Consider the following 144,179-nt stretch of genomic DNA (forward strand, 5'->3'; position numbering starts at 1 on the left):
CTTTCATTCGCATTACATTGTGTGCTAGAGGCCAGTAAAGGTTTATATCCCTATGAGAGGCCCACCTAGTAACTCGAGGTGGGGATTAGGTATTAGTGTAGGGGGTTGGGGGCCACTTTCACATTCAACGTGAGACGTACGAACAGAACAGTGGTCTCTTGTGAAGATTTGATGGCCTTCGGAGTGGGGAAACTCACTCCAAGATGAGATTTGGGCAATGTTCCCTCCACCTAGCTTGATGGACACTCTACCTGGGCAACAACAAGCTAGGTGGAGAGAACATTGTCCAAATCTCATCTTGAGAGTGAGTTTCCCCACTCCGAAGGCCATCAAATCTTCACAAGAGATCACTGTTCTGTTCGTACGTCTCACGTTGAATGTGAAAGTGGCCCCCAACCCCCTACACTAATACCTAATCCCCACCTCGAGTTACTAGGTGGGCCTCTCATAGGGATACAAATACCTGTCCAGGGAGTAGGATCTATAGCAAGTCTCTCTCTCTCTCTCTCTCTCTCTCTCTCTCTCTCTCTCTCTCTCTCTCTCTCTCTCTCTCTCTCTCTCTCTCTCTCTCTCTCTCTCTCTCTCTCTCATTTGCATGGGAAACACCCCAGGCATGGGTTGAGAAGCATTTTAGATAAAAGGAGAGGGAAGCTTCCTCTTATCCACTCCCACCATTTTTAATCCAAGTAGGCAAGAAGTGTTTAGACCACACCTAGAGACCTGGTTTTCAGGATATCCATCATGAATATGTATGAGATATATTTGCATGCAGATTTCCATTGTATGCAAATATATTTCATGCATATTCACTGTGGATATTCTGAAAACCAGGCCTGTGTGAGTGTGTGTGACATTCCAGAACTGGAGTTGCCCACCTTTGGTTTAGATCGTTGAATCTCCCTAGAGATTAATAAAATAAGATGGTGACCCCAAATGACGGTATATAAAACTTGATAGATAGATAAATAAATAAATAAAACCAAATGAAGAAGAAAAGGTTTTTTCTTGTAAACTGGGTTATGGGGATAATGAAAGAGACATTTTTGTATTTTAGAAAGCTATGAAAATGCTAAATATTTCTTGCATTAAAGAAAAAAAAGAGAAACCAGCAAATAAGAACAGCAGGCATACCCATGTGAAGACCAAGCCAACAGTCAGGTCGCTCTCCTGGGCGCGCGATTCACTAAACTGAGGCATGCAAATGAGGGCCCGCGGTAAAAGGAGGTGCTAGGGACATAGCGCGTCCCTAGCGCCTCCTTTTTGACAGAAGCGGCGGCTGTCAGCGGCGTCGGTTCTCGAATCCGCTGACAGCCATGGTTTCGGAAAACGGACACCGGCATAATTGGGCGTCAGTCTTCTAACCCATAGGCCGCGGGTAGATTTATATTTTATTATTTTTATTTTTAATTTTTTTTAACTTTTGGGGCCTCTGACTTAATATCGCTATGATATTAAGTCGGAGAGTGTACAGAAAAGCAGTTTTTTCTGCTTTTCAATACACTTCCACGATGCCGGCCGAAATTAATGCCTGCCTTTGGCAGGAGTTAATTTCTGAGAGTAAAATGTTCGGCTTGGCTGCACATTTTACTTTCTGAATTGCGCGGGAATAACTAATAGGCCCATCAACATGCATTTGCATGTTGTGGGCGCTATTAGTTTCTGGGGTGTTGGAACGCACTTTACTGTATCGGCCTGAAAATTTGATATGTTTAAGAGCTAGAGAATAGTCTATCTGCATCTACGCTGCCATTAAGGAAAGGTACAATTATTGGAAATCAATTACTTCGGAAAATTCTCTTATTTTGGGAAAATCCCCCCCCCCCGCACCAAAAACAACCACGCATTTGCAAACTATAGCCCTGATTGGCATTTTAAGTACATTAAACACCTATACTTGAAGAGAAAAAGAGACCGAAGCGTTTCTTTTTTTTTCCCCGATCCTTTCACATACAGGGCAATGATACTGAGTTTTTAGCAGATGGGCTCCAGGTCATCAGAGACGGTCCTGGCTTTGCCACGTTGCATGCAGGGACTTTGCAGTTCACAATTTCTTAGGTCAAGGCAAGGGGGGCGGGGACTTAGAACTACAAGTCCAGGCATGCAATGGGAGCCGGGCAAAAACCAGTACTGGCTCGCTCTGTCCCGGCTGACCTGGAGCCATCTGAAAACCCCCAGAATGAAAACCAAACCATTGCAGCAGCAGCAGCAGCGGTCCCTCTCCTCCACCCCACCAGATCAAAGCTCTGCCGGGCTGCCTAGACCCGAGAGCAGGGCCTGGCGCGTCCGAATCCGTGTCAGAGCAGCCGCCCCCCCCCTCCCCCCTCCCCCTCCGAGTCAGGCTCCTCCCCTCCCCCACCCCCCTGCTCCTGCACGGCTCGCACCGGGGGAGAGCGAACCCGAGACAAAGGGGCCGAGCCCGGCGCTCGCCAGCAGCACTGGAGGCAAAATGTCCGCAGAGGGGCTCCCGGAGGTAGGGCGCGCGCGCGCGGCTGGGGTGCAAATAAAAGGCGGGGTTCGTGCCCGTGCTCTCCAGCCCTTTTTTTTTTTTGGAAGGGGGAGGGCGCCCGGAGCCGGCTTTGTTGCCGCACCTCCGTTGTGGCCTTGGCCGCTTTGCTGAGGGGGGGGAGGGAGACGTGGCTGGTTGCTTGCACTATGCCTCTTCCTCATTCCCGCTACAGAAGGGAGCCTGCAGGGCGCTGTTTTAGATGTATTGGGGGTTTCTCTTTTTTTTTTTTCTTCGGTTTGTTTGTTTTTTGTTTCTGCCGCTGCTTACATGGCTCCCATCCCAGGCCCAGATTTCCATCTATTGATAGAGGGAGAGGTGTGCGGCCGCCGGGCCCCGGGGCGCTGCAGCAGCTCCTGCGCTTCGCTTTTAGGGCTGGGGAGGTCTGTGCCGGTGTTACCCGTTGACACCCCCGGGGGAGGAGAGCTGTTCCTGTTAAGAAAGCGCTTCAAGTTTTTCTTGCTGTGCAGCCTGGGCCTTAAAGCGCCCTACACTGGCTTTGGCTATGGGGTTCGGGGGGAGGGGTCCTTTATTTTAAAGCCGCAGCGTTAGCCTAAATAATGGCAGTTATGAAGGTCTCCTCTTTCCAACCTGAGAGCTTTGCAATGGATGGAGGAAGATGGACACTTAAAAAGTTGTTTTTATTTTGTTGGGTTTTTTTTGTACGGCTGTTTTTGCTGTTCTGAATCTTAAGTACGTTCTGGAGCTGCTGCGTTGCTCCTTATCAGAACCTAGGGCTGGCCTGGCATTGGGACATTGATGGATAGCTTCTCTCGTTGACCGAGATGGGCAAAATATAAATAAATATACATTTTTTTTAAACCTAAGGGCATGATCAAAATAGGTGCTCCCAGTTTATAGTTTGCAAAAATGTAATATGTATATAAACCGAGAGGGTAGGCAATTCCAGTCCTCGAGTTCAGTATATCCACAGTGAATATGCACGAGATGCATTTGCATGCAGTGGAGGCTGTGCACGCAAATGCATCTCATGAATATTCAGTGTGGATACATTGAAAACCCCAACCAGCTTGTGGTACTTACAGACTGGAGTTTCTTACCCTGATATAAATAAACTATACAAGAGAAAACGCATGAAAATTTGCAGAAAGGATTGCTGTGCCTCCCCATGTTTCTGGTTCCCACAGCTCAATCTATCACCTCTTAGTGCTCCTCCACTTCCCTCTGCTCCCTGCCCAGTCTCCATCTGCCATTGGGCTCTCAGCTCTCCTCCTTCAGTGGTCTCTTGCACTGTGCCAGGCATCCTCTCGGTCTCTCACTATACTATATTGTAGCTCTTTCTCTGTTCTTCATCTTTCTGTGAATTCCTCCGATGTCTGTGTCTCTGGCTTCATTTCCTCTATACTCTCCCCATCGTAGAAACACAGTGGTGGCAGATGAGGATGGTAACTCTGCCCAATTTATTTCTTGTTGCAGTGCCACAACCTGCCCTCAGCCGATCTATGACTTTACCTTCCCTTTTTCGATAACGTAGTATAGTTCCCTGCACTTGTTTGCAATTTGGGGTCCTCTGTGCTTCTCCCAGGATTTCATGAACTCCTTATGGTTTTTGCCTATCCACCCTTTCTTTTGAAGACATTTTCTGAAGTTACTCCTAGCGGTACTTGCTTGTTCAAGAACTTTGTTGCCTTGGGAAAAGTTTATTGTGCATTATTTATATCTCTAAGATATTTGAATGGCCCTCATATCTCTCCGCCTCCCTCCCCGTCCCCTCTCTCCTGTAGGGTATACAAATTTAGGTCTAAATCTCACTCATTTCACAAGGCTTCTGGCGCAGCCTTTCTCTGGACGGTCTCCACCCTGTCTTAACTGGTTATGAGAAGAAGGCACAATACACCAGATAAGATCTCACCAAAGATGTGTAAAGTGACATCATTGTCTGTCGTGTGTGTGTCCCGTCCCCCCCCCCCCCCCCCCCCCCATGGTTTTAGCTCTTCCTGTGCACCCCTCACTCTTGGTTCTCACTCAGAGAGAGGGCTGGTTGGCATTTCAGCTCTTGATCAGCTGGTAGCTGTGCTGTACCAGTTCATCCTATTTACTTTCAGGTCAATACAGTAAAGTGCGGCCGCGGTTACCCTGCTCCTAACCCGCCTCTTTAAATCACCGGGTAACCCCTTCTGCCCGCAGCATGTATATTACATGTTTACATGTAATATACCGTATCCGGTATATTTACATGTTTACATGTAATATACCGTATAATATACCGTATAAACATGTATCCGCCTGTCATCTCTCATACTCATTTTTCATATTTAACTTATTGTCAGCTGTACTTTTAAATTATGTTTCTTCCTCCTTAAGTATGCTTTTGCTCAGTTTGCTACCCCTGATCCAAGTTCATGTATCCCTTGTTCAATGTAATTGCATTCGTTTTAATGCTGTTTCTCGTTCACTGTAAACCGATCTGATATGTCCCTTTGCACATGGATGTCGGTATAGAAAAGTTTAAAATAAATAAATAAATAAACGATCGAATTAGCTATTCCCTCCCATACAGTAACGCGCGCCCCGACTATCGCTTTTTTACCCTGCCGTTTTGCCGTGCGTTTAACCTGCTAACTTACCGCCTACCCTTACCCCTGCGTTAGAGGCAGGGGTAAGGGTAGGTGGCAAACTTTCCCCCAGCCCCCGCTCACCTGCCCTGGCCGCGTCCATGGGTGCTGGTCTCCAGGGCAGCCTCAGTCCTCTCTCCCCTCCTCCCGAAGCAACGAAAGCGGGGAAAAAGCGAAAAAAATCGAAAAAGCGACTATTCCAAAACGAGCTGCTACGATTAGCAGATTTTCATGTTTGCTTTTTTCCAGTTTTCATGTTTGATAAATTAATGGTCCAAAGCATACTGCAGTATCAAATTCCCGTCTGTCTCAACAACACCTACTATTTCTCTTACAATGGGTAGCAAAGACTTTTCTAAAGCAAGAAGCATATTTCTCAACATAGATTTTGCTTTCTTCACTATCATTTTCTAAGTTTCACTTAAAAAGTTAAGCGGAAAAAAAAAAAAAGTAGCAACGAAGCGACTTACTCTTCTTGCAGCCCTCCTCCGGAGACGGACATCGGCGGAGACGGACTGCGGCTCCCCTGCCTCCCGGAGGCAGCTGCCGGCGAAGACGGACGCCTGCACGGGCGAAAGCGGCCCCCGTGCGTGCAATTGGGCCGCTCAAGGCGTGACGTCACGACGTTTGGCGTCACGGCATGTGGCGTCACGTCTTGAGCGGCCAAATTGCACGCACAGGGGCCGCTTTTGCCCGTGCAGGTGTCCGTCTTTCCTGGCAGGGCCGCTTTCGCCGCTGGCTGCCCCCGGGAGGCAGGGGAGCCGCGGTCCGTCTCCGCCGATGTCCGTCTCCGGAGGAGGAGGGCTGCAAGAAAAGTAAGTCGCTTCGTTGCTTTACACTTTACATGTCGTTTCACCAGTCCTCTCTCCCCCCTCCCTGCGCCTTGCTTCGGGAGGAGGGGAGAGAGGACTGGCAATCCCGAGCGTAGGAGAACCGTCCACTTCCTGGTACCTGTCATTTCAAATGACATTTGAAATGACAGATACCAGCGTGTCCGTGAAGCGTTAGGCCCGCGCACCCAGGTTACTGTATAGCGCTCTATACAGTAACATGGGTTGCGCGGGCTTAACGCTTCACGGACGCTTCTTGGACGCAGCTTGCATTTGCAAGCTATTTAAATACAGTATCGAGCGGTAGGTGAGCCGGACTGTGCGTGCGGCAACCGCGGGTGCGCTCGGCACTAACGCAGCTCTTCCTACCGCTCCTTACTGTATGGGCCTGTTTATGTGCTGAGCAGTGTCTTTTCTTTGTCAGTTGGTGATGGTGGATGGGAACATGCAGTGGCACTCTAACTTGTTGGCTAGCATGGGCCCACGTAAGGGTCTTGTTGCCTTTTTGAGGAGGAGGCCAGCAGCATCAGCTTTTTCTCTTCTGGGCTGGCGCGGGTTGTGGCAGGAGGACTGCAACAGCCGCTTCTTGTCCTGTGCGTTTTTTGCAGGCCTCGCACTTGACACCGGCTGTTCAACCTCATATACTCTTGTATCAGGAGGTGCTCTCTAATGGCCATGGCAAAGACATTTCTTTTATGTTTTTATTTTTATTTTTTTTATTATGTGTGTGAAATTTTTTTGAGAAATGAATTATTTCTGCAAAACCAGGTATTGTCTTCCTGAAACAAAGACGTCTTAGCTGTGTGTTGAACCCAGTGGGAAGCAGGTTAATATTGCATCCACCCAAAACCAGAACACACACTATGAACATATAGATTAGGGCAAGAAAAAAAAGAGATCAAAGACCAGAGAGAGCCAAATAATCAGACAAGTTTAACATAACATGGTAACATAGAAACATAGAAATGATGGCAGAAGAAGACCAATAGGCCCATCCAGTCTGCCCATCAAGCTTTGACACTTATTTTCTCATACTTATCTGTTACTCCGACCACTGAGTTCAGGGCCCTTATTGGTAGCGTTTTGATTCTAATTTCCTTCCACCCCCGCCATTGATACAGAGAGCAGTGTTGGAGCTGTATCAAAGTGAAGTATAAGGCTTAATGTTTGAGGGTAGTAACCGTTGTATTGAACAAGGTTTCCTGAGGTTTGTATATTTATACTGCTCAGATCAATGCCTTGTTAAATGTTGGCTGGATGTAAATCCTATTTATTCATTCCCCCCTGCAATTGAAGCATTGAGCTGTGCTGGATATGCATTCAAAGTGAAGTATCAGGCTTAATTTGTTAGGGGTAGTAACCGCCGCAATAAGCAAGCTACTCCCACGCTTACTTGTTTACCCAGACTTTGCAATTCAGTCCTTGTTGGTTGCTGTCTGAATGTAAATCCTCATATCTTCATTCCCCCCTGCCGTTGAAGCAGAGATAAATTTGAAGCAGAGATTTACACTGGATATGCATTGAAAGTGAAGTATCAGGCTTAATTGGTTTGGGGTAGTAACCGCTGCAACAAGCAAGCTACTCCCACGCTTATTTGTTTACCCAGACTGTGCTACCTTGTTGGTTGCTGCCTGAATGCAAATCCTCTTTTCCACATTTCCTCTTACCGTTGAAGCATAGAGCAATGTAGGAGTCTCATTAACCGTGTGAACATTTATTGAATAAGGATATTAATCACTAGGTAGTAGCCGTCATTCCCGCAAGTCACCCCCATACCTCTTTTCTTCATTCCCATTCCCCAGGCTTTATGGATCCACAGTGTTTATCCCATGCCCCTTTGAAATCCTTCACAGTTTTTGTCTTCACCATTTCCTCCGGAAGGGCGTTCCAGGCATCCACCACCCTCTCTGTGAAGAAATACTTCCTGACATTGGTTCTGAGTCTTCCTCCCTGGAGTTTTAAATCGTGACCCCTGGTTCTGCTGATTTTTTTCCAACGGAAAAGGTTTGTCGTTGACTTTGGATCATTAAAACCTTTCAAGTATCTGAACATCTGTTTCATATCACCCCTGCTCCTTCTTTCTTCCAGGGTATACATATTTAGATTCTTCAATCTCTTCTCATAAGTCATTTGATGAAGACCATCCACCTTTTTGGTCACCCTTCTCTGGACCACTTCCATCCTGTCTCTGTCCCTTCATATATACGGTCTCTAGAATTGAGCACAGTACTCCAGGTGAGGCCTCACCAAGGATCTGTACAAGGGGATAATCACTTCCCTTTTCTTCCTCTATATTCCTCTCTCTATGCAGCCCAGCATTCTTCTGGCTTTAGCTATTGCCTTGTCACATTGTTTCGCCGACTTCAGATCGTTAGACACTATCACTCCAAGGTCTCTCTCCTGCTTCATGCACATCAGCCCTTCACCCCCCATCAAATACATTTCTTTTGGATTTCCACACCCCATATGCATGACTCTGCACTTCTTGGCATTGAATCTCAACTGCCTTAACTTCGACCAGTCTTCCAGCTTCCTTAAATCCCGTCTCATTCTCTCTACTCCTTCCGGCGTGTCCACTCTGCTGCAGATCTTAGTATCATCCGCAAACAGACAAACCTTACCTTCTATCCCGTCTGCGATGTTGCTCACAAAGATATTGAACAGGTCCGGTCCGAACACCGACCCTTGCGGCACTCCGCTCATCACCGCTCTCTCTTTAGAGTAAGTTCCATTTACCATCACACATTGTCTTCTGTCCTTCAACCAGTTTGCTATCCAGGCCACCACCTCGGTACTCGCACCCAAGCTTCTCGTTTTAATCACAAGCCTCCTGTGCGGGACCATATCAAAAGCTTTGCTAAAATCCAAGTAGATGACATCGAGCGCTCTTCCTCGATCCAATTCCTTAGACACCCTAACAAAGTAATGACAGCAGAAAAAGACCAAATGGTCCATCTAATCTACCCAGTAAGCTGCTTATGATAGAAACTGCTGATCTGTGCTGGTTACCACCAAGCCTTATGTTAAGGGTAGTAATGTTTACATTCAAAACCAAGCAATTGTCAGACCCATATCAAAATTACTGCTAGCAATATTTTTACAGGGTGAGCAGCCTTCTTGATATTTTGTACAGTGCTGCTTGAACATGCTTTGCTATTGGACTTTGCTGTGCGTTTCCCCTAACGTCTTGTGTATTAGTATCCCAGAGCATAAATTTTTGGGATGCTAGCTAATAAAACTCCAGCTTTGGCCTTAAGTGAAGAACAGTAAAAAGTTTTATTTGAAAAACTAATGTTCATGGTCAGCGGCTTGTAGTTTAGGATTGAAGAAGAAATCTGGATACGTTTATTTCTCTGGCATTCAGAATTCTAGCATTGGGCCTGGAATAAACTTGTGATTCTTTTTTATTGAGTTAAAAAAAAAGGATGATGTTGTAAGAGTCTCTGGCTGTATTCAGATTGCCCGTGGTCTAGTTTAGTGTTTTGTAATCCAGTCTTGGAGTTGCACCTAATCAACCTGGTTTGCAAGATAATGACAATGAATATGCATGAGATAGATTTGCATACATTATGTGTCCAGTGTATGCAAATATGTCAAGCATGATCACTGCAGATTATATTACCAGGAGCTGATTTAAAAAAAAAAGTAGAAATGATCATATTCTAAGTCACCTCAGCTCAATGTGTCTCCACTTAGAAATCAGGGAAGCTAACAAATTTGGCAGTGCAGTAATAATGGGAGATTTCAATTACCCCAACATTGATTGGGTAAATGTAACATCAGGACATGCTAGCGTCATAAAGTTCCTGGATAGAATAAACAACAGTTTCATGGAGCAGTTTGTTCAAGAACCAACGAGAGAGGGAGCTATTTTAGATTTAATTCATAGTGGAACATTTGGTGAGGTAATGGTGGTGGGGCCACTTGGCAATAGTGATCATAACATGATCAAATTTGAACTAATGACTGGAAGGGGGACAATATGCAAATCTAAGCTCTAACACTAAATTTTGAAAAGGGAAACAAAATGAGGAAAATAGTTAGAAAAAAAACTGAATGGTGCAGCTGGAAAGGTTAAAAGTACACAATAGGTGTGGTAATTTTCTAAAAATACAATCTTAGAAGTGCAGTCCAGATGTATTCCATGCATTAAGAAAGGTGGAAGGTAGGCAAAATGATTACCAGCATGGTTAAAAGGTGAGGTGAAAGAGGCTATTTTAGCGAAAAAAAATCCTTCAAAAATTGGAAGAATGATCTATCTGAAGAAAACAGGAAAAAGCATGAGCATTGTCAAGTTAAGTGTAAAACATTGATAAGGCAGGTTAAGAGAGAATTTGAAATGAAGTTGGCCATAGAGGCAAAAACTCATAATAAAAACTTTTTAAAATATATCCAAAGCAAGAAACCTGTGAGGGAGTCGGTTGGACCATTAGATGACCAAGGGTTTAAAAGGACTCTTAGAGAAGATAAGGCCATTGCAGAAAGACTAAATGAATTCTTTGCTTCAGTGTTTACTAATTAGGATGTTGGGGAGATACTGGTTCCTGAGATGGTTTTCAAGGGTGATGAGTCAGATGAATTGAACAAAATCTCTGTGACCCTGGAAGATGTAGTACGCCAGATTGACAAACTAAAGAGTAGCAAATCACCTGGACCGGATGGTATACATCCCAAGTTTCTGAAGAAACTCATAAATGAACTTTCAGATTTATTAGTTAAAATTTATAAACTGTCATTAAAATAATCCATTGTACCTGGAGACTGGCCAATGTAACCTCAGATTTTAGAGGGTTCTAGGGGGCGATATGGGAAACTATAGACCAGTGAGCCTGACTTCAGTGCTGGGAAAAATAGTGGAAACTATTCTAAAGATCAAAATCATAGAGCATGTAGAAAGACATGGTTTAATGGAACACAGTCAGCATGGATTTACTTAAGGGAAGTCTTGCCTCACAAATCTGCTTCATTTTTTTGAAGGGGTTAATAAATATGTGGATGAAGGTGAACTGGTAGATGTAGTGTACCTGGATTTTAAGAAGGCTTTTGACAAAGTCCCTCATGAAAGGCTTCTAAGAAAACTAAAAAGTCATGGGATAGGAGGCAATGTCCTCTCGTGTATTACAAACTGGTTAAAAGACAGGAAACAGAGAGTGGGATTAAATGGTCAATTTTCTTAGTGGAAAAGAGTAAACAGTGGAGTGCCTCAGGTATCTGTACTTGGACTGGTGCTTTTCAATATTTATAAATAATCTGGAAAGAAATGTGACGTGCGGAAATCAAATTTGCAGATGATACAAAATTATTCAGAGTGGTTAAATCACAAGCAGATTGTGATAAATTGCAGGAGGACCTTGTGAAACTGGAAAATTGGGTGTCCAAATGGCAGATGAAATTTAATGTGGACAAGAGCAAGGTGATTCATATAGGTAAAAATAACCCTTGCTGTGGTTACACGATGTTAGGCTCCACATTAGGAGATACCACCCAGGAAAGAAATCTAAGCGTCCTAGTGGATAACACATTGAAATCATCGGCTCAGAGTTCTGTGCCAGTCAAAAAAGCAAACAGAATGTTAGGAATTATTAGGAAGGGAATGGTGAATAAAACGGAAAATGTCATGCCTCTGTATTGTTCCACGGTCAGACCGTATCTTGAGTACTCTGTATAGTTCTGGTCGACGCATCTCAAAAAAGATATAATTATACTGGAGAATGTACACAGAAGGGCAACCAAAATGATAAAGGGGATGGAATAGCTCCCCTGTGAAATGCTAAAGAGGTTAGGGCTGTTCAGCTTGGAGAAGAGATGGCTGGGGGGGATATGATAAAGGTCTTTAAAATCTTGTGAAGCCTAGAATGGGTAAATGTGAATTGGTTATTTACACTTTCGGATAATAGAAGGACTAGGGGGCACTCCATGAAGTTAGCAAGTAGCACATTTAAAACTAATCAGAGAAAATTCTTTTTCACTCAACCCTCAAGCTCTAGAATTTGTTGCCAGAGGATGTGGTTAGGGAAGTTAGTGTAGCTGGGTTTAAAAAAGGTTTGGATAAGTTTGTTTGTTTGTTTGTTTGTTTATTTAATGGTTTTTATATGGAGAAGTCCATTATCTGCTATTAATCAAGTTGACTTAGGAAATAGTTACTGCTATTACTGGCATCGGTAGCAAGGGATCTACTCAGAGTTTGGATACTTGCCAGGTTCTTATGGCCTGGATTGGCCACTGTTGGAGACAGGATGCTGGGCTTGATGGACCCTTGGTCTGACCCAGTATGGCATGTTCTTATGGGACACTTGGTTTGGACTCCCTGTTCGTACAGTGTATGCTGCCTAAGTGAGGTGCCTACATATAAGCACCCAGTGACCCCAATGCTTTCTATTCCTCTGTTCTCTTCCCGCTCCCATATTACTATTCGATGACTCGCACATGTATTTCTTTGCCACAGTGCTCCCCCACTAATGAATTTGTAACTTTCCACGCTGCAAAAGTCATTTCCATGGCCAAGTCATGCTGTAGCCCCTAAATTTAAAATCCCTGCCTACAGCCATTTCCAAATTATAAGATGGGTGGCAGAGTGGGGACACATGCAACTACACAAACCGCAACAGAGACAGACATCGGTACGACCTGATCTGATAAGCCTCTGTGTGAATAGCCCAAGGCTAAAAAGATCCAATCAGAATACCCCCCCCCCCCACCTTGAAACTAGTAAATGGCCACAGACTTGAATTTTATGCTGAACTGTTAGTGAATTTTTGCAACCTAATGAAGCTAAGATGTCCTGGTTTGTTCATAAATTACTGACATCCTTACGAATACCAGAGGGGAGGCTATCAGAATGCTGTGATAAAAGCCAGAACCTCGGGTTTCCTGTGATTTTTCACTCTTTCCCCAACCCCTTTCCCACCCTTTCTCCAACCCCTTGCCAAACCGATGCTGCCACATTATTCTAAAACATCCATTTTTTTTATGACATTATAGTCCCCCAGCAGGGAAAAACCCCCAAAACAAAACACTGTCTAGGACTCTACCTGCAGCATATATATAGAGAGAATAGCAAATATCTAACTAGAAAGCCATTGAGGCAAGCTTCAGATAGTTACTGTACAGTGCTAGCAAGTTGACCACACAGTTGTCAACCCAACACTAATCATAGACCCTTTTTGCAAACTTGTACATATTAAAGTACTTTTGTTGACTACATGTAATATTTCTCAGTTTTTGAGAACAAAAAAAGACAAGAGGCTGCTTTTGGCTTCAGATGTTCCCTCAGTTTAGCCAACACATGGGCGTATTGTGGGGGGGGGAGGGGACTTGAATTTTTTTTTAGTTTTTCCTTATTTTTTTACTACACAATGATTTGAGCACTTTTCAGCAACAGTTTAAAAAAAATGTATAAGGGTCTGTAATTAGTATATGTGTTGAGAATTACGCGACCAACTTGCTAGCACAGTTACGGTGACCCTTTTTAATCTAAAGTTTGGCTGATTGGCTTTGCAGTTAGATACTTGCCGTTCTATACAAGTGTGTGGGGGAAAAAGTATTGGTAAATGTGAAATTTTTATTACAAACCAATTGGTAGAGAAAAAAAGTACTTGAAGTACTTAACCACAAGTAAGAGTGAAGGCTTGGGTGGAAAAGTTCAGAATAAAATAGTTAACAGTTTCCTGCAATATCTAGGAAAGCCTTTATTTATTTATTTATTTATTTTTAGTTTTTATATACCGATGTTCCTGTATAATATACATATCACACCGGTTTACAAGGAAATAAAACTGACGCCTCGGAGGGCAGTTTACATTGAAACAAGATAACAGATAACATACGGCTCGATACAGTAAGGCCGCAGTAAAAACAGTGCGGCAGTGTCAGGCGCACCCTTCCTCCCCGCACGCACAGTTCTCTTCACTAACTCCCCGATACTCTCCTCTAATCGCATGCAAATGCATGCCGTGGCTGTGAAGCGATAGGGAAGGGTTATGCCCGCGCAACCCATTTTACTGTATAGGCGCTGTAACAGCGCCTATACAGTAACCTGGGTGCGCTGGTGCCTGTCATTTCAAATGACATTTGAAATGACAGGCACCAGGAAGTGTAAAAAAGTGTAAAAAAGAAAAAACCTGTGTGTTATATAAAAAAATAAAACAATTTTAAATACCTGTCGGAGGGCCGTGGGTCCAGGCGGCCGGTGGGCGGCGGGCAGCCATCAGCGGCATCCGGTAGTCCCTTCTCCCTTCCTCCCTCCCTCCCCTGCCTGGATGAGCGCCAAAAATCGCACGGGCGGGTCGGCAGTGGGGGGGGGGGGGGGCGGCAGCAGGATCCGGGAGCGGCGGGTAGGCAGCAGCGGGGTCCGGGGGGGGCAGCGGCAGCGGGATCCAGGGGTGGCAGCGAGATCCGGGGAGCGAGTAGCGGCAGCGTGTTCGATCGGGCAGGCAGGTAGGTGGCAAAATAAAGATGGCCGCCTGCACGGGAAAATCGTGCAATTGGCCGCTGAAGTCGTGACGTCACACCCCGTGACGCCAAACGTCGTGACGTCACGTCTTCAGCGGCCAATTGCACGATTTTCCCGTGCAGGCGGCCATCTTTATTTTGCCACCTACCTGCCTGCCCGATCGAACACGCTGCCGCTACTCGCTCCCCGGATCTCGCTGCCCCCCCGGACCCCGCTGCTGCTGCCCCCCCCGGACCCCGCTGCCGCCCCCCCGCCGCTCCCGGCTCCTGCTGCCGCCCCCCCCCCCCCCCCCCCGCTGCCGACCCGCCCGTGCGATTTTGGCGCTCATCCAGGCAGGGGAGGGAGGGAGGAAGGGAGAAGGGACTACCGGATGCCGCTGATGGCTGCCCGCCGCCCACCGGCCGCCTGGACCCACGGCCCTCCGACAGGTATTTAAAATTGTTTTATTTTTTATATAACACACAGGTTTTTTGTTTTTTACACTTTTTACACTTTTTACACTTACCATAGCAGGCCCGAGCCTTGCTACTTTTTCGTTTTTTTTTTTTTTGCTTCGGGAGGAGGGGACCGGACGGGGCTGCAGGAGACCGGACAGGACCAGGGCGGGTAAGCAATGTTTTTACACTACACTACACTACACTAACTCCTACTAGGGGGAGGCGGTAAACTAGCAGGTTAAGGCCGCGGCAGAACAGCGGGTTACGGAGGAGATAATATCAGCGCCCGTTACAGTATCGCAGGGGAATAGCTAATTCCTTCATTATACAGCTTTTTCGTTCATTTACATGCTGGGTGCGGAAAGGGTTTAGGAAAGGGTTTAGGAAGCGCTAAGGACCCGTGAAACTGGAGACTGTATCGCTGGATGGCCTTACTCGTCTGTATTGTGGGCTCCCAGCACGTTACAGACCGGGAATCTTTAACTCAACGTTACTGTATCGACCTGATAAAGGGGCAGAGGAACTTAGAGGAGGTTACAGAGATTAAGCATGTCTAGTTAAATAGCGATAACGAACTATTCAGTAAACTATGTACAGGAGGTGATGGTGGGTCCGAGTCTAAGCAGATATAGTGTTCTTCCGGCTCTTAGATCTCTGGGAAAGCTTGTGCAAAAAACCAAGTCTTTAGCTTCTTTTTGAATGTAATGTAATTTTTACCTGCATTTAGCTAATAGGACATGACCAATTTTTGATCACCTTTTACTTTTTATTTAGTTGGGGTTTTTTTTAAATGTCCTTATCTACGATGTATCCCTGCTACTCTTCTAAGCCCACTGTACATTTTGGGAGTTTGCTCTTAATCCAGCTTTTCTTAAGGTATCCAGAATGGCTTCTATGTCTAAACGGGTTTCCCAGTTCACAGTTTCATCCAAATATGTAACTAGGTATTGATTGTGTGAGTGTAGCACTTATTCATTAATCACTGGAAAGTGACACATCCTCTGTGTAAGCCAAATAGTTGGGCATTGAACTGAAAGAGAGCCTCAGGTGTAGCAAATTCTGTCTTAGGTTCGGCTTTTTCTGTCAGTAGAATTTGCCAGCACCCTTTCAGAGCTTCGAAATCCTATCTTGGGGACCCCCAGAGCATGTTGGGTTTTCAGGATAGCCGCAATGAATTTGCATGCATTGAGATAAATTAGTATTGCACTAGATTTTTAATGTATTCAAATTTATCTTGTGCATATTCATTATGGATATCCTCAAAATCTGAATGACCGTGATGTCCCAAGGACAGGTTTTAGAAGTCCTGCATTAGATGAAGTGTAGTTTTAGTATCCTGCATGCCTAAACTATTACTGGATACCAGAAGTTAGGGATCTTTATCAGTTTTTGTTGTTTTTCCCTGGGATTTATTAGTGTTTATTATGCAGACCGGGGAACTTCAGTGGAAAAAATGTCTTTTTGCCAATGAGTTTTCTCCTGTTTATTCGCTGTAATAAATGCTGATATATTCCAGGGAAAAATAAGATACAATCTGAAAAATGAAGGTCCCTCCAGATGATGATCTACTGTGGCAATCAGAAATGCTTTCCCCATTTGTAAGCCCCCAGGCACAGCATCATCCCCCCGCCCGTGTGTGTAGGTTCTTTTACCAGTTGATGGACCATTTTCTCCTTGCAGGGAATCTGATCTCATTGCATCTAGAAGACATAGGGAAGACATCCAGCAGACTGAAGTCACTTAGCAATAGTATCTCCCATTTTATTAGCAATTTTATTAATATCCCCCATTAAATCTCTATCCATTTCTTATGCTTGTGATGGAAGTCTGTATATATATCAATATAAATAAATGTTTCACTCCAACTTTTTCAGATTAACTCACCGTGCCGCCTTCTTACCCTATCAATTCTGTTTATATATATATATATATAGAGAGAGAGAGAGAGAGAGAGAGACTCCTTCTCCCTTTCTTCCTACCCTGTCCTTTCTGAAAGATGGTAGCCTAGTATTATGTATCACAACTCCATGACAGCCACTACATCCAAGCCAGCTTCTTCCATGACTGCCTTTTTATATCTGGGACTTTATATCCCCAACCATGGGCATTTGTATGCATAACTTTCCAAATGTTTTATTTTTTTTTTTTTGTACCCTTTTCTATACAAGTAACATGTTTAATGTTTTACTTACCCGAGGGCTTTTTTTCACCCATCCCCCGACAATCCTAAGCACATAAGACGTTGCCATACTGGGTCAGACCAAAGGGTCCATCAAGCCCAGCATCCTGTTTCTAACAGTGGCCAATCCAGATTACAAGTACCTGGCAAGTATCCAAACATTAAATAGATCCAATGCTACTAATGCCAGTAATAGCATGACATTCCCTAAATCATCTTGATTAATAGCGGTTAATGGAATTCTCCAGGAACTTATCCAAACCTTTTTTTAAACCCAGCTTCACTAACTTCCCTAACCACATCCTCTGGCAACAAATTCCAGAGCTTAATTGTGGGTTGAGTGAAAAATAATTTTCTCCAATTTGTTTTAAATGTGCTACTTGCTAACTTCATGGAGTGCCCCCTAGTCCTTCTATTATCTGAAAGAATAAATAAACGATTCATATTTACCCGTTCTAGTCTTCTCATGATTTTATAGACTTCTATCATATCCTCCTTCAGCCATCTCTTCTCCAAGCTGAACAGCCCTAACCTCTTTAGCTTTATTTCATAGGGGAGCTGTTCCATCCCCTTCATCATTTTAGTTGCCCTTCTCTGTACCTTCTCCAGTGCAATTATATTTTTCTTGAAATGTGGCGACCAGAACTGCACACGGTATTAAAGGAGTGGTACAAAGGCAATATGACATTCTCCATTTTATTCACCATTCTCTTCCTAATAATTCCTACCGGTAACATTCTGTTAGCTTTTTTGACTGCTGCAGCACACTGAGCTGATGATTTCAATGTATTATGCACTATAATGCCTAGCTTTTTCCTGGGTGGTGACTCCTAATATGTAATCTAACAGCATGGGTTATTTTTCCCTGTATGCATCGCCTTTCACGTGTCCACTTTAAATTTCATCTGCCATTTGGATGCCCAATTTTCCAGTCTTGCAAGGTCCTCCTGCAATTTATCACAATCCACATGTGATTTAACTACTCTGAATAATTTTGTTATCTGCAGATCTGATCACCTCACATATCATATCTCTTTCCAGAATATATATATATTGAAAAGCACCATCCAAGTACAGATTCCTGAAGTACTCCACTGTTTACATTTTTCCACCGAGAAAACTGACCATTTAATCCTACTCTCTGTTTCCTGTCTCTTGACCAGTTTGTAATCCATGAAAGGACATTGCTTCCTAGCCCATGATTTTTTAGTTTTCTTAGAAGTCTCTCATGAGGGAATTTGTCAGATGTCTTCTGAATATCCAAATACACTACATCTACTAGTTCACCATTATCCACAAGTTTATTAACCCCTTCAAAAAAATGTGGCAGATTTGTGAGGCAAGACTTTTCTTGGGTAAATCCATGTTTGTTGTGTCCCATGAAACCATGTCTGACTATATGTTCTGTGGTTTTGTTCTTTAGAATAGTTTTCCTATTTTTCCTGGCAATTTAAATCAGGCGCACTAGTCTATTTTTTCGCGGATCAATCCTGGAGCCCTTTTTAAATATTAGGGTTACATTGGCCACCCTCCAGTCTTTAGGTACAATGGACAATATATATTTTTTATTTTTATTTATCAGTTTTACAATTATTTCAAGCATAACGTGAACAGAAATAACATGCTTAGTAGCTCTACTATATAAATTCTAGGAAAATCAAACACAATAATGAAATTTCATTCCCCTCTTAAAATTATACAACAGGTATATAAACCAGCCATTAGTTTTTCTATAGGTGCTATATCCCAATCTAGTAGCTACTATAACATATATCTCAAGCCCACAATAGGGTCCAAAATTTAACTCAACCTTAAGGAATACACTTATACAATTTTGTGGTAAAATGGGGTACAGCTTTTACTTTTATGATAGAACAGAAATTACATCTACTTGAAGTTAGACTTTAGGTCACTGGAGGGAAAAAAACCACTACATTCTTTTTTTACTAGATATAAACCTATCTCTTCCCGTATCTTGTTCAAAGCCATCACCATTATACACAAAGCTATCTACAACCACAACTCCTCCTGGCTTAATGAACCCCTCCGACCCACTCAATCCTCAGCCCGACCAGAACTATTCATAAATGTTCCCTTCTAGTTCCCTCTCTCAAGAAAGCCCGCCTCTCGGCCACCAGGAATCGCGCCTTCTCAATTGCCAGCCCTAAGCTCTGGAATGATCTACCGCCCAACCTCCGTATGGAACCCTGCCCCTTCAAATTTAGAAAACAGTTAAAAACTTGGCTCTTTCATCAAGCCTTCCCAGATTAACATTCTGATCCCCCGTCACTTCCACTAACCCGCCCCCTGCCTGCCTGTATAATTGTATAAATGTATAACTGTATAATTGTATAACTGTATAATTGCTTCCACCTACCCCTGGCTCAATTTGTATATAATGTATATAATGTACTCATACACATCTAATTAACCTTGTTACTGTTCCTCTCGCCTTCTCTCCTTCTATCTTAGTTTTGGGGTCCCCCCTCCGACCCCCTGTTCTTAGTTCTCCCCCTCCCCCTGTTATTTGTATTTTCTATCTACTGTTATTATGTAAACCGATATGATGTGTATTTTAATGTCGGTATAGAAAAGCTGTTAAATAAATAAATTAACTGGGATGGTTGAAAAAAACATAAAGGAATTGCCTTGGTGCTTTGTCAAGCACTTACAAGGGAATTTTAGTAAGAATAAACATCCCAGTTCCAAAACTTGGGGCTTCACAATGGACAATTTAAATGATAGGTTACAGATTTTTACTAATAGGTTCAAAATTTCATTTTTTTAGTTCTTTCAGAACCCTAGGATGTATGCCATCCGGTCCAGATGATTTTTTTTATGCTTCGGTCTGTCAATCTGGCCTACTACATCTTCCACGTTCATCGTGATTTGTTTCAGTTCATCCAGATCATCACCCTTGAAAACAGTCTCCAGAACCAGTATCTCTCCAACATCTTCATTAGTAAACACGGAAGCAAAGAATTAATTTAGTCTCTCCGTGATGGCCTTATCTTCCCTAAGTGCCCCTTTAACCCTTCAATCATCTAACCAACTCCCTCGCAGGTTTCCTGCTTCAGATATATTTAAAAAAGTTTTTATTATGAGTTTTTGCTTCTACAGCCAACTTCATTTCAAATTCTTTCTTAGCCTGTGTTATCAATGTTTTACATTTAACTTGGCAAACTTATGCTTTTTCCTGTTTTCTTCAGAGGGATCCTTCTTTCAATTTTTGAAGGACTTTTTTTTGGCTAAAATACCTTCTTTCAACCTCTCCTTTTAACCATGCTGGTAATTTTGTCCTTTCTTCCACCTTAATGTATGGAATACATTTGGACCTCGCTTCCAAGTTGGTATTTTTAAACAATGGCCATACCTATTGTACCCTCTTAACCTTTGTAGCTCCACCTTTCAGTTTTTTTCTATTTTCCAAAAATTTCCTTTTTGAAAGTTTAGTGTTAGAGCTGTAATTTATATATTGTCCCCATTCCAGTCAATTCAAATTTGATCCTGTTATGATTACTATTGCCAAGTGGCCCCATCATCGTTACCCCTCTCTCACCAAATCCTCCATTCCACTAAGAATTAAATCTAAAATAGCTCCCTCTCTCCTTAGTTCCTAAACCAATTGCTCCATGAAGCAGTCATTTATTACATCCAGGAACTTTGTCTCTAGCATGTCCTGATGTTACATTTACCCAGTCAATATTGGGGTAATTGAAATCTAAAACAACAAAGTGGGAACCAAAATAATGTTAATCTTAGCCTTGAAGGTGTCAGCAAGCCTGACATTGTGTAACTTCAACAGTAACCAACCCGTCTTTTAATCATTCACCTTCAGAAAATATTTTACTTCAGAAAAGCATTTTTTTGTTATTTTTATATTATTTTAAAAAAGTCCTCCGTCTTCAAAAAAGTATATATCAGAAGACTCTTTAATACTGTTATCAACAAACAGCCCAACACGGCCGGTGTTTCGTGGTACAGCTTCTTCAGGGGCATGCGAATATTTTTGAATAGAGTCATAAAGATTTCACCATCTCAAAATGGATGGACACTGCGTCTCGAAACCTCTTCACTGAAAGTCCTCCGTTTTCAGTTGTTTTTTATTTCATTTTTGTGGTTAACCACCGACTCCCATTGATTAAGCTGGGTAATTGAAATCTCCCATTATTATTGCACTGCCACATTGGTTAGCTTCCGTGATTTCCCTTAGCATTTCATTGTCTGTCTCATCATTTTGGCCAGGTGGACAGTAGTATCCTCCTATCACTATATTCTTACTCAACACACATGGGATTTCTACCCATAAAGATTCTACTGAGCATTTAGTCTCTTGTATGATCTTTATCCTTTTGGACTCTATGCCATCCTGGACATAAAGTGCCAACCCCCACCAAGTTGATCCTCCCTGTCATTGCGATATAATTTCTACCGTGGTCTAGCACTTTCCCATTGATTATCCTCCTTCCACCAGGTCTCCAAGATGCCAATTATGTCTGTCTCATCATTTGCTGCTATACATTCTAATTCTCACATCTTCTTAGACATTTCAAGTTGGGGATTTTTTTTGTTTTTATTAACTTTTCAGTTGATAGAGCTAATTTGGAATCCTTTAGCTCCGGTAATTCTTTAATTATAAGCACATGGACTATATTTGCTTTTATTGGAACCTCTCTGTTGGGATGCCCCAACTCTCTTGTTTCATTAGTATCCTTCAAAGACACCTTCCTCTGAACCATGTGCTTCTGAGCGACTGTCTGCTTTCTCCCTTGTTTTAGTTTAAAAGCTGCTGTTGAATATTTAATTTACTCTAAAAGACGCTTATCCACACATATGGGACTCAAGGATATCACACAAAATTTAGTAGGAACAAATATAAATTTATCATTGCATATCCTTGGGAGATACAGGCAGCCCGACCTCTTCTCAGGTACAGCAGTCCTGTCTCTCATAATATGTCAGTGAGTGCTGTGTTTTATAGGTTTAAAATATACAATGAGCCTATGACTGATTATCACTTACACAGTTTTGTTATATTAAAATCAGATGAACACTAAACCTATGTTAACCTGATCCTTTCCACCCAAAGGGCCCCCCTTAAAGCCTCCCTTGCTTAAGCCAGATGTTAGCAGCAATCCTCTGATAGTCCTTTGTCCTGTCAATCTTTCAATCTTTTCCATCCTCAGGTGGAATTGGAAAACTCTGATTTCAGAGTGGAGACGGTAGCCTGTGAGAATGTGACCACAGCCATTTGCCCTTTGTAACCTCATGACCCTCCATCATAAGTTTTGAGCAGCTCCAAATGCAGTCCAGAGGTCTCCCAGAATCTCCATTCTAGGGTCAGTTTGAGTTTTTTTTTTATGGCCAGCGTTTGCAAATAGGCCAGAGAGAGCAAAGGGTTCTGGGTAAGCTGATTGAACCAAAGTCTGAGCCATTGTCTGAGCCACAGTCTTCACTGCTCTCTCTTTTTTAAATGTTAGATAAGATAAAGCTGTACTCATTAGGTTTGCCAGTTTGTTCTGGAAGTCACTTCCCCTCTTTTTCGATGGGTAGACATCATCTGTGCTCTGCAGTCCTTGGCAAGCCATCCCATCATCCAGAAAGACTAATTACCCTTGTCAACACTATCTACGCAACCATTCATTTATTTCCAAAATGTGAGCTTCTCTGCCTCAGCCTTTGTCCTGGACTTGGAGAATTGAGGAGAATACCACCTGCTTCACCCTCTCTCCCAGAAGTATGAAATCACTTTTGATACATACCAGGGGATATCTAGCACTTTCATTTGTGCCGGCATGGGTGAGCAGCATCAATTAATAGTAGGCTTGATGATTCTCAGCAGTCTCCGTAATGTCTCAGATCCTGGCACATAACACACCTCCTGGGGCAGCATGTCTGGTTGACTGATGAATGCCTCCAATCACCTTGGAAGTCAATCAACAGCCACCACTACCCTTTACTTCCTAGACATAGTGGTGGTTGTTGCTCTACTGAAGTTTCAGGGCTTGTAAGTTTCAGTTCCTCCTCATCTTGGGATGTTTTCTTCAATTCCACTTCCATACTGGTTCATCAGCTTCAGTGAAGGTGGGATCGGGGTGAGGATTCTAATTTCTTTGGTAATCTGTGTTCAGCTGTTACTTTTGTAATCCAGTTTGTCCTTCCTCTCTGCTGACGTTTTCCAGTTTAGATGCCTGAAAAACCATTTTATCATTGTCACAGATACTTTTAAGCTTCTCTATCTCCCTTCTGTTCTGCCTCCTGTTTCCTGCAGGCATCTTTCACACTGATCTGGTTTCTTGCTGAGGATCAGGATATCATTCTGAACAGAGGCAGGGTGTAGTAACTGTGGCAGCAGCTTTGTTGATCTGATGTTTCCCAGTTATCTTTCTGCTCTTATAAGGAACTTTGGTACCTGTTGAAAAACATGAGAAAAGGCCTACCAAATGACCTGCCTTTTCCTCAGCTGATCTGAAGTAAAATCAGCCGGCCTCCTTTTTGTGCATCTAGTACTTTCACACTCTGATTCCCTGTGTGTAACCCTGTTTACTTACTTGCTTGTAATTGAGACATAGAATGATGTAGTACTGTATATCCTTTGAGATTATGAAATGTGTTGTTGTATCTAGCTGGTATGGAGTCGATAGAGTCTTGTTGCCTTATGAAAAGGTCAGACCAACTCAAGTTAATTACCTGAAGGATTTAATATATTTCAACTTGAACTTCTCCTGAACTTTACTTAAGTGTTCTCTTCTCACAGATGACTAAACAATTGATCTAAATTACATTACAGTTTCTCTGCCAACCAATGTCAAGTTATTCTGTGTAATCCAAACCCCTAATTAGTGAATCAATCTATATAGTTAGAATGGAAGGTGGGGATGGGTGGCAGCAGAGGAGGAAGGGAATTAGAGTTAGAAAAAAAAAATAACTCCTACAAAGGCAAAACAGCCTTTACACCTAAAATTCCCCTCTAAACCAAGCAGCAGCAGTAACTAAGCAAACTGAAAAGCAATGTAAAAAATATCCCTTAGTCAATAATATCAGTTACAACACACGAATTAAAAGCCAGAAAAATATTTCTGTTTCTATTGAGCATCCTCCAAGAATGTGAGACTTTTTTTTTTTTTGGCTTTGCTGAGCTATATTCAGCCCTTCGGCCCTGATACCTAGTAATATGGGTAGCCAGGACAGATGCTTCTGCCCACGCCCGTCCCTTTACAACCAATAAATACACATAACACAAGTTTGGGATCAACAGGCCGCAGCTTTTATTCACAAACATCCCGGAGCCCGAGCCAGCTCACTGTAACAATCAATTCCCCCTCCCCCCCCCCCCGCCCATCAGCCACGGACCAGCAAGATTGGGCAATCAGAGGCTATCCCAGCCTATATGCAGTCACATCACGAACATGCCCCCCCCCCCCCCACGACTCCCACCACCCAGCAAGGGACCGACCACGTCGACCACCGCCCAAGCAAGGAGTCGCACCAACAACAACAGCTGCACCCAGTTGTTCGGTTAGGAACCACTGACCTGACACCTGTCAAGTCAGACACTTTTAACAATTGCATAGTCCCTCAATCGGCTCGGGCTACCCGCTCCCCCCCGCCCCCCCCCCCCCCCCAGCTGCAACAAAGCCAAACCCCCAAACCGTAACAGAAACCAAAACATAGGGCCGGGCGGGCGGTTATACGGCAGGTAAGCAGCAAATGCCTGCCTAGTAACAGAATCCGCCCACGACTCCTCCCACTTCCAACTGCCCCGGTTCCAGGGGAACCAATCGGCTCCCTAGGAATCCCGAGGTTTGAAAATAAACCTCCTCACCACACCCCCCCCCCCCGCTCCCTTGCCTACTCCTGCAGCACGAGCCCGGATGCAGGCAGCCGCAGCTTCCCCCCCCCCCCCCCCCAACTGTAACACCCCAGCTTGTCAGGGAAAGGCCTGGCACCCATATTACTTTGGCCAGCCCGGGTACAAGACCCGCCTGACCTTGCAGAAATTCAGTTATCAAACAACATTGATACAGCCTTACCTTCAGTTTCAAACAGGTCATTCATTGTCTGACAAAGGAAACATCTTTCTTAAATATTCTTCTGATGAGGCACATGTTTAGGTCCCAGGCTTTTCAGTGTCCAGACTATATCCCTTCCCCCCCCCCTGGATTGAGCACTGAAAATTTTGGAAAAATCCCACGCCAGAAGCAACAGGTAGAGGAGTTAATGTACCACCCCTGAGTTAATCAAACGGGGCTTGGCCTTCCATCTTATCCATCGTAGTAGTATTTACATAATAAAGACTGGTACACGCCGCACATGAGTAATAACCCTTTTTTACCTGCCTGATTCCTCTAGCGACCCATTTTGCTTGCCAGGGCAATTGCCTGAATCTTTTAATACAGTTGTCATTTCTCCATTTAGCCTTACTGGTCTGAGAATAATTCTGAGTACCTATGGTAACCTCTATGATCCTCAGGAGTCCAGATCTATTTCTCACTTATTGGTAACTAAATTAACCTGCATTGTCTCCTGAGAACTGGAATGCTGTGCTGCATCGTGCCACAACTCGCCATACGCAAAATGCCAGAATCGTCCTTTGATACCTAAACCTCTTTTTGGAAATGTGCAAATCTGTGCTGTCTTCTCCTGCAGACCCAAGACCTGCAATTACCCCTTCCCCCCCCCACATAACCTTGTCTCAGTCTTGGAAAGGCCATGACTTTCAGGTTCAGAGACTGTTTTGAAAGTTTCACAGGGTCCAGGGCTGCAAAATGCCTTTCTGCCAAGGAACCATGTTCTCATAATTGATGAAAGTATCTTGCCCCACCTTTATGAGCGTTGCTCCTCACCTTGGTTTTTGGTTATTGACCCCTAATCACTTTATAACTAATTTTTTTTTTTTGGACCATTCAGCAGCTTGTCCCATCCATCCTCACAAAGCTGAGGGTGTGCCTGTAAAAAAATGGCCTAATGTAAGTGTCTCAGCTGTTTGTGCAAGGTTATTAGTCTATGGGTTTAGTCACTTCCAGGCCAAGAGAAGGACATTTGAGATTACGCTGCTCAATCCTCACAGAACTCCCCAACTAGGAAAGCGTTGCACCCTCGTAACCATGATTTATCCAGTTTATTCTAGTATCTCTGCTTTCCGTTATTTGTAATCACTAGCAGTTTTGCGCTCAAGATCGTAATACACCTTCCGTATAATCTCCTGTCAGAAAAGGAGCAATAATCCCAGCCCACTGAGGCTTCGGCACAGTTCCCACTATGCCCCAGGCTCAAAGGCAGAGAAAATTATGAATACCGTATGTACTCCTGCACAAGTTGACCTCATGTACAAGTCGATGGGTGATTTTGAGACCGAAATCCATTGACCCATGTATAAGTCAATGTTTAAAATGAGCAATCCATCAGGAAGATAAGAATTCAAGAAAAACCATGTCCGTATTAAAAAAAAAAATCACTGGGCACTCTAAATTTAGGACAGGTCAGCGGTATTACCAGAGTTAGTTGCATAAGTTAAGCGGCTAACTGCTAATATTGGAGTTAGCTGCTTAATCTATGCGGCTAACTCTACTTCGTTTTGGCGGTTGGCGCATATGTACGCCCATACCTTGGGAACTTTATAGTATACGCGGAAAAACTGATAGTATGCATGTATAAGTCGACCCAGCTTTTTTGGGCTAATTTTCTGGCATAAATTTCTTGACATATACACGAGTATGTATGGTAGCTCTGGATGGCCAAGATCCACTTTTTGGCTGCTCTTAATTGGCCCAAAACCACCTGTGGTATATGCTATCCCTTCGCCATCTGTTTCAGAAGTTAAGTAGTTGGTGTCTTGGTTATGGGTGGTTTCGTGTTGTGTGGACTTTGCCTACACCAGTACTCTCTGTAGATCATCCAGCTCTTGCTGGCCCTGCAAAAAATGGGAGCAAAACACATCCCAATGCAGACTGTCGACTACCCTAGCTACCGTACCAGTTTCTCCCATCCTTCCTTAACACTGGAAAGCCCTTCATCCCAGAATTCCCTTACCAACAGGGAGCTATGGTGTCTGTGAATTCCCCAAGTTCCAGGGCTCAGAGCTCGGCTACCTTTTTGTTAACACTGCCACAAAATATATTTCTCTTGGAAATGACCTTTTTTGACATCTCACAGCTTTCTCCCATGCTCTTCTCCTATGTTCCTTTGAGACTGGATTTTTTTTTTTTGTTTGTTTTTTTAAAGTTACTGACCTTTCTTTGCTGGATCATTACTGTAAGCTTTTATAGCTGTTCTACAGGCAGGGTAATGAATGCTTTAATTAGCCGCCTGCCGACATAGATTTAAGGCTGGAGAAATCTCAGGAATCTATGGAATCTATTGCCAGTGGGACGTGGTCAAGGCAACGGACATAGTGGGGTTCAAAGGAGGGACTGGACAAGTTCCCGAAGGAAAAGTTTATAAACGGTTCTTAGCCAGGTAGTCTTGGGGAAAGCCATTGCTGATCCCTGCGAGTGAGATACAAGAAATAAATCATTATTGGGTTATCTGAGGTGTACTTGTGACTTGGATTGGTCACTGTTGGAGACAGAATGGCTGGACTCGATGGACCTCTGTCTGAGCCAGCATGACATTAAAAAAAAAAAATGACAAAGCTTGAGAGATAAGAAACAAAATTGGAAGATGACCAGGCCTGAAATAGCCTGCCAGCAGAGGTGGTGGATACCAGCATTTTAAGAGGATTTAAACCTGATTGGGACTAGTCATGGAGGTCAGTGATGCTAGGAACCAGTTTAAGAGGGATAAAAGACGTGAGGGGAGTTGATGGTTTTTTTTTTTTTTTTAATCTTTATTGATTTAATCAAAAAGTTACAGAGGATAATCACTTTGTACAGAAACAAATAATCAGCATATTTCACAACTTTCACGGTTATGTTTATTTATTTATTTAAAAACTTTTCTTTACCGTCGTTTAGTAATGCACCATCACAACGGTTTACAATTAGGCACGAAATAAGTTTGGTTTATAAATTATCCAGAGGGAGCCAATAAATTTTCGGTTACATGTTTCAATAATATACTCTATATGGAAAGTGGATTGGGATTTCCATTTTATATGATTAATAGGATAATCACATACATTCTATGCTGTCCTTCTCCTAATTTAATACTTAATTATGATGAAATGTTGCTTCAAAGAATAACAATATCATTAACTTGACCCCAAATTTTGCAAGGGGGGGGAGGGCTTACTACCAGGACATATGAGGAGATAATCTCTTGAGGAATAAGCTTTAACGTTCAATAACTATTCCTTTCCTATTGACTCCACAATAGTAGCATCCTGGACTAGAGGAATGGGGAGTAATCTTTTTTTTCTATTTTCAAGCAAAAATTTCAATTGTTCAGGTACAAAAAAAACCATAGGTAGTATTATGTAGCTTTAATATACAACGGCAAGGGTACCTGAGTGTAAAGGTCGCCCCCACTGAACGGGCTTCCTGTCGCAAGGACAGGAAGCCCCTCCTCCTTTTCTGGGTCGCCTTGGTCAGGTCAGGGAAGACCTGTACATTTTTACCCATAAATTCTGCTCTCATATTTAGGAAATAATTCCTCATTTACAAGACTGAGATCGTGAGAATAAATGAAAGAAACCAAGAGAGGGTAGACCTCACTGTTATTTCAGAAGCAGAAGTCTCTAGGAAAGTTGTTTAAATTTGCCAGGTCAATTACTGGAGCAGCTTCTTCTCCTCTAGGCCTCACGTGTGGCATGAAATACACTTTATTCAAAGTGGGGGATATTCTCTGGAGCTATCTTTAAAATATCCACCATGTATTTCCTCAGAGTTGTTCTCGGCTGTTCGCCCATAACCTTAGGGAAATTTATAAACCTAAGGTTTAAGTTCCTTGATTTATTTTCCAGCTGTTCCAATTTCCTGTTAATGGCGATACGGTCTTTCATTAAAGCTGCTTGAACATCTTGAGACTTCTTTTCTTGTTCTTCTGATCTCTGAATCTTTGGTTGATGTTCCAAATATTTTGCATTAAATTCATGTGTAAAACTTCCAGCTTTTTGAGGACACATTTGCCAGCTGTTGTGCATATTTATATAATGCCATCCCCAATTTGGTCATCAGCTCCCAGAGGGCGTCCATGGTCACTACTTCAGGTTTAGGGAATAAGGCATTTCCTGCTTCAGGCTCATATTTAAAGAAATCTTCGCCATTGAAGGCATTCAAAGTGGAAACAAAGTCCAAATTTGAGTTTGCCGTCGGCAGCCCTGCCATCCCTTCTAGGCCTAAGATTTCACTCCCATTTCCCGCGGTGGCTCCTGCTGCCGCACCCAGAGATCCTACCGGGACCGATACAGCACTCCACCGGGCTTGAGAAATCTTTGGGGGACCGGCACTGGAGGCGTCCTTGAGTCTGGAGGGCTCAAGCTGGTTTCTCCAGGGTCGACTGCGGCGCCTCCCGTGGTCACCTTCGCGGAGCGCGTCTCCTCCAATCTTGAATAGCTTGCAGCCAGCTCCGTTATCGTTCGCTGTCCTGATGGAAGGGGGAAGGCGCTGCAGGGTAAACGCCAACCCGTCCTTTCCTTTTCGGGGGCATAGTTAGAAGCAACAGTCGCAGTTCAGGTTGGAAACGGACAGCGACGGAGCTGTGTTGCTACACCGCTGCCATCTTGGCTCCGCCCCCCTCCCGCCCCAGCTGATGTTTGTTTTAAATGTGGGATGCCATATACCCATCTACCCCAAAGTGGTGGAGAACCAGAGAGGAAGACCACTGGACAGACTGGGTTGGCCAGTTGGATATCTGCTTCCATCTACTGTATAAACTATGCTAATTCAAGCGCAAAAATAAAAAATCTTCGCTTTTATTCACTTGCAGAGAGAAATCCCGCTTTCCTTAAGTCCTCCTTATCAGAACTTTTGGGTAAAAAGCCACCACTTTGTCCCTTTTCCCTCTGCTGGGGGTCCAGCACCAATCCCATCTCTGACCCCACAGTGAGGGGCTTCTCTCCTGATCTCCGTATTTGCCGTTTTTTCATTTTTTTGACTCTCTGGACATAGTGTGGAAGTGGCCAGAGGGGGACGTTCTGTATATAGAACCTTCCAGTGCTCAGGCTGTGGTGCAGTTTTATTCTCGCTGTTTGCAGGTGTGGCTCAGCAGCTATTTTTAATGCCCTGAATAAACAACAAAAAGGGGACCGGGGGGGAAATCCTTCATTTCAGCTGGAGTCTCTCTTTTTTTTAACATCAACCTTTAGTCAAATCCCCAAGTTTCCAATTGCAAGTTCCAGGGCTCAGTACCGTGCTACACTTTCATCAATACTGCCACAACATGTTTTTCCCTTGGAAATAACCTTTTTTGCCACCTCGCACCTTCTCCCGTGCCCTTCTCCTGTGTTTCTGTGTGCTGAGGTTGCTGAGTGCTGACCTTTCTTTGCTGGATCACTGCTTAGCTTTTATAGCAGTTCTCCAGGCCGGGGAGTGAGTGCTTTAATTAGCCTTCTGCTGACATAGATTCAGGGCTGGAAAAATCTTAGGCACCCGGGTTCCTTGAGCATCAAAGGTTTGGGGGCTCGGGCGTCCAATGGAAGAGGCACGGGTGGAGCCTAGGCTAGGGAGAGAGTAAATGGCAGGGGGAACTGAAGCGGCTGTGGGTGGCAGGGCCCTATCGCTGTGCCCCTGGAGAAGTAACTGAAAGGTGAAGGGAGGGGGGGGGGAGAGAGAGAGAGTTGGGCAGTCTGGAGGGAGGAGAAGGGGAATGGAAGGAGTGCCTGGAGGGAAAGGGAAGGGGAGATGAATGAAAAGCAAAAACAAAGAAAAAGAAACAAAAAGAAATGTAAAAATTCAAAATAGACGACAAAAAATATGAAAAAAAAAATCCTAGTTTTAAGTTTTTCTGAATAATTTTTCACCCTTGAATGTACAAGTATGAAAGTTGCAGAATGTAGGTTTGAATTAATTTAAATAAATTTCCTTGACTCATTCTCTCAGCAGTTTTAGGGTTGCTGTTACACAGGCTTTCTCAAATCCATTACAAATCTCTTTGCCACTTCCCCCTCCTATTCCTGGGGGAATTCTGCGCACAAAAACTTAAAATTCTGCAAACTTTATATTGGTCAAAATAACACAATTTACGTGACAGTCTTTAATTGCATTTTAAATTATTACAGAAAAAAGTTATTACTTAAAGATGCAGAATTTTAAATATTTTGAGCAGAATTTCCCTAGAAATTTACTGTAAGAGTGTCCCTTCCACTCGCTCTCCCTACTCCACTGGCCACTTTGCCCTCTCAGACCCCAACTTCTCCATCTGCCAGTATCTCTCCCCTCCACCTCTAGGCTCAACCCCTTCCATTCTATAGCCAGTCCCAGAGTTTGACCCCGTTCTCAGTACTGCCCCTCCCTCTCTCACACACATGCCCCCACTCTCTAGTACACATACACACACCCTCCTACATGCTCCCGCACTCTCTCGCTCGCGCGCACACACACACACATCCCCTCATACAGGGTCCCTCTCTCTTGCATAAGCTCCCTTTCTCTCTCACACATACATTCTCACACAGCCTACCTATGTCTCTCTCAATCACACAATCTTGACCCTGCTGGGCCACATGGCAGCGGCCATCTATGTGGTGCTGCGTACTCACTTAAACATTTGGTGCCTGCAGTGGGGGCTGAAGACACAATGGACACAGTTCTCACATCCGCTGTTCCGGCGAATGAATCTGACCCAGAGCATGAAAGCGGACCTAGGCTGTGGTTGTGCCCCACAACTCTTTCAAGTGGGGCACTGCGTCGCCCTCCGACTCACCAGCTAATCCTCACCACAGACACCTCAAACAAGGGGAGCCCATTTGGACCAGGTACGGACACAAGGGCTCTGGTCTGGCTGGGCGAGAGTTCAACAGATAAACCTTCTAGAGCTCCGAGCACTTGGAAATGCCATACGCACGATCAAGGGGTTCCTATGAGAGAGAACTGTCATGGTCCACATGGATAATCAGGTCGCAATGTTCTGCATAAACATGGAAGGAGGGTCAGGTTCTTGGATGTTGGCAGGGAAACAGTGTGCTTCCTGGAATAGGCAGAGAAGCGCTCCATCATCCTTCAGGCAACCTATCTGCCCAGGGGTAAAGAACACAAAAGCAGACAAGCTAAGCAAGATCTTCCATCTGCACAAACATGAGTTTCTCCAGGACATAGCAGAGGACCTCTTCCAGACTTGGGACCTTCCATGCATGGATCTCTTCACCACGGAACTCAACAGGAAAGTACAGGTGTTCTGCTCCGTCTACCCCAACAAGGATCGACTCATGCAGGATGCATTTCTCATGTCATGTATGGGAGGGCTCCTCTATGCTCACCCTCCAAGCCCATCATCCAGGGGCGGATTGTGGGGAAAATAGTGGCCCGGGGGATTTTTCTCCATACTGGCCCATGGGGTACCCAATTACACATACTATTTGGTGAGTCACCAAATACAGAATAAAGGGACCATAAAATATGTACAGCAATGCACAGACAAACTGAACTGGAAATCACAATAAGTTAGACTGTATGTAATGCAGCAATGGAAAAACAGAAAATACCATCATTCCTCATAAAACATCAAACAATAAAATCAAGAACTATAAAACATCACAATAGGAAAATCATACTAAAAATATGTTTCAAAACTGCTGATGAATAGAACCTCCAGTAATTTAACTCAGGGAAATTTTCAAAAATTTGTATATAACACCAATAAAATATTTCAAAAAGAGCAGACATCAAATAATATTCAATAATTAAAACTAATAAGGATAGAAAAAATCCCTGGTTCTCCATACCTGGGAACTTTTAATTCCAGTCACCTTGAGATGGTCATGAATTAGTTGTTCTCTAGCACAGTGGTTCGCAACCTTTTTTCTGTCGGGACACACCTGGCAGATGGTTCTTACATGCGTGACACACTGAACACATGACCATCATGGGGCTAAATGTAAAAGTACAGTTTGCATCCACGGGAACCCTCCTGACCCACAATTATGGATGTAAAGCAGAATTATGACATTCCCCATACAACTCACCTTACAAAAAATATATTCTGGTTCTGGTGTCATCTCAGTAACAGCAACACAAACTCCAACTACCAGGCTCAATAGCCCTACTTATGAAAAGACAGCAGTTTATCACTAATGCATGTCCTCTTGAGAAAATAAAACAAATAAGACTGATACAGTAAAATACCTCACCTCGGTCAATACACCTCCTATTAGGAAAACAGAACTAGCCAAGCAGCTATAGATCCCAACACAGAAATAATTGTATAACTATACTAATAAGCAGAGTAAATGTTTCACAACAACTATAAACAGAATAATATCCAACAATTAAAAACTCAAAAATTATTTAAAATTCTCCAAACACCAATAAAATATTTCAAAACAGCAGACACATCACATAATATTCAGTAATTAAAATGGCAGTCAATCAAGAAAAATAAACTTAAAAGCCACTTTTACTTACCCCCCACCAGCAGCTCTCCTACTCCTCTTCCATGCAGGCTAGTAGCACACACCAGAAGCAGTAGTGGCTGAAGCTCTGTACTAATGGCCCTCTTCATTAGGGCACACAACCAATCTCTCTGACACACGCACACATGCACACACACACACGTACCTTTTCTCTTACATGCACACACACACACAGGCTTCCCACTTCTATGTTCTATCTTACATGTACAGGTTTCTCACTGCCATGCTGTCTCTCACACATACCAGGTTTCTCATTCCCATAATCATTTTCTTTTTCTCTCACGCACACATACCAGTTACTCTCACATACCAGTTTCTGTCTCTCACACATCAATCATCTCATGACCAGTCTTTCTCTTACACACACACCAGTCATCTTCCCGATCAGACTCACTCTCTCTCTCATGCACACACACAGGCTTCCCACTCCCATGTTCTGTTTTAAATATACAGGCTTCTCACTCCCATGCTGTCTTTCACACACAGCCAGGTTTCTTACTCCTATGCTAGCTCTCACCACATGCACAGGCTTCTCATTCCATAATCACTTTCTCTCTCACAGACACACACTCCAGTCATCTCCCTGACCAGTCACTTCCATTGTCTCTCCTATATACACACATCACCTCTCTGACCAGGTTCTCTCAATAACACACATGCTCTCTCTCACACACTTTACATAGATGATCTCAATCAAATGCTCTCACACACAGGCTCTCAGTCACAGTTACACATGCACACTCTCAATCACACATACATGCTCTCACTTACACACAGGCTGGCTGGCTTTCTCTCTCTCATTTCCTGCCCCCCCCCCCCCCCAAGCACAAATGGTAGCTGCAGCAGCCTCCTCCTCCTCCAGTTCCCGCAGGCCAAGAAAGAAGAATCCCATCGGCCACAGGAGGCTAATTCTGTTGTCTCCTGTGTCGATTTCTGGCCGCTTCTAATTTTGCTTCGGGCCCACGCTACTGCTCGGGGCTGCCGCTATTTTTTCATGCGGCATGGCTCTTTCTTCTTCCCGCGCCCCCCTCTGAACATCACTTCCTGTTCTGGGCCAGGGGGGCAGATGCGGGAAGAAGAAAAGGCCCAGCCGCAGTTGCCAGCTTCCAATGACACTGCTGCCGGCCCTTATCCCATTCTTCCACCACCGCCAACCTGGGCTCTCGCGTTGGCCCATGGTCTCCTTTCCTTTTCTTTGATCGCCACTGGCTTGGGTTCCAGCGGCGGCTCGTGGCCTCTTTTTTTCCTCTCGGACGTCACTCTCCCGGGTTCTTGCGGCGACACTTGGGTTTCTCTTCACTTTCTTCAGCCGCCGCTGGCTTGTGTTCCGGCGGCGGCTCATGACCCCTTCTGCTTGGGCTCTGGTGGGGGCTCTGCCGTGGCCTTGCAGGCCTCTCTTCCGGCCCCGCATGGCTGTGGCAGGATGGCTCTGCCGCGACCCTGCAGGTTTCTCTTTGGGCTGCAGTGCCAGCAGACCCTCTTCTTGTCTTTGGCCGGGAAGTAAAAAAAAAAAAAAAAATCACATGATGGGAGTGACCGGCCCACCAGGGGAAGCCCGATCCCCCGATAGGCCAATCCGCCCCTGCACTCATCTCAAGAACAATACAGAAGTGTATCGCGAATGTCACCAAGGCAACCGTGGTACGCCTATCTAGTGCGACTAACCGTAGAACCACCTATTCTCCTCGGTGACAGTTGCATATCTGCTGATGAAAGACAATGGCACCCTGTTTCACCCCATGCACTCCTTGCTTCATCGCACTGCATGGAGTTTTAAAGGACAGTATTAAGTCTCCTACACTTGCCATCAGAGATCCAAGAAGTCCTGATGCCATCAGGAAATCTTCTACCAGAAGGAACTATCAGGGCAAGTGGGTCAGATACTCGGCCTGGTGCGACAACAAGGGCATAGACCCCTTCTCCTGCTCACCGGAACTCCTTTTAGAGTATCTCCATTCCCTTTACAAACCAGGACTGGCAACAGCTTCGGTGAGGGTCCACTTCAGTGCCATTGTTGCCTATCATCCCTGCAATGGCATGCTGGTGTTCAACCCCTCACTAGTCTCCAAGTTCATGAAGGGCAAACTACGACTGCGACTACTTGTGCTCAGGCCGCCTGTTCCGTGGGACCTCAACCTGGTACTGGAACAGCTTATGCTTTCCCCCTTTGAACCTCTGGAAAGTAGTCATATGAGATATCTCTCTTGGAAAGTTCTGTTTTTGGTCACCCTGACTTCTACTAGAAGAGTCAGCGAGTTGCAGGCTCTGGTTCACTATTTGCCATACCTTGAATTTCATCATGATCATCAAGGTGACTTTATGGACACACCCTTCATTCTTACCCAAGGTGGTTTCTGCTTTCCATATTAATCAAATCATTACCCTACCAACCTTCTTTCCAAAGCCGCACAAAGAAGAGGGTGAGAGGCGGCTCCACTCGCTGGACTGATGGCGAGCCTTGGTCTACTATAAGTGTAGAACGCACTCCGAATCTAGAACCTCACAACTATTTGTTTCCTTCAACCCGAATGCCCCGGAACTGCCAGTCTCCAAGAGGACTCTCTCAACTTGTATTTCACAGTGCATTCAGTTCTGTAACAATAAAAGATCACTAAAGGCCCACCAGATGAGAGAGGTGGCAGTGGCAGTAGCTCACCTACGGGAGTTCCTATAATGGACATCTGCAAAGCCGCTATGTGGTCCTCACTGCATGCTTTCACTTTCCATTACTGTCCCAACCAGCAAGCCGCTGCAGATGCGGTGATGGGCAGAACCTTTCTCCAGTCAGGGACCACATAAAGAGACTGCCCGTATCCTGGATCAGGTTGGGCACAACACGTCCTACTCAGCCTCGGGAACTGCGCAGTCCCCACAAGGACCCTTCATACTGAGCTCACAACCTTCAGCTGGAGACTCCGAGATAGCATGATTTATTCAGCCTGATTATCTGCAGGTAAAAAGCAAGTTTGCTTACCGTAAACTTGTTTTACTTAGAGGATGAATTAGCCACCTCCCCGAACAGTCTCCAGTTCATGCTTTGCAGACACGCTTTGAGATAGACTGAGGAGAAAATGGAGCTGTGCGAGAGAGGATGCGCAGTCGCACACAGAGCAAAGCTCTGTCATCTTTAAGAAGCTCCGCCTAGCTGCCCCGGGGGGACATCCCAGTCAGCATGGCTAATTCATCCTGCTGTCTACGGAAAACCTTCCATTTACAGTAAGCAAAAACTTGCTTTTATCAGGGCTATTTATTGTGTATGAAACCATATCTACTTTATCCATCAAAAAAAGACACAGCAGAAAAAGAACAGATGCAGAGAAGGGTGACAAATATTACGGTGAATGGAATGGCTCGCCCATGATGAGAGGCTTATGCAGGCTAGGGCTCTTCATCTTGAAAAGAGATAGCGGAGAGGGGACATGATAGAAGCTTTTGAAATGAGTGGGGTGGAACGGATAAATAAATAACGGTTCTTTACCCTTTCGAAAATTACTAAAACAAAGAGACACTCCATAAAACTATAACAACCAGCAGGTTTAAAACAAGTTGTAGAAAGTTAACTTTTTCAGTCAGCGCACTATCAAGCTTGTGGAATCTGTTGCCAGAGGATTGTGGTCAAGCCGACTAGCATAGCAGAGTTTAAAAGAAGTTTGGACAAGTTCCTGGGAAGTGAGTAACAGGAAATAGATCTGCTTTTTTAGGATCTGCCAAATACTTGTGACCAGAACTGGCCAGTCTGAGACAGGACCCAGCATGGCATTTCTTTTTTTTTTTTTTATGTTCCATTACAGTTTAGTGATCTCTCAAGTAGCATTAAACATCAAATCTGCTAAAAAAAAAAAAAAAAAGACATCTGATGTGGTGATCCTATGTGTTATATTTAAACTTTTATATACCACTTTCCTTAAAACAAAGAATGACCCAAAATGGTTTACAACAATCAAATAGTACAATAAATCACAATACAGCAAATAAAATACAATACATATATTTAAAATAGTACTAGAAACCTAACTTGGCTGTACCTCGTTGTCACTAGGAGTTGGCAAAGCTATGATGCCAGTTCAGTTCTAACATATCAATATCAAATTAATACAAAATCAAACCCACCTAATTTACACTACAAACTGCTTACAAACTCACCCATAGACATATGTTAGGTACCCCAAATTTTCAATCCCTTTTTTATTGCAATCTTATTTAATAGATTTATATTCCACCTTTTGACACTTCAAAGCGGATTATATTCAGGTACTGTAGGTATTTCCTTATCCTCAAAGGGGGCCTGTTTACTTAAAGTTTTTTTCTCATTCTGTATCTATGGGAAAAATGCTTAGTAAATGACCCCCTAACTTTGTACTTGAGGCAGTGGAGGGTGAAGTGACTTTCCCACAGTCAGAGGGAATGGCAGTGGGATTTCAACCCTGGCTTCCCTGGTTCACAGCCCACTGCTCTAACCACTAGGCTACTCCTGGAGTTCTCTTTAGTGGGGTTAATGTATTCGATGATAGGAAAGGTGTACATGGATTATGTGCAGAGGTCTAGATTATTTTAAAGTAATATTAATCTTGATCATTTTGTAGTCCTGGTTCTCTGTTGATAAGCAGGCAATGAATTAGCCAACACGTGTGGGGTGACATCATCCGATGGTGCTGATATGGACCCAGCGCTCTGAGCTCAGTAAAACCTTTGCTGAGCATGAACAAGAATTGCCTTGTAAGCCTTTCACTCTTTCTTTATCCAAGCTATTGTACAGATATATCTCAGTCTCTTTAACATTTTGGATTCTTGGTCCTTTTTAATGGTTTTAAGTGCCTCATTGTGTCTTTTAATTCTATCTTGGAAGCCTCTTAAATAGTATTTTCAAGTTATTAAAAAAAGGTTTAATATGGAAAAATCCAAGACTAAAAACCCTCGTTCAGCAGCCTCTATTTGTGGGTGTTGGATGTCCATCATGGATATGCATGTCATCTGTTAACTGCTGCCTGGGCTCCGACCATGATTCCTCCAGTTGCTACAGCTGTGGTTGGATGGCCCTCAGGGCGTGGCAGATCCATGCCTGAAAGATGGAAGCCCTAAAAAAGGCACTGGCAGATTAGGGCTCCATGGCCTTCGAACCACTCTTCATCTAGGAGTGAGGCATTGTCAAGCTCTTAAAAAAACAACTGGAAGCCGATGCAACGTATCGAAGTAGCAACCAAAAGAAGAAGATGATCGGTAAAAAGGGATTCTTTATTTAAACTGTATGCGGTAAACAGTAATGCCCGACTCTGGCTGAGTTTCGCTCTTATGACAGAGCTGCTTCAGGGGCTGGTAACTCTCAGGATTTCACCCTGAGACTCAGGGAATTTGCATCAGTTGCAGGGTCTCAGGGGAAACACTAGAAATATCAGGGCCTCTCTGTATACAGCTCAGCCACTCCCCTTCCTCAGAAAGCCTGGGATCATTTGATTTCCAGTCACCCTGAGATCGCCCTAACTCCCCAATCCTCCTCCTTCCTGCCCGTTCGGCTCCGGCAACATTTTTCTTCCGGGGCCACGTGGGCAGGAAGGAGGAGGAGCACTTGCACGTTTAGACGTGACCTTTTTCTTCGGGCCGTGGTGAGGTGAGCTCCACCATGGCCCTGCTGATCTTCCTGCTGTGTGTCTCCGGCACAGCACAGCGATGCTTAACTTCTCAGCCGCCAGTGGGATGAGGTCCACCGGCGGCTGCATTGGCTCCCTCTGACCCTCTTCCCTCCGAGGCCGCTCCGATTTTGGAGCGGCCTCGGAGGGAACTTTCCTTCGCCCTCCCCCACACCTTCCCCCCCCCCCCCCCCCCCGGCCCTATCTAAACCCCCCCCCTACCTTTGTGCGCGTCGGCCCGCAGCCCCGCTCCGTCCTCCGGTCCCGGGGGCTGGTCCGGAGGCCTCCACCACGCCCCCGGGCCAGCGCCACGCCCCCGGGCCCGCCCCAGACACGCCCCCTCCCGCCCCTTTTCGAAAGCCCCGGGACTTGCGTGCGTCCCGGGGCTTTACTTGCCTCGGCGGCCTATGCAAAATAGGCGCGCAGGGCTTTTAAAATCCGCCCCTATGTTACTATGTAAATAGCTATGCACATTACAGAACTAGAAACCAGAGGTGACATTTTTCATGGGCAGTGACGTCCACACTGGTCTGTGATACGATATTTTATTTTTATTTGTTGCCTGTGTAGTTCATTGTTTTTCGTTGGTAGCTCAAGTCAAGTTACATTCGGGTGCAGTAGTAGCTACGTCTCTTAGGGAGATCACGTGAGAATATAGAAAAGCTGATAAAGAGGAAAGGCAGCAGCTTAAAAAAAAAATCTGTGCAGCTGCAAACTCCATGGTCGGTTTTAACATGCGTGCACTTCGCTGAAATTTTCACGGAGAAACTCCCCGTGTTGAAAATGAACAAGCAAAAAGTCTGTGCATGAAAATCATAAGAACATAAGAACATGCCACACTGGGTCAGACCATGGGTCCATCAAGCCCAGCATCCTGTTTCCAACAGTGGCCAATCCAGGCCATAAAAACCTGGCAAGTACCCAAAAACTAAGTCTATTCCATGTTACCGTTGCTAGTAATAGCAGTGGCTATTTTTTAAGTCATCTTAATTAATAGCAGGTAATGGACTTCTCCTCCAAGAGCTTATCCAATACATTTTTAAACACAGCTATACTAACTGCACTAACCACATCCTCTGGCAACAAATTCCAGAGTTTAATTGTGCCTTGAGTAAAAAAGAACTTTCTCTGATTAGTTTTAAATGTGCCACATGCTAACTTCATAGAGTGCCCCTTAGTCTTTCTATTATCCGAAAGAGTAAATAACCGATTCACATCTACCCGTTCTAGACCTCTCATGATTTTAAACACCTCTATCATATCCTCCCTCAGCCGTCTCTTCTCCAAGCTGAAAAGTCCTAACCTCTTTAGTCTTTCCTCATAGGGGAGCTGTTTCATTCCCCTTATCATTTTGGTAGCCCTTCTCTGTACCTTCTCCATCGCAATTATATCTTTTTTGAGATGTGGCGACCAGAATTGTACACAATATTCAAGGTGTGGTCTCACAATGGAGCGATACAGAGGCATTATGACATTTTCCGTTTTATTTACCATTCCCTTTCTAATAATTCCCAACATTCTGTTTGCTTTTTTGAATGCCGCAGCACACTGAACCGATGATTTCAATGTGTTATCCACTATGATGCCTAGATCTCTTTCTTGGGTTGTAGCATCTAATATGGAACCTAACATTGTGTAACTATAGCATGGGTTATTTTTTCCTATATGCATCACCTTGCACTATTCCACATTAAATTTCATCTGCCATTTTGATGTCCAATTTTCCAGTCTTACAAGGTCTTCCTGCAATTTATCACAATCTGCTTGTGATTTAACTACTCTGAACAATGTTGTATCATCTGCAAATTTGATTATCTCACTCGTATTTCTTTCCAGATCATTTATAAATATATTGAAAAGTAAGGGTCCCAATACAGATCCCTGAGGCACTCCACTGTCCACTCCCTTCCACTGAGAAAATTGTCCATTTAATCCTACTATCTGTTTCCTGTCTTTTAGCCAGTTTGCAATCCACGAAAGTACATCACCACGTATCCCATGGCTTTTTACTTTTCGTAGAAGCCTCTCATGAGGAACTTTGTCAAATGCCTTCTGAAAATCCAAGTATACTACATCTACAGGTTCACCTTTATCCACATGTTTATTAACTCCTTAAAAAAAGTGAAGCTGATTTGTGAGGCAAGACTTGCCCTGGGTAAAACCATGCTGACTTTGTTCCATTAAACCATGTCTTTCTATATGTTCTGTGATTTTGATGTTTAGAACACTTTCCACTATTTTTCCTGGCACTGAAGTCAGGCTAACCGGTCTGCAGTTTCCCGGATCGCCCCTGGAGCCCTTTTTAAATATTGGGGTTACATTAGCTATCCTCCAGTCTTCAGGTACAATGGATGATTTTAATGATAGGTTACAAATTTTACTAATAGGTCTGAAATTTCATTTTTTAGTTCCTTCAGAACTCTGGGGTGTATACCATCCGGTCCAGGTGATTTACTACTCTTCAGTTTGTCAGTCAGGTCTACCACATCTTCTAGGTTCACCGTGATTTGATTCAGTCCATCTGAATCATTACCCATGAAAATCTTCTCCAGTACGGGTACCTCCCCAACATCCTCTTCAGTAAACACCGAAGCAAAGAAATCATTTAATCTTTCCGCGATGGCCTTATCTTCTCTAAGTGCCCCTCCCCACCCCAAAGACACCCACAGGGAACACCTCATGTACATGCGCTGTGGTTAAATGCCTTTTAATATTGCTCCCCAGAGGTGAAAACCATCAGATTTCTTACTCTGGTGATCAGGTTTCAGTTGGTATTTTAAGAACTTATGCAAAAAGTATTTGTTTACGCATCAAACCCTGAAACATTACTCTCCACCCCACCCCGATGTAGCAGGATTTTGTTTTGTTTTTTATCTTCCTACTAAAATTTTTTTTTTTTTAATTGTGAGAAACTGAAAAGGAATTCCAAATGGAAACTATTTTATCAGCACATTGTAATGCCGGAGGAACTGGCCGTAATGTTGTAATGCTATTGAAAGATATTTAAAAAAAAAAAAAAAGACAAGAAAAATCTTTTCCTGGCTTTGTATAAATAACCTTCAGAAGTGGTTTAGAGTCATCCAGAAAGGAGATTTGCTAACCTATATGTTGCACAGTTCGAAAGGACACACTATCGGGACTTTATTTGTCTGGGGGTTATATTCATTGATGATGTGTGTGTTGTTTGGTCGGGGTCTGAGCTACATCTGCAGTTTTTTTATTATTACGTGGATTAATGAAAGAAATCCAAATCTTCGTTTTCAGTACAACCCCCATGCCAAGCAAGTCTTCTTTCTGGATGTGCTGGTATACAAGCACGAGGGCAGGCTTAACACTGCCGTCTTTACCAAGCTGACTGATAGAAACACATTGTTGCACGTTAACAGCTACCACCCTTATAATTTATGGGCTGAGATCCCCATGGGATAATCTCTTAGAAGTACTTGTGTACTTCCCTTACAAAGTAGAAATTACAGTTGCATATCATATACAAGAAGTTTTTGACAAGGGTATAACCTAAAGTTGTTAAACGTGCCTATAAAAGAGGACTTTTTGCCAACAAAGATCTTCCGCACTAAGCAGGATCTAGGACCCCCCCTCCCATAAATAGAGTGGTCTATGTTGTATCCTTCTCCAGCAAATCAGGTATGATTCAGGAAATGGTACTGAAGCATTGGCATGTGCTGATGCTACACGATGTATTTGAAAGCAAAACTATTGTTCTCCTGCATTCGGGGCCGTAATCTGCAAGGCAGACTGGTATCCATCCACATTGCTCCATATACGTACTGGGCTTAGTACGGGAGGCCATGGCAGTTTACCTGCACTCACTGCGTTGTTTGCACTAAAGTTCTTATGATAACGATCTCTTAACACCCTTCGTTACCGATTTTGCTATATTTTGCGTGGATATTTTGACTGCAGCAGGGCGCAAGTGATACATGCCGTCCGGTGTCCATGCCGGAAGGTCTAAATAGGACAGACTAAGTTGCCTACTAAAACTCGGATTATTCAACACAATAGTTGCATTTGCACGCAAACATTGGAGTTGCCCTGAGTTAAACATTGGCTGGAGTGTAATGACACATTGGAACAAGTGAAATTTTTTTTTTTTGTCATACAGAGACTCATTTAGCCTAGAGGCGGAAACATTTGTGTCTTACACCATCGTGAACAATATTTTATTTGTTCCTTGCACGCTGTGGTACCAGAAGCTTTAAATTCTAACATCGATAAACATTGGCTGGAGTGTAATGACACATTGGAACAAGTGAAATTTTTTTTTTTTGTCATACAGAGACTCATTTAGCCTAGAGGCGGAAACATTTGTGTCTTACACCGTCGTGAACAATATTTTATTTATTCCTTGCACACTCTGGTACCAGAAGCTTTAAATTCTAACATCGAATGGGAAGAATTTTTATGATCAAATGTATTCATGTTCTGGCTTAGTATGTATAGATTAAATATCACCGATTCAATGCCCTCAGTTGTCACGTAGCCTCTCTTGGAAAAAGGCATGTATTACTCTCCAAAAGCTGTTTTCTTGAGTATGTATAAATACTATGTAGATCTTGTGACATCCAACTTCATTTTTGGTTTCCCAGACAGAAGAAATGGTGGAGGAAAAGCTCAGGAACTGTCTGCACAAATATAGAAACATAGAAACATAGAAATGACGGCAGAAGAAGACCAAACGGCCCATCCAGTCTGCCCAGCAAGCTTCACATTTTTTTCTCATACTTATCTGTTTCTCTTAGCTCTTTGGTTCTATTTCTCTTCCACCCCCACCATTAATGTAGAGAGCAGTGATGGAGCTGCAACCAAGTGAAATATCAAGCTTGATTAGTTAGGGGTAGTAGGGTCTGGTTTTTTGTTTAAGCATTAGATTGCAATTTATTCTTCATCATTTAGATTCTCTTTTGAAGATTCATTAAAATTATAGTTACAATTTATTTCAGATTTTAGCTAATATGTTGAAAAAGGTTAACTTCACTATTTGTGGCTATTCTACTCTTTGTGGCTATTCTACTCTTTCATAAGAGTCGCTGATCATATTTTGAATTCCAGTGTTACAGCGGTAGGTGTGGGGCATGTGGGATTAGATTATGCATTTTAAAGTCAGCACATTGTGGGTTTGCTTGTAGTTGGCATGGTCTACCTGTGCATTTATATCTCTTCCTCCTGAAGAAGCCTGTACATGGCAAAACAGAGGTCCTTTGTCGAGGGGAGATTTAAATTTACAAGTAAAACCTCAAATCACCATTGAAGAGGGAAATAAACTCTGAAGTAGAGCCTCGAGTTATTACTGATAATAGGATATACCAATAGTGGCTTAGTACCACCAAGCTGGATGATTTTGATATTTTAGTACCACGATCCATTACAAAGGATTTTGAAAGGACATTCAACACAGGTTGAGATATTTGGAGTCAGCCCATTTCTAGTTTGAATATCAAGTTACTTAAATGTATTTTGTTTAAGTTGAATCCAGAACCAGTGGGTTATGCACCTCTACCAGCAGATGGAGATGGAGCAAAGCTGACATCACAGTATATATATATCCCTGCAGTGACATCAGCCTGCCAGTATTCTCCGTCTCCAGCAGATGGTGGACGTGCATCTCCCTACTGGGGGGGGGGGGGGGGGGTTGCTTAAAAAAAGGTGTTTTTTTTTTGAAGGAGAAGAGAAGAATTATTCGCCCCGCTCTCCTGTGTTGATACCTTCTGGTCCCTCCACCCTCAGTTGAGAATTCCTGAGGTGATTTCCTTGATCCCTCAGAACAGAGTGCCTTGGTCTAGTAGCTGGTTTTCCAGCTGGCGTGGACTCAGCTATAAAAAAAACCCCAAAACGCTGAAAGGCAAGCGGGTGCAGGAGGCCGAGCGCAGCAGTGAAGGTACTTGCCTTCTCCCCCTGCAGCTGGAGACTGACTTTTTACTCAGTTTTTCTAATTTTCTCATTTCACTAATATTTCGTATCTATTTGCCTCTTTCTGACCTTGATATGGAGCTCAGCATGCACTTCAAACATGCAGTTTGAAAGTAAGTGAGATCATCAAGCATGGAGTCCGTGAATACCTTGTTCAGACTAGAATCCCAATATAATCATGGGCATCTCTTAAAATATTTGTTCTTCGCTTTTTATAATTCCATCAAGCTATGCGATACTTGTCCCAGAAACAGGTTGTGCAAAATTTGTTGCAAAGTGCCTGACACGGTTCCCTGTTCCACCCGAAGCAGAAACATCGAAAAACAGGGCCATGACGGGTGCTTCAAGACAAAATCCTGCACAAGACCGTTTCTAGGATAAGAATCACCAAGACTTGCTGAAATTATAAAAGGAAATGCAAAAATATTTCAAGAGAAGACCCGTGATTGAACAAAGCATTCACGGAGTCCATGCATGACGATCTCATTTACTTTCAAACTGCCTGACTGACGTGCATGCATATCGAGGTCAGAGAGTGGTGGATAGATTTAAAATATTAGCATCATCCGATCATTATTTGTTATCAGCTGACATTGCCACTGACAGCCATAATAGTTTTGTTGTCTTTCTCCTTCCCCCTAATTTCTTTAAATTCATCTATGGCTTTGTCACTTCATTTCCACTCTTGAGTCCTCTGATTCCCCACTCAGTGAATCCTCAGCTGCTCATCACTGTTTTAGTCCTGCCCTGCGCGTGCCGCCCCTCCCCTTCTACCTTCCCTCATAAACCCTGTCAGGCTCTGAGGTGTTCTAAGAAAGCATAAGCCCCCTAGTGAGTTTTTCTCCCATTATTCCATGCCTTTCTGGTTTTCTTTCCGCATCTTGTGCGGATAAATAAATAAAACGTGAATCTGATTTCCAAGAGTAGATGCCACGTACACAAACTCTTGCTTATGTTCGTCTCCTTCTTTTTTTCCCCCTCCACCCTAATTCCCCACCGCTGCTGTCTTCAACTTTCCACACCCCCCAGATGTCACTGCCTCTTCCTTCTCCCCCCACCCCCCTGCACCTAACCCTCTCCCCCGTTTCACAGCCGGCATTCGCAGCTCACTTTGCTTAGCTTCACCTTCGTTTTAATTGAAAGAGGTCAAACGGCGTGGGGGCCGTCTAATTTTATAAGTCACGCCACTTGCCGCAGAATCGCAGGAGGTGAATATTGTTGTAAGAAGAGATCTTCCTTCCTAAATTGGCGGAATTCGGCACTTGATTCAGCTCTGGTGAGCCTGATGGCAATGCTTTAGACCCTGTCCACAGGTCTAAAAAAATAAAATAAAATAAATAAAAATAAAAAGTTGTTGTGTTTCCCGCCCACTCTGTCTCCCACCCCCATCACCTTGCACGTTTTACTTGTGCGGCTGCAGGCTGACATTTTTAAGCGCGCCAGGTATTTCAGGAAGAGAAAACCAATTGGGAGAAGGTGGTAATGTCTCTTCTGGACTGCAAACACCCTTTTTTTAATATTCCTACTTTATATCATTTCATTTCAAATTCACTCGAAGCACAGAATGATCAGATTGAAACTGCGGGGAGGGAGGGGAAAGAAACGTACATTCTGTGGTGGGGGATCGGGACCGCCGTCACCCCCGCTCTTTTGTCCCAGCCTTTAACGGGAGCGCTAGCTGAGTGTCTCGTGTGTCTCCCTTCCAGGTGACGTTTGATGACGCTGCCATCTATTTCTCAGAGGAGCAGTGGAAGAACTTGGAAGAATGGCAGCAGGAGATTTACAAGGAGCTCATGAAGGAAATTTACGAAACAATGATTGCACTAGGTAAAAATTTATGGTTGCATGACTTTCTCAGAATCTGTGTGTTTGTATGCCAGACTTTAGCAATAAAAAAAAAAAGGGGGGGGGGGGAGGGAAATGAGAAAACAAGCAATTTAAGAGTAATTTTATTCGAACAAGACAATTGTTTATATAGTACACAAAAATAAAAAGTGGCCACAGCCAATAATTTTTGTAAAAAGCATTTCTTCCAAGGAAAAAAAATAAAACTAAAGCTCCTGGATTCATTGCCAGAGGATGTGGTTAAAGCATTTAGCAGAACTGGGTTTAAAAAAGGTTTGGTCAAGTTCCTGAAGGAAAAGTCTTTAAACTGCTATTAACCAAGTAGACTTAAAGGTGAATTTTAAAAGCCTGACGCGCGCATTAACAAGGGTGTGCGAGAATATGTTGGGCTCGTGCGCGCCGAGTGGATTTTAAAAGTTGCCACAATGCGTGCATATCTACTGGAGCCGCCCTGGAAGATTTTTTTTTTAAAGGGTGTGGGAGTGGTCTGGGTGGGACATGGGCGTTTCAGGGCGTGAATCTGAGATGTGCATGTAAATAATTACGTGATCCAGCGCACGCTAAGGTCCCCGCCGTTACTTCTGCTATGGATGATGTGCAAGTTAAAAAAATAAAGAAAAATAGGCAGATCTGCAGGGTTTTAAGGTTCGGGGCTAACTGGGGAAAGTGAAGGCTATTAAACTAGGAGGGTTTAGAGGACCTATCTCTTAAGTGGGCAAACTGGAGATGAACTGGTAAAACTGGGACTATGCGTCAGCGCGCTCCCCTTTTAAAATCTCCTGATTTACGCGGTAGAAGCATTTGCGCGCTCTTGCACGTGGCCCCTTAAAATTTGGCACACGTAGGTGCACGGCCAGGCTATTTTATAACATGCGCACATGTTAAAAAATAAATAGCCATGTGTGCCTGTGTTCCAGTTTGAACGTTACCGTCTTAGGGAATAGCCACTTCTTATCACGGCAGGATAAGCAGCATGAAATCTGTTTACAATTTGGGATCTTGCCAGGTACTTGTGACCTGGATTGGCCACTGGGCTTGATGGACCCTTGGTCTGATCCGGTATAGTAGTTCTTATGTTTGATGGAAGTCCCTCATTTTTTCTTCTAATCATTTTGACTATCATTTTCTTGATATAAAGCTGCTTTATTCTTGATATGTGTGTATTCCTGGTATGCTTTTTACACAGTGCCTTCTCCTGACTGCATTGCTAATTGCATGGTTAAAAAGAGGAGAGCTTACAACAGTAATTTTTATGTCTAAAGTGGATTTTGACATTAATTTCTCTGACATTGCCTCCTGGATTGTGGCTGGCCACGGTACAGACGGTGCTCCCAACTGCGTTGTAGTTAATTGGCTGCCATTGGGAATATGATAGTCCAGGCAATCTTTTTATTTATTTATTTATTTTTTCCATATTGTTTCTAGGGTAGGCAGAGAGAGTCAGCCCTGTGCATATTTTAATCTTTACGTATGTAAATGTGAACCGCTGGGATTGGTACATAGCTGTGGCATGTCAAATACAAGAAACCCAAACGTAAACCTAAATCGCTTAGCAGTCCTGTACCTCGCTCCACCACCGTGAGGCTCGAATACCCAGAAGGACCCACCTTGGAGCGCTCCCGCTCACCACCTATCTCAGGTCCCACCGCTGGCGGAACCCCACCTATCTCTAAAGCGGAAGAACCCATGCAGTTGGGCCGTGGGCGTTTGTCCCCAGAGGAGCGCCTCCAGCGGAGGCAGTCAGACCTATGTCTATATTGTGGAGATCCAGGTCATCGTCTCCAGATTTGTCCAGTCCGTCTGGGAAACCTTTGGGCCTAAGTTCAGTAGGGGCCCCCCAGTTACTTTAACCTGGGACTCCCTTCCCTGTCCTTGCTCTAATAGATTCTGGCAGATATGATTATTCTGGCTACTTAAATTATATATCACACAACTGTCAACCAAGAATCATACACAGTGACATATATTTTCTTATTCTTTATTACATTGAAAAAATTACAACAATCTTTAAATATTTAACATATTACCCACAAAAATATGCATCTAAAAATTCCCCCTCCATTCATACATCATACATACTCTTACATACTTCCTACTTTCTTCATAAAAACTGTCTCAATCCTCTCAGATTGAGTTACATACCAACACTTCCTTCCTTACAATATATTACGCATTTTAAATACAAATTATTAAATAAGCAGAGAAAATCCCATTTATCATAAATTATCACTCGTTTGGAAAACGACTAATTCTTTAGTTCTTCTTTTATTTTCTCTTTTTTATTCTCTCAACATGTTTCGCCCACAGGCTTCCTCAGGAGATGTTTGAACGAATCTCCTACTGCTCATCTGTTCATATTCATCACATATTTCTGAAAGGATCTCATCTCTATGTCCTCAAAAAGATATCTCTTAGACGTACATATAAATGTACCATTCCACTCCCGCTGCTCCATGTCTTTTCGACAGGTATTTACCCAGACGCTTGGGTTTAAACACTTCTTCCACCCTTCCTTGATGAGTTACCACATCTTATAATTCTTAACACACTGCCACCTTCATAACGTTCAAACAGACGCCGACACTTGATGTGTGCCCAGCAGAAGCCTCTGGTCGGTCGGCTCTGGGGGTCTTCTCCAGCCACTTCCTGGTCCAGATATAGCTTCGGACAGAGGTCCCTAGTTTGTCGCCCGTTATTGGCGCGCCCTGTGCAGCAAGTTCGGCATTATCATCAGCCTCACCACAGCTTACCATCCACAGGCCAACTGTCAAGCTGAATGCATAAACCATTCTTTGAAAGCCTTCCTACGTGTCTACATTAATGATCAGCAGGACAACTGGACAGAACTTCTTCCGTGGGCAGAGTTTTTCCACAACTCCCACATTGCCGCTGCTACTGGGGTATCACCATTCACCATTGTCTATGGTAGGCAGCCACGGCCTCTGTTGCCTATTCCGCTGACTGTGCCCTCGCCAACCGCTCAGACGACTGATAACGCCCTTAAAGCTCTCTGGAGCCAGACAAACCGTTTGCGTCAGGCTGCGGCTCGGGCTAAGAAGTCCACGGACGCCCATCGACGTCCTGCTCCTGAATTTTTACCTAGACAGAAGGTCTGGCTGAGTACGCGATACATTCGCCTCAAAGTACCTTCCCAAAGATTTGCACCTAGATATATTGGACCTTTTCCAGTCACCCGTCGTATCGGACCTGTCACCTATCAGCTTCAGTTGCCACCAACTCCTCGCATCCATAACGCATTCCATGTGTTCCTCTTGAAACCGGTGATTCTCTCCTGGCCTTCTCGTAAGGCACCTGAACCATCTCATCTGGTTGCTGAGTCCGATACCACCTACAAGGTCCGAGAAGTCCTTGATGTTCGCCGTAGGGGCCGTTGGTGGGAGTACCTCCTCTCTTTGGGAGCCAGCATACAGCATCCTGGACAAGAGCCTCCTTATGCAGTTTCATTGAGCCCATCCAGGCAAACCCAGAACTCCAAGAGGGGGGCGTAAGGGGGGGGGTACTGTTGCGTGCGCCGGCCACAGCAGGTCTGCAGCCAGGCCTTCTTATCCCTGTTCACCTGCTCCAGCGCCTGGTTCTGCCTCCCTTGTGGCCAGGGGCCGCCTCCTCCGATTCTGGGCTGCTCCCAGCTCCGCAGCGGACGTCCCAGCTCTGCGGTGGGCCTCCCTGCGTGGTCCGCGGGGAGACGCCTCCATCTTGTGACGCGCCCTTCCCTAGGCGTGCTCGTGCACATCTGTTCTTTTAAAAGGGACACGGCGGGAATCCAACCCGCTGTCCTGGATGATCATGTCACTGGGTCCCGGTATATAAGGCCGGGCCCAGCCAGTGCTTCCCTGCCTTGTCACTAGGTCTCTGCGCTAGTCGTGTGCTTAGTTGCTTCTTCCTGCGATACCTCTTTGTTCCTGGTTCCTGATTCGTTCCTGTACCTGGTACCTGTTCCTGCTCCTGTGTTCCGTGTCTACCCTTTTTGTTGCTACTGACTGACTCCTGGATCTGACCCCTGCTTCGCCTGACCACGCTACTGATTGTCTCCCGGATCCGACCACTGCTTCACCTGACCACGCTACTGATTGTCTCCCGGATCTGACCACTGCTTCGCCTGACCACGCTACTGATTGTCTTCTGGATCTGACCATTGCTTTGCCTGACCACGTGTTGCACCCGTCAGTCACAGCTGGCTGCAACCTTTGCTGCTCACCTCATTTTGCCTAGTAGCTCCGATTCTGGCTAAGATGGCTGCCTCTGCCTCTGCACACTGACCCCCCCTGGCGTTCCCGGGACGGCGAAAGCGATCCCAGTTGCCATCTTATTTATTTATTTATTTCAAAATATTTGTATTCCGCCTTTACAAATAAAAATTTAGTCAAAACGGTTTACAGTTAAAACATACATAATCTGAAAAAAGAATAAAATAAACACATTTCTAAAACCAGAAACAGCAGACAAACTGGTGTGACCTAAGGCACGTGCGCCCTCCTCCTTCTTATGCACATCATGGTGGGAACCTCGGGGGCGTCCCCTCCGCATGACGTCATTGCCTACGTGTATTTAAATCTACCGGACTTTCCTTCAAGGATTTCATCTTGCTTAATTCCTTTACTCTGAGACGCTTCGTATCGCTGTTCCTGCGTTCCAGGCTGAGTGACTCAAGTACCTGCTTCTCGGGGGCCTTAACATAGAAACATAGAAATGACGGCAGAAGAAGACCAAATGGCCCATCCAGTCTGCCCAGCAAGCTTTCATACTTATTTTTCTTATACTTATCTGTTACTCTGACCACTGAGGTCATGGCCCTTATTGGTAACTTTTTGGTTCTAATTTCCTTCCACCCCCACTATTGATGTAGAGAGCAGTGCTGGAGCTGCATCAATGTGAAGTATCAAGCCTAAATGGTTAGGGGTAGTAACCACCGTAATAAGCAAGCTACTCCCACGCCTATTTGTTTACCCAGCCTGTGCACTTTAGTCCTTGTTGGTTGTTGTCTGAATATAAATCATCTTTTCTTCATTCCCTCATGCCTTGAAGCAGTGAGTTGTGCTGTATATGATTTCAAAGTGAAGTATCAGGCTTGATTGGTTCAGGGTAGTAACCGCTGCAACAAGCAAGCTACTCCCAAGCTTATTTGTTTTTCCAGCCTGTGCAATTTTGTCCTTGTTGGTTTTTCGAATATAAATCCTCTTTTCTTCATCCCCCCCGCAATTGAAACAGAGAGCTGCTTGGATATGCAATGAAAGTGAAGCATCAGGCTAATTTGGTTTGGGGTAGTAATCGCCGCAACAAGCAAGCTTCTCCCACGCTTATTTGTGAATGCAGATCTTTTTTCCCACATTTCCTCTTGCCGTTGAAGCATAGAGCAATGTTGGAGTCGCATTAACCTTGTGTATGTTTATTGAATAAGGGTAGTAGCCGTGATTCCCGCAAGCCACCCCCATGCCTCTTCTCTTTATTTCATTTACACCCTCAAGACTTTATGGATCCACAGCGTTTATCCCATGCCGTTTTGAAATCCTTCACAGTTTTGGTCCTCACCACTTCCTCCAGAAGGGCGTTCCAGGCATCCACAACCCTCTCCGTGAAGAAATATTTCCTGACATTGGTTCTGAGTCTTCCTCCCTGGAGTTTTAAGTCATGACCCCTGGTTCTGCCTCGGAGAGCCTCATCTGCCTGTCTCACCTTCACCAGCTAAGTGAGTTCTCCTGCATCGGATCTCCGCTGCTGCTACTACAAATTCTCTACTGCATTGTGAGTACAAGACCTACAGACCCTGTCAATTTCAGACCCATAGCAAATCTTCCAATGATTGCCAAAATTATGGAAAAAATTGTAAACAGACAACTCTCAGAATTCCTAGAGGAAAACAATATACTTACACAAACCAATTCGGCTTCCGCAAGACCCAGAACACCGAATCGTTATTAGCCTCTCTATCAGACACAATTCTCTTTAATCTGGAAAAAGGTCAACCCTGCCTCCTTGCACTTCTGGATCTTTCCTCAGCGTTTGACACCGTGAACCACCCATGCCTCCTACAGCGTCTAAAGGACATTAGCATCACAGGATCAGCGTTCAAATGGTTCAAATCGTTTCTAGAAAACAGGCTTTATAAGGTCAAGATAAACAACAAAGAGTCACACCCGATTGAATCCAAGATGGGGGTACCACAAGGATCATCCCTCTCACCCACTCTTTTCAATATCTGTCTTCTCCCTCTCTGTCACCTACTTACCAAACTCAAGCTAATTCACTTCCTATACGCGGATGACATACAAATACTCATCCCGATTGCTGAATCCCTACACAAAACCATGTCATATTGGAATAAATGTCTCTCAGAAATCAACAACCTGCTCGACAGCCTCAACCTGGTTCTAAACACAAACAAAACCGAAATCTTCATTATAGCCCCTGAAAATTATATCCCACCCATCACCCTACCAGCCAATCCCCTGCCACCTCCAAAGACCTCACTTCACCACAAGTAAGAGACCTGGGTGTACTCCTAGATAACAGACTCAGCTTCAACAAATTCGTTAACAACACCACAAAAGAATGCTTCTTTAAATTGCAGATAATAAAGAAATTAAAACCACTACTACTCTACAGAGACTTCCGCCTGGTTCTACAATCCATCATACTCCCGAAACTGGACTACTGCAACTCACTCCTTCTGGGCCTTCCCGCTAGCACCACCAAACCACTCCAGATGGTCCTTAACGTTACGGCAAGAATTCTCACAAACACCAAAAAAAGGGATCATATCACCCCCATCCTCCAGCACCTTCATTGGTTACCGATTAAATACAGGATTCACTTTAAAAGCATCATGATGATACACAAGGCCCTACATAACATCTCTCCTCTCAACTTAACTTTTCAACTCCAGCTACACATCTCCAAGAGACCAACGAGAAATGCGTATAAGAACATGCTTGTAACCCAGCCGGCGAAAACCTCCCTGAGGAAACGCGCACTATCCACAGCGGGTCCCACACTCTGGAATTCGCTCCCACCGGATCTTCGTTGTGAACCTTGCCACATTACGTTTAAAAAGAAGCTAAAGACTTGGCTTTTCGCACAAGCATTCCCGGACATCTAAGAGTCGGAAGAATACAATATCTGTATTCTTCCAAAGGATAGATCTTGAACCACCATCCCCCCCTATACATAGGTTTCTGAGCAGTTTTATCACAATTAAAATGGACATGCTTATTACATGTCATTCTATGTAACTTCCCTTAATCCCCGTTATGCCCCTCTTCATTACCTGTTATCTGTTTCAATGTTATTTGGTTCAATGTAAATCGCCCTGCGAGGCGTTAGTTTTATTTCCTTGTAAACCGGGGTGATATGTATATTATACAGGAACCTCGGTATATAAAAACTAAAAATAAATAAATAAATCTTAGGTCTTCTAATTCCAGGACTGAGTTTACAAACCCGCTTCTCGGGTTTCTCTTTGCTGTATAATAAATATTCTCTGACTCCTGTGTCCATCACTGCTGAGACCCCGCCTGTTGTGGATAGTCCCCACAGGGCTCCTCCCTGTGGGTGGAGTCAGCTCTCTCCATGACCCAAGGGCCCACAAACCTAGTTAAAACATAACAGATTGCTAACTCCATGGGCCCAGCTCAGCTCTAAGCCTTACAGGCCATTCCTGGCCTGGCCCAACGGATTTCGAAGCAACAGAGAACTTTGGAGTTGTTGACTACCGCCTTAAATCAGCTGAATACCAGACTAAATGCTTCTTCCATTCCTGATCAGAGTGCATCACTCCCGGTGGTTACCGGGCGTTCTACAGTTCCTTTGCCTGCCCCTACTCATTTCTCAGGAGACTCCCTGTGTGTTGTGTAGGGGCTTTCTAAATCAGTGCTGTATGTACTTCTCCTTACAACTGCTTTACTTCCCTACAGCAATTACCAAGACGACATTTATCTTGTCCTTGTTGGATAGGAAAGCCCTGGCTTGGGCTTCACCATTAAGGGAATGCAATGATCCAGTTCTGAATGACTTACCTGGCTTTCTGACTCTCTTCAAAGCTGCATTTGATGAGCCTGCACGCCAGTCTGTAGCTGGTTCAGTACTACTACACCTCCACAAGAGACTAAGCCACTTCCGGACTATGTAATCGAATTTAAAACTCTGTCTTCTGAACTCCTATGGGATTCGGGTTGTTTAAGAGCTATCTTCTTAGAAGGCCTCAACTCCCATATAAAAGATGAACTTGCCGCACATGAGTTGCCTGACACTCTTAAGTTCTCTTATGGACCTCACTGGAAGAATTGATCACCTCATCCGAGAGCGATCTGCTGAGGTAAAGCCTCCCAAGAAACACTCCTCCGGAGGTAATCGCCCTCACGTCTTGCCTTCAGCTCCGGTCCAGACACTACCCAATTCTGAAGAAGAGGATGAACCCATGCAATTAGGCCGGAGCCACTTAATTGCCAAAGAGAGGCGCTTTCGCAAAAAGATGGGCCTCTGCATGTAATGCGGGAAGACTGGCAATGCAGTCCAAACTTTCCCATCTGTCCGGGAAACATGCAAACCTAGGATCTGCCGGAGGACTCTTCCTAGGTCTGACTGCACCATCTCCTCCACTGACCCTCCTGGTCTCTATCATCTCTGGACCGCTCAAATTCACCACACAAATACTAGTCAATTCCAGTGCAGATGGGAATTTTATTTTGAAAAGATTGGTAGAACAGCTGCGAATTCCCACCGAACCAGTACCCACACCGCTGCTTCCCTCATCCATACACAGCGAGCCATTGCCAGGAGATGTCTTTCTCACTGCACAACCCATCTGCCTATGCACTGGGTCCCTGCATACTGAGATCATCACGTTTCTAATCCTCGAGAAAGCTATCCATCCTATAGTGCTGGGCATCCCATGGTTGCAAGACCACTCTCCCCAGTTCAACTGGTCTTCAATGGAATTATCACAATGGGGTCTGAACTGTCATGACAGATGCTTAAAAAAGGTAACCCCATTGCCATGCTTGACCACTACTTCTGCTGTCCCTGGTCTACCACTGCAGTATGCATCATTCCAAGATGTATTTTCTAAACAAGCAGCTGATGTGCTTCCACCACACAGACCATTTGACTGTGCAATTAACCTAAAACCGGACACAGAGCCACCCAGAGGAAGAGTTTATCAGCTCTCATTATCTGAGACCAAGGCCAGGTCAGCCTACATTCAAGAAAATCTACAGAAAGGGTTCATTAGACTAAGTCGCCGGCGGGGGCTTGGATTCTTTTTTTGTCGGCAGAAGGATGGATCCCTTTGCCCTTGCATTGACTATAGAGGTCTGAACGAAATTACTATCAAGGATTGATATCTTCTACCATTAATTTCAGAGTTGTTTGATTGGCTCCAAGGCACAAAGATCTTCACGAAGTTAGATCTAAAGGGCGCTTACAACCTTATCCGCATTCGTCAAGGGGACGAGTGGAAAACGGCCTTTAATACTCGCAATGGCCACTTCAGTATTTAGTGATGCCATTTGACCTGTGCAACGCCCCGGCCTTTTTTCAAAATATGATGAACGACATTCTGCGAGACTTGCTATACTAGTATGTGGTCGTATACTTGGACGACATCCTCATCTTTTCCAGTGATGTCCAGAGCCATCAAGCCAATGTCATCAAAGTCCTGCAGAGGCTGCGAGATAATCTTCTATACGCCAAGCTTGAGAAGTATGCATTCCATCAAGAGTCTATTCCTTTCCTGGGATACATTTGTGTCCAACAAAGGCTTTCAAATGGATCCCCAGAAGACCAAAAGCATACAAGACTGGCCTCAGCCTACCGGTATTAAACCTCTCTGTTGTTTCCTAGGCTTCACTAACTATTATCACACATTCATCAAGAATTACTCGACTTTAACAGTGCCACTTACTGCCATAACAAGAAAAGGAGCCAATCCATCACAGTGGTCTCCGGATGCCATCTCCGCCTTTCAAGCTTTTAAAAGAGGCATTCCTCAAGAAACCTTGTTTACGCCATCCTGATCCTCATCGGCCATTCAACGTTGAGGTCGACGCCTCTGATGTTGGCGAAGGGGCCATGCTCAGTCAGCACAGTGATACGCATACTCTTCATCCCTGCTCATTTTTCTCAAGACGCTTTTCGCCAGCCGAGAGAAATTATGGCATCGGCGACAAAGAGTTGCTCGCCATCAAGCTTGCATTTGAGGAATGGTGTCCCTGGCTAGAAGGTGCTCAACACCAGATAATAGTGTTCACTGATCACAAGAACCTGGAATATTTACGTCATGCACAGAGACTCAACCATCGCCAAGCTCAGTGGTCATTATTCTTTGACCGATTTAATTTCTTGCTCAAATACCGTCCAGCTGATAAAAAAACATCCAGGTAGACGCCCTCTCACACTCCATTACACCTGAAGATGTCCCTGATGCACCCTGTCACATCATCAACTCAGAGAAGATAGTTCTGGCTGCTAACCATTCTGTTCCAGTGGGTAAAACAGTGGTTCCTCAAAATCTTCGAAAGAAACTTCTGAACTGGGCTCACGACAGGCCCGTACGCTGGCCACCCTTCAACGCTTTTATTGGTGGCCGTCTATGAAAAAGGATGTCCAAGCGTACGTTGAATCCTGTGCTACCTGCGCCAGCAAAAGCCTCCTGCCGGGCGCCCTTGGGGTCTCCTACAGCTGCTACCAGTTCCAGATGACCCATGGACACACATTGTGACTGACTTCGTTGTTGATTTGCCACCTTCAAGTGGGAACAATACTATATGGGTCACAATGGACCGCTTCTCAAAAATGGCGCACTTTGTGGCTTTACCCAGACTACCATCTGCCCCAGAACTTGCCAAATTGTTCATAAGGCATATATTCCGCCTGCATGGGATGCCTAAGCACATCATCTCAGACAGAGGTGTTCAATTCACCGCCAAGTTCTGGAGGGCACTGTGTTGTAAATTTGAGATTGCATTAGACCTGACATCAGCGTATCACCCTCAAACAAATGGGAAAACAGAATGAATCAGACTCTCAAACAATTCATTCGTGCCTATGTCAACACTAGGCAGAGTGATAGGGCAGAACTTTTACCCTGGGCTGAATTCACCCTGAACTCTCATTCTGCTTCTGCCCACTGGATCCATTCCATTCCAGATTGTATATGGTCATCAACCATTACCACCACTTCCAATGCCTTTGACAGGTACATCACCAGCAGCTCAGGCTACTGCTGAAGAGATTCACCAACTCTGGACTCAAACTAAGGACCTTCTACCCAAAGCAGGACAATGGACCAAGAAGCAATACGACGCTCATCACAGAGCAGCACCTCAGTTTGAGACAGGAGACAAGTTTTGGCTCAGTACCAAGTACCTTCGCCTCAAACTCCCTTCTGTCAGATTTGCTCCTCGCTACATTAGACCCTTTTCTGTCCTTCGCTGCCTAGGTCCCTTGACCTATAGCCTGAAGTTACCATCATCCATGAAAATACACAACGATTTCCATGTTTCACTGCTAAAGCCTCTCGTCTTCTCAGAATTCTCTCTCAAGATCCAGATCCACAGCCTCTGGATGCTGAGGAGGACATCGCATACAAGTGGATGACATCTTGGACATGCGTAAGAGAGGAAAGCATTGGGAATATTTAATTTCATGGGAAGGATACGGCCCTGAAGAAAACATCTGGGAACCTGCTGTCAACATCCTTGACAAAGACATGTTACATCGTTTCCATCTAACTCACCCAAGGAAACCGAAACCCCCTAGGAGGTGCCCTAAGAAAGGGGGTACTATTGCGCCCCGGCGGTTTGCAGACGGCTGTGACCTTTGCTGCTCACCTTATTTTGCCCGGTAATTCCGATTCTGGCTAAGATGGCCGCCTCTGCATGCCGACACCCCCCCCCCCCCCTGGCGTTCCCAGGGTGGCGAGGGCGATCCTGATCGCCATCTTGAATCCGTTGTGACCTAGGGCACACGCGAGCGCGCCTGCCTCCTTCTTATGCACATCATGGAGGGAACCTCAGGGGCGTCCCCTCTGCATGACGTCAATGCCTACGTGTATTTAAACCTACCGGACTTTCCTACCTACGAGTTAGCAAGGATTCCATCTTGCTTAATTCCTTTACTCTGAGACGCTTCGCATCGCTGTTCCTGCGTTCCAGGCTCAGTGACTCAGGTACCCCGCTCCTCGGGGGCCTTGCTGCATTCAGGGCTATCCGCTCCTCGAAGAGCCTCTTCTGCCTGTCTCACCTTCACCAGCTAAGTGAGTTTTCCTGCATCGGATCTCCGCTGCTGCTACTACGAATTCTCTACTGCATTGTGAGTACAAGACCTATTCTACAATACCACGTCTGTCTTGTTGTGTGGATCCCCGGGTTACCCCGCTCTGCAGACCACTACCGGAGAATCCATCTCAGGTCTTCTAATTCCAGGACTGAGTTTACAAACCCGCTCCTCGGGTTTCTCTTTGCTGTATAACAAATATTCTCTGACTCTTGTGTCCATCACTGCTGAGACCCCACCTGTCATGGAGAGTCCCCACAGGGCTCCTCCCTGTGGGTGGAGTCAGCTCTCTCCACGACCCAAGGGCCCACAAACCAAGTTAAAACATAACACCACGCTACTGACTGCTTCCTGGTTTGACCTCTGCCTTGCCTGACTAATCTCTCGCTGACCTCTGGTTTTGACCCACGCTTGTCTTGCCACTCTTCCTTGCCTGCCACCTGCCCTGACTTCAGCCTGCTCAATGATGCTCTTCTTGAATTCACTCTGGACTTGGCCTTTCAGACTTTGGCCTGTTCTTACTCGGGTGCCCCCTGTCTGCCTCCTGTTCTCTTTGGCGCCCGGGACTCCGCCTCATCCAGATCAGACCATCGACGCCTACCGCTGCTGACCCCTGGCTGACCTCTCATTGTCCCTGAAAAGACCTCAGATGGAGGCCCACCTAAGTCCAGCCGGCCCCGGTACCCAAGGGCTCAACCTGCGGGGAACGAGGGCTGATATTGGCGAAGCTTCAGCCGGCCTCCGTCAGTCAGCCAGCTCCGCCTGCTGATGGTGGGGACCTGTAGGGCTTGCCCTGCGGGTAGCATCAACCCCACCTTGGCCCAAGGGTCCATCTCCTGTGCAACAAGTTTTCATAGTGATTTGTTTTAGATGACAATATATGTATCAAGTCCAATTTCATTGAACTTTTTATATTAAATTTATGGTACATTTTAAATGTCTGTTCTTATTGATTGTTTACCCACTCTAGAAGAAGAGTATATAATACTGTTATGATTCCTTCATGTAATAGGTGACATATTTTTGGAATCTGATTAATTTACCTTTGTGTTGTATTATGCATTCTATAATATACCAAATATTCAGGTCGATACAGTAAAGTGTGCTCCGTCGGAGCACACTGTCACCCTGCTCTGGACGCGTGTTTTTCCCTTACCCCTTATTCAGTAAGGGGAGGAAAACACGCGGCCCACCCGCGGCACCTAATAGCGCCCTCAACATGCAAATGCATGTTGATGGCCCTATTAGGTATGCGCGCGGGATCCAGTAAGTAAAATGTGCAGCCAAGCCGCACATTTTACTCTAAGAAATTGGGGTCGGCGCTAATTTCTTCCGGCGCCAGGAAAGTGCACAGAAAAGCAGTAAAAACTGCTTTTCTGTGCACCCTCCGACTTAATATCATAGCGATATTAAGTCGGAGGTCCCCAAAAGTAAAAAAAAGTAAAAAAATAAAAAAATAAATAAAAATTTGAATTCGGCCCGCGGCTGTCGGGCCAAAAACCGGACGCTCAATTTTGCCGGCGTCCGGTTTCCGAGCCCGTGGCTGTCAGCGGGCTCGAGAACCGACGCCGGCAAAATTGAGCGTCGGCTGTCAAACCCGCTGACAGCCGCCGCTCCTGACAAAAAGGAGGCGCTAGGGACGCGCTAGTGTCCCTAGCGCCTCCTTTTCCCCCGTTTTTCCTCCGCGTCGCCTAATTTGCATACTGAATCGCCCGCACCGGCAAAGGGCCGTGCGTGCGCCGGGAGAGTGGGCGTTCGTTCCGCTCTCCCGCGGTTTTACAGTATCGACCTGATTGTTTGGGATGGTATAATTAGAAATATAAGAAAGCTCAATAGTATATCAGAGGCTAAATTCTGAGGGATTACTATTTCATGCTTATTATGTATATGTAGGTTACCATAATTATCATATCATTTATGTGATATTTGTGAATTATTCTAATACTAAACTTGTAAAATGCAATAAAAAAAATTAAAGCAAAGAAACCAAACAGTTTTTGTATAGAATGTTCATAATATAGTCCCAAGAATGTAGAGTCGAAGACAAAATGTACAGCATCGATAGTCTTTTGTATCTCTGTACTTGTATCAGGGCTTGTGGATTCATTTGATGATAAACAGGCAAATAACCCCCCCCCCCCCCCTTTTTCAGAAATGACTCCTGTCTAATGTGATGAGGGTAAGAAATCCAGACTTTAACACTATCAGTTTCTTTCCACACAGTACTGTACCACACTATTTCATAATATAAATACATGCTCTAAACTTTTTCTCAACATAATTATTATCAGGCTAATTTATTCCTCTACCACCTGTCCAAATGATTAAGGCAGCTCCATATCACTAAACTATAAAGTCTCTATCTCTTTCTTAGGCAACCATTGAGCTAAAAGACTCTCTTTACATAAGCATTTTCACATTCTGCATTTCATAATCTACTCACATAAACAGTTCAACTCATTCTGCAATTCATGCTGGAACATACAGGTTTTTTCACTAAATAAAACAGCATCTGTAATATTTCATTACATATAACAGGGATAAAAAATAAAAAGAAACTTGGTCATGTGTAACAGGTGTTCCGATCTGATGGAAGAGTTTAATGGTAGCTGTTTCAGAACTAAAAGAATGCAGTTTTTTCCCCATTTCTTGTAGCAAGATCTTGGCAGTAGATTTCATTTATTATCAGACATACAGACTAATAGGCATATCTGCCAAATATAGAAATGGAAAAGGAAAACAAAACATACATTATATTCAGGGAAAAATGGGGCAAGACAGGCTGCTCTCTCTCTGTTTTCCTGATCAGAGCCATGGGGCAGTGCTGATCTGGCTCGTAGCCAAGTAGTTACCCAGGGTTTAAAGGAAACCCATCATTATATCTACCAGGCAGTATTCGATAAGGGCTAACAGTTGTACAGCTATAATACTATCAGCTACAGAATTTTTTATTTTATTTTAATTTTCTGCAATTTACATATAACACAAGAATCTCTTGTTACATAAAAAGAGGTGTTTATAAAGTAAATATATTACCAATGAACAATAAGAAAAAGAAAACATTACAATCTATACATAGCCCTAGATATTAAAGGAAATAGGGGAAGTCAAGAAAGAGAAAAGAGCAAAAAACCATGAAAACGAAAAAAAAGGATATGAAGAAGCAATCACTGCTACATATCAGTAAGCCGATACATGCAAGAATTTCCTCTAGGTATGAGAGTCCAAGAAAACATGAAGGGCTCAAAGAAAACATAATTAGCATTAAGATGTTTAATCAAACTCTTACAGGGATATTGTAAGTAAACTGGGCGCCCTTTGACAAAACCTTGGATCGAAACCTGGGACAGACAATTTTGACTTTGTTAGAATTTATTTTATTTCCTTTCTATGCTGTTTATATAAGTAGTTCTGTAGGGTGCCTTGCACACAGATCCTGTAAATACTGTACTTAATAGATTGTTTAGATAATCACAGATTTGGTTGCCCCTGAATCCAATAGAAAAGTATAAGTTTGTTTGTTAATATGTATTGTCAACATGGGATCTGCTGTTCCTGCCCTAATTTGCACCACTCCTAAAAGTCATTGGTTATACCCATTTCCTGCTCTTCTATCAGGTCCAATCCCAGCTCCTTGTGACGGACTCCCATACATTCCTCGTCCACCTATCCCTCTCCTGCTTCGCAACATCCCTCTACCACGGATATTATTTCCTCTAGGTGTAATTACTGCACCTATTAATTGATTCTGGGGGTAACCTGCATTACACCCATCTTGTCCATGTCGTATTTCTGACTCAAATTCCTTATCTGGACATGCTTTAACTCCTTCTGTCCCAGCCACACTTATTTGTCTCTCCATCTTTTTGTTTATTTAGCTGTTCGATCTGCATAGAGCATAATTTAGTTTGGATTTTAGTCACGTCATCAGCTCCTTTACCTTTCTCCCCTAACATACAATCACCATAGTGGCATATATTAAGGAACATTTCTGGCCACAATTTACTTCTAACCCTACAACCTGATCACACTTGCAAGCTCAACTATAGAATTTGGATGATTTGTATTGTAATTCAGTTTAATGTTATTGTTTGATTAACTAGTGAATGCCTATTGCTTATATGAGTATCACTTAGCACCAATTAGGAATTTAGAGGGACACACACAACTGTGCTTTACACCTGATAATACCAAGGTTAGTTGTTAGGAAACACTTTTTAGGCCCCTTTGCTATGGCCCATCGTCGTGGACCTGTTGGTGTGCCACTCTTGCCATTGAAGGTGGCACAAGAGGGAAATGATTATGGGGCAGTCTAATTGGAGACTAATGCTAAGACTATTGCTCACTCAGCTCCAGAATCCTTCATTGTCTGTAGCCTGCTTGCAACTAAAAACTTTAACTGACCTCAGATTCAAGACTTTGGAAGACATCTGGAATACATTTAGGCTCTGCACAAGCCTGATGCTCAAAGGTCATGAATTACAGATAGCAAATGGCTGAAAAGAATACAATAAGTTCTTGGAGGAGAAGTCCATTACCTGCTATTAAATTAAGTTGACTTAGAAAATAGCCACTGCCTTGCTAAAATTGTTTCTAAGAAATAGAGCTATAAATATTATAATCAACAGATCTGGAATTTTTCCAGATGTTACGAGAGCCACGCAGAGTAGGAGGAGGGAATTCTTAGCCTTAAAACAATTAGCAGAGAGAAAGTAGGAGCCCAAATGTTGATCCGTTACCCCTGTAAATGTATGGTTAAATTAAATAATGAGAATTACATCATTATGAACCTTTGGAATTAAAAGATTTTTGGAGGCTAAGAACTTACTGGGGATGGTGGTTGCTGAATAATGGTATTCGCATAATGGGTATATTGGGGTATAATTATCCAGCTAATGTAAGAAGTAATTATTCCTTGATAAATTGCTCAAGCTAAAATTTTGATTCCCTTTATTTCATGGTAATTAGAATGCCTAAATAGATTCATAAATATTTTGTTTGTTGTTTCTTTTTAAGAAATTGCTATCTCTGTTTAGGCCATTCGTGCTAGGTAAATGATATGTATTTGTCATTAATTATAAAACTCAATAAGATTAAATGAAAAAAAAAAAAAAGAAAATAGCCACTGCGATTACTAGCAACGGTAACATGGATAGACTAGTTTTTGGGTACTTGCCAGGTTCTTAGTGCCTGGATTGGCCACTGTTGGAAACAGGATGCTGGGCTTGATGGACCCTTGGTCGGACCCAGTATGGCATGTTCTTATGTTCTTAAGCTACATTCCAGACTACATTCTTGGATTATCTGTAATCAACTGAGAGGCCTCAACTGATATCAGAGTTTCTCTCCCTGCCCCCTGGAGATGAAATGATCGAGGACAAAAGAAACTCAGAAGAAGCAGAACACGTCTGTCAAAAGCAAGGCCAGAAACAAAAGAGCCTTAATGTGGGTGGGAGTGTGTTTTCAGGTTTAAGTAGTTTAGCTCACTGTCCTATTGCGTAAGTGGATTATCACCATAGGCTCACAGGCATTCTCTGATGGTTTAAACCTATATAATACAGCTCTTACAAGATACTGGGAGAGACAGGCTGTGTGCTTTCCTCCTGTGTTGAAAGTCTGGCTGTGTCTCCAAGGATATGCAATAATAAATTTATATTTGCTTCAACTAAATTCTTTTGTAATATCCTTGTGTCCAAATATCTGCAGAGAAGCGCTGTTACAAAGTGAGATAATATATACACCTTTTCCTATGATGTTGAGTTGACCTAGTTATATCAGGATAAATCCACAATTTCTGACCATAAAATGTAAGTAATCTATTATGAAGATAATATCTAAACAGACGGTATTCTGTCAACCAAAAAGGCAAAGGATACCAACAGTGGCTCTATTAATGATCTCAAGCTTTTGCGATAATTCAAGAATATAATCAAATCAAGGGTTAAATCCTGAGACTGGTTTTCTAACCGGCAATTTCTTGAACTTGTGGCAAAAAATATGCTTTTGTAAAAACAGGCATTGCGGCTGTAGATATCTTAAGAACAGAGGATAAGTAGATTCTTAAACAGTTCTGTAGGTGATAGTAAAGGGGAAATTTTAAAACTCTCAGTTCAAGCTTCTCAGGGAATTTTCATTATTTTCAAACTTAGTATAAATCAAATCAGATTGAACCAAGCCACTTTGAGTTTTTTCAACTGAGGCAATACAAGATTCTAGAATTTCCATTTTCTCACTCTGAGATTGAACTTGTTTTTTCCATAGCCAGAATCCGGTGATTAGTGTCCAAAGAAATCTTGGTTAATGAAGAAAATAGAAAGTCTCATGAGAGACCCAGAGCATTCCAAAGCAACATCCAGTGTTATAACAGAGGGCTTTAAAGCGAGGTTTCACAGCCAGGGTTCCCTGCACCATATACCCTAGATTCAATGCAAAACCTGCCCCAAGATCTCAAAAGGGGTTTGTGTCGAGACCCTGCTGGAGGGCCAACCACACAGATAGCCCCAAAAGAGGGGGGTCTCTCTCTCCAGCAGGAACACAGTTTCGCGGTAGCGTAGGTAATACAGGACCTCTGACTTCCCTTCTCGACTATCCCTCTAATATCAGCATCACCAGTCTCACCCCTGGCAAAACCGGCAGAGTCAGCAAATGGTCTGTCGGCCCCCGATGATGAGGAAAGGCATAATCGGTACACCAGGGCTCAAAGCGATCTCCTGGCCAGCGGGTTTGGCATCCACTTCAGCTCCATCCCGCAGGTGGCACTCGCATCTGGAAAGAAGGACTGTGTTTTTTGCATGAGAACTCCCTCGATTCCATGGCTGATGTAAATCCGGGTAAGGGAGAATTAGAAGAAATCTCCCTACCTTAGCTTTCTGCTTTGTATGTGGCATCAAGATTAAGGAAAAGAGGTAAAAAGAGGTGTTAGGGAATGAGAGCACTCTTGTACAACTTCCACATGAGGCGGCCATCTTGGTTCCCCTCCTCAGCTACAGAATTTCTTAATAGCTTCTTTGAAGGAAAGAAGTCCTGGTCACAGTACAGTTTCTGTACGAATTCAGTGATAGCTGTTAGGAGGGGCATATATCCCTCCCTGTCACTTTGACAAATTGCAGATCTCACTTTGGTCCAAATGAACTAAGTGTACTTGAGAAATTTACTAAATTCAGTTCATCTGCTGTAAAAATCAACTAATTTAACTCTCTATCAGTTTGTTTATAACTTTTAAACAGGAAAACTAATTTGTTAGTGCTATAGAAATTAGTTTTCTCCTTTGTGTTTGTGTATGAGAGACAATTTGTTTCCTCCCCCCCCCCCCCCCACCCCCTTTCTCTTTGCTTCTTCCTTATCTGCAAACTCTAACTCCTCAACTCCCTGTGTCCTTTCAGGTTCTAAAGTTTCATTACTGGTAATTGTCTATGCAGCAACTGAATTGTTAATATCCCCAAGAGGGATTTCTTGTCCCTTTGTGACCAGACTCTGAATTTCTGCATAAGTATGCATTCCTACTGCAAGTGCAGACAGAAACTGAGCTTTGATTCTGGGATTCGGAGCCGATTCCCGCTCTGAGATTTAGGCACACTGCAGTTCAACTCAATGCGGTAAATCAGTTACACTATTCTGAAATGTATACTGATAGAACTATGACAGCAGACAGACAAAAGCATAAGGTATATCTGCAAACAGTTCTTGGCAGTTTACAACTTCTGCTGAAAGAGGCAGGTAACTATATCAGTAGTCAAATCAGAGCTTTGTCCTAGCATTTTAAATTCCCTCAAGTCAGCTGTTTCTGTTTGGCTCAGTAATTCTGCTAGAGCATTAAAATTTGTTGCGACTGGTCTGGCCAGATGTGTATCAGAAACCTGGATAGCGGAAGCAGTGCTAAACTGACACATGATGGACATGTATTGTTTCTGCCACTTTCTAGCACTTACTATATATATATCTCACAAACTATATATATATCAGACAAACAACCACTAATCCCATTCTCAATGAATGTAACTTTGACATAATATGTAATATCCTGTTCATCAGACATCAAATGGAAGTGATGGCCTGAATGGTGTTATACCATGCCACAGAACACACACACACAATCTTATAAAAGCAAATCTCAGGGTACTAAATATGGTACAAAATCATCAAAGACAAATAACATCACACAGCAATACAGCAATATTGCGTAAATCAATAAAAGCAAATAGCATTACAATAACAAAGATAGGACTAAAGAAAAATTTTATACAAAGATACTTCCCTCATAGGTTTTTCTTTCTATATGAGAGTGCATCCTGGGAAATGAAGACAGTTACAGGCTCGGAGACTTCATGAACTGGCTACCAGTGTTATGCTTGCCAGCCGCGGAACCCCACGGCCAGCCTCACTCACTCAACGCCGCACATTGCAGCTGTGCCAGCCCCAGGCTTCCTGACAGCGATGGGGGGCCACCACAGCCACTCTTCTTCGCGGCTCTGAGCTGTCAATCCAATGCCACTGACTCCTGCTTCTTCACAGCTATCTGAGCAACTGGAATCCGCCGCTAAGTCCCTCTTTGTGGCCAGGCTGTCGCCAACACCTCCAGATCTTCACAGCTGAAATGCCGCCGACTTCGTCCTGCACCCAGCATTGTCCTAGGCATGCACGCGCCTCTCTTCTACATTTAAAGGGCCTGCGGTGGGAAAAGCCCTGCGGCCCTTATGGATGATATCATCGACCTAGACCTATTTAAGACTAGATCCTGCTTCCAGCCTTTGCCTTGGCAATAGGTCTTCTCTCTTCGGAGTGTGGATTGCCTTCCTGAGTTCCTGATCTTCATCCTTTGTTCCTCGGACTGATCTCGGTTTTGAATTTGGGCTGGACCTTGACCACGAGCTACACCGCCTGCCTCAACCCTTGCCTGGATATTGACCTTGAGCTTCATTGTCTGTTTCTGACCCTGGCTTGCGCAACTGTGATTCTTCTTCCACCTGGACCTCCATCTCTGCAGAGGCCCCAAGTCCAGCCGGCCCCGGCACCCAAGTTCTCAACTTAAGGGGAACATGGTCTGGTTGTGGTGAAGCCGCAGCTGGGCCTCTGCTTTCCCTCAGCCTTGCCTACCGACGGTTAGAACCTATGGGGCTTCTCCCCACAGGTAGCGTCAACTCCCCCTTGGTCCAAGGGTCCATCTGCACAACAACTGGCCCTTGTCCATGGCTCATTTAAAGAATATTGTCAATTGCAGTTTCTCTTATACTCTCATTCTCTAGCTTTAATCTAGGTTTTATTGCAAGTGCAATTGATTTAATTTGCACAGCTTTGACAACATTTATGGCCAGCTATAGCTCATTAGGCTATGGCTTATTAGACATCCTGGTACTGTCTGACTCTAAGCACTGGCCTTCCCTTTACCTGACAGAGAACAGATGTGTTCCTTGCTCTTTTCTCAGTGCTTATTACTGAGCAAGAGATAAAGGGAAAAAAAAACATTTTCATGCCTTAATTATCCTTATACTTAAGCTAAGAGCAATATCTATATACATAGATCCACATTTATTGGTTTATTGGTGATCGCTTTGATCCACTATTAACCCCACCTTTGCATGCAGTCTCTTCCGATTAACTAAAAATAACTCCCTAAAATAAATTTTCACGGTGTTATCCACCGACTTAATTTTACTTCTATTGTGCTTTTGGATTTTTGAGCAAACAAGAGGTATCAGGAAATTCTTAAAATACCACTTTGGATAAATGAGCGTATAAATTGAAGTATGGGAATTTATATGCTCATCTGCCCAAAGCAATAGAGAGCAAGAATGAGAAAACTGGCCAGACTGGGTATACCAACCAGATTGTCCCTTATCTGTTGACATGTAACTGTGCAGTCCGAAAGACATAAAACAGAGTGCAAGTGTGTGGGTTTTTTTTTTGTATTTTTAATTCTTTGTGTAATCTCCCACATTTAACACTAAAATCAGATGAGCATATGTAAGATATTATGAGAGCAACTGCCATTTTATTCACCCTAATTTATTTATTTATTTTACAATAATGTATGAATTGCCAGTAGCATGTTGATGTCCCAAACCTTTTTGTTTTTATGTTTTGTTTTTTTTCAAGTGGTAAACTGTGATTATTTTCATTTTCCCTACTTAGGGATTCAGATCCCAAAGCCTGACATCTTGTCTATGATTGAGCAAGGACAGGAGCCTTGTGCCAGGCCTTCCAAACGAAGGAAACTGAAGAGTCTCGCCCACAGACCCCAGAAACCTGCATCAGTGGTAAGAGAAATATAAAAAAGATTTAGGTCGTGCCATGTTGTGGTGGTGATCCAGAGCTCCGACCGCAACACACACAAAAAAAGAGACAAGACAGCAAGAACAGGAGCTTCAGTTCAAAGCTACCTTCTGAAAAACAGTCTTTAATACTCATGGTATTCGGGCCTGGATTTATCAATAGGCCTACTAGGGCAGCAAAAATCTGGGGGCAGCAGGCTAGCTGAAGAAGTCCTGCCTTCCTGGTGTGCTGAATCTCACTCAGAAGAAAACAGCTCTCTGCTTCCTTATCCAGCGGCAGGAGGGGAGAGGGTGAGCCTAGAGAAGACAGCAAAAAGGGGAGGTTTAGGAGCGAGCACTAAAAAATTTCATAAATGTTAAAAATGTAATCTCTTTAAAAAAAAAAAAAAAAAAGAATTAACTTTAAAGGACTGATGATTATATATGACCTTCAGCAGTGAAAATACTGAATGGAAACAGATTCAGCAACTGCGGGTTGGTATGATGGTCCAATTATTCACTGAGGGGCGGATTTTAAAACCCCTGCGCGCGCCTAAGTCCCGGGGCTTTCGAAACGGGGAGGGAGGGGGCGTGTCCGGGGCGTTCCCGAAACGACGCGGCGTTTCGGGGGTGTGGCGCCGGCCCGGGGGCGTGGTCGAGGCCTCCGGACCACGCCCCCGGGACCAGAGGACGGAGCGGGGCTGCTGGCGACGCGCGCAAAGTTAAGGGGGGGTTTAGATAGGGCCGTGGGGGTGGGTTAGGTAGGGGAAGGGAGGGGAAGGTGGGGGAGGGCGAAGAAAAGTTCCCTCCGAGGCCGCTCCGAAATCGGAGCGGCCTCGGAGGGAACAGGCAGGCCGCGCTGGGCTCAGCACGCGCAGGTTGCACAAATGTGCACCCCCTTGCGCGCGCCGACCCCGGATTTTATAAGATACGCGCGGCTACGCGCGTATCTTATAAAATCTGGTGTACTTTTGTTCGCGCCGGTGGCGCGAACAAAAGTACCCGCACGCGTAGTGTTTGAAAATCCGCCCCTGAGGTATTTTCTCGATTATTATTTTTTTTTTTTGAGTATTTAAATTCTTAAAGGACTTGATTGCAGTGTTTTGTTCTCATTAGTATAAAATTAACACACAAGTGGGGGGGACATAAACACATCAAGAGATGAATCCACAGAAGAAGGGTGTGTTCAAATGCTTAAGTTCATGTATGGTGAGTGGCGTGTCGTTTGCTTAGCCCCCAGAATGCTAATTGGTCCTATTTGACGTCCTTAGTTCACAATCTAAATTTGTCCTTATATATGTTTCCTCCTAACATGACTGTATGGACGGCGGGGGGGGGGTTTACGATTCCTAGGACACTTGGCTGATGATGGCCGTATTAAACCATTCATGGGACTGGTTGAGAAGTTCCACGTGTCGACCATGACCCGTTTTTTATTTTTTTTTTAATGCAAAGATGTCACAGAGATAATCAGGGAACACTCCGGGGTAAAGGAGAGAGGGGGATAGAAGGCCCTCTTAGTTGTAAATGGAAAGTGGACCATCTTATATAAATCAATACGGCTGCACTCTGAAAAAGACACCTCACCTAGGCTAATTCAGGCATGGAATCAGGATATGGTTACTGCTTTGGATAATGTGGATTAGAAATCCAATTGGAAATGGGTCTGACAAATTACTATCTTTTGTAAGGGGCAGGAGTTGCAATATAAATTGTTGAACAGGCTGTACCGCACTCCGGTCTTTTATGCTAGGTTTAGCAATGTTAGTTCAACTTGTAGGAGGGAGTGTGGGCTTCCTGGTAATTTTTATTACATATGGAGGGAGTGTCCGGATGCCCTAGGGTTAAGAGGGTGGTTGCCGATTTATTCAGGATATATGTGAACTAAGTTTGCGGGTAGACCCAGCTCTCTTTTTGATAGGGAGATGTCTAATCGATGGAAAATGAGGGGTTATAGGAAGTTGGTGGGTCACTTATTACATGCAACACGCTTGACTGTGGCTCACCAATGGATAAGCTCTCCTACTATCCTCTTTTGGGAATCTGAGATGTTGGATATTGCTCTTATGGAAAAACTTACTTTTTCTTTGAAAGATCAGTCAGAAAGATACCAAGATATTTGCGGACCATATTGGAGGTGGGAGGTGGGGGCAAAGGTAGTTTGATGATTTGTACTGAATATGTGGATGTTCATCTGAAATGCCTAACGTACCAATTATTCTTATATTTTATAGTATTGTAAAGTTTTGAAAAGTTATAAAGAGTTAAAAAAAAATGTCTTAATGCATGAAGTAATTTTATTTATATTAGTTCAAATAACAGGCAGTCTTGTCTGTGTCAAGGCTGAAAGAGTGTAATTCAATTAGAAAGAATAACAACACTGTCGGTCCCCCGCCACGGGCCTTGTTTCACAATAGCTGCATCGGGAGGGACAGAGTCAAGTTAGTGATACAATTAGTCTATACACAAACAAAACAAATTGTGAATATAAATGAAACATACATGAAAAGCCCCCAAAAAAGAAAGAAACATGACTGCTCCTGCCTGACACCTATAACACTGGTTGGAAGGTGTGTTTTCCTGCTGCCCATCACCGCGGTGGTGTTTGAAGGGACTCCCTGTGCTTCGACGAAGCGTTGCCCACTGTTGATGTCATTCTTGGGTGCCGGGCTATTTATCGGAGGTGTGGATGCCAGTGGCACTCATGCCGTGGGGCATGCGTACAATGAAGCCCGACAAAGGAGCATGCCCCTTTGTGCGCCCCTTCATGCGCAGAGGTGAGCACATCTCCTTGATTCCATGAAACATGCATCCAGCCTCCTCAAAAATGAACTCAAACGATAACTATTGAGTACCTTAACTTTCCAAATATGTATCAATTGTCAATTCCAACAAACATAGGTCAAGAACGCTCTACTGCAAGTAGAATCTGTTGACCTAAACAGATTTCTTCACACAGAACTCTCAAAAATATTACATTAACACCTCTCTCTACTCTCATTACAGCTAATACATTATAGTAATTCTTCTTGTTAATGCACATTTAATTGCGAAGAAATCGACAATAATTTATGATTTGTTGGCTTCGGAGAATTATGACTGTTTTTGCATAACTGAAACCTGGCTGAAAGATTATCATGTACCCATCCTTAACCATTGTTGACCTCCCAACTTCTCCTTTCTTTTTAAATCCAGACAAGGCAGGAGGGGAGGTGGCCTTGCTAACTTCTTTAAATCTTTTCTGAATTTTTCTGATCTAGATATCTCTCTACACGAAACTTAAAACATCTGTTTAATTTACTGTCCAGCAGGACTTCTTTCTCAATAACACTTCTCCTCTTCTTGAATCTGTTCTAAACCTGAACCTTGACCTTACTAACGCTATAATTTTAGGAGATTTCAAATTAAACCTTGATGCTCCATCTCTGTCCCACTCTGCTCAAAGCTTGACTGAAACTCTGTCCTCCTGTGGTTGGACCTGGCCTTTATTAACTTTGCTGTTTTCTCTTTAGACAAAGCTATGATTCCCTGGAGTGACTATTTTCTTCTATCCTTCTCACTCATTCCTGTTGACAGGCAACATAACACCACATCTTTGATGAAGAGGGGCCATATAGATCCTCAACTATTAGCTTCAGAATTAAGACCCATATTAGAAAATAATACCTGTGACTGGCCAGAAGAGTGTTATGGTTATTGATGTTTGGGTGGATCCTTGGACACTGTGGCAGCTGACCACGCCCATGGGGGGCAGTCCCGTGAGGGACCACAGTGTCAGGCTAGACTCTGGACACACAAACACAGATTTCAATCTTTATTTAAACAGTTTGGGAAACCACCAGAGGTGGCAGTAGTGTGTAGTAGATGTTGAGCCTGACTGGGCGAGTATCCCACAGAATGCTGGAACAGCGAATCCTCTGCTTGGCTGTGCTGTAGTGGAAAGAGACTGAGAGTTATGAGTACGCAGTGAGAAACATACAGAGTCCCAGGTAGAATAGGAGAAGCTCCGAGACAGAGCAGGCCCTCGAGGAGCGAGTACCTGATCCCTTAGAGTAGAGAGACTCAGTGGTATTGTACTCACACAGCGATTCCTCTAGACAAGAGGTCTGGCACTGGAACAGAGGGCAGGCCCTCGAGGAGCGAGTACCTGGTTCCAGGGAAGCAGTACTGTAGAATAGATGGTAGTTATACTCACAGATGGAAACTGTTAGTGAAGTCTTCCAAGTAGAAAGGGTTGTAGATGCAGGCAGCAACTCAGGGAACATGGGCCCTCAAGGAGCGAATACTGGTTTCCTGATAGCAACTGAAAGAAGCACAAGAGGCCCCTGAGGAGCGGGTACCCCATTACCAATAAGAGTTCCAGATAATGCTGGAGTGGCAGAGTAGCTTCGGCACGGAGAGCGAATCCCATCCATAGAGTTCCGGGGGGGGGGGGGGGGTTGCTAACTCGATTAGCTAGCAAAGGTTTTAGGCTTAAATATCCGGGCAGTGTGACGTCATCTCAGGATCGTGCCAACAAGGAAATAAAGATGAGGGCGGCGTACGCACGCGCGCCCTATGGTACCTTGGAGGAGCATGGCAGGAAGCAGCACCAAAGCCGGTCCGGGGACGCCAGAGAGGACGGCAGACAGACGGCGTGGCAGCCAGTAGTCCGAGGTGAGCGGGAGGAGCCGCAAGAAGAGTGAGGTGGGTGGGGCGAAGCTGTCGTAGACCGAGGGTCACAACAGTACCCCCCTTCAAAGAGCGGACTCCAACTCTTGTACCTGGTCTTGGTTTCCGAGGATGCATCTGGTGAAACTGATGAAGCATCGCTTTATCTAGGATATTAGCCATCGGTTTCCAAGAATTTTCTTCAGGGCCGTAACCTTCCCAAGACAGAAGGTATTCCCAAGTCTTGCCACGTCTTCTTACATCTAGAATGGCTTCGAACTTGTATTCTAGGTCTTCTTCTGCATTGATAGAAGATGGTTCAGAAGACTTGAATGAGAACTCACTGAGAATGAGTGGCTTCAGAAGTGAAATGTGGAATGTGTTCTGGATTTTCAATCCAGGCGGTAGTTTCAGACTGTATGTAATGTTGCCAAGACGTTGGAGGATTGGAAACAGTCCAACGTAGTGAGGAGCAAATCGAGAGGAGGGTAACTTTAGTCTAAGATGCTTAGTGGATAGCCAGACTTTGTCACCAGGTTGAAACACAGGCGCTTTAGAATGGTGAGCGTCGTAGGACTTCTTAGCTCGATCACCCGCTTTAGTTAGCATTTCTTTAGTCTGAGTCCATCGTTGATGGATATCATCAGCAGTGGATTGAGCTGCTGGGGACGACACTGAGAGCTTCAGTGGAAGTGGCGGTGAAGGTAAACGTCCATATACCACTTCAAAAGGTGTTGATCCAGTCGATGATGCTGGATGTGAATTAATGGCGAATTCAGCCCTTGGTAACAGCTCGGCCCAGTTATTCTGACGGCAACTCACATAGGCCTGAATGAACTGTTTCAGGGTCCTATTCATCCTTTCAGTTTGGCCATTTGATTGTGGATGATAGGCAGATGTATAATCCAGAGAGATGTCAAATAGTTTGCACAAAGCCTTCCAGAATCTTGCCGTGAATTGAGATCCTCTGTCCGAGACTATGTGCTTCAGTAGGCCGTGAAGGCGAAAGATGTGTGCGATGAAGAGCTTTGCAAGCTCCAAGGCTGAGGGAAAGCCAGGCAGCGCCATGAAATGAGTCATCTTGCTGAAACGGTCAACAGTGATGGTATTCATTCCTCCAGAAAGAGGTAGATCAACTACAAAGTCAGTAGCGATGTGAGTCCATGGCTGTTCCGGAGCTGGCAGTGGTTGTAGCAATCCCCAAGGCTAACCAGAAGTAGACTTATGTTTGGCACAGTTGGAGCATGACGCTACATAGGAGTATGTGTCTTCCTAGATAGTTGGCCACCAATAGTACTTCTGTAATTTCAGCAGGGTACAACGTTGACCAGGATGGCCAGCCAGCTTGGAATCATGAGCCCAGTATAGAAGTTTCTTTCTGAGGTGTTTTGGCACAATTGTTTTACCAGCAGGCACAGAATGGGTAGCCGCCAAGATGACTTTCTTCGGGTCGATGATGTGCTGAGGTTCTTCAGGAACATCCTCCGAGAGAAAGTAGCGTGACAAGGCATCAGCTCTGGTATTCTTGTCTCCGGGACAATATTTGAGCACGAAGTCAAAGCGATCAAAAAACAAGTACCATCTGGCTTGTCTGTGGTTAAGACGTTGCGCATGACGAAAATACTCTAGATTCTTGTGGTCCGTGAATACGGTAATTTGATGTTGGGCGCCTTTGAGCCAAGGCCACCATTCCTCGAATGGAAGTTTAATAGCCAGGAGCTCTTTTTCTCCGATCCCATAGTTCTTCTCTGCAGGAGAAAAGCGTCGCAAGAAGAAAGAGCAGGGATGTAAGGCTTTAGAATCTTCGGTTTGGCTTAACACAGCCCCTACTCCAACATCTGAAGCATCAACCTCCACGATGAAGGGTCTATTGGGGTCCGGGTGACATAGACATGGCTCAGTGGAAAAGGCAGTCTTTAATTCTTCGAACGCGGAAATGGCCTCTGCAAACCATTTAGAAGCGTTGACCCCTTTCCGTGTCATTGCAGTTAAGGGCACAGTTAAAGAAGAGTAGTTCTTTATAAAACTTCTATAGTAATTTGTGAACCCCAAAAATCGTCTTAGGGCCTTCAAACTGATAGGTTGAGACCAATTCTTGATACTCTCTAATATTTTGGGATCTATCCGGAAGCCTTGTTTTGATACGATAAAGCCAAGGAAAGGCACAGAATCTTTATGAAATTCGCACTTTTGACAGCTTGGTGTAGAGGCAGTGTTCTCGAAGTCTCAGTAATACTTGCTTGACATCTGCTAGATGAGTAGGCATATCCTGTGAGAATATCAGGATGTCATCTAGGTAAAAAACGACACTTTTGTACAGCAGGTCCCACAGAATGTCGTTCATGTTCTGAAATACAGCAGGAGCGTTGCACAGGCTGAAGGGCATTACCAAATATTCGAAATGGCCATCTCGAGTGTTGAAAGCTGTTTTCCACTTGTCGCGGATGCGAACCAAGTTATAGGCTCTCTTTAGGTCAAGTTTTGAGAATATCTTGGCTCCTTGAAGTCAATCAAACAGCTCTGAGATCAAAGATAAGGGGTATCGGTCTTTAATCGTGATCTCGTTCAGACCTCGATAGTCAATACAAGGACGCAGAGTACTGTCCTTCTTCCCCATGAAGAAGAAGCCTGTGCCCGCATGAGACTTAGATGGTCTAATAAACCTTTTTGCAAGTTTTCCTCAATGTACTCGGACATGGCCTTGTTCTCTACCATTGACAGTGGGTAGACATGTCCCTTAGGAGGTTCAGCATTAGGTTTCAGTCTTATGGCGCAGTCATAAGATCTATGTGGCAGAAGGATGTCAGCAGCTTCTTTGGAGAAAACATCATGGAATGATGCGTACTGAGGCGGCAGCCCTGGCATCACTGGAGTTGTAGGCATGCAGAGAATAGGAAAGACCTCCTTTAGGCATTTGCCATGACATTCTGGGCCCCAACAGGAGAGTTCCAATGTAGCCCAGTTGAATTGTGGCATGTGCAGCTGCAACCAAGGTAACCCCAGAACGATAGGGTGCATGGCCTTCTCTAACACAAAGAAGAAAATTGACTCAGTATGGAGGTTACAACTGGTAACATCACCCGGTAATGGCTCTCCGTGAATATACGAGTAGTGGAATCTTCAAAGTGGTGAGGGGAATCCTCAAATGTTCCAGAAGTTGTTGTAGAATAAAATTCGTTCTTGCCCCTGAGTCCACCAGGGCAAGGGTTTGGAATTCCAACGGTCCGCAGATCAGAGAGACAGGGAGAGAGAGCGGAGGAGAGGGCGTAGTAAGGCCTAAGAAAAGTCCTCCCGTAGGACTTAGGCCCGTCCGTTTCCCGGACAGATGGGGCATGTTTGGACTGCATGACCAGCTTGTCCACAATACATGCACAAACCATTCCTCTTCCGAAGTCTTCTCTCTTTGGATGTCAGGTGACTGTGACCAAGTTGCATCGGTTCTTCACCACTGGCAACAGGCATTACAGGAACCATCCTGAGTGCAGGCTTAGCAGGAACTTCTTTCTGAACAGGTCCTTTATCAGGCTTGAGTTCTTGCACCTTATCACGAAGCCGGTGATCAATTCTAGTAGTTAAGGCCACTAACTCATCCAGCGAGTCAGGTGTCTCACGAGTGGCCAGATCGTCCTTCAAGCGGGAATCCAAACCTCTGAAGAGAGTTTTCAGGCATCTAGGGTCCCAAAATAATTCAGTAGCAAGAGTCTTGAACTCTATAGCAAAATCAGCCAGTGGTCGGTTGCCTTGCTTCAGGTCCACCAAAGCAGAACCAGCAACAGTGTGTCGGGCAGGATCATCAAAAACGGATTTGAACAAGTCCATAAATCCATCAATATCCTGGAGTATAGGATCTTTGCGTTCCCACAACGCGGAAGCCCAAGATAAGGCCCTTCCATCAAGATAAGATAGAATGTAAGTAGTCTTGGCGTAGGCTGTAGGGAAGTGAGAGGGTTGTAATGCAAAATGCATGCAGCACTGGTTTAAGAAGTCTCTAGTTCTTTGAATCTCCCCAGAGAAACGAACTGGAGCAGCAAGAGGCACAGTAGTCTTTACAGTTAGTTCAGGTAACTGACCTTCATTACTGGAAGTAGAGCCTTGATTCTTCTGTGCGTGCAACTGATGAAACATAGTAGTGAGTTTCTCCAATGCGTCTTGTTGTTCAGCAATGTGCAGGGCCAGGCCTGGGACAGCCTGCAAGGCATTGAGCTGAGCCGGACCCATGAAGTTAGCAATCTGTTATGGTTATTGATGTTTGGGTGGATCCTTGGACACTGTGGCAGCTGACCACGCCCATGGAGGCAGTCCCGTGAGGGACCATGGTGTCAGGCTAGACTCTGGACACACAAACACAGATCTGAATCTTTATTTAAACAGTTTGGGAAACTATCAGAGGTGGCAGTAGTGAGTAGTAGATGTTGAGCCCGACTGGGTGAGTATCCCACAGGATGCTGGAACAGCGAATCCTCTGCTTGGCTGTGCTGTAGTGGAAAGAGACTGAGAGTTATGAGTACACAGTGAGAAACATACAGAGTCCCAGGTTGAATAGGAGAAGCTTTGAGACAGGGAGAGCAGGCCCTCGAGGAGCGAGTACCTGGTTCCAGGGAAGCAGTACTGTGGAATAGATGGTAGTTGTATTCACAGATGGAAACTGTTAGTGAAGTCTTCCAAGTAGAAAGGGTTGTAGATGCAGGCAGCGACTCAGGGAACATGGGCCCTCGAGGAGCGAGTACAGGTTTCCTGATAGCACCTGAAAGAGGCAGAAGAGGCCCCTGAGGAGCTGGTACCCCATTAGCAATAAGAGTTCTAGATAACGCTGGAGTGGCAGAGTAGCTTCGGTACGGAAAGCGAATCCCATCCGTAGAGTTTGCTAACTCAATTAGCTAGCAAATGTTGTAGGCGTAAATATCCGAGCAGCATGACGTTATGTCAGGGGGACGCCCCTGAGGATCACACCAATGAGGAAATAAAGATGAGGGTGGGATGTGCGCGCGCGCCCTATGGTACCTTGGAGGAGCATGGCGGGAAGCAGCCCCAAAGCCGGTCTGGGGACGCCGGAGAGGACGGCAGACAGACGCCACGGCAACCAGTAGTCCGAGGTGAGCGGGAGGAGCCGCAAGAAGAGTGAGGTAGGTGGGGCGAAGCTGTCGTAGAACGACGGTCACAACAAAGAGTTCCTAGAACACTGGAATACTTCATTATTATCAGTGCTCGACAGTCATTTATACCTCTGAAGCCTTTCCTTATGGAAAAGATCAAATGTCACCCCATGATTTAATAACAGCTTACAAAAGAAAAACCGTGAGCTGAGAAGGGTAGAGAGAAAATGGCACCTGTCACCAAATCTTACCAATAAACTATGATTTAATTCAAAACTTCAAAAATCAAGATTCGATTACCGCAGCAAAAAGAGTTTACATTTACTCCAGATTTGCAATCGTACTCATTCACTCGAAGACATTATATTCCTCCATTAAAAAGATAGTTATGCCCAACTCTGATTCCATTGTTTTTCATCCGGCTTTCCAGGTAATGAACATTGCAGAGACATTTACTCTACATTTCACTGATAAGACTAAATATGTAACTAGCAGCTTTCCTCTCTCTACTAATGATATTCTTGATGACTTAATTTTTGATGACCCATTGTAGGATAAATTTGCATCTGAATTTGCATCTGAATTTGAGATTATACATATCATTAATCCCTCTCCTAACCCTCTCAATTTGTGCTCTACAACCCTACTGAAATTGCTTAAATCAGATACAGCTTTCTTTGGCACTGATTTCATAAATTCTTCTTTAAAGCAGGGCTTTCTCCCAGATTCCTTGAAATGAGCAACGATTCGTCCAATAATTTTAAAAGCCTCTGACGTCCCTACTCTTTTTTTCAAGCTATCATCCAATTTCATCGTTACCGTTTTTGGCAAAAATATTGGAAATAGCTGTATTTCATTAGTTTAATCTCACCCACTTTTATGCCCTCCCTTGTAATTTGACCCTCACACCGCTCAGGCCTCGCTCCATGGACTTATAACTTACCAATTTTTCTTCGCTATGCTATATGCCCCCCAATGCCATGTGCTTATATTGTTATTGTTTGTGTTCTCCATATTTCTTCAAATGCCTTTATTTCCTTAATTCCCCTTGCCCCCGTCCTTGTTTCATGTAACTTTCTTTCTCTGTTAACAATGTTCGATGTAAACCGGCATGATGTACCTACGAATGTCAGTAGATAAAAATCTTAAATAAATAAATAATAACTTTTTTGAAATGAATAATATCTTTGACCAGTACCAATTTGACTTTAGAAAACATCATAGTACGGAGCTTCTTCTTTTTTCAACATTCGACACGGTGAGACTGGGTTTTGACCGGGGTTCAGCTTTTCTTCTATATCTTCTTGACATTTCTTTTGTGGATCACCAAATTCTCCTGCCTAGATTATGCTCTCTTGGTATTTCTGGAGCTGTTCTTTCTTGATTTACTTCTTATCTTTCTAATAGGAACCAACAGGTCACTACCCAACTCAATTCTTCTTTGTGGTTCCATTTAGGCTCTGGTGTTTCTCAAGGATCTGCTCTTTCCACATCTACTTAACACCCCTATGCCATATTCTTTCTAATCTTGGTATTCTCTATAAACTTTATGTTGATATACAGTTCTTCTTTCCTCTCAAAGAAACATGGGCACAAACTGAATCTTTTCTTTGTACTTGTCTATCAACTATCCAAAGATGGCTAAGTCATAATAAATTGGCACTCAATATTTCTAAAACCAAAATTATCATCTTATCTGCTTTCCAAATCAAAATATACCTAATAGTTTTCAATTTAATAATCAGATGATCCCATTCACTCAGAAAGTTCATAATCGTGGAATCATTGACCCCACTCTATCAGTGCATGATTATGTAAGATTTCTCACCCAATCTTCTTTTCACAAATTAAGACTTCTCCGACATCTAAAACCTCTTCTCACCTCAACTGATTTCTGCTCTGCCCTATAATCTTTTATTCTCTAGCATTAACTACTGTAACTCACTCTTAATCAGTTTGCCCGTCCATACCACCTGGTTATTGCAGATTATACAGAATTCAGCTGCTAGGCTTTTGACAGGAACTCCAATCTGTGAACATATCACCCCTGTTTTGGAATCCCTTCACTGGCTCCCTATTACACACTGAATCCAACACAAGTTGGCTACAATTATACATTCTTCTATTCATAACTGACTCTTCCAGGTTAAAGCACCTATTAAGCTTTTAACCGTACACTCTACGGTAACACTTTATATTTATCCTGCCTTATCTTCCTTCCAGCTTGTCGCAAGCTTCCAAGTTCTCTTTCCCTGTTGATTGTAACTTTGACTTATTCCCACCTATTGTTTAGCTCTCGTTTACTTGAATTGTTACTCCAGTTATTCCCTGTTAAATGTAAACCGATCCGATATGGTTATTACTAAGAAGGTCGGTATAAAAAACTGTTAAATAAATAAATAAATAAATAAATAAATAATATCCACTCTTCCTGGATATCTATCCTTAAAATCCATACTCCTATTAGATCACTAAGATCCTCCTCCCAGTTGATTCTCGATGTTCCTTCCCCTAGAGTAGTCCATCTGGAAGAGACTAGAAAATGAACATTTTCTTCTGCAGGTCCTCTCCTATGGAATTCCCTTACAAATGAACTAAGAAACCTCAATGAAAAATCCTTCTTTAGAAAAGCCTTAAAAACATACTTATTCAAGAAAGCTTTCCCCAAGCAGGCGGACAGTACATAATTATACCACGCCTCCCTTGATTACATATTCTGACAGGGAACCGATTTATCCACTATGGTAATTTTGTATTTTAATTTATGTTTTAAGTTTTTTAGTTAATTTTATTTTGTAATGCTTTATTTACGTGTAACTTATTATGTTTTATTGTACCCTGCCCTGAACATAGGATGGGCGATAATAAATGTTTTAAAATAAATAAATACAAAATGAAAGAAAAATACACCTGAAAAACCGAATCAAACAATGCCAGTAGCTAGATTGTATATATATATAGTAAAAATATGCCAACATAAGGGAGAACACTACAGGCAACCTAGTATTAAAATGGATGTTTTGGTAAAAAGACTGATCGCAGAGAAAACGTCAATCGAGACGAATATAAATGTAAGAGAACTTAAAGGCATAAACAAAAAAAGGTTATTTTATATACTAAATAGTGATATGTATGTATATATATATATATATATATATATATATATGTATAAGTGGACACAGATTCAGATAGAGGACAGGCTGTACAGTGGCCACAGGGAGTGTGGGCGTAAACAGTCAGGGACAGGGAAGCCTCCCTATGGAGATCTGAATGTACAAGCATATCACAAAGGTTTCTGCCCCTCCGAAAAGCGAAACGAGAGGGTTCATTAAAGATAGAATGAGGGACTAGTACTGACCAATGCCATTTAATACTGTACAAATCTCCCCAATGCGGCTCGAATAAGGTAGGTTGCAGGTGAGTCTCTCTGTGGTTGGTACTGTAGTGGGCAAAAATAACTCCCGATTAGCGTAAAATCTTTATCTACTTTTTCACATCCTCATATGAATAAATAGTATTGTCTTAAACACACTTCTGATTGCAATTCTAGTGGAGTAATTTATGCATGAGATATTTGTATGCCTTTTTAATAATGCGTGCCGGATTGCATGGTCTGTGCATGTAAAAGGAGTGGAGGAGTAGCCTAGTGGTTAAAGCAGTGGGCTATGAACCAGGAGACCAGGGTTCGAGTCCTGCGTTCGCTCCTTGTGACCTTGGGTACAAACTTAGGGCTGGATTTTCTAACACCACAGGAATTTGTGAATCCCGCTGGTGCGGTGCGGTGTGATCACTGCCAGCTTTCACACCCAATAGCACCACCTTTCATGGCATGCTACTGGCAGCGATAAGGTGTCCTACCTTTTTGCCGTCAGTGAAGTCGTCGTGGAGTCTGCCCCGACGACATCCCGACTCCTCACCTTCCAGTGCGGACTCCGCCCCGATTTAGCTATCACACGTGAAAAGGGACTTTTCGCGTGCGATCCCTTTAGAAAATGACCCCCTTAGATTGTAAGCCCTCTGGGGATAGGGAAATATCTACAGTACCTGAATGTAATCCACTTTGAAGCACTGAAAAAGTGCAAAAAGCAGAATAAAGTAAATCTATAAAATATAATCTGAGCGTGAAATGCAGAGCCTCCTTAGCCTAAAGAATTGATCAGTGGGGATATTATCTCTGAGCATACAAGGATGATTGCTGTCATAACGCAATAGATTGTTCCTATCAGTAGGTTTGTGAAAAATGGAGGTTATAAGTGAACCATCACTAACTATAACCAAAGTATCCAGAAAAGATATCTTAGATGAATCCAAACTGTAAGAAAAATGAAGATGGGGATCTCGAGTATTAAGCCAATCCATAAATGTGAAGAATTGGACATCTGTACTTGTCAAAAGGATAAAAATATCATCAATAAAGCAAAGCCAAATTGGAATAAATTGATGAAAAATATCATTATAAATCTAGTCAACTTCAAATTGAGATACACATAAATTTGCTATGTCGGGAGCCCCCATAAAAGTGCCTTTAATCTGTTTGTAGAAAACCCCTTTAAAGCTAAAGAAAGTTTTAGTGAGAGCAATACTGGCCAACTGAAGCAAAAAAGAAGTAGGAATACATGAATTAGGTGGCCTCTGATTTAGAAAGAACTCCACTAATGAAAGAGCACGATCTTGAGGAATGTTGGTATATAAGGATTCAATTTCTAGGGTGGCTAGGTAGAATCCACGAGAAGGTAATTGTAAATCTTGTAGAATAGTGATAAAATGGCCAGAGTCATGAACATATGATGGGATCTCCAAAACAAACGGTTGGATGAATTTATCAACAAACTTAGGCCTAGATTCATCATTCCGTGAAGAAAAAAGGGGTGGGGGGCGAAAGTGTGCAGCCGGCTGCGTCGTGGCGGTGCCGCACTCTATCGTCCCCATAGAGCCAATAGAAAGGCGGTGTTAAATCCGGAACTACTGCTGGCGATAACGTCCGAAACATTAGTGCGTGCTGCGGTGCCACCACCTCATTAGCCTTAACCCCGCCCAAACTCCATCCCTTCCCCTAATTTAAATTTTACTGCCACGATGAGCCCATTATTGCATGCATTAGGCCGTTATCGTGATAGCCCACGGCATTTTAAAGAATGACCCTGTTAGAGAGGGGTTTCAAAAGAAATCCAGTCCCAGAAGGGTTATGTAAAGTTTTGTGAATCTTAGGTAAAATATAAATAACTGGTGTGGTGGAAATTTCTACATAAGGAAGTCTGCTTCACGAGATGTCAAGTAATGATACTCTAAACCCTTCTGAATAAGCGTAGATATCATTTGTTGGAGTGCAGGTGTGGGATCCTCAGACAAAGGTTGGTAAAAATCAGTACTGGATAACTGTCTCTGAAGTTCAGCAATATAGCGGGTGGTATCTAAAACAACAATACCGCTACCTTTATCAGTGGGTTTTATTGTGACAGTAGTATCATTCTGTAAAGACTTTACGGCCAACTGATGTGATTTAGATAAATTATGGAAGTGACAGCATGGTGAAGGTGGTAGCAAAGATAAATCAGTGTTGTTTCATGTACTCTGACATCATTTTGGATGTGTGGACCTGCCTTGATTGTTTTTCTTTTTTCCCTGCTGTATGCTGTGGTATTCCTCCTTTGTGATTGGTTCCTTCAATAGTGACGTCTTACTTCTCGACATCAGTCTGTATGTGGGGCTTACTTGTTTATTTGGCGCGCTTTGTAGTGTATTTAACTACTTGCCGGCACTATCTGGTTCAGCAGTCTAAAGCGCATATCTCTTCATCTTGAAGGTATGTTTCTTCCTTCGGGGGGTTTTCCTGTATTTATATATTGGTTTCACATTTATTGGTTTGGTAGAGATTTAATGATTCTCCTTGAATACGTTTTCACTCTCTGACTGATGCATTTTTTTCTTTTATCGATGCTCCATTCAACTTGATGTCAGTATATATGTGCGTTTGGACATTTAAGTCCCTTGCTTAACTTTACTAAGTTTTATATTTATATATATATATATATATTTATATTTATATTTATTTATTTATTTATTTAGTTTTGGTTTTTATATACCGGGAGTTCCTGTATACAATACATATCACTCCGGTTCACATTTAACAGAGTTAACTATCGCCGGGGAGGCGGTTTACATGGAACATATCGAATAAAACGGATAATCTATATATATATATATATATATATATATATATGTGTGTGTGTGTGTGTGTGTGTGTATATATTTATTTATTTATTTATTTATGTATTTGGGTTTTTTCTATACCGGCATTCATGAACAGATCACATCATGCCGGTTTACATTAGAACAAGGGGTGCATAGAACAATAAAACTATAACTGGTGCATTAGGGTTGCAGTTACAATGAAACAAGGTAATAGAATTGGGAGAAGAAGAGGAGAGCAGTATAGGTTAACATAAGTTAATTATTTACAGTGCCCGTAGGCTACATTGTTTGGGTGGAATTGGAGGTGGTTAAGAGTTGTCTGGGAAGGCTTGTTTAAATAACCAAGTCTTCAATCTTTTTCGGAACGTTGGTAGGCAGGGTTCTTGGCGCAGATTCATGGGGATGGAGTTCCAGAGTGAGGTCCTGCAGTCGAGAAAGCCCGGTCTCTTGAAGTTGTATGCCAGGTGGATTTTGTGTTCGGTACCTGGAGGGATCCTCTGTAGGCTTATATATATATATATAGATAGATAGATAGATAGATATAGATATATATAGATATCACTATTTAGTATATATAAAAAACTTTTTTTGTTTATGCCTTTAAGTTCTCTTACATTTATATTCGTCTCGATTGACGTTTTCTCTGCGATCAGTCTTGTTACCAAAACAACATCCATTTTAATGCTAGGTTGCCTGTGGTGTTCTCCCTTATGTTGGCATATTTTTAATATATATATTCAATCTAGCTACCGGCATTTTTTGATTCAGTTTTTCAGGTGTATTTTTCTTTCATTTTTTAGTCATGTTTCTTTCTTTTTTGGGGCTTTTCATGTATGTTTCATCTACATTCACAGTTTGTTTTGTTTACAGACTCATTGTATCACTGGCTTGAAGATCCTTGTGTTCTCATTCTCTCTCCCTCCCGATGCAGCCATTGTGAAACACGGCCCGTGTCGGGGGACTGACAGTGCTGCTGTTCTAATTGAATTACATTCTTTCAGCCTTTACCCAGACAAGACTGCCTATTAGTTGAACTAATATAAATAAAATTACTTTATGCATTAAGAAATTTTTGTCTGAAGATGAACTTAAGCATTTCAACACACATGTTATTGAGAGGGCAGTTTACAAAAATTTGTAAAATAAAAGGCAGATGGGAGGGGGGGGGGGGAACCTCTTTGTGCATTTTTGCTGTCATTTCACAGGGAGTAACTTGCTAGAACAAGAAGCCAATACTTGAAGTCCCCACCAAGATTGTATAAGAAGTCAATTTGGGATTGAGGTGATGCATTGGGGACCAGGTGGTGGTTGGGGAAATAGCAGAGCAAGACTGTGCCAGATCTGAGAGAACAATACGAGAGTGAGATGGAACCAGAGGGAGAGGTTGAGGACAGATGCATACTAAGGACATGCATATGTCCCGGGGCTTTGAAAAAGGGGTGGGGCGGGGCGGCGGTTTGGGGTGGTCCCGAGTCCTCCAGCACAGCGGCTGTGCCAGGGGTTGGCGTGCTGGCAGCTAGCCGGCAGACGTAACTCCTGCATTAAAGGTAGGGGGGGGGATTTAGATAGGGCAGTGGGGAGCGGCCTCGGAGGGAATGGGGAAAGCCATCTGAAACCCAAACCTGGTTTGAAGCCGGGCCTCCCAAAATTTGCACGCTCTATTGCTTTCTTGTAATGCTTTAAGGGAGGGGATCAAATTATAAGAAATCTTAATTCTTGTAAATCTGGGTAATTTAACTCTGATCCCTGTGGGATGGCAAACCATTGTGGTCTTCTGAGTGAGCTAATCTAGACACTAGGCCAAATGTGTGGAACTGTAGCTCATGAATACTCAATCTAGATATTCTGAAATTAGATCTGTTTGTAGCTTTTGAAGACTTGAGTTGCACATCCATTTTGTAGGTCAACATATTTTGCTTCTTTTATAAATAAATAAAAGATTTGGTTGTGGACAAAGACTGCCATGTGAGGGCTTCTGAGTTTGATCTCTGGCATCACAAGCCACAGCACAGTATAGATAACCTGAACGTTAAGTATTGGGTTGATGGATGCGTTGTTCTTCTGATGTTCCTAGGTGAGCCATTGAGCAACAGATTATATCCCATGAAGTTAGCAAGTAGCTCATTTAAAACAAATCGAAGAAAATTCTTTTTCACTCAGCAGATAGTTAAACTCTGGAATTCATTGCCAGAGGATGTGGTTACAGCAGTTAGTGTAACTGGGTTTAAAAAAGGTTTGGATAAGTTCCTAGAGGTTAAATCCGTAAACTGCTATGACGGTAATTAATAAGCAGTAGTAGCTTGTGATCCATCTAATGTTTCGGTACTTGCCAGGTACTTGTTACTTGGATTGGCCACTGTTGGAAACAGGATACTGGGCTTGATGGACCCTTGGTCTGACCCAGTATGGCAAGTCTTATGTTCTTATGTTATGTTCTTATCCCAAACTCCTGCCAGAGGAAGCTGCTTTGAGACTGAGTAACAATGATTATAAGTTATTTCAAAAAGCACTGAAAACTGCTTTATTCAAAGAAGCATTCTATGATTTAGTCTTAGTTGTTTATTACCTTGATGTTTGTATCTGTATTGTTTTATGTTTGTTTTTATGTTTTTCCCGTCGATAGCAGGCTGATTTAGCCATGCTGTATGGGAGCGCGTTGCAACCTTCGTAGGCGGAGCTTCCCTTAGTGGTGACAGAGCTTGAACTCTGTGCATCTGCGCGGTGTGTTCCCGTGCGAATCAGCCACCTCTCCCTCAGTTTCTTTTTTTCTGCGGGCCGAATGCACGCAGGCTTTTTTTTCTCTCAGTAAAATTTTTTCTCAACCCGTTTTTTCAACGTTTTTTCTCATCAAAATGGCACCGAAACCTTTCGGTTTCAAATACTGCCAATGCAGTTACATTTGCCTCGGGCCCGATCACAAACAGGGATCTTGCCGTGATTGCGGACGGATGTCCCCCTGAGCGCGCCGGCGACGCATATGGAATGGCTCAAAACATTGGGCTCGTATGCCCCAGCTCTGTTGATGCAGTCTTCTCCCGGCCGGGTGAAGAAACCGTCGGTGTACCACAAACGGGCCTCCTCCCTGGGACCACAGGAGAAGCTTCAAGGCCTAACTCAGTCAGGGCCCAGTATTACGAACCTACAGCGCCCAAACAGTCAAAAAAGGGGTCGACCATAGCTCCCCCTACTGAAAAACAAAGACCTGTTGCGTTGTCTGGATCACAGGAATCTGTCTCCGGCTCTTCGCACCGTGCAACGCTGTCACCATTGGGAAAAAACGGTGCATATTCGACATCCGAAGCACTCAACGCATGCAGCGTACACAACGCCATCGGCACATGTGGCGCCGCCCACGATGCCATCGATGCAGGGGGATCCTATGAAGCCTTTAGCGCCACACCTTCATTGAAACACAAGGAAAAGATGCATCATCACAAACATCTTACGATGCATTCCCTGCAGGAACCACGTAGTTCACATAGTCACCATGAGCATAAGCACAAACCAACATCATCATCAGTACACTCGGGTCACTCCTCTCATTCCCGAGCAACCCTTTCAGATGTAGATGTGGAGTATCTCTCTGATTCACCTTCTCTGTCGTCAAACGCAAGTTCCATCTACTCTGCTATGTCTTCTGTTTTCAAACGGAGAAATCATTCCCCACTTGTGCAAGAATTGTTGCCTAAGGGACAAAAACCTGCTCATGATTTTCCACCATTGAAAGGTGCACATGCTGAAGAGATTCCATTTCCAGCACTACCAACCCGTCCACCTTCTACGGCAGGTCCCCCGAGGAATCAAAACTCCACATAAATCTACTCGAACTTCGAGCGATCTGGAATGCACTCCAAACCTTCTCCGCTCACGTAGCAGGGAAACATCTCATGATTTACACGGACAACCAAGTCGCCATGTTCTACATATACAAAGAAGGCGGGTCAGGTTCGTGGACTCTCTGTTGTGAAGCCCTTCGGAGACTTCATTGGGCAGAGACTATGAACTAGGTATTGTCTAGGCCTACTTACCAGGCCTAGACAATACCACAGCGGACCATCTCGGCAGAAATTTTCATCCACACGAATGGATGCTCAATCGGCAAGTGGCGACAGCTCTCTTTCACAAGTGGGGCTATCCCACCATAGACCTCTTTGCGATAGAGGACAATCGACAGGTTCTTTGCTTTTGCTCCATTTATCCCAGCAAACTTCGATATGCTCCAGATGCTTTTCTCATTCCACGGATGGAGGGCCTGCTGTACGCTCACCCTCCCATTCCTCTTATGTCAAAAACAATTCAGAAGTGTATTCAGGATGTAGCAGATATGATTCTAATAGCTCCAGCATGGCCACGACAGCCATGGTATACCTATCTCCTCCGTCTATTCATAGCCTCCCCGATGCCCCTGGGGACCGACCCAGATCTCCTAAGGCAGGAAGGCGGTGCTCTGCTCCACCCGATGCATCATTCCCTTCACCTCACGGCATGGAGATTGAAAGGCAAATACTAAGTCATCTTGCCCTTCCCAGCCACATAGAGGATGTGCTTATTTCTTCCAGAAAGCCTTCCACCAGACGTAATTATAAAGGGAAGTAGCGCAGTTATTCACAGTGGTGCCACCACAGGAAACTTAACCCCTTCTCGTCAGAGGCGACAAACATTCTTCACTACTTACATCACCTCTACCAGTTGGGTCTAGCCACCTCATCTGTTCGGGTCCACATCAGTGCTATTGCGGCTTTCCATCACACGAACAATAGGGTTCCAATTTCGCAACACCCTCTAATCTCCAGATTCATGCTGGCTTGCTCCACTTGCGACCACCAACACTTAAGCCACCAATCCCTTGGGACTTGAATGTCGTTCTAGAGCAGTTAATGCTGTCACCGTTTGAACCCCTGAACACTTCCCACATAAAGTACTTGACCTGGAAAATGGTTTTCCTGGTGGCGATTACATCAGCACGTAGAGTTAGCGAACTTCAAGCACTGGTTCACTACTCTCCATACCTAGAATTTTTCCATGACAAAGTAACTCTTCGCCCTCATCCAACCTTCTTACCCAAGGTGATATCAGCGTTCCATCTAAATCAGACAATCACCCTACCAATCTTCAAACCAAAACCACATCGATTTGACAGGGACCGTCAATTGCACTCACTGGACTACAAACGAGCTCTAGCTTATTATAAACGGATAACGGACTCTAAAACCAGACCTTCTCAGCTTTTCCTTTCCTTCAATCCTAATACGCCGGAATATCCAGTTTCCAAGAGAACAATGCATCCAGTTTTGTTACACCAAACATTCCTTAAAGCTAGATACAAAACCTAAAGTGCATCAGATTAGATCCACAGCTGCATCAGTGGCCCACCTCAGGAAAGTTCCACTACTAGACATTTGCAAAGCAGCGACATGGTCTCCTTTACACACCTTCACATTGCATTACTGTTTACAACAACAATCTGCTTCCGATGCTGCACTGAGTTCAGCGGTCTTGTCAAGCCTCCAGCACCGATAAGACTATCTACTGTCCTACCGATGGATGTCCTGAACTTACCAACAAATACTAACAGGACACCATCAATAGCTTGGAACTCCCATACAGCATGGCTAAATCAACCTGCTATCGACGGGAAAAAGCAAGTTTGCTTATTGTAAACGTTTTTTCCGTAGATGATTTAGCCATGCGTTCCTGCCCTCCTCCCTAGACAGTCCAAAAAAAAAAGGAAGAGAAGAGAAGAAAAAGGACTTAACGACTTTGTTCTATCTTGGCTACAAAGAAACTGAGGGAGAGATGGCTGATTCGCACGGGAACACACCGAGCAGATGCACAGAGTTTAAGCTCTGTGACTCACTGAGGGAAGTTCTGCCTATGAAGGTTGCGATGCGCTCCCATACAGCATGGCTAAATCATCTGCTATCTATGGAAACACCGTTTACGGTAAGCAAACTTGCTTTTACTGTAATCCGTCTAGCATGGCATGACTAACTTAGAATATAAATATTTTAAATAAATAGATAAATCACACCCAGATAATGGAAACATGGCATGCTCAGAATATAGAATTGAACAACTAGACAAAATGCTTTTTATAATAACATTTTACATATACAGTAGGCCAGTGTATCCAACCCTTTCCTGGAGTGTTTACAGGATACTCATGAGTAGTCATGAGTTAATTTACATATACTGGAGACCCAGAGTGTGCAAATCTATCTCATACATATTCATTGTGTCAGTTCTGAAAACCCAGCTGGATAGGTGTGCCCTCTGAAGAGGGTTACAAAGCCTGTGTTAGGCCTTCACCTGTATTACCATCTAAAGAGATCCAGGTTGGACTCAACGGAGCTCTGGTCTTTGTTTCAACCTAACCAACTAGTGATTATGTACTTTATTTATTTATTTAAACATTTTATATACTGTCATTCTATATCAAGATCACAACAGTTTACAAATAACATTCATAATGTTAACATAAAAATAAAATGCAAAGTGATTTCCAGGTACAGAACAGACAGAATACAGAATTAGAGTTCTAGCAGTCAATATTGGTCCTAGAGAAAACTGGATTTTGTGCAGGTTGTGACACATTTTTATTGGGTCAAGATAAGAATTTTCCAAAGATGTTGGTGAGCTTTCAAGATTCATATTGTCTCGAGTTCATGTACAACCAGCTACGATAATTCTTTACATGGTTCAGTAATAGGGATCACAGCCTGCATGGAATACAAAATTAAATATGCATGGACATGGTTGCTTTTGAGCCCCTCCTCAGAGACAACTGTATTATAGCCCATGGATGCCCACCTCTGGTCCTCAAGAGCCACAAACAGGTCTGATTTTTAGGATATCCATAATGAATGTGCATGAGATAGATTTGCAAGCACTGCCTCCATTGTTTATAAATCTATCTCATGCATATGCATTGTAGGTATCCTGAAAACTGAATCTATATGTAACTCTTGAGGACCGGAGATGACCACTTCTGTAATAGGCATTTTCCTATTTTAGAGACTGGGGTTTGTAGACCAATATTTATTACAAATTTAAATCTGATTTGACTGCCTGACTGCGATAGACCTTTAGAAAGACCCCTTTCAAAACAATGAGTTACTAGGTGGAATAAGCATTTGTTTTTGTAATTGTTATACTGTTAAGTTGTTTGTTTGTTTTTTTGCTTGAAAGATTATTATATGTGTATTATATTTTTTGTTTGTTTGTTTGTTTTTTCAGATCCTGATCTTGTAAATGAGAGTGAAAAGGATAAACTATTCCTAGAAAGTTTTTACCAGTACCTGTATCCACAAGAAAGAAAAGAATATGGTCTCCAGTGCTTGGAGTGTGGACAAAACTGTGATGGTGAATGCAGACTTGGCACGGCACATTGGCAGTGGGGTGCACAAGAAATTCAGCCATTGGCCCCTGTTCCTGTTGATGATGGGCAACCAGGATTAAAGTATGCAGCACCCCATCTCTCCAGCGATGGCTACAGACATGCTACACCACCCATAGCCAAGGATGATACGTCGTACATGGGGCATGCTACTGCTCACTCTTCTCTGAAAGAGAATCTGGAAATGAGGCAGATAACCCCATCTGTTTCTATGCACGAGAACCTTGGAATGCAACAGCCAGCTCCTCCTGTTACCGTGCATGGGACGACAGCGATGAGGCAGGCACCCCCTCCTCCCAAAACCATGTATGAGAGCCTGGGAATGAGGCAGGAAATTCCTCCAGTTCCTGTATATGGTCAAATGGGAATGAGGCAGCCTGCACCTCCTGTTTCTCTGCAGGGCACTGTGGACATAGGTCAGGAAGCTCTCTCCATTACTGGTTATGATACTGTGGGAATGATGCAGTCAGTTCCCCCTGCTACTGTAGGTGGGAGTCCAGGAACAAGGCAGACGGCTCCCCCCATTTCTGGATGTGGGAGTCTAGGAATGAGGCAGGTAGCTCCCCCCGATACTGTGTATAGGAGTCCAGGAACAAGGCAGGCAACTCCCCCTGTTACTTTGTGTGGGAGTCTGGGAATGAGGCAGCCAACTCCCCCCATTAGTGTGTATGGGAATCTGGGAACGAGGCAGGCAGCTCCCCCTGTTAGCGTGTATGGGAATCCTGGAATGAGGCAGGCAGCTCCCCCTGTTAGCGTGTATGGGAATCCGGGAATGAGGCAGGCAGCTCCCCCTGTTAGCGTGTATGGGAATCCGGGAATGAGGCAGGCAGTTCCCAGTGTTACTATGTATGGGAATCCGGGAATGAGGCAGGCATCTCCCCCCGTTGCAGTGTATGGAAGTCCAGGAATGAGGCAGGCAGCTCCTCCTGTTACTGCATATGGGAGTCTGGGATCGAGGCCAGCAGCTCCTCCAGTTCCCATGCATGGGAGTCCGGGAATGAGGCAGGCAACACCCCCTGCTACCATGCATGGGAGTCCGGGAATGAGGCAGGCAACACCCCCTGCTACCATGCATGGAAGTCTGGGAATGAGGCAGGCAGTACTCCCAGCCACCATGCATGGGAGTCCGGGAACGAGGCAGGCAGTACTCCCAGGTACCGTGCATGGGAGTCCGGGAACGAGGCAGGCAGTACTCCCAGCTACCGTGCATGGGAGTCCGGGAACGAGACAGGCAGCACACCCAGCTACCGTGCATGGGAGTCCGGTAATGAGGCAGCCACCTCCTCCCACCACTCTGCATGGAGGTCCAGCAATGAGACAGTTAGTGCCACCTGCCAGCATACCTGGGAATCTGGGAATGAGGCAGGCACCACCCCCTGTAACTGTGTATTCAAATCTGGGAATGAGGCAGGCACCTCCCCCTGGTACTATATATGGGGGCCCGGGAATGAGACAGGCACTTCCCCCTAGTACCGTGGCTGGGAGTGTGGGAATAAGGCCGGTACCTCCCCCTGTTACCATGTATGGGAGTCTGGGAATGAGGCAAGTAACTCCCTCTGCTACAGAGTACGGGACTGCAGGTATGAGGCAAGCAACACTCCCAGTTTCTCTGTATGGGAGTCCAGGAAGGAGGCAAACATCTCCTTCAGTTACTGGGAATAGCTATGGTAAATCAACCACTGTTGATATTTCAAGAGTTAAGATTGAAACAACCAGCAGTTCAGAATATGAACAAAGAACTCCCCCAGGGCTTTCAGGTTGTGGCCCATTGACTCCTTCTGTTGTCATTGAGAACTCAGGACATGGGCAGCCAGTTACTATTACTGGGAGTTCTGGACATGGGCAGGCAGTTCCCCCAGTGGCTATTAATGGGAGTTCTGGACATGGGCAGGCAGTGCCTCCAGTGGCTATTAATGGGAGTTCTGGACATGGGCAGGCAATTCCCCCAGTGGCTATTAATGGGACTTCTGGAACGTGGCAGGTCTCACCCCACGTGGCTATTAATGGGAGTTCTGGACATGGGCAGGCAATTCCCCCAGTGGCTATTAATGGGACTTCTGGAACGTGGCAGGTCTCACCCCACGTGGCTATTAATGGGAGTTCTGGGCATTGGCAGGCAACTCCATCAGTGGCTATGGATGGGATTTCTGGACTCCAGCAGGCAATGCCCCCAGTGGCTATTAATGGGAATTCTGGACGCGGGCAGGCAACGCCCCCAGTGGCTATTAATGGGAGTACTGGATACAGGCAGGCAGCGCCCCCAGTGGCTATTAGTGGGAGTTCTGGATGCAGGGAGGCAATGCTCCCAGTGGCTATTAATGGGAATTCTGGACGTGGGCAGGCAGCGCCTCCAGTGGCCATTATTGGGAGTTCTGGATATGGGCAGGCGACTCCCCCAGTGGCTATTAGTTGGAGTTCTGGACATGGGCAGGCGACGCCCCCAGTGGCTATTAGTTGGAGTTCTGGACATGGGCAGGTGACACCCCCAGTGGCTATTAGTTGGAGTTCTGGGCGTGGGCAGGCAGCGCCCCCAGTGGCCATTAATGGGAGTTCTGAATGCGGGGAGGCAACGCCCCCAGTGGCTATTAATGGGAGTTCTGGACGTGGACAGGTAGTGCCCCCAGTGGCAATTAATGGGAGTTCTGGACGTGGGCAGGTAGCGCCCCCAGTGGCCATTAATGTGGGTTCTGGACGCGGGCAGGCAACACCCCCAGTAGTTACTAATGGGAGTTCTGGATGCGGGCAGGCAACACCCCCAATGGCTATTAGTGGGAGTTCTGGACGTGGGCAGGCAACGCCCCCAGTGGCTATTAATGGGAGTTCTGGACGTGGGCAGGCAACACCCCCAGTGGCTATTAGTGGGAGTTCTGAATGCGGGGAGGCAACACCCCCAGTGGCTATTAATGGGAATTCTCCACGTGGGCAGGCAGCGCCCCCCGTGGCTATTAATGGGAGTTCTGGATGTGGGCAGGCAGCACCCCCAATGGCTATTAATGGGAGTTCTGGACGTGGGCAGGTAACACCCCCAGTGGCTATTAATGGGAGTTCTGGATGTGGGCAGGTAACGCCCCCAGTGGCTATTAATGGGAGTTCTGGACGTGGGCAAGCAACTCCTCCAGTGGCTATTAATGGGAGTTCTGGACCCCAGCAGGCAATGTCCCCAGTGGCTATTAATGGGAGTTCTGGATGTGGGCAGGCAACACCCCCAGGGGCTATTAATGGGAGTTCTGGACCCCGGCAGGCAATATCCCCAGTGGCTATTAATGGGAGTTCTGCAAGTGGACAGACAACACCCCCAGTCCCTATTAGTGGGAGCCCTGGACGTGGACAAGTAGCTCCCCCAGTCACTGTCTATGGGAGCTCAAGATGTGGACAAGAAACTCCCCCTGTTGCCAATGGAAGCCAAGGAATGATATTTGCAGTTCCTGCTACAATAGACAAAATGCCTGTAACTATAGTTGGAGCTCCTCTGCCCATTGATAAAAGCCCAGTCACTAAGCAACCCATCCTAGCTCCTGATCATGTGAATTCTGGAATAAAGCAAGTCTCCCTGGTTCCTGTGAGTTCTGGAATCCAGCCGGCTGTCCCCGTTTCTCTGCACGTGAGTTCTGGAACAAAGCAAACCGCCCTTGTTCCCGCAAATTCGGGAATCCAGCAAACTAGTCCTGCACCTGTCTCTCTCAGTTCTGGAATGAGGCAACTCTTCCGTGTCCCTGTGACTTCCGGCATCCAGAGAACTAGTCCGACTTCTGCCCATGTGAATTCTGAAAGTAAGCAATCCTCCCTTGTTCCTGTGAACTCTGGAATCCAAAAGCCCGGCATTGCTCCTGATCCTGGGCATTCTGGAATTAAGCAGGTCCCCCTTGGCCCTGGGAGTTCTGGAATCCAGCAGGCCACCCCTGCGTCTGTAAATCCTGCCACTAAGAAAGCCTTCCTTGCTCCTGTGATTTCTGGGATTAAACAGGGAGCCCCTGCTTCCGTGTGTGTGAATTCTGGAACTAAGTCGGCCTCCCTTCTTCCGCCGAAAACCACCGTCCCGCAAGCCACTCCTGCTCTTGTCCACGTAAATTCTGGAATTAAGCAGGTCTCCCTTGTTCCCGTCAGTTCTGCAATCAGGCAAGCCTCCTCCAGTCCCAGTGATGGCAATTCTAAAATTAAACAAGGCGCTCTTGTCCCCATGAATTCTAAAATTAAGCAGGCCGCCCCCATTCCAGTCCACATGAGTCCGAGCATTGTACAAGCCACTCTGGTTCCGGTGAGCTCTGAAGTTGGCCAAGCCACTCTGGTGCCAATTAACGTGAGCTCTGGGATTGGGCAGGCCGCGCCTGTTACTGTGAATGGGAGTCAGGTGGTTGGGCAGGCCACGCCCGTGGCCATCGATGGAGGCTCAAGTATTATTTTCACGGCGTCTCCAATCAGCATTGACTGCACGCAGAGCCTCGGGCATGTCACTCCATCCACTATCGGTGGGGGTTTGGGACTTGGGAACGCTACTCTCGTTACGGTGAATGGAGGCCTGGGCATTGCCAACGCCACTCCCATTACCCTTAACGGGCCCTTGGGTCTTGGGAATGCAGCACCCGTGCACGGAGGCTTAGGGGTGGGGAACTCTACTGTCTTCACTGTCAATGGAGCCTTGGGTCTCGGGAGCGGCAGCCCCGTCACGTTGAACGGCGGCTTGGGGCTTGGGAACGCCACTGTTGTCGCCGTTAACGGAGGCCTGGGTATTGGCGGCGGCACTCCTGTCGCTCTCGGCGGGAATCTGGGGCTCGGGCATGCCATCCCTGTTGCTATGAGCGGAGGCTTGACCCTGGCGCATGCCGCCCCTCTCGCCTTCAGTGGGAGCCCTGGGATTGTGCACACCACGCCTATTGCCGTCGGCGGCGCCTGCGAGTCCACGGCTCGGGACCCTCCGCTGCAGAGCAGCCCCAGCGTGGAGCAGGTGAACCTCGCCGAAGAGGGACCATATAAATGTACGGAGTGTGAGAAGAGCTTTAGTAGCCCTAGGAGCCTGGGGTCTCATCAGAGAATTCACATAGAAGAGAAGCCGTCCTCGTACTCTGACAGCAGAAAGCTGACGCCTGAGCTGTGCCACAAAGACGCCTCCCAGACTGTAGATCTCACGGGCGCACCCGATGTGCCAGACAGCTCAGCGACTTCCCCAGTGCCGACTGTCCTGTATACGAGGCAAGGCGCAGAAGCGGGCACTATGTATATGGTCACCCTGTAGCTTACCCTTCTGCTGGCAAGGGGCCCGAGAGCCTTGACAAGTCATGTGAATGCAGCAGGGTGTGATAGCGTACAGATTTCTTCAGGAGCTGACGGATCCCGTCGTTTCAGATCCCTGGCAGCTCATCCAGTACAAGGGGACAGCAAACCAGTCTTCATGCCCTCACCCATAATTGTTATTAGGGCAGCTACCCCCTAATTCTAAATTCTGTGAGCAGTGTACACAGTATTTCCACCCGGGTAGCCCTCTCTGCTGTCACAGATGTTGGAGTGCACACGTTTAGAGCCTCAGACCCGCCACAAACTCCTGAGCGTTAACCGTGCAGTTCACCCTGATTGGGCTGCGGTGACAAAATGAAGTGCACTGCTCTGCTTTGACTGTACAAAACAGCAGTACTAGAGCAGACCAGGAAGGACGTGCTGTGCTCCGCCAGAGGCGAGCAAGAACATGGATATATTTGGTGCATATGACTTTGTCTGATTTTGTAGCTAAACTTGAGTGTTTTGTTTTGTTTTTTTCTTCTCCTGGGAAAACGGAAGCTTATGTCTCAGTGTTAACACGAACCACATTGGGTTAATTAGATAATTGTTACAGTCTTTATGGAAATAGTTAAAACGGGCTGCGGTCATGAACATCTTAAAGGAGAAAGCCTAAAACTAATATTGCAAGCTGACCTACTTAAAAGAATGAATGCCGTGCCTAAATAATAAGGGTTCTTGTCCACTCCAATGCCTTACGTTCAGGCAGCTCTTCGGCAGTCTTGCCTTGACCGTTGGGCTCCAGCGGCTGTTTGGTATGTCCAGTGGCAGCCATTTTTAGCAATGTCCTTTTTTTGTTTTCCGACTTTCTAGTGCGAGATAAGGGAGGAAGCGACATCCCTACTCTGTAGTTGCTGGCACGAAATGGATGCAACCTAACGGCCGAAGGAGGCTGGTGTTCAAAGCAAGATTGCGGGCGGGAACTTTCACACGACTGCAGCCTTTTGCTTTATTTTATTTGCCTGGATCATTGCCCTTTCAGATAAATTTTAGTCTGCAATACAACATTTCAAACTTCGATGTGTTTTTGTTTTATTTCAAATCCTTTCCTGTGCCCAGAGGGTTTCCCTTTTCCTCGTTTTAATTCAGGTGCACATTATGTCTGAGAAGCCCCGGGATCTGGTTTTTAACGTGGATTTTAAGAATGCAATTTTCAGATAGAAGACTGTTGTGCAGAAATAGCTGTTGACCCCCATAAATGGCTTTGAAAATCATCATCTTTCTATACAGCGAAACGTGTGTGGTATTTTTACAACACACATGCTTCTAGCCACTGTTAGAGGGAGTTGGTCCCAGGGGCATGGTTTGGGAGGGGAGAAATTCCATGCACGAGGGTTGTGTTTTTTGAGTCTATGCGTGTTATTTTCCAAAGGAAATCCACATGCTGTTTGAAACTTTACACAAAGACTTTAAAAATGAGGGGAGAGAGTGGGAGTCATAAAATAACATTTGAGTCATTGGGAAGGTGTTATTTATTTATTTATTTTTTATTATTTATGTCTGCTTTGTCTACACCGACAGCCAACTCCCTAATTTCCTTAATGGTGATCAGAGGTCACGGACAACGTTCTCTAATTATTTTACAGAGGGAAGGATGCCCTTGCAAATTGCCAGGGAATGTAACAAAAAGATAATAGAACAGTGAGCAGCTTTCACATTTTTGTTTTTAATGGTCAAACTGATCAGGGTCCTCTGGCAATAAGTCACTATGTGCAAATTAAACCTTTTGGGGGTCAGTATGGCTGCTTGCATATGGGCTTGAGGAGGAAGGGGCTTTGCCTCGAAATGTGTGCTTGAAAGTTGGTTTCTTGTGCCAAACTGTTTCTGTAAAATGAAGAATGTTGGTGGTTTGGTGCTGTTCAACGCATGTGGACAATGTTATCATGCCTCTGTCCAGCCAGAGGCATGATAACTTTCATTAAAGTGGATCGATGGGGGTGCAGACCCATGTGCACATCAACCATCATCCTGGAATTTACCCTAATTGGAATTCAGCGGAACCCAATCAGTGGCCATCGCAAAATATACAAAACCTTTGCCAAAAAGCATGTGACTGATCTCTTTGTGTCCCTGTGTTATGTTAAAGACAAAAAGGAAAAGTGCTACAAAATCCCTGCATAGGCCTTAATTTTGACTCCCTTAGTCTTGGCATAACTTCTGCCTGTGTTGCACAGCTCAGTGTAGCGAGTATTGCTGATGTCATTGGATGGGGACAAAGCATCATGTGTGCCATCATCAGAGGGGGGTGGGGAGAGGGGGCAGCCAAGCCTATTGTAGGATATTTAATAAGCCCAAAAAATGCATGCAGCACATCCAGTACCTTGCATTCCATTTTCACAGTGAATTGAGAGTGGACCAAAACAAAAGTTGGGAGGGAGAAAGGGATTTTAAGGAAGAAGCCATGCAATAACGACCTGGAAGTTCTGTAGCAACCTCATAACACACAGATCAGAATTCTATAAGTGACATTAGTCACTAGAGGACATCTTTACTATGTTCCATTATGCAGTATTTGAATAAAATATGGGGGAGGTGGGAGGAGACCTGCTAAACAATTTATTTGCATATACCTTTGGTTCTAAAATTATGTTGTAACTTAGAAATGGTATTAATCAAATAGTGCTCCCCAGCCTTGATCACCAAACTTTACTAGATGTATAACTGCTGCCATCAGTGCTTGACTGGCGGAATACACAGAAGTAGAGAAAGCCCAGAGCCTTCAAGGAATAGTAATGCATCTAATGACATAGCCCAACGCAACTTAACCAATGTTTCGAGCCTTAACTTGTTGGATTGTTGTCAGGGTTACATGTTCCTGGCCCCCAAACACTTCATATACTCGCCTCCTCACCGAAGACGCCAAGATTGTTCAAGGCATCCACAGGACATCTCTGTGTTCCCAGAGTGAAACTGTGCAAAAATCTATAATGCTTTTAATCTTTGTTAGCAATATGGTATGTCATATCAGAGGACTGTATTGGTATATATTAATTCACAATCTCATTTTGTAGCCTTTAATATGTTATAATCCTTGAAAACAAGTGTTGAAATGGCATCATGGTAACCAGATAGCTTGCATGCCCTGTGCTTTTAGTGGTGGCACCCTGTTAAGCTGTAGACTCAGTGCATAGATGTCAGCTGTCATGTTATGACAAGAGGGTTACATCCTGCAATCCTGTTAAAGAGCACTGGGCCAGCAAGGGGCTCCATTATCACAAAGTCCCATCCACTCGGGGCATCACCAATGCCACCCCCCCCCCCCCCCGCTGCTGATTCCTAATTGCAAGCAGAAAATCATTATCACTGAGACCAGCTACCGCCACCATCACATGAATGTGAGACACAAGCTGATTCATGACCAGAACAGCAAAGCAGTCACCCATATCCTGGCAAATGTGGCTCTGAAGCAAAAGCCAGAGCCCCGCCTGCCCCAAGAGTGTCCCCACTGAGCCATTTAATACTAATCACTTGTATGTGCAGTCGCCACTAAAAGCATCAAGTCAGCAAGCAAACGAAAAATCAAAACAGAAATCATGGTAGTGAATGCAGATGGGATTGTGAACAAGATCATTGAAAAACATGCTGTTACTGTGTCTATTACGATAATTGAGGGTATGACAATTTTAACAAGTCTGTTAAATCTGAAAAATATAGCGGACATGCTCTTTTGATTCCAAAAATGTGCTCGGCATCTTGCACAAGAATATGTGACTCCGGTGATCCAGAGTACAGTCTGAAACATTGGAAAATGAGTATATAAATAACTTGCCTTGAACTCAGATTTGGAAAAGTGAGTAATCAAATCTAAAAATCCATAACCAAATCCATGTTATTTATTTGGGGTTTATTTGTTTGTTTGTTTTTTGAGTGCTAATGCTTTCTTTGTTTCTGTGCTTGTTTATTGTTTGGGTGTAGCATTTACCCTACCCTGGGAGGACCAAACGGTTTATTAAAAAATATGTTGGTAGTGGAACAATATCTATATCATGTGATGCCGTGAGTGGAGCAGGTGGCATTCTTCTCCGTACCGACTGCAGGGAAGCCAATGCCAGATGTTGTGATTTATGGATTTATACCCCTTTAAAAGTTTCCACCTGAACATTTTTTAGCATTCCTCTGGTGGAAGGGCACTGATTCGAAGTGAAATTGTGAGGCCGCTCGTGTAGTGTCATTTTTTGCCTGGTGAGAGGGGAGGCTGACAGCATAACCAGAATGCAAAGATTAGAATGTGTTCTCTCTGCCGTCGGTGTCATGACCTAATGTTCTAAGTTTTTCTCCTCTTGTCACACCCTGTTAATTGTAAACCGACATGATGCGACTCCCATCGCGAATGCCGGTATATAAAAAATTAAAATAAATAAATAAATAAAATCCCTGGGCGACAGCTCATGTGCTGCCTGAGGACACCCGCTGCCGAGAGAAAAAGTTCCCAGAGTCATTACTCCTATTGGAGAGTGAGAGTTTAAAGTGATTCTAGGCAGTAAACTCAGGTGCCCAGATGGCAGAAGGAGAGCTGAGCTTGTCCTCTGTGCATTTCTTGAGAAACCAGTACTAGAAGTCCATGGTTCCAGTGAAGGTATATAGTCAGGACTAGCTCAGCCTGTCCCTTAGGCTGGGGACCCTGCCCGGTCACCTCTGAGGTAAAGGGAGCAAACGTGAGCTGGAAGCCATGGGGACCAAGAAGAGCCTGGGCAGCCGAAGGGCCTCGGCCTACCACACTGCCATATGCCTAAGAGTGGAGCACTATTCAGAAGTACCTGGTTGCCTGACTCTCCCTGCCCCTGAGCACTGAGCCACCACAGTGGTACACAAAGGGCCACACGTGCGGTGTCAGAAGGTGCGAGTGTCCCCCGAAAGGAGAACAGCTGCCTCTTGAGGATGCTGTACTATGTGGCTGGGGGGAGGGGGCCAGTTACTCAACAGTGGGTTGGTGTCACTTCCTCCCGTATATTATATAAAACAAACATGACTGTACCATTCGCCTGTACTGTAGGAGCATCACGTGATCCATCTGTAAGAGAATTCCTACCTCAGTGAGACACGTACTGTATATAAGTAAATGACTTTTGAGGGGAGGGAAGGGTTTGGTTTTTTTTCAGTTTTATAAGCCAATAAAATTTCTCTAGTTATTAGAACTCTCTTTGTCGCTAGTGTTTCGATTAATAAAGCATTGAAACTCTTTCCAGAACCTTGTTATTAAAAAAAAAACAAAAAAAAACGCCCTTTAAAGATGTGTGGAGTTATTTTTTTTTCTCCAAGTAGGTGTTCATATGAGCTCCAGCGGATCACCAGCCAGTATGATTTAATCTAAGAGCAAAGGCAGAGAGGGTGCATCCCATAAAAGTCAAGGTCCTGGACCTCAAGAGCGTCAGCTTTAAACCAATGAAGTACTAGGCCAACCCGATGACACTACCATAAGGTCTCCGGTTCGATCCCCCAAGTGGGAGGTCTTATGCTCCCTGGGTCACCTGGGGTCAGGTATGCTGCAGAGGCGGCATTCACAGCCCCCCAGGGAATGAGTGATGGGAGGGGGTTGTGATTGCTTTAAGGGTGACGCCTAGTGGCTGGATTTCTTGGCCCATGACTGGAGCAGCCCAGAAGGAGCCTCTGGCCCAAGTCTTATCACGGCAGTGACTGGACTGGGTACACCGGGGAAGGGAGGGTGTGAAAGAGGAAAATGAAGGCTCATGGCACTTGATCTTAGCTCTGATTCTGATTGAGCTTCAAGCCCAAAGGAACAGGAGCAAACTTTCTGGGCAAAAAAAAAGGTGGTGTGGTGCTCTCAAAGTGGAAGGATGTAGATGGCAAAAGTGAAATGCCACTTTGTAAGGTCAACAAACCTTCCTGTTAGAAAATGAAAGAGAGAAAAAAAGATCACTAGAGCTGGCTGGAAAGGTAAGAGCGCAAAGATTAGCACTAAAAAGGTAAGTGAGTTCTCAGAAAAAGGAAGGATGCCGGGAAGGAAGGATAACAAAAGGGCATAAGTGGAGGAAAAACAGCTAAGGTGGTAAAGCCAAGGCGACGAATTGTTTTATTTTATTAAGGATAAGTCAGTGAAATGAGAAAGTACAGAGGTGAGATTGTAAGGTTCAAGAGAAGAAAATGGGGAGTGTGCGGACGATGTTGAACCAATATTTATCGTTCATTGTTCACCTAAGAAGGATTTGAAGAAGGACCCCCCCCCCCCCCCATGGGCCGATGCAATAAAGTGTCCCCAGCCTAGCGCACAGATTTACGTGGGGTTGGATGCGCGTTTTGGATGTGCTAGACTAGCACCCGGTGCAACAAGGAGATTAGTGCATCCAAAATGTGCGCCCAAACAAACGCCTAGCCGATAGCGCTCAACATATGCAAATTCCTTGTAGATGAGGCTATTAGCTCAATTCAGAAAATCGCTGGGCACTCAATGCACACTTTTTAATGCAGCAAATTTAACTCCATCCCTGGAGCTAGCATTAAATCAATCCGTGAGTCAAGAGCTCAGGAGAAATTTAGAAAAATACCGTCCTCTGTGGTTTCTCCTAATAGTATCGCTATGAAACTTAAATCTACTGCTTGCGGTGTTTAAGAATAAAGGTATAATGTAATGGCTCGATGAGAAAAAAAACAATTCTGGACGCACAATATACACGCACACAATAGACACGCTCGAGAATGATTTTGCTCCTTGCTATTGTGCGTGCATATTGAGCGAAATCGACTGAAGCGGAAGGCTCACTTGCCTGTGTGACAAAGGCTGCAAATCTGGCAAGGTGTGCATCCCCCTACTAGCAGAAGAAAAAGTTGCTCCAGTGGCGTGGTGAGGGCCATATTATGGGTGAGATTCCCCACCACCAGCAGAAGAGAAATCTCCAGCGAGATGGGGCAAGGGAACGGAGTGCGAGAGGAGTGGAAGGCAGTGCTTGCGAGGAGGGGAAGGGGAGAAGGGTAAACGAGTGGGAGGGGAGAGTGAAAGGCTGAAAGGAAGGGAGTGTAAAGGAGGGGAAGAAGCTGTAAAGTGAGGGTGAGAGGAAGGGAGGATGAACATCTACATCTAACATCTACATCTAACATCTACGGACCTCCGCTGCTGCTGCTGCCGCTGCTGCCGTGATCGAGAGGAGAGAGGCCTGCGCGATCGGCGCCCAGACCCGTCGGGGTAAGGCCATTCGATTCTCCCTTGCCCCCGGCGAATCCGGCCACCGATCACGCTGCCGACGTCAGCCCGAAGTCCCGCCCACTTTCTGATCTCGGCCTATCAGACGCTGAGAGGGACATTTAAACTCACTGCTCCCCAGGTGCCGTTGCTAACATCTACGGACCTCCGCTGCTGCTGCTGCCGCTGCTGCCGTGATCGAGAGGAGAGAGGCCTGCGCGATCGGCGCCCAGACCCGTCGGGGTAAGGCCATTCGATTCTCCCTTGCCCCCGGCGAATCCGGCCACCGATCACGCTGCCGACGTCAGCCCGAAGTCCCGCCCACTTTCTGATCTCGGCCTATCAGACGCTGAGAGGGACATTTAAACTCACTGCTCCCCAGGCGCCGTTGCTAACATCTACGGACCTCTGCTGCTGCTGCTGCCGCTGCTGCCGTGATCGAGAGGAGAGAGGCCTGCGCGATCGGCGCCCAGACCCGTCGGGGTAAGGCCATTCGATTCTCCCTTGCCCCCGGCGAATCCGGCCACCGATCACGCTGCCGACGTCAGCCCGAAGTCCCGCCCACTTTCTGATCTCGGCCTATCAGACGCTGAGAGGGACATTTAAACTCACTGCTCCCCAGGCGCCGTTGCTAACATCTACGGACCTCCGCTGCTGCTGCTGCCGCTGCTGCCGTGATCGAGAGGAGAGAGGCCTGCGCGATCGGCGCCCAGACCCGTCGGGGTAAGGCCATTCGATTCTCCCTTGCCCCCGGCGAATCCGGCCACCGATCACGCTGCCGACGTCAGCCCGAAGTCCCGCCCACTTTCTGATCTCGGCCTATCAGACGCTGAGAGGGACATTTAAACTCACTGCTACCCAGGCGCCGCGCGCCTGCGTCGCGCGCCGAAGGAGCGCAACAAAGGGGCCTGCCCCTTTGTATGCCCCTTAGTGTAGCCCCGCAGGACAGCCCCTATATAGGAACCTGATACGACTCAGCCCTTCAGGTTCTCAAGCTGGTCAATCTCCCCACCCCACATCATTGAGAGTCCAATCGCTCCCTCCAACTCGGAGCTGTTGAAATCTATCAAAGGCCCATTTACAACCCTAGTTCCTGCTCCTACACTGCAGAACGTCCAGAAAAGTGTACTACCGCACTCAGCTTCCAACCAGCATCAGACAGCAACCTCCAAGCACTCAGCTTTCAACAAGCACGTGAAGTTTGATCCTGAACGTCCACATCTCATCTTCAACTACCAGTTCTTTAATTCACTCATCTACTCTCTAAGTCTACAAGCTACCCTCAATCATACTCCACCTCTCACTCAAGCCTCAATCACAATCAACCACCGTGAATATTCCTACCTCTCTACACCATTCACATAGCAGATCTCTAACATTACTCTTCTACAATAACAATTAGACCTCTGACATACTCTAACCATCATGCTCCGCGGTCTCCCAATTCCGATTCTTCATCACAGAAGACACAATGCAATTAGTAACTATCTTGGGACTTCTCATCCTCACACCTATAAAGCCCTCATCCCCATCATGGCTTCCCCTTTTACACAATTGCTTGGACTAACATTATTCTCATTATTTCTATTCAACGCACAATCCATCACTAAGAAAACCCCCATTCTCAATGATCTTCTCCTAGAAGAAAATCCAGACGTTTGCGCCATAACAGAAACTTGGCTCAAATCAACAGACACTGCTCTAATTAACCAATTACCTACTCATTCATATGACTTCTTCTCCATTCCCCGACAGAAAAGAAAAGGTGGAGGAATTCTTCTTGCTACCAAAAAAGATTTGAATTTCACCCAATACTCTGTCAACTCTTCTACCAAACTGGAAACAGGCCTTTTCAAATCAAACCATCTCCAAATCCTTCTTGTATATGCTCCCCCAGGCCTTCTTGACTTAGATGCCTCTCCTCTTCTGGAACTAATAATCTCCCACATTAATTTAGATTCTCCAGCAATTATACTTGGTGACTTCAATTTACATGTCAACAATCCATCTCTATCTACAAATGGGAAAACTTTAATTACCGCCTTGTCTGCTTTAGGTTTCAATCAGATTATCAAGAAACCCACCCATAAAGCAGGTCATATATTGGACCTTATCTTCACCAATTCTGGTATTGCTAATTCAACTCAACCGATCTGCAAACCAATACCCTGGTCGGACCACTCGCTAATCTCAACCACCATCACACTGGCACAAAAAAAACAGCACCCCGCCCCTCCTCAACAATTCTCCTACAGGAAAATTTGTGCATCCGAGGACCTCCACAACCACCTAGTTTTAGAACTACCCCACATGGACCTTTCCTCTCCAAATTCAGCACTTCACTCATGGAATAATATTACAGAAACTGCAGCTAATAAACTCTGTCCTCTAATAACAAAAAAACTAAAACACAACATTCCAAAAAAACAACCTTGGTTTAATGAAGAACTACAAAATCTAAAACTTTCCCTCAGACGGAAAGAAAGCAAATGGCGCAAATCTCCTTCAGCGTCCACCCTTTCTACCTACAAACTTGCTCTCCACAACTACAAAAATTCCTTGCAAAAAATCAAAAGAGACTTCTATGCTCATAAGATCCATCATATGATCTTTGATGCTAAAGCCCTTTTTACCTACGTCTCTAATTTAACTCAAATCCAAACTCCTGACATTCCATTTAACAAAGCACAAGAAAAAGCAGAGGAGCTCGCTCTCTTCTTCAACAACAAAATAGCTAACCTCCTTTCTAAAAATTCGCCCAATACTTCTTCCTCACACAGCACATATATACACCATAACAAACACATCTCACTCAATTCATTTGAACCAATTACAATTTCTGAGATCCTTAGAATACTGAAAAAGATGAAACCATCGACACACCCATTAGACCAAATCCCTTCCAAATTACTCCTCCTTATTCCGGACACCATATCCAAAGCTCTGGCAGACATAATAAACTGCTCTTTATCTAAAGGACTCTACCCTGACGACCTCAAAATGGCATCAATCAAACCGCTCTTAAAAAACCCAAAGTTAGATCCAGACAACCCCTCCAACTTTCGCCCTATCTCAAACCTCCCATTCATTGCTAAAGTCATGGAAAAATTGGTTAATTCTCAATTATCAGACTACCTGGAAGACCACAAAATTCTCCACCCTTCACAATATGGCTTCAGGAAATCGTTAAGCACAGAATCTCTACTAATTTCCTTAACAGACTACCTCATCCTAGGCCTAGATAAAGGCCAGTCCTACCTTTTGATTCTCTTGGACCTCTCAGCCGCCTTTGATACTGTTAACCACTCCATGCTCCTTAACCAACTATTGAACATCGGCATAACAGGCTCTGCACTGTCCTGGTTCCACTCATTCTTGAAAAATAGAGGCTTTAAGGTAAAAATACACAGTAAAGAATCTAAATGCTACCCTTCATCTCAAGGAGTTCCCCAAGGTTCATCCCTCTCTCCCACCCTCTTTAACATCTACCTCCTCCCTCTCTGCCATCTATTAAACAATTTGAACCTTAAACACTACCTTTATGCAGATGATGTCCAGATTGTGATACCAATCAAAGAATCCATAAAAAAAACCCTCGATCTTTGGGAATATTGTCTGCAAGAAATCAATTCCCTCCTTTCCAGTATGAATTTAATCCTAAATTCCTCAAAAACAGAACTTCTTCTCATATCATCTGAAATAAGCCACACCCCCTCAATCTTTCCAACTAATCTACAAACAATAAAAGTAAGAGATTTGGGCGCAATAATCGATAATAGGCTTAACCTAAAAGCTTTCATAAACCAAACCACTAAAGACTGCTTCCATAAACTGAATGTTCTAAAAAGAATAAGACCACTGTTCCACTTTCATGACTACAGGACTATCCTACAAGCAATAATCTTCTCCAAGCTAGACTATTGCAAGTCTTTATTATTAGGTACCCCATCAGCACATACCAAACCGCTACAAATGGTTCAAAATACGGCAGCTAGAATTCTAACAAATACAAGGAGAAGAGAGCACATCACCCCGATCCTTAAAGATTTACACTGGCTGCCAATCCATTTCAGAATTCTTTATAAGTCAATCACCATAATCTATAAATCCATCCAACAAATCGCTCCTCTCAACCTACAAATCCCTTTCATAAAGCATACTTCCTCCAGACCCATAAGAGAGTACTACAAAGAGTCTCTGCAGGTACCGCCCTCCAAAACTTCCTTCCACATAACTTATAGAGATAGGGCTTTCTCCACAGCAGGACCCACTCTTTGGAACTCCATACCAACGGAACTTAGACAAGAACCCTGCTTATTGACATTCAGAAAAAGACTCAAAACATGGCTTTTCAAACAAGCCTTCCCAGACTCAGACTAAAAATAATTCTCTCTGATTTTCAAATTCCAAGCAACAATTTTCTTTTATAACCATCCTGATAATCTTCTTCTAAACTTTATAAACACCCAGTATCTTCATTACTTATGATTTCTTCTTTATTATTAAAAACTGCATTTTTGAACTGAACAACTCATTGTAAATTATACAATTAATTTTTTTTTTTTTTTTTTTTTTGAAAACTTTACCTTCTACAGGTTTATACACCATGTTAAAGTTACTATCTTTTCTTCTTCTTACTCCCAGTTGCATGTTTCCTTGTTTATTGTAACTGCATTTATAATATGTATATTACATATTTGTTCTTGGTTCCGGTTATTACCCCATTGTTTATTGTAAACCGGCTTGATGTGATGTTATCACGATTGCCGGTATAGAAAAAATTAAAATAAATAAAAATAAATGAAAAGAAGGGAAGGAGTTGCTGTGAGGAAAAGAGAGGGGGTGGAGTACAAGGCAGGGAAGTAAAGCAAGAGTGGATGGGGGGGAGTGAATGATAAGAGAGTGCACCACAAACACCACTCCTCCAGGGGGCAGAAGCTGAGGCAGAGGATAGGGTTCCTGGTAGTGCGTCTAGAAGTTATCTTACTACCATACCTCTGGGAACCCTGTGCCCTAACTACCCTTTTCCGCAGCATTTCAAATCACTCAAAAGACCTGCCTCTATGGGGAAATCCCCACTTCCTCCCCATGGGCAATTTGAAATGTTAAATGTTGCCCTTTGCTTAAAATGTTTTTTTGGGGGGGGGGGGGGGGGGGCCTGCCCTATGAGCTCAGAGGGGTTCTGGTAGCTCCATTCGCAGTTCTGTTGAATCTCTTTTTGAACACAGTCACAGAGGACTAAATATGTCATCCCTCTTCATAAAGGCATAAAGAGGAGGCTGATAACTACAGGCTAGTCAAGTGTTTTTTTCCTCAGTGGTGGTTCTATTAATGGAGTCACTGCTAAAGGAAAAGAGAGAATTCAGCAGGGACAAAATTCAAGGCAGCTAAGCCTGGCTGAAAACCAGCTGAAGTTTAGCTAGCTAAGGACCCTGCTCATAAAAGTAGATTTAAAAAAAACCGCACGCGTGTCCACGTTCCCAGCGCACACACATGGATGCAGCTATTTCATAACGTGCACATCGGCGCGCGCATGTTATAAAATACGAGTCCCGCACGCACATGCTTGCCGGATTTTCATGTCCACGTGTGCATGTGCAGGTGGGTGGCCTGCTCCGTGTGCAGGGGTGGCATTTCAGAAAAATACATGTGGCGACGCAACCGAGCCTCCCCCAGTTCCTCCCAATCTGCTCCTTAATTGGAATTTTCCTATCCGTAACCCTTCCTACCTCTCCCCCTCTCCTCCCCGACCCCTAAATTAACCCCCCAGTTCCTCCCAATCTGCTCCTTAATTGGAATTTTCCTATCCGTAACCCTTCCTACCTCTCCCCCTCTCCTCCCCGACCCCTAAATTAACCCTAACCTTCCCCATTTTTTACATTTTTAACAAGATAAAAAGGCTCCAACAAAAGTTCAGCTAAGTACATTGCTCTTAAGGCGCTCGAGGCAGCGGCCATGGACATTGGAAGGCAGCGGGGCTTCCAATCATGGACGTCCGGAAAGAGGCGGGAACGTCAGGGTCGGAGGCCCCTACCTTCCACGTCCAGGCGCTCAAGGCAGCGGCCATGGACGTTGGAAGGCAGCTATTTCCGGATGTCCAGGCTGCCTTGAGCACCTTCACAGGTGCCCGGACGTGGAAGGTAGGGGCCGATGTTCCCGCCTCTTTCTGGACGTCCATGATCGGAGGCCCCGCTGCCTTCCAACGTCCATGGCCGGCGCCTTGAGCGCCCGGACATGGAAGGTAGCAGGGCCCCCGATCATGGACATCCGGATGCTCAGGGCAGTGGTCCCGATGTCCATGCGGGGTCTGTTGGAAGAACCATCCACTTACCTGCTGAAAGCGTTGCCGATCTTCCGAATGATATCCAAAGGTACCGCTGTAACCGCTCTGTCCTGGCCCGAACCAAATACAAAGGGATTTTTGCTACTTGGCAATGCAACTTATATACACGTCCAAGGTAGGATTATGACGCGGCGATGATGTCACAAAGGGGGAACAATGGGATAAGTTTCCAGATCGATGAAAAGTTTGGAATGTAACATTTCCAGATCGATAACATTTCCTTACATTTTCAAAATGACATTTGCCGATCCATAGAAATGACAGGTATGGAGCCAGCGCACCCTGGATACTGTATAGGCGCTCTATAACGCCCTATACAGTAAAATCAATTGCGAACACCTACCGCTCGATAGACGCACTTTTGGCACTCCTTTGGCGTCGCTTGGATTTGCGTCTAATTTTAATACTGAATCGAACGGATTGAGAACCAAAATGTGTGCGAGTCAAATGAGCGGGCGCCCGACACTGCCGCACTTTTTTTTACACATCGGTACTGTATCGGCCTGATTGCCAGTGAATATCTTTTGAAAGTTTAATAAACTCAAATGTATGTGTGCCATATAGAAAAAAAAAGGTCCTTGTTGACACTTGCATTTACTTTGCTTTGATAGGCTTTTCCAGTATATCCTCCATACATACACACACAACTTTTTTTTTTCCTCATTGCAGCACTTGTATCCCATGCACTGTTTATGTTTGCTACCATTCGCACACTAAAGTGAAAGAGGTTTTTGGGAAGAGAAAGATGGTACTGGAAGGATCGGCGGATCGAGATTGGGGCGGTAAATCTTTCTCCTTCAATACAAGATGGTTCGGTGGCTTGAGGCAGGGTTTGCTAAGTGAATCATCTAGAGGACCAAACAGCCTAGTGAACATACAGAGATATCGGACCTTTGTCCTCTAGGACTGGATAACTCATGGTTGTGAGTTTGGGCAAGTTTTTTCTTACTGTATGACTACTTCTCATGTTGTACTTTTATCCTGATGATGGGCCTATCTTTTTCTATATATTGTGAATATGTAGGCTTCTTCAACAAAGTTGAAAGTTGTTTTCGCCAGTACTGTTGAAGAAGCCGATTAGAAGATGATAAAGGGATCAAGAAATAGCCAATTGTCCATGAGAAAGTTCCATTGAATATTTACGTGCTGAAACACCGACAATTTGAAGGAGTGAATATCCCCTGAGGGAAGATCCTTCGGGATCTGAAACGCGGCCACGTTGGGCTACCATCATCAAACAGATAAGTCAGTTAAAAGTTCAGTTCATATAGTGTAATTGGGACATGAGAAGCGGTCGATCTCAGAGATAAGATTGACACAGCTTCAAGATTAATTTAAAAAAAAAAGAATTCACGCAATATATATAAAAAAAAATGTGGTTGGAGGGGGATTGTTAATGATTACAAATGAATGCATCTCCCAATTTGTGGGGAAAACAGTACGAAGTATGAAACTTTCCCTTCCTTCTTAAAAAATGTTTTTCTTTAATCGTTTGGGTAAATAATTCAACAAAGATAAAAATTAAAGGTCAACCCTGCATGGGAGGCTGGAAAGTCTGAATTTAAATGCACAGAGGTTATGGTGAAATCATTCTATAAGAGGTGATTACTAGTGGTGTTTTTGCATATTAGATTTAATATCCCTCTAGATATATTACTATAGTGCAGACATAAATTGGTATCATTCACTGCTATACATTCTAATTCTCTCATCATACTTCTTAGACTTCTGGTATTAACATACAAACATTTCAAAGTGTGTTTTTTTGTTTGTATTTTCATTCTGCTTTTTAATTGATAGGGATAAGTTAGAATTTTTTTAGCTCAGGTGAATTTTTAGTTACAGGAACTTGGACTGCTTTTCTTATTATTGGAACCTCACTGTTGGGATGCCCTAATTCTAATGCATCATTAGTTTCCTTTGAAGATACCTCCCTCTGAACCATGTGCAGATGAGTGACTGTTGGCTTTCCCCTTTGTTGTAGTTTAAAAGCTGCTCTATCTCCTTTTTAAAGGTTAGTGCCAGCAGTCTGGTTCCACCCTGGTTAATGTGGAGCCCATCCCTTCAGAAGAGACTCCCCCTTCCCCAAAACATTCCCCAGTTCCTTACAAAACTGAATCCCTCTTCCTTGCACCATCGTCTCATCCATGCATTGAAACTCCGGAGCTGTGCCTGCCTCTGGGGACCTACGCATAGAACAGGGAGCATTTCAGAGAATGCGTCCCTGGAAGTTCTGGATTTAAGCTTTCTACCTAAAAGCCTAAATTTGGCTTCCAGATCCTCCCTCCCACATTTTCCTATGTCATTGGTGTCCACATGTACCACATCAGCCAGCTCCTCCCCAGCACTGTCTAAAATCCTATCTAGGTGATGCCTGAGGTCCACCACCTTCGCACCAGGTAGGCATGTTACCAGGCAATCCTCATGCCCACCAGCCACCCGACTGTCTACATTCCTAATAATCGAATCACCAACTATGATGGCTGACCTAACCCTTCCCTCCTGGGCAGTAGCCCTGGGAAACACATCTTTGATGCGAAAGGACAATGCACCACCTGGAGAGCAGGTCCTTGCCACAGGATCCTTTCCTGCTGCACCAGGTTGATGCTCTCCGATCATGAGACCTTCTTCCTCCAAGGCAGTACCAGGGCTGCCAGTCTGAAGTTGGGACTTGCTTACTATGTCCCTGAAGGTCTCATCTATATTTATTTATTTATTTATTTGTTTATTTTTATATACCCGTGTTCGATTTTACATATCATATCGGTTTACATTTAAACAAAATGTGCAGGAACTCATGCGTTACCTTTGTCAAATACATTAAACATTCAACTATGGGGATTGTTAACAAGGGATATAAAAGAACATGGGGAATGGCTAACACTACGGGATGCACGAAGGGGTGCACAAAGGAGAGTGCCCCTTTGTCGCGCGACGCACGGCACGCAACGCCTGGTGTTCTGGCGCCGTTTAACTTCCGTCATAGTCCTCAGTGACGTCAGAGGGGGCGGGTCTCCCTCTCTGTCTGCCTCAGCTCCTCCAGGTCTACCACTCTAGCCTCCAGAGATCGGGCTCGTTCTCTGAGAGACAGGAGCTCTTTGCATCGGATGCACATGTACAACTTCTCTCCAGCGGGTAAAAAATCATACATGTGACACTCGATGCAAAAGACTGGGAGGCCCCCCTCTTGCTGCTGACTGCTGCCTTCATCTCAAATTTTTTCAGTTCCTAGTTAAGTTTTAGGTTGCTATGGGAGTAGGAATGTGTCTAATTAGTGTCCTTTAAATGTATTAGTGTATTTACTATATGTCTGGTAGTGGCCTACAGGGGAATGATCAAACCCTCAGTAAGATGTGGGGAATTTGTGAAGTGAAGTTAAAAGGCTAATTTTTTATTTTATTTTTTTTTTTAGTGTGAAAATGGCACCTGCCTATAAATCTTAAAGGATGAGCTAGGGGTGGGTGGGAGAGGGGTGGGAGCGTTGGGGAATACAAACACACTAACTTCTGTTTATTAGCTGCCTATTAAAAGCACAAACACACTAAATAATATACCCCAATAGTTTACTTCTCCCCAATACTTTAAAAAAAATTTCCCGAGCAAAACTTACTGATTCCTTTCAGCCACCAGCAAGGTGATCTTCTCCTCTCAGTGCTCCCACTGGATTGTGTGTGTGTGTGTGTGTGTGTGTGTGTGTGTGTGTGTGTGTGTGAAGGAAAGTTTCCAATGCTGATGCTGCCTGCACTGTACAAGCTCTGTGATGGGGCAGTGTGTGTGAGAGGATCTTGCACTGCTCTTGCCCTATCAATGCCTGTTCTGTAGCGGGCCAGTGCATGTATGAGAGAAGACTGCCATCGTTGCAGTATTGTAATTGCTCACTAGAGGGCACAGTTATACTTATAACAGAATAATTTCACAAACCAAAAGCAGAAACCGCCCCAGAATACTCAGTGCTAAAGAGCCACATGTCATTTAAATACTTTTTTTTTTAAACAAGGTTAATAATAATAATAATAATAATAATAGCATAGTGGTGGCACGGGAGGCACACTGTTACCTAGCCAATGAATCAAGTGAAGTGGAGCAGCTAGTGGGTACAATTGGCCACAGCTTTATTTGACAAAATTTCAATACAAGACGGTCTAATACACAAATGTGTTAGGATTAGCACAGAACTGGGGTAGACATGAGATTTTAGTATGCGGCCCAGTCAGTGAGGCTTAGTTGGATTAGGTTAAGGATTGTCAGCCCATTCCCTGCTTTGAGCCGGTTTGCAGAGAAAGAACCTTTGGATGACATCATGAACACAATTATTCCTTCCTACAAAAGAAAGATCTTATGCCCAGCAGCTTCAAGGACATTTGGCATGAACCGTGGAGATTTAATAACCACCTGCAAAAAAGATATTTCCTCCAACATGCTAGCGGGCTACATAGATTACCTCAAGGGCAGTGTATTCTTCAGCAAGAGAGATGATCTCCCACCTATGCCTGCAAAGACATCTCTCCCCCATTTCCTGAAGGCGATAGCCAGCTGCTGAAAGAGCTCAGCCTAGCATGGATCAAAGAATTTCTACTGCTAACTGAAAAGACAAGAGCAAAATTCCAGCTTCGGACACAGCACAGCCTGTGTAAAACAATGACTATAACAACATGTGTGAAAGCAACATGCAGTACGGCAGCCTCAGAGAGAGCTGCAGCAGCACCAGCAGGGACCAGCTGCCAACTGAAGAATGGCATCCTGCTTTCTTCGCTTCTGGCCAGCCTGGGGAACAAACTAGGCTGGGTGAGAGATAACACCTGTGTATTTGGGTAGCTAAGCATGGAAAGATGTTTCTGTGTGGAGCTGGCTTGCCATAGGTTTTAATTTTGTGCTTTGTTACATACCAGGGTTATAATAAATATTGCAGTGCCTCTGGTTGGTTTCTCCTGTGTATGTATCTCACACGTGCTTCCTGCTAGTCACGGTAGTGGCTATAACAAATGTTCCTATGAAAACTAATACACTTTGGGCCCGATATTCAGATGCTGGGTAGCATCCTACGAGAGGAACACTCATAAAGAAAGTGAACTTTCTTTATGAGTGTTCCTGGAGCATTCCTGGAGCATTCTGCTTTCATCTGGGCAGTCAATTCCTTATTGCTGATTGAGCATAAATATTTCTCACCCAAGTGAATCAGGATTACAGAAAGTAAAGGGGACAAATGTCTGGCCTCAAGAAAAGCTGGAATTAACTGGCGCCCATTGCATTCTCCTATCCCCCCAACCCAGCAGGGCCAGCGCGCCAACCAGTAGGGGATGACAAAGAGCAGCCATATAGGGCAGAGTCTCGGTGGGCAGCGAGCAGAGACCATCCCATTCGCAGCTGAGAAACAACTTGGCAACCGTAAGCAGCGCCCATGCTGCTCATGGTCGAGAGAAGAGACTCGGCAGGCCACGAGTGGTGGCCATCCCGCTCACAACCGAGAGAAACAGAATTGATAAGCCATGAGTGGAGCTCATCCTATTTGTGGCCAAGAAAAGACTCGGCAACCGCGAACGGCACCCTTCCTGCTCATGGCAAAGAGAAGAGATGCCACGGACTGCGAGTGGCGGCCAACCTGCTCGCGACAGAGAGATGAGACTCGGCAGGCCACGAGTGGTGGCCATCCCGCTCACAACCGAGAGAAACAGAATTGATAAGCCACGAGTGGAGCTCATCCTATTTGTGGCCAAGAAAAGACTCGGCAACCGCGAACGGCACCCTTCCTGCTCATGGCAAAGAGAAGAGATGCCACGGACTGCGAGTGGCGGCCAACCTGCTCGCGACAGAGAGATGAGACTCGGCAGGCCACGAGTGGTGGCCATCCCGCTCACAACCGAGAGAAACAGAATTGATAAGCCACGAGTGGAGCTCATCCTATTTGTGGCCAAGAAAAGACTCGGCAACCGCGAACGGCACCCTTCCTGCTCATGGCAAAGAGAAGAGATGCCACGGACTGCGAGTGGCGGCCAACCTGCTCGCGACAGAGAGATGAGACTCGGCAGGCCACGAGTGGTGGCCATCCCACTCACAGCCGAGAGAAGCAGACTCAACCAGCTGCGAGCAGAGCCCATCCCATTCACGGCCAAGAGAAGACTTAGCAACCATGAGTGACACCCATCCTACTCCCAGCAGAGAAAGAGGCAGACTTACGCACGAAGGAGCACACAAAGAAGTATGCTCCTTCATATGCATGACTGAAGAGCATGCATCACCGGTGTGTGGCGCCTCTGGCATCACCGCAGTGCTTCAATCAGGGACCCCTGCTAATGTCACCAAATGGGCAACGCAAACACAGCGTCAGGGAAAGAAAGAGAGCAAGTAAACCGGGACAAACCTGAAATACAAAACAGTGCAATCCCATAAGCTTTATAAAATTCCTGGAGCAGGTAACAGCAGTAAGCCAGCAATGCTGAACAAACAGGCAAGCAGAAGAGTAGCAGCAATAGACTAGCTAACCTCCTAATGAAGACCCTGCCCATGGGAATGACCCTGCAGGCAAAGTTCAACTGATTCATAAGGGCTGCACTTGGCACAAGCTCATCTTTTTAACTTTCAATGTTCTACTGTGTTCATCCCTCAGCTTCCTTACCTTCTCCTGCAGGAGTTGGGAAATCATCATCAAATTTGAATCCATCTCAGTGCCCAGAAAGGTCATAACTGCTGCAGGGCACTTTGTCTTACCTTCTGCTAATGAGATGCCCAGATCTCAAGTAATCCTGCAGAAAGCTGAGAGACGCTCCTTGTAGAACTCCCAAGCCCTGGCAGCCTAGAAAAAGGAAATCATCCAGGAAATGGATAAAAACATAAGAAATTGCCTATTCTGGGTCAGACCAGAGTCCATCAAGCCCAACATCCTGTTTCCAACAGTGGCCAATCCAGGTTACAAGTACCTGGCAAGTACCCAAAAACTAAGTATATTCCATGCTATTGATGCTAGTAATAGCAGTGGCTATTTTCTAAATCAACTTGATTAATAGCCATTAATGGACTTCTCCAAGAATGTATCCAAACCTTTTTTAAACCCAGCTACACTAACTGCACTATCCACATCCCCTGGCAACAAATTCCAGAGTTTAATTGTGCGTTGAGAGAAAAAGAATTTTCTCCAATTAGTTTTAAATGTGCTACATGCTAACTTCATGGATTGCCCCCTAGTCCTTCTATTATCTGAAAGAGTAAAGATTCACATTTACCCGTTCTAGACCTCTCATGATTTTAAACATCTTTATCATATCCCCCCTCAGCCATCTCTTCTCCAAGCTGAACAGTCCTAACCTCTTTAGTCTTTCCTCATAGGGGAGCTGTTCCATTCCCTTTATCATTTTGGTTGCCCTTCTCTGTACCTTCTCCATCGCAACTATATCTTTTTTGAGATGCGGCAACCAGAATTGTACACAGTATTCAAGTTGCGGTCTCACCATGGAGCGATACATAGGCATTATGACATTTTCCATTTTATTCACTATTCCCTTCCTAATAATTCTGTTTGCTTTTTCGACTGCCACAGCACATTGAGCTGACAATTTCAATGTATTATTCACTATGACGCCTAGATCTCTTTCCTGGTTGGTAGCTCCTAATATGGAACCTAACAGCATGTATCAATAGCATGGGTTATTTTTCCCTATATGCATCACCTTGCACTTATCCACATTAAATTTCATCTGCCATTTGGATGCTTAATTTTCTAGTCTCACAAGGTCTTCCTGCAATTTTTATTTTATTTATTTATTTATTTAAGGGTTTTCTATACCGATATTCGTTGTTGGACATCATATTGGTTTACAGTCAACATGGAGTCAGCAACATACATTGGAACCTATTCAACAGCTTTTTACAGAGTAATTATAATAACAGTATAACATTTTTAACAAAACAGCTAAGCAGAATATATTTGCTTCATGCAGCATTAACAGGTTTATAATTTAACCAATCAGGGTTGCTAAATAATATAATAATAATGTACATATATATCTAAAGTGACTGGTGTAAATAATGTCATAATATCATTGGGAGTGTGGACTGGACCGTTTTTAGTAGGATAAACTAGGGTAAGGTGGAGATTAGTATTCTCCGAAAGGAGAGCTACTGTGTGGTGAGGTGATAAGGTAAGTGAGGAGGCGTAGGTTACTGTGAGGGCAGGGAGAAGGGTGTTATAGGATGCAGTGTGGTGTCCTTGAGATTATGGGTATGCTTGTGTGAAGAGCCAATCTGCTTGTAATTTAACTACTCTGAATAATTTTGTATCATCTGCAAATTTGATTACCTCACTCATTGTATTCCTTTCCAGATCATTTATAAATATATTGAAAAGCATGGGTCCCAGTCAGATCCCTGCCCACCCCTTCCACTGAGAAAATTGTCCATTTAATCCTACTCTCTGTTTCCTGTCTTTTAACCAGTTTGTAATCCACGAAAGGACATCACCACCTATCCCATGATTTTTTATTTTTCTTAGAAGCCTCTCATGAGGAACTTCGTCAAATGCCTTCTGAAAATCCAAAGACACTACATCTACTGGTTCACCCGTATCCACATGTTTATTTATTTATTTAATCATTTTTATATACCGAAGTTTAGCTAGAGGCCTTCACTCCGGTTTATATTTGAAACAACGAAATACATGTGTAGAAACCATGAAAGTCATTACAATAAACTGATCGAACCGAAAAATACATCTAACGATAAGAATGGTAATACAACATTTAGGATAAAATGATAGAGCGAGCTAAAACAGTAAAACGAGATATAATACTATAACAAGGTAGTTGGTAGTTCACGATTCAGAATAAATAACAGCAGGGGGCAAGTAGTGAATCTGGTTGTGAATGTAGATGGGAAAGGATGGGAAAGGTTTTCTAGCGGTATATTGGGAGTATCATTATATGTATTAAATAACTGTAATGGAATGGTTTAGTGATAAGTACAAAAGTATGAAGTGTCTGTAGGGTTATGGAGTGCTGGTTGTGATGGGTAATTTAACCAATCCCGTCTTTGAAAGTTTGTCTGAAGAGCCAGGTCTTGAGTTCTTTTTTAAAGGTGTTTATTAACCTCTTCAAAAAAATGAAGCAGATTTGTGAGGCAAGACTTGCCTTGGGTAAAGCCATGCTGACTTTGTTCCATTAAACCATGTCTTTCTATATGTTCTGTGATTTTCATCTTTAGAACACTTTCCACTATTTTTCCTGGCACTGAAGTCAGGCTAACTGGTCTGTAGTTTCCCGGATCAACCCTGGAGCCCTTTTTAAATATTGGGGTTACATTAGCCACTCTCCAGTCTTCAGGTACAATGGATGATTTTAATGATAGGTTACAAATTTTAACTCATAGATTTGAAATTTCATTTTTTAGTTCCTTCAGAACCCTGGGGTGTATACCATCTGGTCCAGATGATTTACTACTCTTCAGTTTGTCAGTCAGGCCTACCATATCTTCTAGGTTCACCGTGATTTGGTTCAGTCCATCTGAATCAATACCCATGAAAACCTTCTCCGGAATGGGTATCTCCCCAACATCCTCTTCAGTAAACACTGATGCAAAGAAATTGTTTAATCTTTCTGCGATGGCCTTATCTTCTCTAAGTGCCCCTTTAACCCCTTGATCATCTAACGGACCAACTGACTCACTCGCAGGCTTTCTAATTCGGATATATTTTTTAAAGTTTTTACTGTGAGTTTTTGCTTCTATCGCCAACTTCTTTTCAAATTCTCTCTTAGCCTGTCTTATCAGTGTCTTACATTTAACTTGCCAACGTTTATGCTTTATCTTATTGTCTTCTGTTGGATTCTTCTTCCAATTTTTGAATGAAGAATGTTTGGCTAAAATAGCCTCTTTCAACTCACCTTTTACCTATGCCAGTAATCGTTTTGCCTTCCTTCCACCTTTCTTAATGTGTGGAATACATCTGGATTGTGCTTCTAGGATGGTATTTTTTAACATTGTCCACACCTCTTGCACACTTTTTACCTTTGTAGCTGCTCCTTTCATTTTTTTCCTAACTATTTTTCTCATTTTATCAAAGTTTCCCTTTTGAAAGTTTAGCACTAGAGTCATGCATTACATATTGTCCCCCTTCCAGTCATTAATTGGTGGTTCTGTTTTTCTATTGTTAATACACAGAGTCTGGCTTCTTGGAGTTTCCATTTCAGTTTTTGTCTAATTTGTGCTTTATTTTGTATTCTGTATTTGGTGAGGGTCTGTCTCTGCTCTGTGCGTGTGTCCGTGATGAGAGATTCTGCTAGCAAGTAGTGTCTGTATAGGGATCTATAGCAATCGGGTTTGTTTTGTTTCCTCAGTAGGTGGTGTATTGGTATTCTAGGACCCAGTGTTGTGGACTAGCTAAACAGTGGACCCTTAGGCCGGCCTGCGGGAGACCTGGGGTAGTTGGACTATGGTCTCGGGGCAGCAGGCCGGTAGGCAGACCAGGCTGGTGTAGACAGTAGGCTTCACCCAGAGACTGGTGCTCCCCTGGGAGGAGCCCTTGGGAGCCCAGCTGCTTGGGACTCAGGAGGTTCACCCTGGAAGCCGGTGCCCCCCGGGAGGAGCCTGTAGGAACCCGGCCGCTGGGACTTAGGTGATCTCTGGTCCGGATCTTAAATAGGCTGGAACTGGAGCAGATGAAGGAGGCCTGGCAGGAACTGCAGCGAGCCGAAGACAGGCAGAGAGAAACCAGGCAGGAACTGTAGCGAGCTGAAGGCAGGCAGAGCGGGACCAGGCAGGAACCTGGACAGGTGCTGAAGCAGGCAAGAACTGAGAGGTTAGAAGTGTGAGCAAGTCACGTAGTAGACCAAGCAGGCAGGCAGGCAGGAACGGTGTGCGAGGACGTCACACACTCAGGGCAACTGGGCACCGCAAGGGACCCGGTTGCAAGGCGTCGTAGTGGGGTCCGCGGAGAGTTTAAGTAGGACTGGGTGTCTGACGTCAGGAGCGGGGGAGGAGCGCGCTCTGGCGGGAAACGGGCTATATCAGCACCGTGACAGTGCGCGCGCGCCTAAGGAGCCCAGGGTAATGGCGTCTCCCCCGCGGAGACTTTCACGGAGCTGGTTCAGGCATCGAGTGGCCCAGCTGGAACTTTGAGGTAAGGGCCTGGACGCGAGGGTCGCGGAGCGGACCGCAACAGTACCCCCCCTCTTACGCCCCCTCTTAGCAGGCCCTGGTTTACTTGGGTGCTGAAAATGGAACTGCCTCAACAGGTCTTTATCAAGATGTTCCGCGCAGGCTCCCACGTGTTTTCCTCAGGTCCACAATTCTCCCAGGAGATCAGGATTCCCAACGGCGCTGTTGGTATCTAACGCCCAGGATCTCCCGCACCTGGTATGTAGTATCTCCGGGAACGGAAGGATCCCGTGCATCTGGGACCTTAGGATGGTACCTGGAGAGGACAAGTGGTTTAAGGAGGGAAACATGAAAAACATTGTGGATGCGCATTGAGGAGGGCAGGCGTAAATGATAGGAGACAGCTCCAATGCGTTCAGCCACTCGAAAAGGTCCGCAGAAGCGTGGGGCCAATCTGCGGGATGGGATTCGTAGTTGCAAGTTTCTGGTACTCAACCAGACGCGGTCCCCCGGGAGGAAGACCGGAGCTGGCTGGCGATGCTTGTCTACCCAATCTTTGGTAGCTTGGGCGGCCTTCTGAAGATTCTTTTGGGTGGACGACAACAGCAAACTTAACTGGCGAGTGGAAAGTTGTACTGCTGGCAAGGTACTGGGATCAGGTGACGGCAAAGGGGGGCATAACTGCTTTCCATAAACCGTCAGAAAAGGTATATGCCCTGTGGCAGAGTGGGTGTGGTTGTTGTAACAAAACTCTTCCCTTGGAAGGAGAGGAGCCCAATCATCCTGCCTTTCATTAACGAAAGACCGTAGATATGTCTTGAGGGTTCAATTAGTGCGTTCTGTTTGTCCATTGGACTGTGGCTGAAAGGCCGAAGACTGGCTCAACTGGACGTGGAAACGTTTACAGAGTGCCTTCTAGTAGCGGGCTGTAAACTGAGGGCCGCGGTCAGAGACTATATCATGCGGGAGCCCATGTAATCGGAATATGTGCAGGGCGAACAACTTGGCAAGTTCCGGGGTCGAAGGCAGAGCTGGTAGAGGCACAAAATGTGCCATTTCAGAAAAACGGTCTACTGTGACCCAGATGACCGAATTTCCTGCTGACAACGGAAGGTCCACGATGAAATCCGTGGAAATGTGGGTCCACGGTTCTGCAGGGATTGGTAACGGCTGGAGTAGGCCTCGGGGTTTCCCTGTCAAAGGTTTCTGCAGAGCACAAGCCGGGCACGAATCTACGAAGAGGCGGACATCCCGCTTCACTTTGGCCACCAGTAAAAGCGGCTGATAAGGTCCAAGGTGGTGGCTCGGCCAGCGTGGCCTCCAGTGAGGGATTCATGGGCCCAAGACAGGACGGCCCAGCGGGAACGGCGAGGGACCACCGTCTTCTCCTCAGGAAGTGCCGTAGAGGAGGCTACGCAGACCTTCCGCGGATCCAGAACAGGCTGGGAGGTCTTGGGTGATTCTTCAGGTTCAGAAGCTCAAGAAAGAGCATCAGCACTGGTGTTCTTAGTGCCAGGGTGGTAGCGGATGGTGAAATCGAATCGGTCAAAAAACGGGGACCATCGAGCCTGCCGAGGGTTCAAGCGTTGAGCTTGGCTGAGGGAGGTAAGATTTTTGTGGTCCATGTAGATGGTGATCGGATGGTTGGCTCCCTCCAGCCATTGTCTCCACTCCTCCAGTGCAAGCTTAATTGCTAACAGTTCCCTGTCGCTGATGCTATAATTACATTCCGCGGGCGTGAACTTTCGCGAAAAGTAGGAGCATGGGTAGAGTTGACCTGAATCAGAGAACTGGCTTAGAACAGCCCCTGCCACAATATTTGAGGCATCCACCTCTACAATGAAGGGGCGTTCAGGGTCCGGGTGCCGAAGGCAGACGTCCGTAAGGAAGGCCCTCTTCAAGTCTTCGAAAGCCTGGCAGGCCGAGGCAGGCCAATCTGTAGTATTAGCCCCTTTCCGGGTCAAGACAGTTAATGGAGCTACTAATCGAGAGTAGTTCGGGATGAAATGTCTGTAAAAATCGGCAAAGCCGAGAAAGCGCTGTAGGGCTTTTAATGCTTTCGGGCGAGGCCAATTGCGGATAGCGACTACTTTATCTGGGTCCATCTGGAACCCCTCGGCTGAGATAATGTAGCCCAGGAACGGCAAGGACGGCTGTTCGAAAATGCTGTGTTGGCTGTGTTGGCGTAGAATCCGTAATACTTGACGGACCTGCTCTCTGTGAGTGGGCAAGTCCCGGGAGAATATTAGGACGTCGTCCAAATAGACAATCACACAAGTATTCAAGAGTTCTTGGAGGATGTCATTCATCAAGTTCTGGAAGACCGCGGGGGCATTACAAAGGCCGAAGAGCATCACGAGATACTCGTAATGCCCATCCCTGGTGTTGAACGTGGTCTTCCATTCATCTCCGGCACGGATTCTCACCAAATTATAGGCACCCCGAAGGTCGAGCTTGGTGAATATTCTTGCACCCTGTAACCGGTCTACTAGCTCCGGGATGAGCGGAAGCGGGTAGCGGTCACGTCTGGTAATGGCATTTAAGCCGCGGTAATCGATGCAGGGCCTGAGCGATCCATCTTTCTTGGTAACAAAATAGAAACCGGCACCTGCAGGGGACTTCGAGTGTCGGATGAACCCTTTGGCGAGGTTTTCTGCTATGTATTCCGACATAGCTCTGGTTTCCGGCAAGGACAAGGGGTATACTCGGCCCCTATGAGGGGTTGTACCAGGCAGCAGTTCGATGGTGCAGACGTATGGGAGATGCTGAGGTAGGATCTCCGCTTTGGTTTTAGAGAAGACGTCAGCGAAATCTTTGTAAGGGGCGGGAGGCCCCAGGGCAGTGTGCGACAGCAGGCGGGCTGATGGTCTAGGCAGCTTCATGCAGTGTTCAGTACAATAGGGACTCCACTTGAGAATCTGCATAGTCGACCACTGAATGGTGGGTGAGTGTTTTTGGAGCCATGGAAGACCAAGCACCAGGGGGTGGATAGCTCTCTCTAAGACCAAGAAGGCTACCTCTTCCACATGGATCGCCCCTTTGCGAACCGTCAACGGAACGGTAAAAGTCAGAATACGAGCTGGCAGAAGTGTCCCTTGGATGAAAGTTATCCTCAAGGGGGCCTCCCGTCTTATCGTAGGTATCCCCAGCTGAAGGACCAGTTGTTCTTGCATGAAGTTGCCTTCAGCGCCGGAGTCAACGAAGGCAGAGATCTCTAAAGAACCCCCCGGGTACTCTAGAGTAACAAGCAAGGTACTATGAGGAGCAGTGGCACAACCTAGGAGGTGCTCCTCTCGGCCCCCTAGGTGCTGGCGTTTTCCGTCCACTCTTGACAGCGGGCCAGGAAGTGCCCCTTCTGGCCACAATAGAGACATAAGCTTAACGAGCGTCGACGTTGTCTCTCCTCCTTGGAGAGAGGCGCTCGGCCCAGTTGCATGGGCTCGGAAGCAGGAGACTCAGGCCGGACAGTCTTCTGAGGCGGAAGCAGGCGAGGCGGGCTAGATCGGCTATGGCGGGCCTCACACGCCCTTTGCTGCAAACTGCGATCTATTCGTGCGGCCATCTCCACCACAGCGTTGAGGTCCTCTGGGAGCTCCCGGGCGGCGATCTCATCCTTGATTCGCCCGGAGAGGCCCTCAAGGAAGATGGCCTTGAGACTTCCATCCTGCCAGCCCACCTCCTGAGCGAGGGTCCTAAAGTCCATTGCGTAATCTGCTAGTGGACGGGTTACCTGGCGAAGCTGCAGGAGGTCGGAAGTGGCAGTGGCCCGACGGGCTGGTTCGTCGAAAGCCTGCTTGAAAATTAAGATGAAGCGTTGCAAATCATTCAAGGCAGGATCGTTGTTCTTCCACAAGGGAGAGGCCCAGACCAAGGCCTTCCCATCAAGTAGCAATAGCACGTAAGCGACCTTGACTGTATCGGTGGGAAACTGGCGGGGCAGCAACGAGAAGCGGATGAAACACTGATTTAAAAATCCTCGGCAAGTCTTGGTATCCCCAGCATAACACGAGGGAGCCGGCAATTGAGTTACTGATGCAGCCGACAGTAAAGGTTCGGCGTTTGCCCCAGGCGGGGGTTGGGCATCCAAGGCGTCCAGTCTGGTGACCAGTTGTCCAAGGGAGCCGGCCAGTACATCCAAGTACTGTTGCTGTTGTTGCAGCTGTTGGCGCAGCTCCAGATCGTCCTGAGGCCCGGAAGCACTGGGGACATCCACAGGAGAGGGGCCGGTGTCAATGAGGACCATGGGCCGTCACATGGAACTAATCAGGGCATCCACGTCCTGTTGTTGGTCCAGCAAGCGAAAGTGAAGCTGCTGGGTGAGGGTGCTAAAGCCCCGGTCTTTGGGTATGTCTGCCGAGTCCATGGCCTTGCAATCTGTTGTGGACTAGCTAGACAGTGGACCCTTAGGCCGGCCTGCGGGAGACCTGGGGTAGTTGGACTATGGTCTTGGGGCAGCAGGCCAGTAGGCAGACCAGGCTGGTGTAGACAGTAGGCTTCACCCAGAGACTGGTGCTCCCCCGGGAGGAGCCCTTGGGAGCCCAGCCGCTTGGGACTCAGGAGGTTCACCCTGGAAGCCGGTGTCCCCCCGGGAGGAGCCCGTAGGAACCCGGTCGCTGGGACTTAGGTGATCTCTGGTCTGGATCTTGAATAGGCTGGAACTGGAGCGGATGAAGGAGGCCTGGCAGGAACTGCAGTGAGCCGAAGACAGGCAGAGAGAAACCAGGCAGGAACTGTAGCGAGCTGAAGGCAGGCAGAGCGGGACCAGGCAGGAACCTGGACAGGTGCTGAAGCAGGCAAGAACTGAGAGGTTAGAAGTGCGAGCAAGTCACGTAGTAGACCAAGCAGGCAGGCGGGCAGGAACGGTGTGCGAGGACATCACACACCGGGGCTCAGGGCAACTGGGCACCGCAAGGGACCCCAGGTTGCAAGGCGTGGTAGTGGGGTCCGCGGGGAGTTTAAGTAGGACTGAGCATCTGACGTCAGGAGCGGGGGCGGAGCACGCTCTGGTGGGAAACGGACTATATCAGTGCCGTGACAGCGCGCGCGCGCGCCTAAGGAACCCAGGGTAATGGCGTCTCCCCTGCGGAGACGCTCACATAAGAAATTGCCATGCTGGGTCAGGCCAAGGGTCCATCAAGCCCAGCATCCTGTTTCCAACAGAGGCCAAACCAGGCCACAAGAACCTGGCAATTACCCAAACACTAAGAAGATCCCATGCTACTGATGCAATTAATAGCAGTGGCTATTCCCTAAGTATAATTGATTAATAGCCATTAATGGACTTCTCCTCCAAGAACTTATCCAAACCTTTTTTAAACCCTACACTAACCACATCCTCTGGCAACCCCCAAAGCATTTCTCTGCACTGCCAGCACAGAGAAAAAGCCACATGATCTCCTCCTGCCTTTCTGTCCCTCTTTATTTTATTTTTTAACTTTATAAAAAAAGGAAAAAACACAAACAGGCTGAAAGCAAGAAAAAGAACACAGACAGAAAAAGAAGCAGGCTTAACTGAAGACTGGCAAAGGAATCTTACCTGGGCTCCTAGAGGTGAGGGAATTGGACCAACAGTTTTCACCCCCCCCACCCAACAGTTCACCAAGAGCAATTTAGGGTCCCCAACCCCTGCTCATTCGACCCTACAACCAGGAGAGATGGTCCCACCAGAAGGGGAATCTTCTATCCACTCTCTGTACTTTCTCAGTCTTTTTTTTTTTTTTTTTGAGATTCAGAACTGCAGGTTTTGCACCTCCTCCATCTGCTAGAAGATGGCACTTATCTTGATTTTATTAGGATTTAATAATTTATGAATCTGTTTTATTGTATTTTTATTTTATTATAAGATTTGTGTAATTTTTAATTATGTTATTTTATTTTTATGATTTGTATCTTTTGTACACCGTTTTGACTAAACTTTGTTTGGAAAAGCGGTATAGAAACATGTTTAAATAAATAGAGATAGAAAAATACTGAGGACTGCAGGTGCTACACCAGGCCATGTGCCGGTGGCTGCAAAAATCTCTGTCTCCATCTGCTGGAAGAGAGGCAAAACCCAGGAGTCTGGAGTGATCTGGGTATGTACCTGTAACATAGAATAGGTATTAGTAACAAATGTTCCTTTTCCAATAGCTGTAATCCCACAATTAAACATTTTTGTGCCTAGTGCAGTTTAAAAAATGCATCCCTTCTCCTTTTTCAACATGAAGAGTAAATAAAACATTCAATATATTTAATGAGGTTGCAAACCTTCCCCACCCCACACAATGGTTACACACAGTGATGGTGCATTCCTCACGGAGCTGGTTCAGGCATCGAGTGGCCCAGCTGGAACTTTGAGGTAAGGGCCGGGACGCGAGGGTCGCGGAGCGGACCGCAACACCCAGTGTAATATTTACCCTTGCTTTTTCACAGGTAGGGTTATTGTTGTTTGAGTCCATGGTGTTATTACTGTTATGTTATGATGGGATTGCAGTATAGATTTGAGTGTTTTTTTTGTGGGGTTTTGTGTTAGTTCACAATGTGCCTGGCAGTGGAAGGTGTTTGTGCTGCTGTTACTGTGAGGTGACACCAGAATTTGAAAATATCTTTTACCTTGATGAGCTGTAAGGGAAACATCCAAGCTCCATTGTTTGGGGGAATTTCAGTGGATGCACAGAGTTACAGAACTGGAGGTGCAGGATTTATATTGACATTCTGTCCCTTCCTATATATTCCAGACTTCACTCTCACAGCCATATAGAATTAGTTGAATGAGGCTATCAAATAATTTTGTAGTAGTTTTACTAGAAGTGTGAAACTGGCCAGCTTTTTAAAATTACGCAGAAGACCCTTTGGACTTTTTTATTAACAGTTTTTTTTTTAACCAATTTTAAAGCAGGATCCATGCTATAGAGGTGGGTGTGATGAAGAAATGTCATTTTGGCTCCCCCCCCCAAAAAAATTCTTCTGTCTAGAGATGCCACTGATTTTCTGTGACCTTAAGCATTAGTACAAGAAGGATTAAGGGGGGGATGCTGGAGAGGCACACAAATGCATTGGCCCCCGGGTGCCAGAGACCCTTGGTGCGCCACTGGGTGTGAACCATATGGGGCCGCAAGTGGCGGCAAAGAGGAGTGGAGATTTGGCGGGCCTGCGAGCAGTGCCCAACCTGCTCGCGACCCAGAAAACCACACAGTCGGTGGGCGTGATCGAGACCGATGTAGGAGTTGGGGCCGAGACCAGGGGGTGCAAGGGAGAAGGCTCGCCTAGGGCGCCTAATCCCCTTGCACCGGCCCTGAGCAGAAGCGGAAAACATTACAAGCAGGGTTTTGGATCAGTAACTCTGACAATGAAGTAGGCCTAGAACCTTCTGGGTACAAAAAACACCCTAGAGATGTAAACAAGAGAAGGACTCTTGGACAAAGACCGCACAGTTTCCTTCGGTGTTAGAAGACAACCAAAAACACAAATGGGGTCCGAGAACTCCCCAGAAAGAAACTGCGGTCCACTGACATCCGAAAGACAAAATGTCTCTGCAGAAGCGTGTCCATGTGTGACTGATAGGCACAATGGGCAGAAAAGCCCAAGCAACCCTTGGCAAATAATCAGCAAGAACGGCAGGGCCTGAGACAGACCCTACGAGCCAAAGCACTAGGCGTAGCTGGCCATGCAGGACGGCATCAAACGTGTCAGGGGATGAACGGCAACCCCTGAACAGATCACTGGCCCATCTCCTGAGCAGGGAGAGAAGATAGGCCTGAAGCTCACACAGACTTCCCCCTGTCAAAGGCAGGGCTATCCATCCTGTCTACGGGATCGGTCAGGTGAACAGAAAGGCCCTTTGGGCAACCTAGTGAAGAGAGAAAAGCTAAAGGCAATATTGGCCAGAGCCTGGCAAAAATATAGGGAAAACATGATGTGTGGGATTGTAAGCTTAGCCCCTGAAGGAGTATTTCAGGGGTTAACTCTACTTCCCTTTTCTCCTTACACTGGAGGCTGCAGAAGTTGCGCAAGCTCCATCCTGCCACTATTCTGAGACAGGAACCTGTCTCATAAACAACCTGCTCCAGACAGGCTTGCCCCAGGAATAGATCTCACTGTGTCAAACCGAAACTGCTTGGTGCCTACTTTCTCACACATAGTCAGCTAGTTTAACACATCTTAAAACTGTCTCAGTGTCCAGCTTATGAACCTTTACCCTCCTGGCCTGCTAGCTTACGCGTAGTCAGCACAAAGGCCAGGAAGGACATTTATGGGATGTCGCTTAAACATCCGATGTATGATGTATGTATTTGCAAAGACCAATGATGTTATGAAAAATCTGCATGCCATGCTTTATGATGGAAATTGTGAACAATAAAAGGGAGCCCCGGGGAAGGAGGAGGGAGGTGACCTTCCCGGGGACGTGCTTCACCACGAATCCTGCCTGATGTGTCTTTATCACTGCTACATGATGTATCTTTCCCTGCAGTTATATACTACGATTTTCCACGAATGCCTTAGCTGTTCTTCCCCTCCCCCCGGCATCCCAACTGGAAGTCGGAGGGAACAAGAACTTGGACGCCTTCAGAAGACGGAGTCCACCGGGATGCATGGGTTGCCACACCCGGGTCAGACACAAGGGGGAGGTACCTGCATGAGTGGAGCCAGGAACGGAAGTCCTGCTCCACTTACATGGATTGGCTGCCGACTACCAGGGACCTCAGAAGAGGATCGTTAGCCAGCACTAGATGGTCAACTGCACCTGGGCCAGACACCTGGCTGGGGATAAGAGTAACTCGAATGTTCTTCTTATCCCTGAATTTATTTCCCATTGCAGGCTCTAGTCCTTTAAAAAACTAAGCTGCAATATAAGCAATAATATTTGGATGCGACAATCAAGAGGTCGCCCTAATGCTTAATCATCAACACGCTAGAGCACGAAACGTGTCAGGGGCTAAGTACATTATTTGTAAACCTGTATTGATTACCCCGTCACAGCTATTTATGCGGGTGCACGAGCTGGTAGGGTGACCTGTTCGGCTCGGGTGGGGCTCCCTTGCTTGGAAATCACGGTGGGAGGCCGGGCATAAGGGCCTGCCTTGCTAGGAAACAAGGCTGGTAGCCGGGGGGGGGGGGGGGAGAGGGGGCACCGGATTGGTGCCGGGAGTGTTTTTGGCTCGCACCAGGGTTGATTAATCACAGCCGAGGGATAGGAACCGCGGGCTCGGACCATCCAACGGGGGTTGGTCGCCGACTACCAAAGACCTTATATATGGTTTCTTAACCTGTAGCATATTGTTAGCTTACTGCGGGAGACAGGTGGGCACGCCCCCTCTTTTTCTTGCCTGACGCAAGGTAGGGGGGCTCGAGTCTCTTTGCTGTCTTGCCTGGTTATTATGGGGGGCAGCGGAGGGGTACTTAGCTGGTTGGTGGCAACCGCATTGCCAGTTTGAATACCAGATGCCTGACGACCGGATGATAAGTACATCTTTTCGGTTAACAAATGGTGCCAGTAGGAGGCTCGGTGGCTGGGCACCTAGCAGGACTGGCCTTCCTGTTCAGAGCGTGTAGATGGGGAGATTGGACGGTTGTTGGGGATGGATGCTGACCGCAGCTTTGTTGGTGGGGGGCATGAGGCAAGGGCAAACCCTACCTCATGGCTGTGGCAGTTACTCGGGCCGGTAGGGGCATTTTGGACGCGGTGTAGCCATGCATCATGGTCCAGATTAGCGCTAGACTGGCACCTTGGGCACTCCATACGCCAGAGGTCGGAGACCCCCTTGCTTGGGAATGAAGCAGGGGCCCCGGGTTCGATGCTGCCTTGCTTGGTTATTATGGGAGGTGGCGTAGGCGGAGATGTAGCCTGGTCTTGGATGCTGCCTTGATTGGTTATGACGGCGGGCGGCGAAGGTGGTGGTGTAGCCTGGTCTTGGATGCTGCCTTGCTTGGTTATCACGGCGGGCGGCGAAGGTGGTGGTGTAGCCTTGGTCTTGGCCCGGGTACCAGTCCTTGTTGTATACATACATAAATATTGTTAATAAAGCTGCGGCCTTTTTCATTCCATATCTGTGTCTGTCGCTATTCCATGGAATTTGAGAACATGTGCGGATAGGGTTATGGGGTCAATTGGAGAAAGTGGGAGCAGTACGATTATGGGGAGTGGCTGGGACGCAGATGGGACGACACATTGCAACCGCTGTAATTACTCCAAAATGCCGCTGCTCGGATCCTCACTAACACCCACAAAAGTGACCACATCACCCTTGTACTAAAACATGCCCATGGACCCCCTCACTCAGAGGGCACTATCGGCAAACCAGGAAGAGGAATAGGACAGTGACTCTGCAGTGTTCATGATACATCCTGCCTCCTCCTTTACTGCGTCTGAGCATCCTGCTTTGAACCAAGGGGGTCAAACTGCACCATTCAGGTCTCAGAGGAGGAGAGAGGAGGATGCACTGAAGGATCTGCAAGGCCTCAGTCCTCCTCCTCCTCCTGTTTGTCCGATAGGAGCCAGTGAGTGAGGAGATCCAGGGGAGGGGGGTGGGAAGATTGTGCTGTCCATTGCCACCAATATGTCTCTTCGGGGGCAGGCAGGTGGGCGAGTGAGGGGTTAATGCAGAGCTAGAGAGCACAGCCTGAGAGAGAGAGAGAGGGGTAGAGGTGGACAGCAGAGCGTGAGAGAGAGAGAGAGGGGCAGAGCTGGAGAGCAGTGTGTGAGAGAGAGGGGCAGAGCTGGAGAGCACAGCGTGAGAGAGAGAGGGGCAGTGCTGGAGAGCAGAGCTGGAGAGCACAATGTGAGAGACAGAGGGGCAGAGCTGGAGAGCAGTGTGTGAGAGAGGGGCAGAGCTGGAGAGCACAGCATGAGAGAGAGGGGCAGAGCTGGAGAGCAGTGTGTGAGAGAGAGGGGCAGAGCTGGAGAGCACAGCATGAGAGAAAGGGGCAGAGCTGGAGAGCTGAGTGTGAGAGAGGGGCAGAGCTGGAGAACAGGTGAGAGACAGAGGGGCAGAGCTGGAGAGCACAGCATGAGAGAGAGGGGTAGAGCTGGAGAGCACAGCATGAGAGAGAGAGAGGCAGAGCTGGAGAGCAGAGTGTGAGAGAGGGGCAGAGCTGGAGAGCACAGCATAAGAGAGAGAGAGGGGCAGAGCTGGAGAGCAGAGCGTGAGAGAGAGGGGCAGAGCTGGAGAGCACAGCGTAAGAGGGGAGGAGCTTGAGAGTGCAGAGTGAGAGGGGAGGAATCAAGTTCCATACAGAGAGAGCTGGAGACTACGAGGGAGGGGCGCAGTTCAGGTTGCTCGCTGGTGATGCAGGAATGGGGCAACTTTCCTCTTTATTATATTCAGATTATTTTAATTAATTTGTACTGAACTGAATTCAGTTGCTCCTCCTCTGCCACCTCTCCCTTCCCCTCACCATCAGCCTCACATGGTCTCTCCCCCCCTCTTGTGATGTTATGATGACAGGAGGTGACATAATAAAAGGCAAAGCTGCCAGGGTGTCTGTTAATGCAAAGGATGGCAGCAAGCAGGGAGCATTTCTGCTGACTGGGGCTCTGGTTAGCAAGAGACCAAAGGACCTGAAGCTTCTGGAAGTAAACCACAAGCAAGAGGAGAAAGGGGAGGAGCATTGACGCAACATGGAAATGAACTACAAGCGAGAGGAGAAAGGGGAGGAGCATTGACTCAACATGGAAATGAACTACAAGCGAGAGGAGAAAGGGAAGGAGCATTGACTCAACATGGAAATGAACTGCAAGCGAGAGGAGAAAGGGGAGGAGCATTGACTCAACATGGAAATGAACTACAAGCGAGAGGAGAAAGGGAAGGAGCATTGACTCAACATGGAAATGAACTACAAGCGAGAGGAGAAAGGGAAGGAGCATTGACTCAACATGGAAATGAACTACAAGCGAGAGTGAAAGGGGATGAGGATTGCAGCACAGAACAACTCTACCTGGAACTGAATATTGTACCAACTCCTCCCACCCCTCGTTCCAATGCTCCCCCTCCTCTCCCCTCCTCCCTCCATATCTCCCCTCCTCCCTCTCTCATCAATCTCCCTGCCTTATCCCCTGCTCTCCCCCTTCCATGTTACCTTTTCTCCTTTGCTCTTTCCTCTCTGCCCACTTGCCTTCGCTATTCTCTAATTTTCTCTCCTTTCTCTGTCTTGTTTTTGCTTCTCTTTTTAGCAAAACACTTTTAGTGGTTAATATTATTTCCCTCCCATGTAAAATTCCCTTTTATTACCATTAGAGTCATTGCTGCTGAGGGTCCCTGAGGGAGACAGAGCTGTGGGTTAATAGGGACAGACAGGGAAGTTTGTAAAGCTAAAGAAGCGCAGCCAGTTGTACAGTCTGAGCTGATCTGATCAGCACCCTCACCCCTGACTGAGACAGGGGCAGCATTCAGCTCTGCAAAAAGGTTCACTTAAAAACCAGCTGGAGTTACTGGGAAATTCCTTTTCTTCTTCCCCTGCTTGTAATGCAGTTTATTTAAAATCCTTTGGGTTCACTGTTCTGCCTTCATAACAAGCTCTGTCTATTAGCACTGTGGATCCTAGGTAAGTGAGTTTTTCAGTGATTCTTGTATTGTTTGGATGTGAGGTCTTTATTTGTCTGGATTCTGTGAAAGCCCAGGTTTAGGGAGTCCCAATGTCCTCAGAAAACCCTCATGAAGGAGCAGGTGGTAGGGTACTTGGGAAACCCAGTTGGTGGGTGGGAGGTTGTCAGGAGAGAGGCACAAGTGCAGGAGCAGGCAAGGCCTCTGCAGTGCTTGCTAGGACCTTCAAGATCCAAGCAAGGGTTTAACCTCCGAGTGTCAGCTGATGCAGCTTTTGCTTTACTTCTGCTATGAATGTTTATTCCGGGGAGGTAAAGGAAGAGATGTGATGTGTGTGCTTCATTCCTGCCATGAATATTTAATTCTGGGTGGCTCTTGCGCTGTTTTCCCTGTGAACATTTAATTCTTGGTGTGGGAGGCTGCAGGAAGGAGCCAAGGATGAGGCAGGAGCTCTTGTGCCGCTCTCCAGTCCTTATGGATATTTCATTCAAGGACAAGGTGGGGAGATGAACCAAAGCTGTGGCAGCAGATCATGCTCGCTCCTGCCCTGAACTTTTGATTATGGGGGGGAGGGGGAGGAGTCAGAGACACGGAGCAAAAGCTCCCTCCATGAACCTCTGGTTTGGGGCTCTGGCAGTGGCTGCCTGGGACTGAGCTGTGGGTCTCATCTGGGTCTGGATGTTTCACAGCCTTGACCTAAATAATCAAAGGATGCAAGGTCTGGCCAATCCCATGTGAATTTTAACCTGGAGGTTTGCAGTGATAAGGAATGCAAAAGTACACATCTAGATCTGCTTCGTTTATTGCCCCCTCAAAAATACCCCTGCCTGCTTTTTCTGAGGGAACGTAGTTAAAGGAAAACTCTGCATATAGATTTCTCCCCTGTCCGAACTCCAAACCAGAAATATTTACAAAACTATCTGGGTAAAAGTCCATGCCTTGTTCTATGCTCCTACTTTTACTTGTGTAGAGGATGGACAGTAATCAAACAGCCCATTTCTGTGGATAAAAGAGAGCTTTACCCCCGGAAATGGCTTTCATTATTGTCCTCCCTGTATATAATGGTGATGTGCGTTCAGCCCTGCACATTTTAAAGTCTGAACCTTTCTTTAACAGATAAAGAAGAAGACCGAACGACTGTACCCCCTCCCCTCCCCTTGACTGACTGTACCCCCTCCCCTCCCCTTGACTGACTGTTTCCCCTCCCCCTTGACTGACTGTACCCCCCTCCCCTCCCCTTGACTGACTGTTTCCCCTCCCACTTGACTGACTGTTCCCCCTCCCCTCCCCTTGACTGACTGTACCCCCTCCCCTCCCCTCGACTGACTGTTCCCCCCTCCCCCTTGACTGACTGTACCCCTCCCCTCCCCTCAACTGACTGTACCCCCTCCCCCTTGACTGACTGTACCCCTCCCCTCCCCTCAACTGACTGTACCCCCTCCCCCTTGACTGACTGTACCCCCCTCCCCCTTGACTGACTGTTCCCCCTCCCCTCAACTGACTGTACCCCCCTCCCCCTTGACTGACTGTTCCCCCTCCCCCTTGACTGACTGTTCCCCCTCCCCCTCGACTGACTGTACCCCTCCCCTCCCCTCAACTGACTGTACCCCCTCCCCTTGACTGACTGTACCCCCTCCCCTCCCCTCAACTGACTGTACCCCCTCCCCCTTGACTGACTGTACCCCCCTCCCCCTTGACTGACTGTACCCCCTCCCCTCAACTGACTGTACCCCCCTCCCCCTTGACTGACTGTTCCCCCTCCCCTCCCCTTGACTGACTGTACCCCCTCCCCTCCCCTCAACTGACTGTTCCCCCTCCCCCTTGACTGACTGTACCCCCTCCCCTCGACTGACTGTTCCCCCTCCCCCTTGACTGACTGTACCCCTCCCCTCCCCTCGACTGACTGTACCCCCCTCCCCTGTACCCCCCTCCCCTGCCCCCATTCCTCCTTCCCCGTGTGAATGTGCATGAATGTGTCCCCTCACCTTCCCCCCCTTTAACCTCCCACTCCCTTGCCCCTTCCATCCTTGACGCCCTTCCCTTTTCCCGTTTCCCTCCATCAATCCCATTTCAGAACCCGGTAAGTTAGAGCTACAGTCTGTCCGGTTTTTAAAAATTAACCATCTTCTCCCTAATATTCCTGAAAAGTATTGTCCTATCTCACGTTTGCCTGTCTTGTCCAAAATTATTGAAAAAGTAGTTCAAGGTCATCTCTGGGGCTTTCTGGAGAAGATGTTAGTGTTTCATGCTAAACATGCAGGTTGCAGGAAGTGCTTCAGCATGCAGACAGCACTCACTGTCCCTTGATGCAGCCCTATAGGATTTCCCTCTTCTTTGTCAGTCCTGGTTATGACTTTGTTACTAGTTTTAACAGGATGCATTCATTACGGACATTTATTTATAGCAGGGAATTCTGTTTATTTTATTCTTTGTACATTGCATTGATTTCCTTTTGTAAGATTTTGTGATTAATCAAGCTAATAAATCATAATCATAATTAAACAGAAAACATGACAAACAATCCAACAGGAAATCAGTAACAGAGAAATGAACAAAACTCACAATCTCCAGAGCAAAATAAAAATAATCTGAGTGCAATTAAACTTCACAGGCTCTTTCAAAGAGCCAAGTTTTGAGGCTTTTCCTAGAAATCCTGAATTCTTTCTCACTGTGTAAAGAGAGAGCAAGAGTATTCCAAAATATGCAGCTAAATAGGAAAACCTCCCTCTCTCTTGCATGCTCCAGACAAATTTCTCTAGGAGAGGGAACTGGAAGTAATGCCAGCTGAGATGATACATGGGCCTCTCTTATTATGATAGATGGCCTGCAAATTAGCCTAAGAAAATAAAAACAAATCTTTGTGCTAGAAGAGAAGTGAGGAGCAAAACTTAATGAGTTATCAAACTTGACCCCTAATAAAGTAACACTATTTCTTAACTGAATAGAAGGACTTGCCATCGGCGGGGAAGGAAGTGAATTTAATCTACATTTCTAGTAAAACAAATGCCCTGCGAGTTTCCTGGGTTTACCTTTATCTTCTTCTCCCCTATCAATCCCCTCTTCTTCCAGATGGTGAGGGAGAGGAAGGTGAATAGAGAGATTATTGATAAATATGTATTAATAATGCATCTAAATGGCAGATGAAATTTAATGAGGGCGAGCAATCCATTCTTTGGGATTCTGCTGACCTGGATTGGCCACTCTCGCAGACAGGATGCTGGGATTGATGGACCTTTGCTCTGATCCAGAATGGCATTTCCTATGTTATTTATCTAGCCTCAGCAACAGAGAGAGAATAACTGATGTTATTCCATTTATTTTTAAGTTCAGACACATTATCTAACCTTGCTGGTCTTTAGATGTAAAGTATTATGCACTTTACAAAGTAGAGGCATCATCCTCTCACTGGCAGTGCGGCCCGATTGATGGTGAGGGTGCAGAGTCCCATTGGAGGGACATTCTTGTAAGATGGAGCAGTGAAATTGCTCCGTGGGAAGAAATTACCTGCTGGGGGATGCACAATGGCCAAGGTTTGTGCTCTATCACTGGCAATATCCACAGTGTATGCGAGCCCCAGGGGAGGGGGATGGGGACATGCAGTCACAGACTGGAGAAGAGGGGTGAGGTCAGGGGTTATAAGGGAGGGCTCTGGGGCTGCAGTAAGCTCTGGGGTCGGGAGGGGGTGAGGTCAGGGGTCATGGTAAGGGAGGGCTCTGGGGCTGGAGTAAGCTCTGGGGTCAGGGGAGGGGTGAGGTCAGGGGTCATGGTAAGGGAGGGCTCTGGGGCTGCAGTAAGCTCTGGGGTCGGGAGGGGGTGAGGTCAGGGGTCATGGTAAGGGAGGGCTCTGGGGCTGGAGTAAGCTCTGGGGTCGGGAGGGGGTGAGGTCAGGGGTCATGGTAAGGGTGGGCTCTGGGGCTGGACTAAGCTCTGGGGTCAGGGGAGGGGTGAGGTCAGGGGTCATGGTAAGGGAGGGCTCTGGGGTCAGGGGTCAGGTAGGTATTTTTTTTAGATTAAGGGGCAGGCCCTTCAGTGAGGTTAGATCCTCTGGAGCTGCTCAGGGTAAGTTTTCAGGAAGCTGCTCAGTGCTGAACCGACTAAACTAAATTCGGGAACATTTCCAGCCGCCATGCTCTGACTGAAAATTTATCCAATAAACATAATCAATGCTTGTGACCACTCAGCAGCTCTTCTGAAAACTTGCCCCTTACCTTGTATACAGAAATGGACACAATTAACTTTGTGATACCCAAGATCAATGCCTGTACCACAGATGGAAAGTAGGACATCAGGAAATGCTCACACATCTCCTTTCTTTCTCTTTCTGGTTCCGCTCGTCCTGCCAACTTCTGCACCGCTGCATTAGATTTCCCCTTGACATCCCGTATCCCGTGTGTGTGTGGTGTGATTGCAGCGACGACAACAAGGTAAGGAGCCTTTGCAAACATCACTTTGTGCCCTATAATACTTTTAAAGGTCCATGGTCAGCGGATTTGTCCGGCTGAGTTTGGAATTTAGCAGGACAAACCGCAAAGTATTAAAATTGTGGGCCAATGAATGGTTAACTTACCTGGATAAAAAGAGGTGACCGGGTGTGGGGCTTATGTTTAGCTGGGTAGCAGCCCTGAAGTTAGCTAAATAAACTTACTCCACTGTCTTTGGGTCTATCCAGCGGGAACTCGTACCTGGGTAAGTCCAGCTAACTTCCTGCTCTCGGCACCGCTGCATAGACCTATTAGTTTATAAATATAAATGAAGAAACATTTTGTTGGTATTCAGGGACTTCACAGTGCTAATCAGTGATTTCTCAGAGACGAGGAGTCCCTCAGAGCACAGGGAACCGTCTGCCCTCTATAGTTACTCCAGTGAGCCATAGCAAATGGTTTAGTCCACTCGCTACCCTAAACTAGGTCCTCCTCTGGGAGGAGCTTAGACCTTAGAAAAGGCACCCAGAAAAGACAAAACAATAAATATAACAACTGAGGAATCACTAAATAGCAGACAAATGTTTATTTATTAGCACAATCTGTGGTCAGAAGACCTCACTGATTCAGATGCTGGTTGGTTACTCCAGCTCTGCCTGACACAAAAACCTGAAAGAACTGTGTGAGACTTGGTGCAGGACTCTGCTGATACCCAGTACTAACTCACCTGTGACTAATCCTTCACAGAAACGGTGCTAATAAATTAATGTTTGTTATTATAGACAAGAAAAGGATTTACAGTTAACTCAAAAGGCTTGAAAAACTGGAAACAGCAAAGAGGAAAAAAGAAAAAGAACAGTAACTGCTGTTACTTAACAGTTTGTCTGCAGAGTGAAATGCTGCATCCTTCCCAGTCAGATATGAGGGTCCTGTGCAACCTTTTCCTGTCACCCCACAGCTGTACTTCCCAGCTGAAACAGGTCTCACACTCTCTCTCTTTCTGCTAATTCCAACTCTCATTCTCTCAGCCCGTTCTGTCCCTCTGACAGACCCTCAGCAGCAGTGCAATGACTGCTGAAACGAGCCTCTCTCTCTCAGTGTTACAGTCTCTCTCTCTCAGAACTTAGCAGCAGGGTGAAGACGTCGGTCCTGGGATTCATCCCCTCAGCTCCTGGTGCCAGTGGAACACTGCCCTCTTATACTGCCGCCTGCTGACCGGCTGAAGATCATCTGAATAAAAAAAAACATTCAATATACCAGGCAAATAATACTGACAATTAAAACTCCTGCTCATCACCAAGAACAACTTTCCAAGTGTGTGGCTCGACTTTTGTGCTGTATCCGAGGGACATTTGAATTTCTGCTGACTCCGCCCTTCCAGCTCAGCCTCAGCTCCATCCCTGAAACACCTCTGCTCGCTGGCTGTAAAGAGACTATTGGTTAGAGCAGTGGGCTGGAAGCCAGGGTTTAAATCCCACTGTCACCACTCCTTGTGGCCTCAGGGTCAGATTGTGAGCCCACTATGAATAGAGAAATAACTACAGTACCTGAATGTCATCCACTTTGAAGGGCTGAAAGTTGGAATATAAATTAAAAATTAAAAAAAACCCTCAGGCTCCTGATTGATTTACCTAAGTAACCTCTACAGTACTGATTTAATGGCCCATTTTTTTTTTTTTTGTTTAAACATTTTTATTGAGAATGAAAACAAATGAGGTTTATAACAGTAACATTACAATTCAATACAAATAATGGAGTACACAATTGTCACCAAAGAACTAGCATCCGTAGCTAAGGTTTTATGATAATTATGATAGTACATTCCCCAGTCCCCTCTCCAGCTACCGGGTATACAACATTGGGAAAAAGAAAGAAAAGAAAGAGAAATACATAGGAAATGAATGGAGATTTACAATATCATGCTAATCAGTTTGCATAAAGGGAGCATTCTGCTTATATGGAAGGTATATAAAAGTTATCCAAAAACGTACATGGCCATACATATGGTAATGCCACCCTCACAGGTAATATACGCCAAGACCTGAATACATTTATTTATTTGTTTGTTTGTTTGTTTGTTTATTTATTTATTTATGTATGTAACGGTTTTATATACTGACATTCATTAGGGATATCACATCAGTTTACAATAAACAAGGAACTACGCTTGCAGAGCACTTGACAGCGCCGATAATATGCTATGTGGATACAGTTATATCCCGATAATGCTATGTGGATACAGTTATGCCAATTGCTGAGCTTCCAACCAATGTAGATACGGATCCCAAACCTTATGAAAAGCCAGCAGGCGATCCAAGTGAACCGCCGTGAGGCGGCCTAGATGATAACATGCATGTAGTCTGTTTTGTATTTTAGCCAAACTGGGCAGTGTGCTGCGAATTCTGTACGAGCTGCAATAAAAACTTGTAATGCAAATCTTTGTGTCTCTATTCAGCCCCTGTATAGGTGCTCTCAGTAATACATGCCAAGGTTTAAACTCTAGTGGAGTGTGGAGTATCCGGGACATCCAATCTATAATCAATGGCCAGAAACAAGCCAACTTAGGGCATGTCCACCAGATATGATAATATGTACCAACTTTCCCACACCCCCTCCAGCAGTACTGTGAGACTGCTGGACGAAATTTATGAAGAGTAACTGGCGTATTGTGCCAGCGGTATAATAATTTATAACAATTTTCCTGCAACCCAGTGGAGATGGAACGTTTACCAGCCGCTAGGTATATGGAGTTCCACTCCGTATCTGATAATAAGTGGTCGAAATCAGATTCCCACAAGGCACGATGTCTTAATGAGCTGGTCCTCTTACCATTAAGAAGAGTATACACTTTGGAAATCACTAGAGATGTGTATCATGTGATCGATCGTCTTAACGATCGATTTCGGCTGGGGGGGGGAGGGAATCGGATCGTCGCGGTTTTGTTTTTATAAATATCGTGTAAATCGTAAATTGGCAAAGGTAGCCCTGTCATATGACAGGGCAAAGGTAGCGCCGGCCCCATTTTCTATCAACGCGCCCGACGCCCGAGAGTGGAAGATCACAATGGGACCCCCCCCCCACTGGACCCCAGGTAATTTAAGACATTTTGGGGGGGTTCGGGAGGGTGGGGGATTTATTTTAAAGGGTCGGGGTGGGTTTTAGGGATGTTTTAGTTTGCCGGTTTTCCCGCCCTCCCCCTTCCCCTCCCCCTTCCCCCGATTTACGATTTTTGACGATAAATCGGGGGAATTCCTATTAAATATTGCCTCTAACGATTTTTGACGATTTAAAATATATCGGACGATATTTTAAATCGTCAAAAAACGATTCACATCCCTAGAAATCACACCATGTAACACTAACGCATTTTTGCAATAATGCTCGAATACATTACCCGTCAACTGCAAGGTGCCACTGCGTAATGCTCTGTGCGTAAAGTGGTGGAGTTTAGCGTATAGTAAAAAATCTACTGCGTCTAAGGGGTAGTGACTTTGAAGCTGCGCACTGGTCATAAGAGTGCCCTGTGATTGCACATTTTCCCACTTAATAATCCCTGCCGCTTTCCATGCCAGTGAGACTTTATTATGATGGGAATGTGGTAAGAGAGTATTAGTAAATAAGTGGGTCATGTTCGAGTATAGTTCCTTACCTACTAAGAGCTCTTTCCACTGACGCCACACTTTAAGAGTGGTGCCCAGGGAGCTTGTTAGATAACCAATAGGACCCCAGGTAGATTGCGGTTGCCATGGGATTACCGATATCAGTAGCTCTCCTAACAGGGCCTGCTCCAACATGACCCATTGTGGTATCTCTGCTGTTCGGTGTAGCACTACCAGTGCCCTTAGCTGTGCCGCACTAAAATACCATGCTAGATTTGGTAATTGTAGACCACCTCTGTTTTTGGGGAGATACAGGGTAGTCCTGGCTAATCGAGAGAGTCACTTGTGCCAAATAAAACCGCATATCATTTGCGGCCACTTTTTAAGAAGGAAGGAATATAAATGGGGATGGTGGTGAAAAAGTATAACAAACGGGGTAAGATGTTCATTTTGATAATTGCCAATCTACCTAGCCAAGAGTGCGTGTGTTGTAGCCAATGGTCAATATTCCTTTGGAAAGTACGGAGAAGAGTGTAGATGAGTGCGAACAATTGATCAGTATGTGGCCCGATACGGACTCCCAGGTATTTCACAGACAAGTTCGCCCATTTAAATGGATATCTTTGTCGTAAAAGTTGGATGACATCTTGAGGGAGCGTCAGGTTTAAGATTTCGGATTTGTCATAGTTGACCTTCAATCCAGAGACTGAGGTAAACTGAGCTAGGTCCTGCATTACTCCTGGTAGAGAGGAAGTTGGGTCCGTTAGTGTTAGCATAACATCATCAGCAAACAGAGATATTTTGAAGTGATTGGAACCCCTCTGGACTCCATGTATATTGATGGCCTGTCGAATCCGCATAGTAAAGGGTTCTAAAAATAAGCGAAAAAACAATATTACTGTACTACCGGTTTGGTTAGCTTCCCTAATTTCTCTTAGCATTTCAGTGTCCGTCTCACCATCTTGACCAGGTGGACGGTAGTATACTCCTATCACTATAGTCTTTCCCAACACACAAGGAATTTTACCCATAAAGATTCAATTGTGCATTTAGTCTCATGCAGGATGCT

The 144,179-nt window shown here is 45.2% G+C and overlaps 1 protein-coding gene across 1 annotated transcript; it reads left to right on the forward strand.

The window, feature by feature from the left end:
* The first annotated feature begins 2,322 nt into the window (after positions 1-2,322).
* On the forward strand, positions 2,323-103,196 carry LOC115083972 (mucin-19-like). Its single transcript, XM_029588153.1, has 4 exons — positions 2,323-2,470; positions 46,743-46,863; positions 69,298-69,422; positions 92,588-103,196. Exon 4 carries the CDS (start codon positions 92,887-92,889, stop codon positions 97,975-97,977), a length of 5,091 nt encoding a protein of 1,696 aa, XP_029444013.1. The 5' UTR covers positions 2,323-2,470; positions 46,743-46,863; positions 69,298-69,422; positions 92,588-92,886; the 3' UTR covers positions 97,978-103,196.
* The last annotated feature ends 40,983 nt before the right edge of the window (positions 103,197-144,179 follow it).

Source organism: Rhinatrema bivittatum, chromosome 2 (genome assembly GCF_901001135.1).
Source record: "Rhinatrema bivittatum chromosome 2, aRhiBiv1.1, whole genome shotgun sequence".
NCBI lineage: Eukaryota > Metazoa > Chordata > Amphibia > Gymnophiona > Rhinatrematidae > Rhinatrema > Rhinatrema bivittatum.

Bases quoted from the DNA above. Each gene is read 5' to 3' on its own strand.
- LOC115083972 (XM_029588153.1), top strand. From the start codon at position 92,887: ATGGGGCATGCTACTGCTCACTCTTCTCTGAAAGAGAATCTGGAAATG.